The sequence below is a fragment of the Gigantopelta aegis genome, chromosome 8 (genome assembly GCF_016097555.1).
Source record: "Gigantopelta aegis isolate Gae_Host chromosome 8, Gae_host_genome, whole genome shotgun sequence".
NCBI lineage: Eukaryota > Metazoa > Mollusca > Gastropoda > Neomphalida > Peltospiridae > Gigantopelta > Gigantopelta aegis.
This window is the reverse complement of record NC_054706.1, coordinates 21,774,929-21,904,928: the sequence shown is the minus strand read 5'-3', so window position 1 is coordinate 21,904,928 and position 130,000 is coordinate 21,774,929. Positions and strand designations below refer to the sequence as shown.

At 38.0% G+C, this 130,000-nt stretch overlaps 2 protein-coding genes across 3 annotated transcripts in view; both read left to right on the top strand.

Annotated features, from left to right (window-relative positions):
* Positions 1–15,986, top strand: part of LOC121378810 (neuronal acetylcholine receptor subunit alpha-5-like) — a 111,439-nt gene extending 95,453 nt beyond the window's left edge. For both annotated transcript variants that reach the window (XM_041507136.1, XM_041507135.1), the window contains exons 5-8: positions 3,027–3,481; positions 5,413–5,499; positions 7,876–7,991; positions 11,565–15,986. In XM_041507136.1, coding sequence (XP_041363070.1) covers positions 3,027–3,481; positions 5,413–5,499; positions 7,876–7,991; positions 11,565–12,002 — 1,096 coding nt within the window. In that variant the 3' untranslated portion in view covers positions 12,003–15,986. The remainder of the gene's footprint in view (positions 1–3,026; positions 3,482–5,412; positions 5,500–7,875; positions 7,992–11,564) is intronic.
* A 45,073-nt stretch (positions 15,987–61,059) lies between these two features.
* LOC121379868 (neuronal acetylcholine receptor subunit alpha-2-like) lies at positions 61,060–121,467 on the top strand. The gene is made up of 7 exons (XM_041508528.1): positions 61,060–61,566; positions 91,263–91,474; positions 92,424–92,533; positions 111,380–111,834; positions 113,241–113,327; positions 119,400–119,518; positions 121,011–121,467. The coding sequence occupies exons 1-7, from the start codon at positions 61,488–61,490 to the stop codon at positions 121,455–121,457; spliced, it is 1,509 nt and encodes a 502-aa protein (XP_041364462.1). The 5' UTR covers positions 61,060–61,487; the 3' UTR covers positions 121,458–121,467.
* The last annotated feature ends 8,533 nt before the right edge of the window (positions 121,468–130,000 follow it).

Below are 130,000 nucleotides of genomic sequence, written 5' to 3'. Positions count from 1 at the left end.
CACTTAATTTTTGCGTGTACCATAGTTTGACAACCAATAGGCAATGCATTTTTCGTGCTGCCGTTTTGCATTCATTCATTCATTCATTGTGAGTTAATGTTATATGATATAACGTGGCATAGCGTAAACGTCAATAGCATAACATAACACTATATAATATGCAGAGTATTGTAATATATGATTATATAACACTATTATATATTGTCAGTCACAAAGAACCATGTCGAAATCAAAACATCCTGGCCAACAGGAATCGATTTTTTTCTATTCCACAAGGGACATTTGGTGTTTTATTAATGGCACAAGGGACATTTATTATTTTATTACTAACTCAATGAGTGTCAAAGACAACTATGGCCGCTTCACGCTTAATGGATTTGTCGATTACAGTGCTGGCTGTCATGGAGTTTGGTTTCTCCAGTGTCTTTTTTAAATATTTTTTTATCTGACATATATGTCTGTGGTTACATGTCGGCAAACGCGTATGCAGTAATTTTAGCAGGGTAGAGGGATGTAGCAGCCCAAAATATCCCAACTGCCCAAGTTTAAAGTCATGATTAACCGGAAAGATACGAGAACAAACGAGAATAAAATTTGCTTGAGTTGGGATGGGTTCTGATCCTCCAACATCCCCACCCCTCCTCTCCCTACAAACGAGCCTGGACCCCGTTCCGCAAATCGATCTTAGTCCTAAGATCACCTTAAGTGCATTGCTACCTTAGCACTAAGGTTGCTTCGTGGAACGGGGCCCTGATCGGATATATTTGTATGTATATATTTGTTTATTGTCTTAATATACAAAGGGATGTTTTCCGAGTTTAGGGTCATTATAAAACGTGTCGGTCTGTCTTACAGAGTCGTTTTAACGATAAAAAATACAAACTAAATGCACTTCCTCATTCAGAACATAAATACCTGCGTACCCAGACAGTTACATGTATATTAATAGTCGTCCTGATATTCGTCATAGCCTAACCTAGATTTTACATCCCAGTAATTTCGTACATATGAAAAAAAAACATATTAGCAAGTGAAATAAAATGTGGGAGCATCAAAAACAAATTGGATGTAGGGGCCTCCTAAAGAGTTATTTTAGTCGTTAAAGGGTCTGATAGTCTAAAACATGTTACATGAGAAAGCTTTCGCAGCTACACCTTTACTGTTACGGATAATTATAATGGATCGGATTTACAAATCCTGTTTTTTTGTCTTATGCGGGTATAACTATATACATTTACAATGCTTAAACACCTGTTTATGTCTTACACGCGTGTCACTACATACATTTACAATGCTTAAACACCTGTTTATGTCTTACACGCGTGTCACTACATACATTTACAATGCTTAAACACCTGTTTATGTCTTACACACGTGTTACTACATACATTTACAATGCTTAAACACCTGTTTATGTCTTACACGCGTGTCACTACATACATTTACAATGCTTAAACACCTGCGTTTAAGAAAAACAGGCTTCGTAAATTCAGCCTTATATGATTCGATAGCAATACTAATCGTCTAGCTTAGTTTCGCAGATCGGCACGGTTTACAGACTTAAAGATGGTGGCATTATCAGAGGTGTTATTTATTTATTTATTTATTTATCATTACTATTTTTTTAAATTATATATCAGCCACGATATTTAATACACACAGCGGGCCTTTTAAACGAATAGCGCCGGAAGCAAACAGCTGTGACGTCACTAACTACAAGCACAGTGAAGACCAATCACAATCCGAAACAATAACGGTGCAGTTGCGAAACCTCTTTATGGCAGCAAACGTGGGATTGTATCTTTAAGGCCGATGCACACCAGTCGCGATTTTTGCAGCGAATTTCGCAACTATTTTCACCGGGATATAGAAAAGAGACACTCACGTAGAGCCGTGCACACCAAACGCGATTGTCGCCATGATTTACGCAACAATCTTTTGGAAATAGGAACTGATCCTATTTTTGCGTAATCGCTGGCGAAATCGCGTGCTATATATAGAATTTGACTTTACTCCCATTCATTCCTGAGATGATTTCTCTCGACCAGGATGTCGTCCTGCAAGACGGTTAGCAAAGAAGATATTATTAATCATGTACAAAAACAAAGTATGGGAAAAACCATTCACAATCTAACGAAAGTTCACGAAATAAATTATATTCACCATAGCGTTGGCGTTTAGTTAGCATTGGGTGAACTCAAAACCGGTGTATGTAGCACTGTCATTAACAACAAGGTCACTTCTTCGCTGTCAGAAGACAAGTCGTGTTGAAGAACCGGCAAAATACCACTTCCCTCCATGCTGGACGAGAGTGAACTGGCGGGAACCTGTACATGCATTCCCCAAATAAACTTCGTCAGAGTTCGAGTATGTATTCGTGAAATCGCACCGAAAAACGCGACGAAAATCGCGTTCAGTGTGCAACGGCCTTTAATTCACATTCGTTAATGTTTTAGGGAAGGATGTAGCTCAGTGGTAAAGCGCTTGCTTGATGCGCGGTCGGTCGAGGATCCCCATTGGGCTGTTTCTCGTTCCAGCCAGTGTTTCATAACTGGTGTAACATAGGACATGGTATGTACTATACTGTCTGTGGGATGCTGCATATAAAAGATCCCTTGCTGCTAATCGATAAGAGAAGTCCATTGTGTGGCGACAACGGGTTTCCTCTCTCATTATCTGTGTGATCCGTGATTAGAAAAACATTGAGAAACTAGTGTCTGCGACTTTAATTTCTAAATGTACACTTGTGTATTTTGTTCTTTCAGTGCAGACATTCGTTTAGAAGAACACCGAGAAACTAGTGTCTGCGACTTTAGTTTCTAAATGTACACTTGTGTATTTTGTTCTTTCAGTGCAGACACTCGTTTAGAAGAACACCGAGAAACTAGTGTCTGCGACTTTAATTTCTAAATGTACACTTGTGTATTTTGTTCTTTCAGTGCAGACACTCGTTTAGAAGAACACCGAGAAACTAGTGTCTGCGACTTTAATTTCTAAATGTACACTTGTGTATTTTGTTCTTTCAGTGCAGACACTCGTTTGGAAGAACACCGAGACGCCAGTTGCGTCGTGTCATACACCGGCTCCATCCTGTGGATGCCGCAGGCCGTGTACCGCAGCTCGTGCGAGATCGACGTGTCGTCATTTCCGTTTGACGTTCAGACATGCAAATTGAAATTCGGCTCCTGGACATACGACGGGACGAAGGTGGACCTGGAGGTTTTCGGACAGCAGGTGCAGATCGACCTGACGGAGTACGTTCCCAGCAACGCCTGGCAGATTCTTCAGGCGCCGGCTAAGAAAAATGTCGAGAAGTACACGTGTTGTCCGGAACCGTATGTTGACTTAACGTTCACCCTGGTATTTCAGAGGGTTTCCACATTCTACAACTATATTTTGATACTCCCCTGCATTCTCTTGACGTCGTTAACGCTCGTACTCTTCTGGATTCCCCCAGAGTCGCCGGCGAAGCTCATGCTAGGTGAGTAAACAAACAGACAGGGGAACAACACGTGGGTCTGATTTGTGGAAGTTTTTGGAGAGAGAGAGAGAGAGAGAGAGAGGGGGGGGGGGGGGGGTAGGTTAGATATACTTCAATCGGCGCCTGTTTTCGTTGTTATTGTGGGGTTGTTGTTTGTTTTGGTTTTGTCCTTTTTTGTATTTTTTTTGTGTCTTTGTTTTGTTATTAACTGATTAATTTTGTTGTTGTATGTTTGTTTTTTGCGGGGGGGGGGGGGGGGGAGGAGGACGGTTTTTGTGTCTTTTGGTTGGGATTCTTTATTTTTATTAAATTTGTTTTCGATCCTTACCACAATGCTTTCTTTATTAATAATGCAATAAGTAATAAGGTAAAACTGCAATACATCATATTTGATAAATATTAATGTGTGCATTTGTTCAATTCCATGACGATGACAATTTAGTTTGGTTTTCATCTGTATTCGTCTATTATTTAACCCCGGCCATAGTCACAGATGTCTGAATTGTGTGACCAGAACAAAAACCAACAAGATACTGTTGAGAGGAAGACAGCATACACAATGATCTGCCCCAACCGATTGGCAGCCAGTAGCAATATACGAAATAACACCCAACTTTGAATGTCGCATTCAATGGCAATCAAGGGGCGGGGCATAGCCCAATCATAAAACGGTAACTGACGCGCGGTCGATCTGGGATCAATCACACTCGGCGAGTTCGTTGATCTATTTCTCGTTCCAGCCAATGCACCGCGACTTGTATATCAAAGGCCTTGGTGTCTGCTATCCTGTCTGTGGGATGGTGAAAAAATGCCTTGCTACTAATTGGAAATGCAGCGGGTTTCCTCTCTCAGACTATATGTCAAATACTAAATGTTTAACATCCAATAGCCAATGATTATTATTCGTAAATCTATGTGCTCTAGTCATATCGTTAAACAAAATAAACGTTTTATTTCTTTGTCAAAATTGTGGGTGAAAGACGTTCACCGAACTCATTTGAATGCTCTTTCACTCGGCTATATCTTGCCCCAATTACGAATCAATGAATGTTCGGCAATACTGCAGAACGAATGAACTCATCGGTTAAATTCTTCTTCTTCTTGGAACGCTCAGACAGGGACCCCAGTAGTTCGAACAAATGCTGCAGGTTCTCCTTGGGACCCAATGGTTTCTCATTTAGGGGTTCATCTGGTCCTGGTAGTGGCGACAGTGTTGCATGAAATGGTAGAGTCACAATCACATGGTCCAGTCTCTCAAATTCAGAACTGTGTGTACATGTGGTACTTGAGTCTATAGTGGCCTGTTCACAGCCGTGCCATCATCACATGTATTGCCCATAATTAGTCCTTATTTAGTCATTAGAATAGTATGGTGTTTGTTTGTCTTATTTGTGCATATGTTTTGCATCCATTTTCGCATGCGAAATGTCTATATGCAATAATGATTTTATCTTTTTATCGTTTATCACCTGATTGGTTATACATGTATAGTTCGATTATACATGTATAGTTCGATTAAAGCCACCAATGTTACACCCGGAAATAAATGAAGACAGACAGATAGATAGTTTATTAGAGTCTCACCTCATTACAACATAATACAATTTAGCATATACATAGAAGCATATACTGAGTTATGAGAAACGTCTCGAGGGTCATTAGGGCATACATTTCTAGACAACATATCACTATTCCACCCGCGGCTGTAACGATGTCCATTGACTGTATACACTACCCAGCCTCAGAAAACAAAGACATTCGAGAAACGTTGCAGCCGCGAAACTGAAGAATTGAATCTTTAGATGTGTTTTAATTGTATCTTAGGTAGTCTGAGAGCAATCCACGACAATACCATTCGTCAACCAGTATATGTTTAGATCTTTATTTATACATTGTTTAACTGAATTCTTTTCTTCTTCTTTTTGTTCCAGGTATTAATATATTTGTTGCATTCTTCCTATTGCTGTTGCTGATGGAATCCAATCTTCCGCCAGCTGCAGCTACAGTACCACTGTTGGGTAAGTATATATCTAAAACTCTTTGGTCGAGCTAATGTACCACAGTTGGATATGCATCTTAAAGAAACACAATGTTGTGGCTACTGGATCACTGTTGGGTAAGCATATAACTGAAACTCGTAGGTTAAGTTAATGAACCACAGTTGGATATGCTTCTCAAAGAAACACAATGTTGTGGCTACCGAACCACTGTTGGGTAAGTATATATCTGAAACTCTTTGGTTAAGCTAATGAACCACAGTTGGATATGCTTCTCAAAGAAACACAATCTTGCGGCTACCGAACCACTGTTGGGTAAGTATATATCTGAAACTCTTTGGTTAAGCTGATGTACAACAGTTGGATATGCATCTTAAAGAAACACAATGTTGTGGCTACCGAACCACTGTTGGGTAAGTATATATCTGAAACTCTTTGGTTAAGCTAATGAACCACAGTTGGATATGCATCTTAAAGAAACACAATGTTGTTGCTACCGAACCACTGTTGGGTAAGTATATATCTGAAACTCTTTGGTTAAGCTAATGAACCACAGTTGGATATGCATCTTAAAGAAACACAATGTTGTGGCTACCGAACCACTGTTGGATAAGTATATATCTGAAACTCTTTGGTTAAGCTAATGAACCACAGTTGGATATGCATCTTAAAGAAACACAATGTTGTGGCTACTGGATCACTGTTGGGTAAGTATATAACTGAAATGCGTAGGTTAAGCTAATGAACCACAGTTGGATATGCATCTTAAAGAAACACAATGTTGCGGATACCGAACACTGTTGGGTAAGTATATATCTAAAACTCTTTGGTTAAGCTAATGAACCACAGTTGGATATGCATCTTAAAGAAACACAATGTCGTGGCTACTGGATCACTGTTGGGTAAGTATATAACTGGAATTCGTAGGTTAAGCTAATGAACCACAGTTGGATATGCATCTTAAAGAAACACAATGTTGCGGATACTGAACCACTGTTGGGTAAGTATATATCTGAAACTATTTGGTTAAGCTAATGAACCACAGTTGGATATGCATCTTAAAGAAACACAATGTTGTGGCTACTGGATCACTGCTGGGTAAGTATATAACTGAAATTCTTAGGTTAAGCTAATGAACCACAGTTGGATATGCATCTTAAAGAAACACAATGTCGTGGCTACTGGATCACTGTTGGGTAAGTATATAACTGGAATTCGTAGGTTAAGCTAATGGAATTCGTAGGTTAAGCTAATGAACCTATTTGGTTAAGCTAATGAAGTTGGATATGCATCTTAAAGAAACACAATGTAGATGGGTAAGTATATAACTGGTAGGTAACCGAACCATCTGTTTGGGGATACCGAACCACTGTTGGGTAAGTATAGATCTAAAACTCTTGGGTTAAGCTAATGAACCACAGTTGGATATGCATCTTAAAGAAACACAATATTGCGGCTATTGGATCACTGTCGGGAAAGTAACTGTATATAACTGAAATTCGTAGGTTAAGCTAATGAACCACAGTTGGATATGCATCTTAAAAATCAACAACAATGCTGTGGCTACTAACCCACTCATGGATAAGTATGTAACTGACATCCAGTAGTTAAGGTAATGTATCACAGTTGCGTATTCACAAAGACCACTTTCTTCCAGCTACTAGTCCTCCGTTGAGTAGTGCTGTAACACTGATACGTCGGTATCCAGTATCTCATTAAAGTCCAGTATTTTATTCAGTGTAATACTTCTGAGTAAATGTATCGAGTGAATTGTTTCCGTTCCTGTACCACATTGGGTAGGTACCTCACTAAAGTCCTATATTTCACCTACGGTATCACTGCTGGGTAAAGAAGGAAGGAAGGAAATGTTTTATTTAATGACGCACTCAACACATTTTATTTACGGTTATATGGCGTTAGACATGGTTAAGGACCATACAGATAGAGAGGAGAAACCCGCTGTCGCCAATGCACAGGCTACTCTTTCCGATTAGCAACAAGGGATCTTTTATATGCGCCATCCCACGGACAGGATAGTACATACCACGGTTTTTGATACACCAGTTGTGGAGCACTGGCTGGAACTAGAAATAGCCCAGTGGGGTCACCGACGGGGATCGATCTTAAACCGACCGCGCATCATGGGAGCGCTTTACTACTGAGTTACGTAAGACCATGCACTAAATCATATATGACTGATTTGCACAGTAGATAATGTCAGGCTATTTCTGTAGACTAATCGTAATCGTAATCTTGTTCATTGTCATCATCGTCACCGTCGTCGTCGTCATCATCATCATTATTATTATTATCAACGTCATTACATGAATATTATCACCACCATCATCATCATTAGTAGTAGCAGTATTCTAGTAATTATTGTTATGATTTATGCAGGTACCTACTACTGTCTAAACATGATACTGATCACGCTTTCATCGTTTCTAAATGCCTTTGTGGTCAACATGTCATTCTACGGAGCAAGAAGACCAGTTCCCAATTGTTTGCGAAAGGTAAGACTAGCATTAAATCCTGGGGACTCATTCACAGGGCTCTCTTAAACAAAATCGCATTGTCCGTGCAAGTCTTGTGAGATTGCACTGTCAGATCGCAAAGTTGCAAGAGTTTGATGAATTAGGACCCTAGGTACGCATACTTAGAAACTTTAAATAAGGTTGTTAATGATAATTAGAAGGTCATTTATTGCGCTGACAAATTTATAACATAAACTATAGGATATATCCATTAATGAATACGGCATGCTATGTTTCGCAATAATTGCACTGTCGCCTAAACACCAGTGCATATTGATCATTATTATCTTTAATTGTTATGCTAAGAAATTCAGATAGCGAATTTTGCTAATGACTGGTTAATACTTTCTACAGTTGTTTACATAATTTATGCCGTGCTTATCCATTTAAATTCCAATGATGTTGTCGTGGACAAGTTACCCGACTGTCTGATATGCATGTCTATGACAAATGTCGATTGATTAGTACGAGGGAGAACGCCTCTTATTAAGCTAGGAAACGTTTTTTTTTCCTTTCTAAAATTAATTAAAAACAAATTCTCCAGGCACGTAGCATATACCAGTCGTGACCGTTGTAACAGTTCATTTCATTTTAACTTATTTTCGTGCTTATATCCAATTACGGTTCAAGCACGCTGTCCTGAGCACACACCTCTGCCATCTGGGCTGTCTGTCCAGGATAGTGGGTTAGTTGTTAGAGAGAGAGAGAGAGAGAGAGAGAGAGAGAGAGAGAGAGAGAGAGAGAGAGAGAGAGAGAGAGAGAGAGAGAGAGAGAGAGAGAGAGAGAGGGGGTGTATTGGTCTTGTATGCCTACCCATTGAGTCTTTATAACTTGCTTTGGGTCGGAAACGGTACCGGGCTGCGAACCCTGTACCTACCAGCCTTACGTCCGACGGCTTAACGACGACACCGCCGAGACCGGTTGTAACAGTTAAGAAGCATCGGTCGCTGTATTTGGTTTGCACCTTCCACCGGGTGTAGTAACCCACTCACTTGGGTGGAGCCGAAACTGGGATACGGACAATACCTACCAGCCTTAAATCCGTTCCGATGCCATTACCAATAATTATGAGGCTGTACCGGTGTAACAGCCCAAAATATACCCCCGCCAAACTATACCCGGGGTTAAAGTGGGCTAGCCTGTTTTATACCCCTAATCCTAACCCATATCCCTAACCTTAACCCTCATTTTTTATTGCTAACCTGTCTACAAAATAAATACATTAATACTAATAATAAACGCTTTAAAAGAAAAGCGACTACTGCTTTTATAAAAATAAAACTGTCACAGATTATTGATTTTAGAAGATATTTCGATATTCTCTAGCCCAAAATATATCAATTATGATGAAAAACAGACCTCTGGACATTGCTATACAGTCTAGAGAGGTATATTCTGGGCTAGCCTGTTTTATACCCCTGGGTATATTTTGGGCTAGTCCAGTTTATATCCCGGGTATAGTTTGGCGGGGGGTATATTTTGGGCTATTACACCGGGTGTTTTTTATTATTATTATTCCCCCCCCCCCCCCCCTTTTTTCTCTTCTTATATAACCATCGCATTTCTTGCCAATCTATCAGCTCTTCATATCTTTCACCTCTGTGGCCCCACGCATAAACCTGATAAAAGAAAGAAATGTTTTATTTAACGACGCACTCAACACATTTTATTTACGGTTATATGGCGTCAGACATATGGTTAAGGACCACACAGATTTTGAGAGGAAACCCGATGCCGCCACTACATGGGCTACTCTTCCGATTAGCAGCAAGGGATCTTTTATTTGCGCTTCCCACTGGCAGGATAGCACAAACCATGGCCTTTGGTTGAACCAGTTATGTATCACTGGTCGGTGCAAGTGGTTTACACCTACCCATTGAGCCTTGCGGAGCACTCACTCACGGTTTGGAGTCAGTATATGGATTAAAAATCCCATGCCTCGACTGGGATCCGAACCCAGTACCTACCAGCCTGTAAACCGATGGCCCACCACGACGCCACCGAGGCCGGTCAAACTTGATAACACACAGTGCTATGGAACTGATAAAACCGCAGCTCAGTTAGGTCAATGTAAACGTCCCAAATACAACCGCATTCTATATTATAAGATACATCATCATTACCAACTTGGTTAAAAATATATATATATTGGTACGTATCACAGTGTTACGTGCAACTAGAACATAAAGTGGGACGTAACACCTCGACGTCATTACCACCTTAACGGAACATTAATCAAACGAGTTTAGTGATATCAATTAAAATCGATGATGGGTAATACATAGGATATTAAACGAGCTTCCATTTCGTATCACGTTTATGTGTCTAGTGAGATAATTTTCGTGACAATTAAAAATGATTTCACTCCGGATATGATAGGAAATGGAAGCTCGTTTAATATTCTATAACTACTCATGATAGTCCTGATAACATAGCAAATAGATTCAGTGAGGCAATGTTCCTTCATGACATTTGAAAATGCCAGTTATCAGGTTCACCCGTACACCCCGATCCTTGTCTCTCCAAATACGCCAAGTGTTTGTTGTGTTTTATTGTTGCCAATAGCCGTAACTTGGGCAATAAAACGTACCGCATTCTGCATTCACTTCATTCATTTTAACTCAATTAAATTACGGTTCTAGCACGTTGTCACTATCTGAGTTTTCTTTCTAAGACATTGCTGGTGGTTAGTTGTTAATAGCATGAGACAGGTTTTTCTAATGGAAGAGGGGTGGGCGCTGGTACCGGGTGCGAACCCAGTACCTACTAGATCCTTAAGCTAGCTGGCGTAACCACCACACTACTGAGGCTGGTCAGTGTGCATCAATTGCTAAGATATCTGCTTTTCATTCATTTACCTTATTTTCGTGCTTAAATCCAATTAAGGTTCAAGCACGCTGCCCTGGGCACATACCTCAGCTATCTGGGCTGTCGGTCCAGGACAGTGGGTTAATTGTTAGTTGGTTGGTTGTTAGTGAGAAAGAAAAGGGTGTAGTGGCCTTACACCAACCCACTGAGCCCTAAAGAACTCGATCTGAGTTGGAGCCGAACCCTGTATCCACCAGCATGTAGGCTGATGGCTTAACCACTGCGCCACCGAGGCCGGTAGATATCTGCTTTAATTTTTGTTCATTTATTCCAGGTGCACCCGGCCTCAGTGGCGTCGTAGTTAGGCCATCGGACTACAGGCTAGTAGGTACTGGGTTCGGCTCTCAGTCGAGGCATGGGATTTTTAATCCAGATACCGACTCCAAACCCTGATTGAGTGCTCCGCAAGGCTCAATGGGTAGGTGTAAACCACTTGCACCGACCAGTGACCCATAACTGGTTCAACAAAGGCCATTGTCTGTGCTATCCTGCCAGTGGGAAGCGCAAATAAAAGATACTTTGCTGCCTGTCGTAAAAGAGTAGCCTATGTGGCGACAGCGGGTTTCCTCGTAAAAACAGTGTCAGAATGACCATATGTTTGACGTCCAATAGCCGATAATAATATTTAAAAAATCAGTGTGCTGTAGTGGCGTCGTTAAATAAAACAAACTTTTTTTATTCCAGGTGCTTTTCAGTTTCTTTGGCAAGATTTTATGCATGGACAATCTGATACAGCCGTTTCTCGGAAATCAGCAACAGAAGACGCATGGGGGAAAGTATGTTGGAGTGAATGGTGAAAACAAATGGCTGCACGACGTTTCGTCGGATCTGTTGATGCGCACGAAGAAGCAGGGGCCTCCAGACGAGCAGCACGGGCAACTGGCTCTGATTAACTATCACCTCCTTGACTTGATGGACTTCTTGAAAGTGTATAGAAACAGACTGGAGGAGAAGGATAAAAAGGACAAAGTAGCAAAGGAGTGGAAAGCGGCTGGACTGATATTCGACAGGATATTTTTTCTAGTATACCTCAGTACGATCGTTGTGTCCATGTGTGTGTTACTGCCTATCATTACGCTGACCACGCATGAGTCAAATGTCGACTTTGGTGAAATGGCTTGAAAGAAAGAGAGATAAAAAACAAAACAAATATAACGAATTAATTCGTCATCATGTTTCACGATGGTCGTCAAACTGTTTACATTGTTTTTTGCCCACAGAAATGTACATTTAAGTATATCATCATCACCATTATTATTATCATTATTATCATCATCACCGGCATCAGCGTCGTCTAGTAAGTGGTGTTTCAGTTACTAGTGTTCCATCACGTGGTTTTGTGCCCACATGTCTACACGCCGTGTCATCATCGTCACCGTCATTGACACAACCACTATCATCAGCATTATCACCAACATGATCGTCATAGTTATCACAATCATCATCATCATCATCATATTATTATTACTATTATTATTAGTAGTAGTATTATTTTGTATGTTCCGAAAGACCTTATACATCAGAACAAATGCACTGTTTGCACGTTTATCATCATTGTCATCATCATATGAACATCAACTTTATGACATCATATTTTGTCAATGCCGACATCTCTCTGATTATGATATCAAAGGCTCTTTTGAAGACATGGTATTGTTATTTAGATGTTAACAGTGCTCGATACTGCTATGCATAATAACTTGCAGATTCTTTATAACAATATTGATACACAAGCAACTACATGTATATATCAATCCATGCACACCAAGTATTTACCGGTATAAGTATATGTTACAATAAGTTCAATTTCACGAGTGTTATTTTATACAACAAGCCCCCCTATTCGCTGGCCATAACCAAATCTCGCATTTTCCATTTGCTTTATGAAATCTCTTTTAATATGTAACACTCACAATCGCCAATGGATTATAAATGCATTATTAGACCAAATATATGTTTTATTCAAAACATAAATCCTTCCCCAACATGAACACACACAGATTAATAAGACAGAGAGAAAAAGGACAAATATTGTCAGTTGTGTCAAATTTAGCTATTTACAAATTATACGAAATATGTGCTTACTTTTTGTATTATGAAAAAAAATAACATCAATCTGATCTGAACGACAAAGTCGTAATACGTGATCAGTGCCGTAGCTCTGTACAATACAGAATCGAATGGGCATTTGGCAAAATAGTGGTTGATTCCATGAATCTCTATCTTTTGCCTCGTCTATAGGAGGACATCCACTCCTGAGGACATTCTTTACTGAATATTTAATTATTGCATCGCCAGACAGAGGACTGCCACTCCCAGACTAGTTTACTAAATGAAAACCAGCATATGACAGAGCTTACTGGATAAGTACAGCTGTGTCGATATTCCTAGTTCACGGTAGAAAACTACCGATGGTTTTTTTTAATTATTATTATTCAAGAATTATGGGGGGGGGGGGGGGGGCGGTATTTGGAGCAGTAGCGTTTTTGTTTTCAAATTTCAAATGATTCAACGCAGAAGTAATTTTGACTCGAGATATACATGTGTATGGCATGGGGGGGGGGGGGCACTTTTATTATTGTACGGATAACGGAAGAAGCGCATTGACATCACACTTTATTGTACAACGTGCACACGAAATGTAATCTCAACGGTATGCTATTTCGTTCCTCGTTTTGTTAAAAGTTCTATTTGCGGTACATAACAACATACTAATTGAATTTTCTGACGTTACTTGTTTTCACTGAAATTACCGCCCGGCATTTCTCTTTTATCGTTAATTCAAAGAGAGTTTGTTTATTACGTAAACAGATGCGCCATTGCATCATGCGTCACAAACCATAATAAAAAAGTCAACAGAAATGATAAACGAAAATTACTTTGTCATGGCTTCGATTTTAGTAGCTTTTTTTAAATTTTATGTTAAGATGTTTTCATTTCCATTAAAAACTATTTCAATTCTATATCCTGCCTTAAAACTGTTTTTTGGTTAAAAGGAAAAAAAAAAAACTTGCGTAAACTTCCTTGAATAGTGACGTAATTCGTGCGATTGTTTTTACGTCTGCAAATGATATGAACATCTTGAAAATATTTTAGAATGACTTTATGTATGGATAACGATGATCCTTGGTTTTGAATAAAGTTTGAAAAGTTTAGCGTTGGTAAGACGTTTTGCGGTGATTTCGTGAAAGCAAAAGTAAGAATAACACTCTTTTTTTTTACTAGCTACTTGGAATACAAAGTATACAGTAAAATAGACTTGAAACTGTGTGGCTTATTGTTAACAATTTGATTGTAACGTTAACCTTAAGGTGAATAAGCGTCTATAAAATGTTTATGTGATGTAAATTATGCAGTGGGTAGTTAGTCCTGTTAAATAACAAAATTCAGGAACTATTTTATTAAAATACTAGTACCGTGAAATCCTTTATTTTCATGGGTTTAAATTTTAGTTGATTTTTGCGAAAATACACACTTCGTTGGGTACCTAATCTCATTAGTTGAAAAGGTAGCATCGCATATGTAGTATAAATATACAGGTATTATATTTTCGTTGTGTTCTTAAATTCGGTGACTGCACTAGTTCACGAATTACACGAAAATTAGATCACCATGAATAGAGGTGATTTCACAGTATACGTTTAGCGCAGTTGGACATTTTATATGGGCTTTTTTGTTGTTGTTTTTTATTTATTTATTTATTTGTCTTTTTAAGGATTGATAAATTCTTGACAAATCGCAGTGCCACCACATCCTCATATTATAATTGTTAAATTTTAAACTGAGCACCTCTTGTGATACTTGTATATACTAAACGCACTGGATGTAAATTGATATTGGCCTATGTCGTAGATATTTTATTTTTTATTCTTAAATGACGAAATCAAACATGCAATATATTAACACTGTTGTCTGATTGTAACATTGCTTTGTGATAAATTATACATGTATGTTTAATATTCCGCGAGTACCTGTGTACATTGAGAATATTTTGATACCTTTTCATATGTTTCTGCTTTTTTTTTAAACTCGAGTATACGTTGAACGTAGTTTGGTTTCATTTGATGGATTACAATTACAGCCCTTCATTATTCACTGAAATATTCCTCACCTCGTCAAACAAAAATGATATTAAAACTGTAACACACCGCTATTTGTAGGTATACGCTTGTTTGATGTAAGGTGATCAAGGGAATTATTCTTGAAAAATAAATTCCACGATGATAGTTGAGTGTAAAGAGGGAATTAATCTTAAAAATACATTTCACGTTGACAATATATATATATATATATATATATATATATATATATATATATATATATATATATATATATATATATAATCATAAAATACTCAATATCATACTCGCCACATGCAGAACTAAACATACTTTATACTTTTACCGAAATATTTATGAAATTTCAATTTAAAAAACCGCTAACATTCTTGTCTTTCTATATGAGTAGGAAGGTTAATACTAGTCACAATAATTTACCGAAAAACAAACGAATCTATCTATCTATCTCTATCTATCTATCTATCTATATATATATATATATATATATATATATATATATATATATATATCGTTACATGTATATATATTTTTATTTATTTCGAAAACAAACCGTCATAAAAGTATGTCGGTAATAATAACAAAACATTGGTAAGTTTAACAGAATCAAAACTAATGGGTTCCTACTGGATACTTTTTAAATACATAATAATAATAATAATAATAATAATAATAATAATATTCGCGTTTAAGAAATGTTTGATAGGGTTTGATGCAAGTACAATTATTATGCTCAATCAACTGAGTTTCTTGTTATTTTATTTAAAATGTGTTTTGTTATGTCTCTGTATTAAGACAGTAGTAATAGCTTGTCTTTTCTCCAATAACTCATACAGTTACTCCAATTGATTATTCCACTGAATGCTAAATAACACACACACAAACACACAGACACACACAGACATGTTTCTTATCTATAATTGATTCGCCTCTGCGCTGTGGCTCAAATATGATGTATGTGCCTAGACTCTATAACATGCAAACTAATGTCCAGATTAAATGTATGTCAATAAATGTCAGTTTTATACTTTTGTGTTGTTGAAGTTTTCTTTATTTATTTTGCTACAAAGTTAATGTTTATTTTGTTTAACGACACCACTAGAACACGTTTATTTATTAATTTATTAATCATAGCCTATTGGGTGTCAAACAAATTAGTAGTTATTTTGTTTAAGGACAACACAAGAGCGCCAATTGATTTATTAATCATCGGCTATAATTCGATGTCAAATATTTGGTAGTTTTGACATATAGTCCTTGAGAGGAAACCAATGACATGTTCCCATTAGTAGCAAGGGATATTTTATTTGCATCGTCCTACAGACAGAATAGCACACACCGCGGTTTTTGATATACCAGTCGTGGCTTGAACGAGAAATAGCCCAATGAGCCCACCAACAGGGATCGATCCTAGAAAGAGCGCGCATCAGGTGAGCGCTGTACCACTGGCCACGCCCTAACCCCCCACCCCCAACTCGTGGTGAGTTTTGTTTTGTTTGTCGACACCACTAGAGCACATTGATTAATTAATGATCGACTGTTGGATGTCAAACATTTGGTAATTATGACTCGTAGTCATCAGAGGAAACCAGCTACATTTTTCCTAATGCAGCAAAGGAATCTTTTATATGCACTTCCCCACAGACAGGAAAGCACATACCACGGCCTTTTTCCAGTTGTGGTGCACTGGTTGGAACCGGAAAAATCCAGTCAGCTGAATGGATCCACCGAGGTGGTTCGATCCTGCGACGCAAGCACCTCAAGCGAGCACTCAGTCGACAATAATAAATAGTATCTAACGCCCACTCATGTAGTATTGTATATGTCTTGATGTTCAAAGTCTGAAGACGCTTTTAACCAAATATTTTCAAGGTTAATGTTAATTCTTCGATGTAGAAGAATACACGTTTACGGAATACTGTTGGGTTTTTTGATCAGTTCTAGTCGACTAAATAATGCGTTTTTGAGTTGGGGTTTTTTTTCAGTTTTTTTTTTACTAATGTTCATATAAGTTCCAACAGTATGACCTTTTTTCTTTATTTCGTTGGGTTTTTTTCTGTACGTTTGGAAACAAGAATTGATCACATACACATTCCCTGTTCATCATTCTGTCACCACGGATGGGCGTCTAGCGACGTCTCACTAGTGAGCATAAGACGAAACTGCCACCCAAACACATTTAACCATCATTTGACGCTTAGTAGACTGAGGTTTTTTTTTACGCTACGCACTAAGTCGGATGACCACTTTGGGAACCAGTCAAATGTTTAGAGAAAAAACGACTGGCTGAACTTGGGCTTAACTATTCATTTGTCTCAGATGTATGTCTTTCTACAAAACTGAAAAGGATAAAATAAAATGTGACGAAGGACGAAAATGAATTGGTATAGTCCATACAAATAAGGAAGGAAATGTTTTATTTAACGAAGCATTCAGCACATTTTATTTACGGTTATATGGCGTCGGACATATGGTTAAAGACCACACATATTGAGGGAAAGAAAGAGATGTTTTATTTAACGACGCACTCAACACCTTTTATTTACGGTTATATGGCGTCAGACATATGGTTAAGGACCACACAGATATTAAGAGAGGAAACCCGCTGTCGCCACTTCATGGGCTACTCTTTTCGATTAGTAGCAAGGGATCTTTTATATGCATCATCCCACAGAGAGGACAGTACATACCACGGCCTTTGATATACCAGTCGTGGTGCACTGGCTGGAACGAGAGATAGCCCAATGGGCCCACCGACGGGGATCGATCCCAGACCGACCGCGCATCGAGCGAGCGCTTTACCACTGGGCTATGTCCCGCCCCACATATTGAGGGAGGAAACCCGCTGTCGCCACTTCATGGGCTACTCTTTTCGATAAGAGCAAGGGACATTTTATATGCACCATCCCATAGACAAGATAGCAGATTCCACGATCTTTGATGTACCAGTCGTGATGCACTGGCTGGAGCGAAAAATCCACACAACTAAAGGTAATCATTTGACTTGTGCGCACCCCTATTAGAGACTTCTGCCTCCAATAGAGACTGTGTCCCCTAATTCAGATATTGGCCCTATGGGCCTGCTTAATGTTTAATTTCATATATCGATATTACATGGGACACAAGTAATTTACATTGTTTAATTCTCAGGTCTATGTTTTGTATTACCGTATACGTAATAACTATGAAAGGGTATAATACTATAACCACCACCACTTCTACTACTACTACTACTGCTGCTGCTGCTGCTACTGCTACTACTACTACTACTGCTACTGCTGCTCCTGCTGCTGCTACGACTACTACTACTTCTACTTCTACTACTATTTCTACTACTACTACTACTACGACGACGACGACCAGCACCACTACAACCGTCGCTATGACTAGAACAACTACTGCTGCTACTTCAGATGTTGGTACCACAACTTCTACTTCTAATATTACTGAGGGACGTGACGTTGCCCAGTTGTAAAAACGTTCGCTCAATGTGCGGTCGGTCTAGGATCGATCCCCGTTGGTGGACCCATTGGGCTATTTCTCATTCCAGCCAGTGCTCAACAACTGGTGTAACAAAGGCCACCGTGTGTACTATCCTGTCTGTGGGATGGTTCATATAAAAGATCCCTTGCTGCTAATCGATAAAGAGTAGCTCATGAAGTGGCGACTGCGGGTTTTCTCTCTCAATATATGTGTGGTCCTTAACCATATGTCTGACGCCATGTAACGGTAAATACAATATGTTGAGTGCGTCTTTAAATAAAACATTTCCTTCCTGCTTTCTAGTACTACGGCTGCTGTTGATGCTACTACTACTACTACAACAACTACTGATGTTGCTACATATGCTACCTTATTGCACCATCACAGACAAGACTGCCATTCCCAGACAGTCTGACTCTTTTACGAAATCAAAACTAGTAAGGTCGTGCTATGTGTTGTTCTGTCTGTGGAAAGTACACATATAAAAGACCCCTTGCTAATAATGATTTTTTTTTAGGAAGTTCCCCTCTGAAATTACAAGTCAGAATTATCAAATGTCTGGCACCCAGTAGCCGATTGTTAATACATCAGTGTGCTCTAGTGATTGCGTTAAACAAAACACATTTGAACTTTCATGACAGTATGCATTTTCCCCACAGACAAAACGTGCACAGTATCTGCAATTCACCAGTCATAGAAGATGTCTGGAACTTGGGCTATTTTAGATCACGGCCTCAACGTAACTGTGTGGCTCACTGTTTGACAAGGGTTTGGGTGGATTACTATACACATCAAAAGAACAGGTGCAAGCCACAATTCTTTCATTAAGAAAACGAACATTCTAATGTTTCTGCACACTGGCATGTTTTGTCTTTCCTCAAGTTTTACCACCAAATGTTTTTTTTTAGATATATATGTATATATAGAACTTTGGTATTATAAGATTTATGCAAAAAGAGATCGTGTTGATTTCCAAGTAAGGTTCCAACACCCTGTACAGAATGCGTAACCTGAAATACTGGGCTGCCTGCCGAAGGAACAAAAAAAAAGAGAGTTTTTTTGAAAGAAGTTGAAAAAATATCAACGAATAAAAAGACACCATAAATGCATGCGGTGGAAACGTTTGTAGAATGAGATATTTACACAACAGCCGATGTTTTGTGCAATTATTGGTGATGCATGAACAACAATGCCGTATTTTTTCGTGCAAAGAAAAGGTTTTCACTTTGTCAACATATAGCAGAATGTAACAGATAAGAAAAACAAACAAAACAAAACTAAACAGAACAGAAGCAAAACAGAACATAAAAGGAAACGACAACGCGATACATAGGAGCAGAAATGCGCCGAGTTGTTGTTACACAAATTCCTTTCCTTTCCTCAATGACATTAAGTTTAAAGATAGTTTTTATTTAACAGCAAGAGATCTTTCATGTATGCATTTTCCCACAGATAAAACAATACATACTACGATCTTTAACATGCCAGTCGTGGCGCATTGGATGGATGGGAAAATGTCTAAGTGAATCCGTCGAGAAGGTTCGATCCCACAACTCAATCACCTGAAGCAAATGCTCTACCAACTGATCTAGATCCACCCTCACCCCCACCCAAATCCCCACCCTCACCCCCGGCACTGCCATTAAGACAAGACCCAAATGTGTCAAACATTTCGATCATTATTCATTCATTTATTTCAAATGATGTCCCTGCTTATAACCAATTAAGATTCAAGCACGATGTCCTGAAGGCACACCTCAGCTATTTGACCTGTCTGTCAAAGACAGTGGGTTAGTGGTTAGTTCGTTAGTGATAAGTGAGAGTGAGAGAGAGAGAGAGAGAGAGAGAGAGAGAGAGAGAGAGAGAGAGAGAGAGAGAGAGAGAGAGAGAGAGAGAGAGAGAGAGAGAGAGAGAGAGAGAGAGCACAGTTGGTGTAGTAGTCTTACGCCTACCCACAGAGTCATTAAAACTCGCTCTGGGTGGGAACCGGTACCTAGCTGCGAACCCAGTACGTACCAGACTTATGTCCGATGGCTTAACCATGACACCACCGAGGCCGGTTTTCGATCCTTTAGAATGAAGAATGTCTGGGGTGTCGTTAAATCCGCATACCTTTCAAAAATAAAGACAGTGTTATGTAATAATTTAGCTGGCAAGCATCCAGGCTATGTGTATATTGCGCCATGAACTGCACGTTTGTTTTCTCTTGCACGTGGTTTTATGTTGGTGCTAGACTATTCTGAGAGATTACAAAGGAGCTTAATGGCGAGTTAATTATCATGTTGGCACACACTGTGCATCCAGCGGCATTGTGAAGCTGTGGATGTGTTAAGTCAATTTCTGCTCTTGTAGTCGCAACTATCGTAAAGATCGGTAATATGTTCTAGGGTGAGGGAACTGGTGGGAGTTCGCAGTGGATTTAGTATCCTGAACACCCCCCTGCTGTGTTACATTTGAACCAAGGCTTCGTTCAGCGAGACCAAGCGCAAACACAAAACTAATAATGTTCGCTAAACTGGTTTGTGCGCTTCGTGTTAAATCAAACAACTAACTCGGGGACCAGTCAAATAGTTCGCGAGCGTTAGCGTCGTCATCAGTGTCGCTGAACGTAGATAAAGTAAATCACTATAAAAATTAGGAACAATGACATAGTGAATTCAAAAGACATAACAATTAGTATATTCAAGTTCGCATGACACTGTCGGTCTGTGATCGATCCCCGTCGGTGGGCACATTTGGACTACTTCTCGCTCCTGCCAGTGCACAATGACTGGTATATCAAAGGCCGTGGTATGTGCTGTCCTGTCTATGGAATGGTGCCTATAAAAGATCCCTTGCTACTAATATAAAAATGTATCGGGTTTGCTCTCTAAGACTATGTCACAATGACCAAATGTTTAACATCCAGTAGCCGATGATTAATAAATCATTGTGCTCAAGTGGTGTCGTTAAACAAAACAAACTTTTTCAAATTCGCATCAGTGGGCAGTAGAGAGTCCAAATGATGTTTTGACGTGGGCATGGGCCCTTGGAATTGCTATCAGATGATTCGTGTATAAGAGGACTGCCACACACCAGGAGACCTCGGTATTTCGTTGTAAAGGATCTCCTCGTACGTGGCTATCTTCCTATAGACGAGGGGCGGGACGTAGCCCAGTGGTAAAGCGCTCGCTCGATGCTCGGTCGGTCTGGGATCAATCCCCTTCGGTGGGCCCATTGGGCTATTTCTCGTTCCAGCCAGTGCACCACGACTGGTATACCAAAGGCCGTGGTATGTACTACCCTGTCTGTGGGATGGCGCATATAAAAGATCCCTTACTGATAATCGAAAAGAGTAGCCCATGAAATGGCTTCAGCGGGTTTCATCTCTCAATATATGTGTGGTCCCTAACCATATGTCTGACGCCATATATCCGTAAATAAAATGTATTGAGTGCGTCGTTAAATAAAACACTTCTTTCTTTTTTCTTTCCCTATAGACGAATCAACCACTATTTTGCCACATATCTCTCGACTGTGCATTGTACAGACATACGGTCTTGAACACCAGATTCGACGCCATATAACCGTAAATAAAATGTGTTGAGTGCGTCGTTAAATAAAACATTTCCTTCCTTGAACACCAGCATAAGTGTACCCGGGGAATTCTTTCCTACGACACAAGCATCTGAAGTTAACGCTCTACCAACTTTTATCGTGCAATCCATCCAGAACTTATATTACAATTGTTACGTGATACTGGCTTTTATTCTAAATTTTAAGTTCACTGTGACGGACCATGCTCTTATCTTTTCGCCTGTGGCGATGTCAATTGTTTTAGAGGGCCGTGTGCAGCTTGGTTACGTAATACCCCCGCGCGACGGTGGTAGAGCTGCGTCCCAATATGCACTTAGACCAGATGTGGAGGCCATGCAGCCAGTAGTTACGTAATACCTCCGGTAGTGCGTTTTACGACAGGGGTATTTCTAGCGAAATGGCGACAGAAAGTCTGGCCATCTAAGAAAATATACCGTCTCTGGGGAGTTGTGGAAATATTACATGATAGGTGAGGTACCGCGTAGTGACCCCCCCCCCCCCCCCCCCCCGGGCGATATTCGCTGTCTCTGAGATTTTTGAATAAATAGCTAGGATTTTAGATATATCAGGGAGAAACATTGGAAGTATCCAGGGGAACGGACGTGGTCCAGCTGAACGAAATATATTAGTTCAGACCGGACTTGGTAAATATATATTTCTGCTCTGTTGTATAACCTTGATATGATTGATGTGACTTTAAATATTTTAATACTGTATTATACCAATATTCTTTAGACAGTGTCTCCGGTAATCTGACGAAGTAAATTGTAGGCTTCACTGTTCTAATATTATTATACGAGTATTTGGTAAGATAAAGCTTAGCCGGTCATCCTAGAGGACCTAGGTAAACTGTAGGTTATTGTCTTTATTGTGATATGTACCAGTATTAATTCTCCACTACACTGAGCGTAGGCCTATCCAGCAAATTCTTATCCATGTTTAGATATGACGCACTTATTATTAATTAATTTTCTAGTGAACAACGTTGCTACTTCTAGTTATTTGTAAAATTAATTTATAAAGCCCCCATTTACAAACAATACTTTTTTAAATATGCATGTCCCGTTTCAGATCCGGGACGAGCGCCCCAATTTTCACTCCTGTCACGGGGATCCTATAATACCCGTAAGTGGATGAAACACGATTATCCAAATATCTCTCCTAACTGTATATCTATTAGATCTCTCTGTATCGAGCAGTATTTACCCGAGTGGCTCGTCTAGGTATGATCAGAGATAAGATCTTATATAAAGTATATATTATTATAGCACGTTTAGTTCACTAGAAAACACAACAAAAACACAATCCACTTTGGAATCTGTATTAACCTACGCTGACAAATGTACTGCCGCAGTAGTTAATTAACAACAACAAATAATAACAACCCAGAACTGATCACTTAATTAGTTAATCTCTAGGTGTCTAGTTTACACAATATGCTAATCACTTCACCGTGACACAACACCCACACGTGTGATAATTGAGAAACGCTTCCAGGGGAACTTAATTAATAAAGGAATTACAACTCTATTCGTAACTGGTTAATTTTTAATTAACCCTTAACTACTCATTCAGTAACCTTGTAGCACAGAATTAATACTAGTACCTATCACAATAAAGACAATAACCTACAGTTTACCTAGGTCCTCTAGGATGACTGGTTAAGCTTTTTATAATTATTTAGGACAGTGAGCCTACAGATTACTGCGTCAGATGACCGGCAGCACCGTCTAAATAATATTGGTATAATACAGTATTAAAATATTTAAAGTCACATCAATCACATCAAGGTTATACACAGAGCAGAAAATATATAATTACCAGTCCGGGCGGACTAACGTTCCCCCTGGACGCCTTCCAATATGTTTCTCCCTGATATCTCTAAAATCCTAGCTATTTATTCAAAACTCATAATATCGCCTGGGGGTACAAGGCGGTACCTCACGTATCATCTGATATTTCCACCTCTCCCAGAGTCGGTATATTTTCTTAGATGACCAGACATTCTGTCGCCAGTCGCCAAAATCACGGTTGTAAAAACCGCACTCGCGGAGGTATTACGTAACTACTGGCCACCTGAGCTAAGTGCATTTGGAACTGCACACGGCCCTCTAAAACAATTAATATCGCCACAGGCGAAAACAAATTAAGAGCATGTACCGTCACATACAGTTAGGAGAGAAATTTGGATAATCGCGTTTTATTCAGTTACGGGTATTATAGGATCCCCGTGACATTCACATATATGTGATATTTGTATGTTTACACAGTTCTTTACACTGTGTTTTTATTGAACTCTTGAATTTTTATATTGATATTTATCATCCCATTAGTTTTGCATTTACCATAGTTTGATACCCAATAGCCGATGTAGTTTTCGAGCTGGGGTGTCGTTAAAGTTTTGTTCAGTTCAGTTCAGTTCAGTTCAGTTCAGTTCAGTTCAGTTCAGTTCCGTTCAGTTCTATTCTATTCTATTCTATTCTATTCTATTCTATTCTATTCTATTCTATGTGTTGTCAAGATATGAGATACATGTCTATATTTTCGGTCACTGTCCAAAAATATAGCTTATGGATACGGAACTACGTTTACACTAGTTATGATCAGCAAAGGAATTTTGCATTGTTCAAAGTTACTTAGTATTTTAGTTCTTGTTTAATTTTTAAAAAACCGTTTCGAAGACAATTTTGGTTTTAAAAATAAAAATAATAAATTTGTATTTAGGAACTATTTTGTTTTGGTGTATAGTTAGTGAATGCAACAAGACATTTAACACGTGTGGATCTAGTAATATGGGAAATTGTAAAATTGTGAAATAGAAAGGTTCATTTAATTGTTGGTTACGTAGCATGTAGGATTGCAGTATACATAAAATACCGGTTTCTGTATTAAAGGCGCAGATTCTAGGTTTAGCCCGTGAAAATGTAAACCAAGTTTAATCAATCTACAAACATGCAGCATATATGGATAAAGTTCTAACGGAGAGAAGCTAAAGTCTATGATGTTTAAATTGGAAAATATCGTTTAAAAATAACCAGAGCTTTTCTCGATATCCATTATTTCTCAGACGGACGTGCGTTTTAAGAATTATGAAAAACGTATTTCGGAATATTACAAAACCACTTCAGGTGTTCGAAAATTAATATTCTAAATAATAAAACGTAAGTACTTCTAATTTAAATTATCAAAATCGGCTTTAACACTGAAAAAATACGTCGTAGTGTTTAAAAACCAGGGTCTGTCACTTTAAGATATAAGACATTATCCTGCTCAGGTCGAATAGCGAATGCCACTCGCCAGGACCTTGCGTCATTCGCCGTTTTAACTTTCACAGGACAAAGGTCGTTCTCGTTCGTCCAGGAACATTAGGTCAAAATTAGTGTTGAACCCGGAAATAAATAGTATATAGCAGAATGTTTCAGGATAGTTGCAGAATGACTATAGTAATAACATAATATTATTAAAAGTTCCTAAGTTTCCGAGGTGTGCTAACTTTACTACAGACGTCTTTATTTATCGTCCCGTAACATGATTACGTCAGTAACCTATTTTCGTCATCAACCTTTAAGAGCCCGTACTATACTATACGACCGCTGTCGCACACACATTTTAAACATTCGCGATCGTAATTTAAAACAAAAATAAGAATAAAGGTTTTCATTAGTATAAAGTTAAAAAAAAATTAAGAACAAAAATGCTATTGTAAGGATGTCCGGTTTTTGCTGTTTGTTATGTTGAATTACGACGATAGTTTAAATTACTTATACATTTATACATTTTATTTAAATATATAATGTGTATTTAATTATTAAGATGAATCATTTAACCATATTTTACGGACCTAAATGCGCAAACATTCTTTAGCGGTTTCGAATAAAGAAAAGTAGGCTACATTTGAATAACAATTCATAATTCTTCATAAATCAAAATTTTAGTTTTGTTGACTTAAAATTTGACAGTAGCATGGACTGTATTTCATATTACAGTGTACTATGGATATATTATCATATATGAAGCCACATAAGGTTTAATGGAAGTATATATTTTTAAGAATGGGAAGGAAGCTGACGCAGTAATTCATAAAAGTAGATGCTTTAGTTAGTACACAGGTTTTTCACATCATTCATTCATTTGTATCATATTTACAGGGCCGTATCTGGCATGAGTTAAGGGGGCTGTTGCAAACCATAAACATACGAAAATCGACTACCATGTTTTTTGTCTACCTCGGGCTTTCTGCCGGGAAATAATTTGAGGATAGGTAATACAAGCAAAACAGATCATATCTACCCCTACTATTATCCTGTTCAATTATTTAAACCCAAAGTTTTTTGCAAATGTTACGTTTATTTCCTATTCAATATTTGTTTTCTTTGCATTTACATGAAAACAAACCCAAACCCCGACAGGTTTTATATACAAATCATCATATAAAATGCACGAAGTTGACTTAATTCCACTTTTTAAAAATCTCTGTGTCTGTTGAATGCACGTTATTTCTCCTATAAATAACTACGGTTATTTGCATATCAAAAGCATCATTCTATAGTGCGTTTTAAACTAATGTTCAGTTCTATCGTCCTATCCGCACAAATCGTAGTATGACCTATATTTAAGAAAATATCTGTAAACATGAAGCAGGCGCGGATTCAGGTGGGGAGTTCAAGTGACAAAACCTCAGTTTGAAAAAAAAAATATGTATCAAATATTATAATTATATTGTGGAATACACAAGCGCGCGCGCTGAAGGGAGAGACAGACAGACAGACAGAGAGAGAGAGAGAGAGAGAGAGAGAGAGAGAGAGAGAGAGAGAGAGAGAGAGAGAGAGAGAGAGAGAGAGACGTCATTTATGTAACGACGCACTCAACATATTGTAATCTATGGTTATATGGTTATAGGGAGAGAGAGAGAGAAGAATATGGTATGCATGCGATTGGTGGAGGTGTGACCCTCTGCACAACCACAACCCCACTTAAGACTTCTTTTGTATATCTAGCGGGACGTAGCTCAGAGGTAAAGCGTTCGCTCATGGTAGGTCGACTGATCGATCCCACATGGTGGACCCATTGGGTTGTGTCTAGTTCCAGCCTGTGCACCACAACTGATGTATAAAGGCTGTGGTATGTGCTATCCTGTCTATGGGATGGTGCATATAAAACGTCCCTTATTGCTTATTAAAATTGCTTATCGGAAACAGTGGCCCATGTAGCGGTAGCGAGTTTCTTTCTCACTGTCATAATGCTCCTTAACCGTTTTGTCTGACGCCACATAAACGTATATCAAATGCGTTGAGCGTGTCGTTAAATAAACATTTCTCTCGTATGTATGTGTAGTCTATGTGCATTTCTAGTCGATTAGTTTATAGGTTGTTAGGTTGTTTGATAGTGAATGATATGGAAATAAATTGTTTTTGGTGTTAAAGAGTTCATGCATACATTAAAGTAATACTCCTGATGGGTATGGAGAAATAACTTAATCAGTCGACGAACTCATTTCTTCATCACTATCTTCGTTAAGGGGGACTATCACAGGGGGTATTTTATTTCTTATAAAACTATTTTGTTTTCTAAAATCTTCTTCGATCTTTATTACATGTTTAACTGCGTCAGAGAAGTGTGTAGGTGTGACAGAGTTCAATGCATGTGCAAGTTCTCTCCGCACCGTGGTAATTTTACCATCATTATGACGAGCTATGTGCCCTTTGACTTGACTCCAGATCAGTTCTATCGGATTGAGTTCAGAATGTCTTGGCGGCAGTCTTAGACACAAGTGCCCATGGCGTTCAGCAATATCATCAGTAACAAATTGCTTTGCACATTTGTTACTTTTCACAAGTTCATAAAGAACTGGCTTTGTCATGTTACTCTCAAAAGGTATATTTTTGTTTCGTAGCCACGACTGAATTTCTTCCGTTTTAGCGTTTAGTGCAGGACATCGTGTAATCTCAGTTAATTTGTTGGGGTAGCTTGCGTTATCCATGACGATAACAGAAGGTTCTGGTAGAGAAGGCATAAGTTGTTCATCAAACCATTTGATGAAATTTTCATGATTCATCTCACCATGATAGTCTCCGTCTGTTTTTTTTAGCCTCAAAGATCAATTCACAGCCATCTATCAATCCATATTTATCACAGCCAGCATGACAAGTAATTAGTCTTTTTCCCTTCCCAGTCACCGAACAGAGTTTAGGAACTCGATCAGCAGCGTCTGATTTCGGCAGGTGATTGGCGGTACTTGTGCCCGGGTGGATATCTGTCCAGTGGTGGAATGTTGTGTGGTTGACATTCACCCAGGTCTCATCTTGATACACTATTAAATACCCCTGTTCTCGTAAACTGGATATTTCATGGAGATAGGACAGTCTCCTGTCTGATATATTGGCGTCCTCAAAAATCACTTTTCCGGTTGTAGACATATGTTGGTATTTAAAATCGAGGTCATGGAGTGTTCTTCGTAAAGTTGATATGGATATGTTGATTCCACATTCCTCCCTTAACGCCACGTTAATCTTATGTAATGTAGGTAATTCGCCCTCTCTATAAAATCTGTATACTCGTCGTCTAATAACATCTTTATCAAATAAATCGATGAGTTTTCGGTCGCGTTTTTTAACAGTGATTTCTGTGCTTGGATTCGTAGAGCTTAGAATTTTTCACAGTTCTTTTTACTGTTGAAACCGAAACTTTAAGTGCAGCGGCAACTCGATCGACAATTCTATAAGAAGCATACCTAGGTCTACCGCGCTGATATTCATCTTCAAAATAATCGAAAACGTTCTTAATACACGATTTTACATCAACTGAAGTGTTTTTCGATTTACCCATATTTTTCCTCAAATAACAATAACAAGAATGTCGACTAATACATTTTCAATGAATTTATATACCCTACCTAACTTGTATTTTACGTGGTTTACACATTGCTACAATAGCACGTGCAGTCATAGATCGAAATAATGATGTTATTGACCAAGCAATGCTATCGTATTTTGAACATTCAGGGCTGTGTCTGCGGGATAAAAAAGTGGTTGAACCCATACGAGTCCGAACAATAGCCCTTTGGTTTTTCGCATTACAAGTGTAACACCCAACCCTCAAACCCCAGCTCCTAGCACCACCCTAAATACTATATATATATATATATATATATATATATATATATATATACGTATGAGTTCCCAATTTAGAGGCAAATTAAATAAAAAAATTATTATTATTTGATGTTGGTGGCCTTTGACATTTTATCCCCCCCCCCCCTGGTCTTCTGGGTCCGGCACTGCATTAAATTTATTTATAAATTTGGAAAGAACATTCCTGCGGTGTGTGAGGTGATTTGTGTTTATTACTGTGCTACACCTCAGTTGTGTTAGGTTAGGTATGGTATGCTAATATATAATTGATATAATAAAATAAAAATACATAATACATTAACTAAATTTATTAAATATAATGCACCTACAAGAAAGGGTTACATGTTCTGTTTGTTTACATCTATGTTTAACGGAAAGGTTAGACAATGCTGTTATACACTGCAAAACAATAATAACCTTGATTTAGTGAAACAAGCTATAATGGCCTTCACGTAGCCTCAGATCCCAATGTTTTGATATGCAAATGACCTTAGTTATTTATAGGAGAAATAACGTGCATTCAAACGACACAGAGATTTTTAAAAAGTGGAATTAAGTCAACTTCGGGCATTTTATATGATGATTTGTATATAAAACCTGTCGGGGTTTGGGTTTGTTTTCATGTAAATGCAAAGAAAACAAATATCGAATAGGAAATAAATGTAACATTTGCAAAAAAACTTTGGGTCTAAATAATTGAACAGGATAATAGGCAGTCATGGACTTATAATCTTCAGAAATTGGATATTGTATTCCATGTAGCATTACAAATTTTAAAAAGTAATTCTCTTACCGTAATCTCTCTAAAAATATTTTAAAAAGTATATCCATTAATTTCCTAGATTTCAGGATACGAAAGTTTACCCTTCGTTCCCTCTGGCAGAAACCCTGTCCCTGTAGCCTGATTCTTTTATTACTTACACCCCACTTTAGTGTAGATACGGACCTGTACCATATTCGCAACACAATAAAATAATAAGGAAAGTTGATGGTTAGAAGCATAAACAAATTAGTTTAGACCAGGTGAGAACAGAGGAAGGTGGTCAGAATTAAAATGTTCATACCTGTGGTACACAACTGTAAATATGGGTGATATAATCAGACGTACATAATTAAGGCTTGTAATCAGCAGTATTATGTTGAAATACTGGCAACCTGTACATATCCTTATTAAAATATATATTGGTTGTAGTTAGGAAGAGCCTAGCACCTAACGTTCATCTTAGTGGTCAGACTCAGTTTTGCCTTTTAGCAGATGGACAATTGTTCGTTAATATTGTACAAACTTGGTGTATGACAACTCATGTATTTGATATAATATTTGGTAAAATGAAAGGGGCGAGACCACTATATGGTCCTGATCCAGTATGGGAAGTCCATTTGTGTCCAGGCAGTACAGACTTGAACACTGTACACAGATATAAAATATATATGTAGAAATAAACAGTTGAAGATAGGTAAACACGATTTGCGGTGGAACTGTCTATGTGTTGTTACTGACATGGTAGGTATTTTAGATTTTAGTGTAGACATTAATGCAAAGAACACTCCGTTTCATGTTAACCTAATGAAATCATACTTTAGTAGATTCGATATTCTTTACAGGAATACAAGGGCTTGATACAAATGAAAGTTAACCTAAGCGACTAGGCAGAAACTGTTAATCAGGGTTGGGAAGTGTTCAGTACTGCTAGAAATAACACTCACAGCCGAACCAAATAAGTGTTATATATGATTTTACAATCTGAAATATTTAGATCATTTGGTATGTCTAACTAGATTACTACTTCCAGGCAGTCAACGGTATCAATAGGCAGTACGACCTTGAACGAAAAACATTTCAGACCTTATGAAACTGAAATAAAATATTAATATTTATAGTGAAAAGATACATAGGTTACCATCTATCCCAATGTCTAGTTAACAAAAACAGTACTTTTCATTTTTTACAAGAAAATTGCGATTAAACAAATTAACGTTTTTCATCTGTAAACACTCCTCGGGTAAACCAATATTGGGGGGTGTGGGTTGGGGTTGGGGGGGGGGGGGGTGTTAGGCGAGTCTGTGCCCCCATTTGAGGACGAGAATGTACGGTTTCTTTTGTCTTACTAAATGAAAACAAAGATAAAAATCAGGCTTGTTCCCCCCCGCTTGAGATTGTGCCCCACTTCATTAGAGATTGTGTGCCCCCCTCACTCCAGATATCGTTAACACGGGCCTGTAGTATATACACGACCTCGAAATAGTTGCAGTGGCGTCAAATCTGAATTAAAGCTACAATTAACATTTTAATATACGGCTATTTGATGTGAACTAAGTTCGCTTAATGGGCCAGCTTCCTAATGCCATATGGATACACATGACTGTACAGCATCAAGCAGGGATTGAAACACTGCCGGTCCGACCTGTTTTGCCATCACGTCAGATCGGCAATTAGTTTGCGTTTATACTTGATGATCATGTTTGGTCCCACAGGTTTTGGTCCGGTAGAACTTGTAGGTTACCGGACCAAATGTCAGGCAGGAATTTCAGCCAATTTCGACCCTTATAATGACTATAATACAATTACTCTCCGAATACTGAAGATTATCTTCTTTACAACAGTCATATTTATTACATTACCGAATATTAATTTACCGTCTTAATTAAAATTAATTTTAAATCTCCATAAATGTAACGGCACAATTCACAGAGATCTCCTAAGCTCGCTTAATCAACATCGCATAGGTCCTCTTCTGTCCTTTTTCCTCATTGGACTGCGAAACAAATCACAAAGTTGTCCGAGTTTTAGGGCATTAGGACCTTGGGTTTGTAAAATGATAATTTAAAACCCACCCGAATGCGGCATTGCTTTAATTTCTAATATTTGTTCTTGTAAACTGGTATGTTCATACTGTGTAAATACTATTCCGTAAATGGGTTCTATTTCCGAGAGGTGATAAAATGAATCACAGACGAGAGAAGCCATAACAAAAATCAATGATAAACAGACTTTTTTGAGCACCCAGCCAACACTGCTTTATTCAGAACCACTTGTTGTAACGGACATGCAATTATATCGGGATGGAATAAATAATCCGGACATCCGCGAACATGTTACCACATAACTGGGATGGAAAATACTCATGGCTATTATTATTATTATTATTATTTATTTATTTATTTATTTATTTATTTATTTCAACTTATTTTCGTGCTTATATCCAATTAACGTCCAAGCACGCTGTCCTAGGCACACACACATACCTCAGCTATTTGGGCTGTCTGTTCAGGACAGTGGGTTAGTTGTTAATTGCTGGTGGTTAAAAAGAGAGAATGGGTGTAGAAGCCTTACACCTACTCATCGAGTCATCGAAACTCGCTCTGGATGGGAGGCGGTACCGAGCTGCGAACCCTGTATCTGCCCATATGTTCGAGGCTGGTATGACTATAATAATATGATATAAAACGTTTCTTTTCAGCGAATAAAGTTGCGTTTAACCATTTAGCCATTCGGTGATCGTATCAGTATTAACTGAATACTCCTTACATTAGGGGTGGGGCGTATCCCAGTGGTAAAGCGCTCGCTCGATGCGCGGTCGGTCTGGGATCGATCCCTGTAGTACCCTGTGTAGGATGGTGCATATAAAAGATCCCTTGCTGCTAATCGAAAAGAGTAGCCCATGAAGTGGCAACAGCGAGTTTCCTCTCTCAATATCTGTATGGTCCTTAACCATATGTCTGACGCCATATAACCGTAAATAAAATGTGTTGAGTGCGTCGTTAAATAAACCATTTCCTCTTCTTCCTTGGTCTTTATGACGTTATGACTTTATCTTTTTCAATCAGTACTCTACAAAACATACTTTTTTTATGTTTTACAGAATAAAAGTTATTTGTTTTGTTTAACGACACCACTAGAGCACAGTGATATATTAATCACCGGCTATTGAATGTTAAACATTTGGTAATTCTGACATATAGTCTTAGAGAAGAAACCCGCTACATGTTGCTGATTAGTAGCAAAGCATATTTTATATGTATATGCATCATCCAACATAGCACATACAACGGCTTTTGGTATACCAGTCATGGTCCACTGGCTGGAACGAGAAATAGCCGGTGATTAATAAATCAATGTGCTCTAGTAGTGTTGTTAAACAAAACAAAACAAGAGTACCGGTGAGGTACAACGTCAGGAGTTTGATGGAAAACCATAATTGTATGTGACACACCACCATCCCAAGTTGTCCCTACATGTGAGGTTTGAGGGTCCTGTACGCATCTGTGCACAATATATGGTCCGGACAAGGATTTAATGTTATGTGCAGTATACCGTGAAAAGTAGATCACAGTTACCTAGTAATAGTACGCGACACACCACCATCCCAAGTTCCCGATGTGGTCATTTGGTGAGGTCAGAAATGATTTAATCATCCCCTGCGCCAGTGCGTTAATATCTATGTATGTATTAGTCAACCTCGACATACATACAATATATAGATATTCATACATCAATACATACTAGCCAGTGCCAGGTCTGCCCACTGTTTCATGTACGTAAGCGGGATCGACCGCGTAGATTGTAGGCCCCATGCATATGGTTGAGTTAAAGAACATCCTTTTTATGGACAACTCGATAGCTCAGAACGTATCTTGGTTAGTCTGCAATTTGCGGAGGATTCGGTATCACAGTTGCGAGTCCCATCAACGGCATAAGACTATTTGAGAGGCCAGAAAGGGTTTAATTATCCCCTGCGCCAGTGCGTTAATATATATGTATGTGATAGTCAACCTCGACATACATACAGTATATAGATATTCATGCATCAATACATACATACATATAAACCCACAATATATGATTCTGGCTACGCCAGTGGCGGCGGCGTGTTTTTGCTATCTCACATTTTAGACACCATATAAGCATAGAGATGTCGTCATACAATTACCTTTTCTTTTTAGACTACACAATTTCGCTTTTCAAGATTACAACAATCGAGCGATAGTTGGTTCATATATTTAGTACGTCATCACACAATTATTAACAATAACGCAATTTTGACAAACTGACACGACACAGTGTTTGTTCACCTGTAGACCGTGAACCACATCCAACCAACTAACACAAACATCCTGATATCTACGGTTACCCAGGATAAGCAGTGGTAAGGGGTTGTCGGTTTATTTTACCTGACGCCGTAATTAGCCTGACAGGTGAAATAATGACTTGTTATCCTGAACATGGTAATTAACCTATCACCTTTCAGTACGGGGAGTTCACTCAGGTACTCAGCATCTGCTAAACTGGGTTTCGGGGCGGGACGTAGAAATATTAAAATTAAAATAAACAAACATAATTTATGGTTTTTATTTTTATTTCTTGTAAATACAATACTTTTTAAACATTTCTGATAGTTTTTATTTTTTAGCAGTTCTAAAGGTTCTCATAACTGCAAGAGGGTAGGTTGTGTACTTTTATTGCTTGGTTACTGTAGTAAGGGACATTCCTGAGTTTGCTGTAATTTTTAAGATGTTATCGACTAACAAAGACTTTTTGACGACTATAATTGCGTATCAAATATATTTTTCTACATAAAATATTAGTGGCTGTATATTAAACGTGTTTCTGATCGTTCTAATATTTGTACTGGGTTAAATTTCATTTTATTTCCTAAAAAGGATTTGTTTCGTACGTACGAAATTATTTGAAGAAAAAATCCAGTTTGAGCGTCTTACAAATATTAAGACGACCAGAAACTCATTGCATATACAGACACTGATGTTCTAAACAAGAAAATATATTTAATATGTAAGTTTAATCGTAGAAATATTTTATTAGTCGGAAACATCTTACAATGCAGCAAACTCGGGAATGTCTCTTTATAATTGTTGAACTCTTGGTTTTTAATCTGTACTCAAGGTAAAGAATATTTCTGTCTACAAAAGAAAAACCCACTCGACCAATACTATTCGGTACTAACAGTGTTAACTAAAGTGAATGTTATCACTGTTCTGATTTATGTTCATAATTCACATACACGAGTATACCAAATATCGATAGCAAATGGGTTATTATGACTAACGATTAACTAGCGCGTTGGATAAAGTATTTTCGGCAAATTTAAATTTAAAAATATATACATTTGTATATGTTTAATAGTTAATTTTAATCATCAAAAAAGGATCTATTAGCAACACACTCATGGTACAACTTAGGAACATAAAATAGGCATGGCTTCCAAAACAATAACCCAGGATGAACCAAAGTGTGTCCGTTTGTTTTGTTTAACGACACCACTAGAGCACATTGATTTATTAATCATCAAACATGTGGTCATTGTGACATATAGTCAGAGGGGAAACCCGCTACATTTTTTTCCATTAGTAGCAAGCAGTCTTTTATATGCACCATCCCACAGGCAGGATAGCACATACCACGAACTTTGATATACCAGTCGTGGTGCACTGGCTGAAACGAGAAATAGCCCAATGGGCTCACTGACGGGCATCGATCCTAGACCGACCGCGCATCACCACTGCGTAACATCCCGCCCATGGTGAACGAAAGATGCACAGACAGCAAAACAACCTATACATCTTCTGTAGCACAGAGCAAAAAATAACTGCAATCAATTGCTATTCGCAGAGAATAAAATTAACTGCGTTTCTGATAAGAGTTATTCTGCCGGCAGGCGCATGGCCCAAATTCCTGTTGGCGGAGAAGAGAAAACAATTGTGTTCACCCATCTCCCAGGCTTACACGCTGCGAACAAGCTTAGAGGGTCATAACGAGACGTGTTAATAGATAACTTCGTATCGCTGGCTGACAAATCTATAGAGTTTTTTTATTTTCTTTATATAGGCCTGCTATTTCAAAATCAGTTCATTGTTTTCAAGGTCGGGAAGTAGCCCAGTGGTAAAGCGTTCGCTTGATTCGCGGTCGGTTTGTGATCGATCCCCGTCGGTGGAACCATTGGGCTATTTTTCGTTCCAGCCACTGGTATATCAAAAGCCGTGGTATGTGTTATTCTGTCTTTGTATATAAAAGACCCCTTGCTACTAATGAAAACAAAAATGTCGCGGGTTTCCTCTCTAAACCTATAGATCAAAATTACCAAATATTTGACATCCAATAGCCAATGATTAATAAATCAATGTGCTCTAGTGGTGTCATTAAACAAAACAAATTTTATTTTTCATTATTTTGATTATAAAGTTACAAGTTTGTTTCGTTTAACTACACCACTAGAGCACATTGATGGCATTGTTCTGATTTGTGTTAATAATTCAAATATATACCAAATATCGATAGCAAATGGGATATTATGACTGACGACTAACTAGCGCGTTGAATAATGTTTAATACTTAGTTTTTGTCATCATCAAAGGGATCTGTTAGCATCACACTCAAAGTACAACTTAGGAACATAAATTCTTCCAAAACAATAACCCATGCTGAACCAAACTCTGTTTGTTTAACGACACTAGCACATTGCTTTATTAATCATCGGCTATTGGATGTCAAACATTTGGTAATTCGACATATAGTCAGAGCGAAAACTCGCTACATTTTTCCATTAGTAGCTAGGAATATTTTATATGCACCATACCACAGACAGGCTAGCACATACAACGGGCTTTGATATACCAGTCGTGGTACATTGGCTGGAACGAAAAATAGCCCAATGGGCAACCGAATATTTTGATAACAATTTCTACCCAGTGTATTGACATCATCCAGCCGTGTGTAATTCTACAATAGTCTATATAGTGTCCACTGTTAACTTAAAATAGCCACGTGCGGATATTTTAAAATGAACATAGTAGCGGAATATAGCCCAGTGGTAAAGAGCTTGTCTGATGCCTGGTCGGTCTAGGATCGATCCCCGCCGGGGGCCTATTGGGCTATTTTTCGTCCCAGTCAATGCACCACGACTGGTATATCAAATGGCGTGGTATGTGCTATCCTGTCTGTGGGATGGTGCATATAAATGATGCCTTGCTACTAATGGAAAAAAATGTAACGGGTTTCTTATCTAAGACTATATGGCAACATTACTAAATGCTTGACATCCAATAGTCGATGATAAATAAATCAATATGCCTTAACTTTGGACATTGTATAGACCGTTACGCAAAGTCCGTTCCCCTGAGCGCTTTACAACTGGGTTACGTCCCGCCTCACGAATGAACAAGCAGATTGATATTTGGTAGTGTTATAGTAGTTAATACATCATTCAACATAACACCAAACTATTTGTGTTCGGCGGCATTTTCTAGTACAGGCATTGGCAGATCCAGAGGGGTCGCACCGGTCCCATTACCCCCCCACACACACACACACACGCACACACACACACAGAGAGACACACACACACACACACACACAGACACACACACACACGCACACGCACACGCACACACACACACACAGACACACACACAGACACACACACACACACACACACCTCGCCCGTTCCTGTGACCCCCACTCCACCACCACCACCACCACACACCGCCCGTTTAAACTGCTATTTATTATTTTTTAATATAATTCATTATCCATAAAATACAACACAAAATTGTCCTGAAAATACATTTATGAACATCTTTATTTCAAAACTACCCCACCCTTGACAAAATCCTGGTTCCGCCCCTGACAGGTATTCTTCTGAGAAGGAAAACTGTAATGGAACAATTGATGGATTACGACAAACTTTACGTCAATTTCCCCCCAAAATCTATGAATGTTTGGACTTCCAAGACAAAGCAACAGCATACTGCTTTGCTTGACATCATTGTGTGTGAGGGCGGGACGTAGCCCAGTGGTACAGCGCTTGCTCGATGCGCGGTCGGTGTGGGGTCGATTCCCGTCGGTGGGCTATTTCTTGTTCCACCCAATGCACCACGACTGGTATATCAAAGGCCGTGGTACGTGCTACCCTGTCTGCGGGATGGTGCATATAAAAGATCCCCTGCTGCTAATCGAAACGAGTAGCCCATGAAGTGGAGATATCACTGTGGTCCTTAACCATATGTCTGACGCCATATAACCGTAAATAAAATGTGTTGAGTGCGTCGTTAAATAAAACATTTCCTTTCTTCATTCCTTTATTGCTTTGTTCTCTTTTACTCGTCTGTTATAAACAAAGTCGCCAACACCCAAAGAGTATGTTTTATTCTAGTCCACTTTACGTATATAGGATATTGTTACTTGCTTCGTGCTGGAGTGTCGTTAAACATCTATTCTGTTCTGTTCTGTTCTGTTCTATTCTATTCGCTAAACAGAACCTGTTAGTAAAGAAAGACAACTCTATTCGCTTAATGAACCACCGAAGAGTGCCGGATTACCGACCCATATAATCGAGGCCTGGGGTTTGTAACTCGAAGCAACCGGCCTTGGTGGCGTCGTGGTTAGACCATCGGTCTACATACTGGTAGGTACTGGGTTCGGATCCCAGTCGAGACATGGGATTTTTAATCCAGATATCGACTCCAAACCCTAAGTGAGGCGTCTAGAGCACATTGATCTTTTATCTTATCACCGGCTATTGGACGTCAAACATATGGTCATTCGGACACTGTTTTTAAGAGGAAACCCGCTGTCAACACATAGGCTACTCTTTTTTACGACAGGCAGCAAGGGATCTTTTATTTGCGCTTCCCACAGTCAGGATAGCAGAAACCATGGCCTTTGTTGAACCAGTTATGGATCACCGGTCGGTGCAAGTGGTTTACACCTACCCACTGAGCCTTGCGGAGCACTCACTCATGGTTTGGAGTCGGTATCTGGATTAAAAATCCCATGCCTCGACTGGAATCCGAACCCAGTACCTACCAGCCTGTAGACCGATGGCCTAACCAGGACGCCACCGAGGCCCTTTTAACTATTTCACTATAATCCCATGGGACATTTACAAATTCAATAGCACCAAAACTACCAACCTCGCCCGCTTCCAACCCCGGTCGGGCTGCTTGTACTCCCTTCAACATGCCAGCGCGGGCAATCCCCTCTTCTACCCACCCCAACACCTTCCTGTCCTGGACGGAGGAGCAGGCGAGAGCCGACACCTGCGCCCATGACAGGCGTGTGCTACAACAGCTTTTTCTAAACGTTAAATCCTATTACTTATCCTGATTAGGGTTGGAATGCCCAGAATGTAAGGGTTGTACACATTTTACCCAGGTATGTTACCTAACTCCCAAGCTACAGAAGTATAAAACAAAGGGAAAGGGAGCATGCATGTGTTTAGGTGTGTAGTGCAAAGCTTGATAACTTGGCAGTTGCGGATCCGGGGGAGGGGGGGGGGGGGCCAGGGGTCCGGGGGGTCCGGATCCCCTTTTGAAAACCGACCATAACCTTTAAGAGGAAACGTGATTATATTAACTGTTCTGTGTAACAGGAGAGATCAGTCATCATATTTGGACACCTACCCACCCACCCCCCCCCCCCACCCCCCTCCTTTTAGAGATCATGCATCCAAACGAACTGCTGACACTGAGTGCTGAACTAAAACTACTAAAATGCATATACTAAATAAATAGCATACACATAATAAAATGATCTTGTTACATATATACAATATGTACAGTATAATGGTGGGGAGTGATTTTTACATGATATGGTAAATGTCAAAAACACAGACAAGGGATGATCTTTAGAGACATGGACAACAACACCGTCCACAGAGTGTTGAAGATCATCGCTGGCGCCCACTACGTCAAACTAGCTTAAACCCTGCTAGGTCACAGGTGGAGTAAGCTTGTACCACAGTTCCACGGCAGACAGTTCATCACGTCACCTTAGGCGCCAATAAATCGACCTTAAAGGGACATTCCTGAGTTTGCTGCATTTTTAAAAGATGTTATCGACTAACAGAGACTTTTTAACGATTGTAATTACGTATCAAATATATTTTCCTGCATAACATATTAGTGGCTGTATATTAAACGTGTTTCTGATCGTTCTAATATTTGTACTAGCGTAAATTTCATTTTATTTCCTAAAATATAGTTTTTTCGTACGTACGAAATTATTTGAAGACAAATCCAGTTTGGGCTTCTTACAAACATTAAGACGACCAGAAACACATTGAATATACAGACACTGATATTCTAAACAAGAAAATATATTTAATATGCAAGTTTAATCGTAGAAATATTGTATTAGTCAGAAATATTTTACAATGCAGAAAAGTCGGGAATGTCCCTTTAACGAGGCCAATCACGTGGACATATAGATAAGACTTTAAACTTTAAGACCTTTCGTTCAAAATTGTATGTCAAAAATGACCCGTATGCGTACGAGGGGGATATCTACTTGGCCATAACATTAACTAGTAGTGAGGAAGGATGCACAAGCTATATTTTTGTCTTGATTTATATAAAATAGGACCAAGAAAAAAAGAAACGGTAAATAAACCAACAAAAAAAACCCCCACTGTACATTACGATTCTTTTATGCATTATAATACGTTATAATGTTCGCGTCTGTTGAAGCCCAAAATGTCCCAGTTACCCAAGATGTCCCAATTGGGACATTTTAGGCCGAGCACCGGTCCAAGATGTCAACATTGGAACATCTTGGGCAATTGGGACATTTTGGACTTCAACAGCGTCTAAAAGCTCATATACAGACTGAATGCATCCAACTGTTGCGTCTGATAAGTCTGCGGTTGTATTTTGGGCATATAAATCATCAGGGCACTACTTTTTATAAACAAATGAAACACTATACTAATTAAACCCTGAGATGTCTATGCTATTTTCTGGAATAAAAAAGATAATAATTTTTTTTTTAGATTCTCAGGGGGACAACTGCCCTGCCACCCCCCCCCCACCCCTCCCCCAGAAGGGTACGGCCTTGACCATAATACAATTATTTCACTGAGGCTGGCCGCGTGCGTTTTGCAGATGCACACATTGCATGCACTCAGTCTAGACGCTGTCATTAAAACTATTTCGGTGTTGTTGTTTTGAGCCTATTAGTAGATTTCCCGCGACAGTCCTTGTGTCACAACCTAATATATGTATATAAAAATTAAAATGATGTCTAGACCTACTGAGATTTCTGTGGATAAGTGCATATAAAAGATTGCATGTGGTTTCCTCTCTCACTACCTTGACCAAATGATTCCAAAAACCACACTTTTATGTTAGACACCAAATAGTCGTACTTGAAAACGTGTTGATCTGTTGTTGAGCAATAATTCCTGGCTTTTCTTTTCACTATTCACTATTGTTTGGTATCTTTCTTTTTTTTTACCCATTTTTAATATATTCGCAATAAAAGTCGCGTTTTCCACATCGCTTGCCAAAAGGACTGTCGACGCCAAGAGCCAAGTCACGTGACCCTGTGACGCGCTAACCTGCATAACATGAAGCGTGATTCGCAGCCTTTCAAACAGTTTACTGTGAAGGTGGAACACGTGTATTTTTAAAACGCGGAAATTTTATTATATTGAATTGAATTGTATGGATGGAATATTCTTTTGGAGATTATTTTCAAATGTAAAATATGGTGTATCAAAGCAGCAGTTTTTCCTAACTTTAAACAAATCGACAATCACAGGGTTTGCATGGAAGTGGTTCTTAAACCGAACCCGTGCGTAATGGAAAGGACCACCACGATGGGATAAGATCTGCAGTGCCTGGGGATTACGACAATTATTTAAGGTGGTCGATAAATATGACACCTGTTTTTTTTTTTTTTAAACATATCTGTCCCAAGCCTGTATGCCCACCGGCGCATGTTCTACGATTGCTCATCATACAAGAAACCACGACGAGCACGAGCTAAACTAGAGCTCAAAATGGTGAGGGGGAGGAGGCGGGGAGGGTTCTAGAGCAGGGGCGGCAGTGTAAAATATAGTGGTACGACTCCTCTTTCAAATTCAATTGAGGACATTTTCACAGATACAACAAATATAACCCACAAAAGTGCCTCTTTGAAAAGTGTTAAGCCATGCGCCGTCCCTGTAGTGGCGTAGGGAGGGGGCCTACGGGAACCCACCCCCCCACTCCCATCATACTTTTTTTGTCAAAACTATTAAATTTTATAAAATCATATATACACATGTATATACATAGTGTGGGTTCCTCCCCCCATCCCAATATAAAATCCTATCTATGCCAGTGGAGGGTACCAAGCCTAGAACGATAAAAAAATATGGGGCTTGTATTTCATAATTAAATACATGTTCAAACATTTTGTGCGTGCGTGTATATATATATATACCCACACACACACACACAAAGTTCGTATATACACACACATGCACGCACACACACACACACGCACACACACACAGTGTGTGTGTGTGTGTGTGTGTGTGTGTGTGTGTGTGCTCTTATCTAAACCGGCATTATGTGTAAACATGCACAGTTTTAAAGTCCCGTTCAGCTACCGTTAATTTATTAGGAAACACAAAATCTGTCGACACCGGATGCCTTCTATACCGGACTTCGGATGCAAATTCAAGAACAATAGACCGGCCTCGGTGGCGTCGTGGCAGGCCATCGGTCTACAGGCTGGTAGGTACTGGGTTCGGATCCCAGTCGAGGCATGGGATTTTTAATCCAGATACCGACTCCAAACCCTGAGTGAGTGCTCCGCAAGGCTCAATGGGTAGGTGTAAACCACTTGCACCGACCAGTGATCCATAACTGGTTCAACAAAGGCCATGGTTTGTGCTATCCTGCCTGTGGGAAGCGCAAATAAAAGATCCCTTGCTGCCAATCGGAAGAGTAGCCCATGTAGTGGCGACAGCGGGTTTCCTCTCAAAATCTGTGTGGTCCCAGGTCACAGGTCTGATGTGGGTCAAATCGATTGAGCAGCGGGTTTTTTTTCCCCAATCGTTTTACAAACAGTCATTTTATTAATAACTGGGATGGTATTTTTGTTTTTTACTTTAAATACTGTAATGTTTATGTATTTGTTTTATATACGGTGTATTAATAATGTGCCATGATTGTGGACCGTTAATATGTCTCACTGCAAAAAGTCTACATGTTGTGAGTCGCTGCAAAACATTACCGAAAACGTGTGTATTATTTCCATAGGCTTTAAAGTCTGGTTTCAATAAAATGTGCAATGGATGCCATTCCCAGTCTGGAGCTCGACGCGGTAAGACGTGTTTGTTTCGCTTGTGAACACTGCACGTGCTTTCGCGGCTCGTCTTGGGGATCCTTCACTTCGTTGTTTTTGTCAGCGAAGTGAAGTTTTCTACTGGGATGTATGCGGCCACTGGAACTGATTGAACGCTGGAACGCTTCTCCTTTCGACAGTCTGCATCACCATGTTGGATTCTTTTTTTTAGCAAGATTCATTGCCTCCACGTCATTTCGCCGTCTGACTATGTTAACTTGTTACTTTCGCGACTCGTATGACGGCCATTCTGCAGAACGCCACGGTTGTTCGCGTTTAGTCTCTACATGTCCGAGCCTGTCCTAGCAGCACTGGAAGATTGACCACCCCATTCTAAGAAGAAATAGGAAGCGGGGTCGGCCCCTACTACTCTTTTCTAGACTTTACTTTGCTTTATAGTGATACCATCTCGTATCCTCCGGAGTCGGGCCCGTCCGCACCACTATACCAACCCATGACGACTGGACTATACCCTAGTCTGATTCTCTCTCTCTCTCGTTCAGACGGATCCGGCTTCTCAAGAACTGTATTTCAGCACAGCACTAAACCTTCAACGTCTATTGACTGTCAGTCTAGGGGTTTTCTTGAAGGGATGCAACCCATCTCGTCCCTACAAGTTGTGCACCCGAAGTTTATGTCGAAATTAATTTCTTTTTTTAATATTATTAAATAGTCCGATGCTCTCTTCTTTCTCTTATTTATTTTTGGACTGTCCTTCTAAAATGCTCCAAACTATATAAATATTCGACCGAGCAGTCAATTCTTTTTATTTTTGGCTTGTAACTTTAAAAAAAAAATCTGCTTTATTTAACGGTACCACTAGAACATATATTTTAATTGATCATCGACTATTGAGTGTCGTACATTTGATAATTCTGACATATAGTTTGCATTTACTCACACACCACAGTATATGGTCAGGGTAAAACGGGTATGACGCCATACCCAAATTTGATTTTTTTAAAGTTAACTTTTTCAGAAAATTAATTACTCTTATTATTACTGTATGATTTTCTAAATACTAACCCAAAACTTAACCCATTTTTTATTCTTGCGGAGTCCCCCCATACCCACTGTTGACTGTGGTTGCATTCAATTCCATAGCGCCATACCCAAACATTTCTTTGTGGCGGAAACACTGATGGTATACCAGTCGTGGCAACTAAGCTAAGCAACTGACTGGGAAAGGAAAAAGCCCAATGTTTCCGCCACGCGGATTAGATCCTATGACCCGAGGAACCCAGGCGACCGTCCTACCGGCTGTGCTTGATCCTGTTACATTTGGAATGATAGCACTGGATTTGCTCACGTGCACATCAAATTTACATATAATCCATTCCGTAATCGTTTCTTCTGCCTAAAATATCTCCTATACCCTTGCTACTAATGGAAAAATGTAGCGGGTTTTCTCTCTAAGACTATATGTCAAAATTGCCAAACGTTTGACACCCAATAGCCGATGATTAATAAATCAATGTGCTCTAGTGGTGTCGTTAAACAAAACAAACTTAAACTTTCTCTCACACCTATGCTCTATGTGTGTGTCTATCTGTCTCTGTCTTTCTCTCTCCCTCTTTCTCCCTCTCTCTCCCCCTCCCTCCTCCCTCTCCTCTCCCCCCTCCCTCCCTCCCCCTCCCTCCCCATCCCTTCCTCCCCTCCCCCTCTCTCTCTCTCTCTCTCTCTCTCTCTCTCTCTCTCTCTCTCTCTCTCTCTCTCTCCAGTGCTCAGTCTCTCTTTACACTAGTCTTCCGATATCGTATTTAGATAACTCTCTACTCGACCAACACTAGCCCAAAACCCGTTAACTTTCAACAATGCTCGACGTTACTTGAAGAGCAGATGGATGATATTAGTTATCACTCAAGGATAGATAACGGATGAAACACTCCCCGAGGTGTAAGATGGCTTAGGTTCGACCGCTCATAATGGACCCACTTGTCACCTATCTTATCAGCTATCAAGAACTGATAAATCAAAGTCTACTTTGTGTAACGATGCGTTAATGGGACTGTCCTCAGTTTTCGGCGATTGCTAAGATGACGTCGACCAGTTGATACGTTTTAACGACTGTAATTGCATAATAAATATATTTTTTTAAATAAAATATTGGTCGCTATATATTAAACGTGTTTTTGATCTTCTTAGTGTTTGCATTAGGACAAATTGCATTTTATTTCCTAATATATATTGTTTTCGTACGTACGAAAATACTGGGATACCAAATCCGGTTTGGGCTGCTTACAAATATTAGGACGACCAGAAACAACTTGAATATACAGACACTGATAATCGAAACAAGAACATACATTTAGGGTGTGAAACTAATCGTTACAAACTGTTATTAGTAAAAAAACATCGTACCCTGCAGCAAAGCCAGGTAAGTTCCTTTAATAAAACAGCCCATGCAGCTAGCAGGAAAATACAGACTGCATATATGCCTCTAGGAAGGACAACAACGTTATTTATAGCAAACGTTGATGATTAACAATTAACGAAGAAAAATCTGCCTCTCCCTCTCCCCCAATAACCCCCCTCCAAAAAACCCCAAACAAACAAGCAAACAAACAAACAAACAAAAACCAAAACAACAACAACAAACAAACAAACAACAAAACAAAACGAAAAAAAAAGAAGAAAAAAAAAAAAGAGAAGTAAGAAAGAAAGATAAAAACCACAACAAATAAACAAACAAAAAAAGAGCAAACAACAAACTGAAAGTATAATTTGAATGTCTTATAATATAGAGTGAATTCATTTTTAGCACGGCCCCCATGGGTAGTCAATTTGACCAATGTCAGCGCATGCCCAAAACCAGACTAAATAACAATTACCGATACATTTGTTGTAATAATTGGTATCACTTCGTATTTGTTAAGAGTGTACGGAGTCCAACAAATGTGCTTGTTATCAGTATTCTTGAGATGACAGTGAAACTAAATCATTGAATTACAGTTAATTTATTCTGCAATAGTTGTAAAGATTGGATTCGGGACAAATTCAGACGAAGGAAATCCGACGACAAAACCGTCACGCGTTCTTGGTAACAAGAGGACATGATGACAATTATGTATATACCAGTCGCAAACAGAAATAGAAAAAAAAGTGTTTGGAATGTTTTGGCTGCTTCTTGGGTGTTTTCCTCTGTGCGTTTTTTTGTTCTTTCCTTACAGTGTGTGTGGGTTTGTACCTTGTGTTTTTGTGTGTTTTTGTGTGTTTGTTTTGGGTTGTTTTTTTATGTACATAGCAAAACTAAAAGTGGGAACGTAGCTGAATGTGTTAGAAAAAACATTGTAATCATATCATTGCCAGCATGCAAAAACAAACGACCAGTCTACCAAATGAAAACTGTACCGACAACAGATCGTCTAATTAAATTTACAAAAGGTACAATTTCATTCCTGGGTGAGTGTACTAGAACCAGACAACTAAACAATGAATCATCTAAATCTGTCCTCACAAGGAACAGTTCCATTGAAAGACAATCCTATTAGCTCTGTGCTGAGTGTGGAATACAATTCCCAATTCGCCGTCCACGCCAATCGCATGTTACTGACTTAAAAGGCTTGGAGTTGGCAAATCCTTCTTGACTGTGTATAATTGTGGAAAGCTGTAATTATCAGTTTAACCATCGATCTGAGTGAAAATGTCAAGAGCATTCGCCTGGTTATATCAATATGTAATGCATCAGAGAGACTCTGAGATTAATTTGTCTTACAAGGCTGTCAACGACCGAACAATCATTTATACATTTTCCGTGTCGCGTGATTTGTGTAACATCCACATCTAGGGGTGGAATTTAGCTAGGTTGTAAAACGATTTCTTCAAGATGCGGTTTTTTTTTCTCCAGCTGTCTCGCGATGCGACTAGACGTGTCTACGTGCGCTCTCGACTTGCCCCCCCCCCCCCCCCCCACCTGGGGGGACTGATAGCCAGCTTTGGCTCTTTGTTGGAGTTTCGGGTCACGTATACCGGGTCACGGGCGACCGTGACTTTGGTGTACGGGGACCCGCCTCCACAGAAGAGGAAAGGAGGGACCGGAAGAGGAAGGAGGAGGAAGAAACCCGTGCTAGGGACAAAGCTGGCGGCTCAACCGCCAGTGGCGGCCCCTTCTGTGTTACCGCCCCCACCGAGTTCTCCGGAGAGGAAGCAACCGCTAGCGACATTCAGGTGTTTCAGCGGGCGAGTGTGCCACCACCGACCTCCACCTCCACCCCAAAGACGACGACTCCGGTGCAACGGTCAACTATAAAGACCGCTCCCGTCGAGTCGCCACATGGACTTGTTGTTCCGGCGGCGAAGAGGAAGGCGACATCACCGACCACCCAGCCAGCCAAGACAATGCCGCCGCCGGAAGCCGCCCCCCCCCCCCCCCCCCCCTGAGGACGACGAATGGAGTCTAGCCATCTGTGGACTTCGCCGTCAACTGCATCAGTATATGCAGGGGGACACGTGCGATCCACATCTACTTCGGGGAGGTTTCCTCAATGCCAATTGGAAACCACTGGATGACGGCAGCAGTTATGAGCTCCACTCCAAGATCTTCGGTGGAACTAAGGGAATAGTCGTCACGCACCGAAGGGACCGGACCTACAGGCAGTGCATCTTGTTCTGGAAGCTGGATAACAGATCGATCCACAAGATGCTCAAAGCGGTCTGCGCCCCGACTATTCCCTGGTAATTAAGAGCTTGCGCCAACTCAAGGAACAGCTGCCGTCACTCCGGGATACTCCAGGTTCCCCGAAGTAGAACAACCTTACCTAGGACAGGTATCCTCCTTTTTGGGCTTAGTTGGACTTTAAAAATTTTTCGATCGAGCTTCAAAATTCTTATGTTTATCTTTTTATAAATAGTCCAACGCATTTTACTTTGGCGCCCGTTCAATTGCTCAAATCACCTTAAAACCTTTTCGGCCGAGCAGTCAAACTTATTTTTGGGTTTAAATTCGTAGTCCGGACATGATGTTAGGCGCAGTTATTCTCCGTAGACATAGGTTTTTCTAGTTAGACCCGAAGGAATCGAAACTCAGCCAGTCAGAACACGGCCCATTTTCGGTGTCTACTAGTCGGTCCGCGCAGTCGCTGGACGCAACTAAATACTTATTCAAAATTCTGCCCACCTCAAACTCAATCCCCCCCCCCCCCCTTGTCCTGGACTTAGTCACTGGCAAAGGCCAGAGATTAAGCCCAGGACAGGCGTGTGTGAAACCTTCGTGGTATATACGCACGTTAAACCTTTTACCTGACCTGACCTCAAGATGCTACAGCAGGATAATGTTATTGGGCTGCAATGGATCGGAGGGTGTTACAGACCATTTTGTTGCCTCGACCATTTTGTCGCCGGCGACAAAATGATCAGACAATGCAACAGAGGGTCTGTTCAGCTGGCTATAAGAGTTTCAGGTTGTCTCCAAATCTAGACGCAAGATTTTTGTTCAATGGTACCCGGTGCTTACAAGTCACCAAATGAAATCCCATAGACGATAACAGTAAAACATGTCGCTAAAGCTACTGCTTGCGACCTTTCAATCAACAGGTATAAATGCTACTGCACCTTACCCTTGAAACAAATCACTGATTATTATTACTATTATCATTATCATTATTAGTATTATTATTATTATTAGTAGTAGTAGTAGTAGTAGTAGTAGTAGTAGTAGTAGTAGTAGTAGTAGTGGTAGTAGTGGTACCTTGACAACCACGTCCCGCATAAAAACTGTCATGGTTATTTTATGACAGTACCTGGTGCACTAACACTGGTCAACGTGAAATCACAAGAATTGTTTGATCAGATAAAACAGGACTTTATTATAAGCCTGGTCACACCAATAGCATTCCGGGCACTATGAAGTGCTGTATCAAAAGACTTTGGCCTGGACGAGATGCTATTTGGTATACTATATAGATATGTAACGATGTGGGATACACAGTGACCCGAGCCCTTGTAATACGATTGTTGGGTTATTTAATGTCTACAAGAACGCATAGATCTATAGTCTGCCCCATCCTCAAAAATGTTGGGGGGTTTTTGTTGGTGTTTTTGTGTTTTTTTGTGTGAATAATTTCTGCTTGGTTTGACGTAAGTCGAAAATTAAAAGTGATTTGAAAAAACAAACATACAAATTATTTTTGTGTGCATTTTAGAAAACAATCACATCAGAAATAAATAACTTGTTGTAAATTCCACAGTAAGAAAAAAGACGTTCCCTGTGGGGCGGACCATAGGTATAACAAAACCAGTTATATGTGTTATAATTTCTTCTCTTATCAAATCTGTTTGCTGCATTCTCAGTGAATTGCAGTATGTTGTTTTGTTGACGTACATTTTGTTAATCGAATTCTCTTGTGTGTATATACAGTGTGTGTGTGTGTGTGTGTGTCTCTCTCTCCCTCTCTCTCTCTCTCTCCCTCTCTCTCTCTCTCTCTCTCTCTCTCTCTCTCTCTCTCTCTCTCTCTCTTTCTCTCTCTCTCTCTCTCTCTCTCATATATATATACTGTAAACCGTGAAAAAAAATGCTTGCGTATAAATTTCGCGTCGTTCGCGTCCAACCTTATGTCGCGAAATTAATACGCACGCACTATTTTCCAGTTTGAAGTGTACTTAAAGTAATTTGTTTTGTTTTAAAATATTTTATTGAGAATAAATTCACAAAAAGATTCACTCAACAGGCACAGCCTATACACGAGCTCTCCTTGATGGCGACTAATCGTTAATTGTTTTATGTAACTTCAATCGATGGCGACTAATCGTTTATTGTTTTATCTACCAAAGGGTGTTAACAGTTAACAACTGAAGCTGTGAGTTGTGATTCTAATACAGGTGAGGTGGATAGGGCCTAATCCCCTCTATAGACTCTGTACCAGGCACAATTGCTTGATGTTGGATAACAGAATATTGATTTACAGACAGTAACTTTATAACAATTACAGTGAGCTGTCTTTATCCACTTTTTTTTTTTAGCTGTCAACGGTCGTTCGCGAAATTTACACGTCGCGAACATGCGCTAAGGTATACATTCGCGAAAAAAACACGTCGCAATATTAATACGGTTTACAGTATATATATATATATATATATATATATATACGTGTTCTGTGCTAATAAGCTTTTGGCATATTAAGATAATTTATGGGACCCTCACTAGATATTATGACTCCCTCTAGATATCGTTCCTACGGGCCTGGCAGACGATTTCGGTCCCATAGTCTGGACGTGACGTATCCCAGTGCTAAAACGTTCCCCTGATGTACGGTCGGTCTAGGGTCGATCCAAGTCGATGGGCCTATGGAGCTATTTCTCGTTTCATCCAGTGTTCCACAACTAATGTAACGAAAGGTGAGGTATCACACCGTATGTGTTATCTTGGATGTGGCTTGCTGCATATAAAGTATCCCTTGCTGCTAATCGGAAAAGAGTAACCCATTGCGTGGGGACATCGTCTTTTCCCTCTCATTATCTGTGAGGTCTTTAAACATATGTCCGACGCCATATACCCGTAATTAAAAATGTGTTGAATGCGTCGTTAAATACTAAAACAAAAATGCTTCGTTCCTTCCTCTCCAATAGTATAGTCTAACATACAGGCGTAACGGTTCTATATTTGTCACCTGATAATAGTTAATTTATTGATGCGCCGTGACGTTTAAAGCAAACATTCCTTTCCTTTCTCTACATGTATAGATTTCACAGTGCATTAACCTATTTGGCCCTCCGCTATTCCAATTATTCACGAACACGAGAACAATAATTATTAGACAATTAGACTATTCTGACGTCTAGACAAAAAGGTTAAATGTACTCCTGGATTCCTCAGTTTGCAAATGAATCAGGTATATATATATATATATATATATATTGAAAGTAATTACCCTTCATAATGACAAGAACATGTATGCTTTTTGTAAAACTGCATTTGTAAGTCCAGCAATCTGGATACCTGATAAGGCTTTTTTAACTTAAGGCAAATAAAGAACTTGAACCCCCCCCCCCCCCCCCAAAAAAAAAAAAAAAAAAAAAAAAAAAAGAAGAAGAAAAAGAAGACAATATTTAATCGTTTTAACTTCTGTGTTGATGCCTAGATAAATAGGTTAAACGTAAAACTCAATGTACTCGTAGATTACTCACTGTATGTAAAATAATCGTTTATATAACAAGAACTTATATAATGTCAACGATTATGGGTGCATTATGGGTGATATGTACGCAGGATATCATGAAGGATCTTAACATATGTTATAATAATGCATACCGATGGATTATCGGACAACGACGACTATACGGTGCCAGCAAGATGTTTGTCAATCATCGAGTGAAAAACCTTTGGCTCTTTACTTCGCTCAGCAGCATATTCGTTGAAAAGCAGAATCGAAGCAAGCTCAAACGACCTATATGTACTTGCCCACCTGCGGTGTACTCATGTGTACGTCAAATCCATATGTGTAAATCGCTGGCACAAGCTACTGTATATTATGTAATCAGTTTTGTATGTGATGTTTAATTATGTTCTATGGATCACTGATCTGAAATAAAAATATATTATTATTATTACTATTATTATTGTTACTATTATTATTATTATGATTATTATGATTATTATTATGATTATGATGATGATGATGATTATTATTATTATATATTTTTGCATTTCTAATTCCAGCAATCCGGATTCCATAAAGAAAAGAATTGATCGTGTTTAACTTCTGATGTAGAACGGCTTTCAGTCCACGAATGTGGCGGTTCAGCCTTTTATGCAAGCCACGTCTAATTGAAAAGTAATTTCCAAGGAAATCGTGTTTTGCAACTCGATAATCCTAAACCCTTACCACCAAAGTGTGATTACATTACGTGTTGAAAATATCAGTCGTAGTTTTTACGCGGTGATTCTCGGAAGTAGAACTCGGCTAAAGGAAGGCGACTTAACACAGAGGGCGTTCCGGGGTTCATTTGAGGCGATGGCAGGAACGTCTGGTGTCGTAAATGTAATACTATAGGATTTGTTTCAAGTTTCGTCTGCAAGAACTCATCACATTTCTGTAACAAGTACTAGTGGTGTGTGTGTTTTTTCTTCTAAGAAGATGCAGTCACTAACTGGCAACGAGGAACGAACATCCATGTTGCAATGGGTAAAAAAATATATTTTGCGAAACCACACCACTATAAAACATTAGTAGTGATGCCATTGGATGTCAATTATTTGGTCATTTTGAAAAGTAGTCTTCAGAGAACGCATCAACTAGTGCTCCACAACTACTATATCACAGACCAGGTTAAGTGTTACCCTCTCTGTAGGAAGATGCACATATGTGACAGATAGCTGACAGCTGATGGACGAGATACTTTCTTGTGACGGTAGAGGCATTGTAATAGTAACCGACTAACATCAGCTGCAAATAGCCAAGAACAGTCACTAACTAACGACGGGAAGCGAACATCCATGTTGCAATGGTTGACAAGCATATTTTGCTTAACCACACCAGTCAACTGCTATTGGGTGTCAATCATTCTGTGACTTAGTCTTCAGATGACGCCTGCTACATTTGTTTTTATTACTTGCAAGGGATCTTTTATATGCACTCTCCATCAGCTGGATAACAATACATACCAGTACCTTTGACTTGTGATTCTGTTTGACACGAGAAGAAAACAACAACATTGAATGGGTCCGCCAAGATTTTGGTAGGGCATGGGGCTGAAGCTAATATCAACTCGCTCTCCATACCAGTTTGAGTGTCTAGATGCAATGTCGAAATAACTACTAGGGAGTGGATCGTAGTCCACTGAGAAAACGGTCGCCTGATGCATGATCGGTCAATGATCGATCCCTGTCGGTAGCGATATTTCTTGTAGCAACCGATGCACCACACCAATGTCTTTTGGATGGTGTATATAAAATAATTATCGTTTGCAACTAACGGATACGGGTTTCATCGCTATGACTATGTATGTCACAATTACCAAACATTTGACATCCAATAGCCGATTATTAATAAATCACTGTGCTTTAGTGGTATCGTTAAACAAAATAAACTTTAACTTTAAATCACCAAGCTAGATATTAAGCAGTTGTACTTTAATTATATAGTATTTGGTGTCCTTAAATATGTTCTACATTCCCATTATATGTCTCTGACGCTGGTAGTCACAGTGCTTACTCAGCTAATGTATGACTATAATCTATGTACGGCTGTAAGCTCAATGGAGATCTGTACGCCAGACGCACCAAATAGTGCTCCACGACTTCTATATCACATACCAGGTTAAGTGTTACCCTGTCTGTAAGAAGATGCACATATGTAACAGATGGCTGGCAGCTGATGGACGAGATAAGCTCTTGTGACGGTAATGGCAATGGGCAACTAATTTTACGTGCCCCTATCCACTAAGGTTCAGGCACGCCCGCCCCGGATTCAGCCTCTGTGACGGTAGAGGCATTGTAATAGTAACACACTAATCTCAGCTGCAAATAGACAAGAACAGTCTGAGCCCCAATTGGATACAAGCAAGGCTATTAATTTTCTAATCAAATGGATGGTGAATTCATGAACGGTGACCGTAAAAAGATGTTTGATGGTCAGACTCCTGTGCTGGGAAGGGATGTTAAACACTTGACATTGTCCTTGTTTTGAGGTCATTTCGTTTAGAGTGAAATGCATAAACCAATCTAGTGAAGTAGTGAAGGTTTGTTTCTTGTTTCTTGGTTATTTTTATTATTATTTTATTTGTTATTTGTTATTTTGTTATTTTTTTATTTTTTATTTTTATTATTATTTTTTTTTTTTTTTTTTTTTTTTTTTTTTTTTTTTTGTTTTTTTTTTTTTTTTGAGGGGGGGGGGTGTTTGTTTGTTTGGGCTTTTTTGTTTGTTTGATGTTTGATGTTTGTTGTTTTGTTTTGGGTTTTTGGGGGGATACTGATGGAACATACACTTGAGGTGTTTTTACTAAGGCACAACAGTCTGACCTGCCTGGAGTTGTGTCTTTGTAGGGTGTTTTAAACCTTGGGACATGAATAATCATGCCCAGTATGCCTAAGATGAGTTATTTTCCCACACACAGGGAAGCACATACCTCAGTTCTGGTTGTGATACATGTAGGTAGAAAGTCATGTAAGGCTACGGTCATTCCTGAAAAACTGCATATAAAATATCCCTTTCTACTTATGGGGGACTGTCACAAGCTACACCTACGACTTTATATCACAATTATCAAATGTTTCACATCCAATAGCTGATGATTAATCAAACAATGTGATCTAGTTGAGTCGTTAAACAAAACGAACGTTTCAAAGTTTCTTTCCATTTAACCCTTTCTGCGTCCAGCATCATGGTATACAGTTCAAGGAACATCGAACACCCATATTGGAGAGAACGGTCCGTCCCAGGTGATCTCGCTGGCTATCCCAGAGATCGGACCTGAGGCGGACGTGCCTGAAACCATGGGTGGGTACATGGGCACGCAAACAGAGATTCGAGTCCGAGAGAGAACGCTGGATGATTTGTCTGGAGTTGAACTGAAGTGTAAAGCTTTGGAGACATATATTCTTCTCTTGTCCGGCTTACTCCTCATTAGGCAAATTAATTTCCTTGTCAGATGTCAATCACGAGTGTAGAAATCACCGCGGCTAATGCCCAATAACCATTTTAATTATTCCCTTATCACCAGTATCGCCTCCATCGCCTAATCATGTCTGCAGTGTATAACAAATACTGCTTAGTGAGCCATAATCGATTGTCTTTAATTGGAGTAGCATATCTCCGCATTCTTCCGTGTCTCCCTATCTATCACTCGGGGCAAATCACCGTCATTTTGACCAAATCTGGACAGCCTATTTACGCTGATTTACCCACTATTCTACATCTTAAAAGGTTCCAGTTAAGCCTGACAGCGTCTGTTATTAGAATATTGATCTCGCTTGGTTGCGATGCATGTGCTGCGTGTGCACGGCACCGGAGGCTGTTCCTCGGGCACTTGCAGGAAAGAGTTTAAACAGTCCGACCGGCGTGATTGATTAACGCAATCTCGTCCCAACAAGCCATGCTCCATTGTACATAATTCGCTGTGTTAATAACGGAAATATGTATAGCTAAGAGAGCGGCTGCCAATACGATACCTTCATTGCGTTTTGTCCATGTAAGCCGTATTAACGCTTGGGGCCAAGAACAAACAGCAGTTGCTGTAGAGGTCTTTGTCCACTTGAAGATTCTCGAAGACATGAACGAGCTGTTGATTCTGTAATCAATAACCAAGCTTAATGACTTCTTATCGGAACAGGATTGAGCTAATTAGGCATCAAAATTGTCTTAATATGCTGAAACATTTGGCGTGTCAATTCTAACGTCCCCCCTTCTCTCTCCCCCCCCCTCTCTCTCTCTCTCTCTCTCTCTCTCTCTCTCTCTCCATCCATCTTTCCTTATCTGTGTCTCTCTTTGTCTCTGTCTCTCTCTCTGTCCATCGTTTTTTGTTGTTTTTCCCCTCTCTGTACATCTTTGTGTGTCCGTAGAGCGCTCGCTTGAGGTGGTTGCGTTGTAGGATCAAACCACCTCAGTGGACCCATTTTATGACTGCTCCCCCGCCCCCCCCCCCCCCCCGTCCGAACCAGTACCTCACGACTGGTATATCAAAGCTCGTGGTAGGTGCTGTCTTGAAATAAATGATATATAAATGATCCGTTACTGCTGATGAAATAAATATAGCGGGTTTCCTCTGAAGAATACGAATCAAAATGACCAAAATGACCAAACTGCCATTGCCGATGATTAATACATCAAGTTGCTCTATTGGTGTCGTTAAAGAAAACAAACATATATACTTTATATGCTTGTGGATGTACGTTCTTATCCACATGCGACTACATGTCATAGAAATGAATGCTAGTTCACATCCTCGCTTGCTGCGTTTGTGTGTAAATGTTTTCCAACTGCACTTTCACTCAGGGACGTCAATATTGATTTTTGTTTTGTAATATAAACTTACAATTCGAAGGCACAAGTATCGAGATGTGTGTCTTCTGATTCGGCGTTTTGTATCTACATTTATTATTTTATATCTGATTAAATAGCTGTTGGTCGATACACAGCCTTCTATGGGAATGATTGATCTAGATGGCAGAAACGTTTCTGAGGAAAAAACAGACAGCTCTTTTCACGATGACAAGGTGATAAGATATATGAAGCTGAAATAGCCGTCATTAACCCACGTATTCTCAAATCTGAATTTGCGGTTTTGATGAAGAAAATGCAAACTGTGAAAAAAATATCCATTAAAAGATCGTTTTTTGACGTCTGCTAACAAGGGACTTCCAAAAATGACTGAATCGCACTTAATTATCAAAACGGAAGTGTTGAAAAATAGACCGAGCTGATACACGCGGGGTATGTCCGTAGTTTCGTATCTCGCCTTGCGTGACGAGTCGTTGCTTTGTGTCTTGGCATTTCGCCAACTAGTTGAGATATGTCGTGCGGTTTTCCCAGTGGAATGCAGGTGTTATCTCCACATATATAGAATGGCAGACGGCAAATTAAGATATATTGTCTGCATATGGCTTTTTTCATAATGTCTTCAGCATCCGACGGATTTATTTGTATTGTTTGCAGCTACTGCGTTGCATAACATTTAATTCTATCTGACGCTCACTGCTTTTTTTGCATATTATTTCTGTTATCTGAAATTATTTGTTTTTGCATGGCAGTTGTATCATAAACTAGCATTCTTCTTGTAGTTCATAAGTTGTAGAGTTCTTGCATACATTTTAAAAATTAAAACTACTGTTTTTGCATATCATTTGTATCATTTTAATTCTTCTTCTTCTTCTTCTTCTTACTATCATCATCATCATCATCATCATCATCATCATTATAATCAAACATCATCATCATCAATCATCAATCACCATCATCAATCATCAATCATCATCAGCATCATCGTTATTATTATTATTAAAAAACACACCCACAAAACAACAACAACACTTGTATTATTAAAAAACCTTTCTATACACAATATTTGTATTATCAGAAACTAAGGTTTCTTCATAAAATTTGTTCTTTGTAATTTTTAGTGTTTGATATGTGCTGTCCTGTTTAAAACGTACTGTAAACGATGGGTGGATGTAGACACTTTGTTATGAAGGGATGCGAAATATAAAACGGACCTCTACACTATTCAGCGAATGGGTGGGTCGTATGTCCTCCTGACATTGTCGTTTAACGATTGGCTGTTGTAAGAGTACATTTCTTTCCGATTGGCTGACACGACATTCCACAGATAATACTTTCTTCATTAATACATTTTTATTTCGAGTGTAATCTGATCACATGCCGTAATGACAAATACGTGTTTTTATTTAATAAAACATTAATTGATTATTTATAATAACTTGTATTATATTACGATGTAGTTGTGACACATCAAACACTTAATTATGAATATAACGTTCACAACTGTTAGAAATCTATACTAAGGTCGACGAGTCACTTTTCGCACCCTTGTTTTGACTTCGTACATAATAAATGTAGCATATCTTACCGTAATTTCACTTGAAAACCATATTTAGTAAAAGGTAAATGTTTTAATCACAAGATTTTCTTCAAACACATTCAGGTGCGTTAATAATGTTCAATTTTTTTTTTTAAATTCAATAACAATTTTGCACTGGAATTTGTCCAGCATTCTTGAAACGGAAACGTCATGTACCCAATTTATAGTTATTGTAAGGAGATGCAAAGTGACGTCATTTGAATACTGACGTCATTCAAATTCAAAACTAATTATTTCAATTACTATGTATTTGTTTACCTTTTAGTATACACATGCTTTACAATTTAAAGCTGTTGATACATGTGTACTCTTTACTTATGGGTGTATAAATATCACGTAACTTTAGAACAGGTTGTGATTTGGTTTTCAAGACATCAATGAACAAACATTACTCCGCCGTTAAGGAAACGTTATGTTGTAAACAATGACTGGAATGTTCATTTAGCAAGACAGTTCTACGGTAATAAACAGAATATTACATTCGTGTCCATGACAGACGATGTTTACGACACTCGTGCCTAAATTATCGCATTTCCCTCGCTCTCGCTCGGGAAATATGATAATTTAGGCACTCGTATCGTAAACATCGTCTGTCATGGACACTCGTATAATATCCTCTATATAAAAAGCAATTCCATTAATTGTATTCATCTGCTAAATAATGAATGTGTCGATGCACATCGAGAGTCGGTGGGCGGTGTGTGCGCACGCCCAACATCCATAAGCGTACAGGACACCACTAGAGCACCTTGAGTTATTAATCAGTAGAAACCCGCTACATATTTCCATTAGCAGCAAGGGATATTTTATATGCACCATCCCACAGACAGGATAGCACATAACACGGCCTTTGATATACCAGTCGTGGTGCACTGGCTGGAGCGAGAAATAGCCCAATGGGTCCACCGACGGGGATCGATCCAAAACCGATTGCACATAAAGCGAACGCTTTACCACAGGGCTGCATTCCGCCCCTGGTACTTCAAAAGTAAAGTTTGTTTTATTTAACGACGCCACTAGAGCACATTGATTTTTTTATCTTAACATCGACTATTGGACGTCAACCATATGATCATTCTGACACTGTGTTTTTTTAGAGGAAACCCGCTGTCGCCACATAGGCTACTCTTTTACGACAGGCAGCGAGGGATCTTTTATTTACGCTTCCCACAGGCAGGATAGCACCAACCACGGCCTTTGTTGAACCAGTTATGGATCACTGGTCGGTGCAAGTGGTTTACACCTACCCATTGAGCCTTGCTCACTCAGGATTTGGAGTCGGTATCTGGATTAAAAATCCCATGCCTCGACTGAGATCCGAAGCCAGTACCTACCAGCCTGTAGACCGATGGCCTCTGGTACTTCAAAGACCATAATATGCCTTTTTCCTTTCTCACTTCTTCGACCAAGTCCAACAATGACCGTTACACACCAACATAGCTGTAGTCAACAGAAGCGTGTCAAGGAGTTGCAAAACAAATAGTCCTCCCTCCCCTTCCCTCTGAATAATAAGATACTTTTATGCAATGATATGAATATATTTATGGAATACATCTTGATGGAGTTATGTTCAAGCCTGCCATTAAATCATGGCCTAATGCATTAGCTGTACTAAGCATATTCGATCGATTAAACATAAAGGTCATAAAACGAATTCGCCAATCAATATTTCGTTATTTGCTTTCACGGAACTTAACAAGTTTCAACTAATGAAAATCTTTAATCTGGGCTAAGGTACTAAAATTAACAGGGAAACCCTGGCAAATCGTCATCTCGGAAGCAAATTGACATTGGCAAAACATGTCATCTTGGATTTATGGTCATTTTATACTTTCGTAACTTTTGGTTCAAATGAATAGCTAGGCCCTGTGTGCGTCACAGAACTGGGAAAGGCCACACATCCTGGCGGTCAGTGTATGGCGCAGATGAGAAATATATAGATCAGAGAAATATTTCGTAAATACCAGTGGTCATGGGAATAATGGGTGATATTTAGTAGCTTTATCACAAACAACACCTGCGCCATATATCGTCAATTATATTATTAGTGTTGCTGAATGTTTAGTGTTATAGGTAGGTAGGTAGGTAGGTAACTAGTTTTACGTGCGCATATACTACTGTAATTTTGAACTCGCCCATCCCGAGTCCGACTTCCGATATGATCGTGGGCCTGACTCGGGACACTTAGTTTTTATAAATTGTCATTCTGATTTTTTGTTTGTTATTGTTTTATTTATTGACTTCTATCTTTTTAATGTTCGATTACTCTATCCTTGACATATACCTGGTATTTTAAACATAACCGCTTGGTGTCTAACATAATTGTGGTTATTACGACATTTGTTGAAACGAGGAGAAACAAATCTGCTGCCACATGGGTTACGCCTATTGAAAAACACCAAGCGCTCTTTTGTGTGCACTTTTCCATGGACAGGACAGTACATCCAAAGATTTAAACGCATTGTTCGTTTGACTCAGATTGTGACGATAATAAGGCCGAGTTCATGAGGAGTGATGAATCCTACTATCTAGAGCATCGTAAGCAAGCGCTCTACACTGAGCTACATCTCGCCCCACAACTTACATGCAAGACAGTACAATCATACAAAGCCAGACCATGAAAGAGAGACAGACTAAGACACAGAGAGAAACAGAGGGAGAGAGACGGAGAGATTCATAGACAGACAGAGTGAGAGAGACAGAGTGAGAGAGAGAGAGAGAGAGAGAGAGAGAGAGAGAGAGAGAGAGAGAGAGAGAGAGACAGACATAGACAGAGAGAGAGACGACATAGAGACAGAGACATAGGGAGAGAGACGGAGAGATACAGAGAGAGAGAGAGAGAGAGAGAGAGAGAGAGAGAGAGAGAGAGAGAGAGAGAGAGAGAGAGAGAGCCCAACCACCTGCTCTGATTATTAACTGTCCTAAAAATAGTACATTGAAGCACTACTATAATTAGTTTATCGAATCAACGTTTCTTCCATCTTGAGCATAACGAAAATAGCGCTGTGTGTTATTGCCATTTATAATTTATTCACTTGGACACTAAACGCAGATCGCTATTAAACCCAGTTAGAGACATTCTGTGATTAAATAACGTAATCGTAACCAAATTCCAAGACATCATTTGATGTTGTGTGTATCCGATTAGGACCGTACGCCGGCACTTGACTCATTAGCGCAATTTGTTGATGAACCTCTTGTGAATTTTACAAATTGCTTCGTTCCATTTCTTTGCAGGTTGTAACAGCGCGGTTTCTACTCAGCGCTGTGCTTTCTGTTGATGTACGATTGGTTCTGTCGAGTCTTTTACGTCCTCTCATCAAGTTCCATTACAATGCGATTTAGTAAATGACTTCTTGTGATCACGAATTCGCCACGAAACGTTGTAACACAGACGTAAGAGATTCACCCGTAACGGAACACACGCACACACGTATGAAACACTGGTTGCAAAAATCATACGTCTTGATGAGGAATTGATTGTTTCCCAGCTTTCGCTACGGAGTCGGCTGGTTGTTTACCGATACCTTCCGAAACGATCGCAGGATGTAACTTTGCATAGGATAACAAGACGAAAGCTCCTGAGTTGTCCGGTAGGAGTGACGCTATCACTCGCCTCTGAGAGTAAACTGGCACCGCTGGAATCGGCCCCACAAGTAATTGGGATGCTGATAGTACGGGAAGGATGTGGCACACGGGGAGTTGGCTTACTTGGGTATTACTCTATTGGTGCTACCCGGCAGTGATAACCGGAGAAGGAAAGGGTAAGTACATGCATATAATAATCATTAAATATTTATCGCTTATTACAAGTTATAATGGTTTACAGTCTGAAAAGTTTATTCTAAAAGTTGATCACTTGGGTATTTCTCTACTGGTGGTACCCAGCAGTGACAATCGGAGAAGGAAAGAGTGCATGTATATAACATTTATTATATAATATTTATCGCTTGGTGGTTACAACTTAGCGATAATTTGTTTTAGTCTTCAAAAATGTTCTTTGAAAGTTGTATCATTTGGGTATTTATTATTGGTGGTACCCAGCAGTAACAACCGGAGAACGAAACGGTAAGTATATATAATATCTATCGCTTGATGATTATAATTTAGTGATAATTGTTTTACAGTCTTCAAACATTTTCTTTGAAAGTTGTATCACTTGGATATTTCTATACTAGTGCTACTTGGCAGTGACAACAAGAGAAAAACGGAAGTAAGTATATATATATATATATATATATATATATATATATACAGTCAAACCTGTCTTCAACGGTCACACAAAGGAGTAGATAAAAGTGGCCGCTAAAGACAGGTGGCCGCTGAGTACAGGTTGCCACATATATAGTCTTTAAAACATGTGTTGTTGTTTCTTGTTTTACCGTCTGTACTGCTAATCAACGGATACGTGCTTCACAGTTGACTATAAATCAACTTTTGACATGCCGTCTCCTGCAGAAATAATGCAAATGGAATGTATTAAATTAACCGTTCCCAACAAGTTTGTTTTAATTTTCCATTTGATTATTTAATTCCTACTTCATCGGTGTATGATCATAGTAAGTGAACCTACAAATGTTAACCGTAGCCTGCCCAGTGGCAATTAGATGCATTCCAGAGTCATACTTTTTTAGTTGATACACAGTAGAGATGTCAGGACTGAATGGGTACTAGTATTCCTGAAGGTGTGAAGATCACCTATTTGCTGCACCTTATCGCTGTTGTTAAATATCCCTTTTTATATAATAGTAAAACTTTACTGTGGCCGCTTAATACAGGTATTTTATCGATTTGGGATCCGATTTAGGTGGCCGCTGGCCGCGTTAGACAGGTGGCCGCTTATTACAGGTGCATATACATTATAAATCGTTTGGGAGGGAAAAAGGTGGCCGCTTAAGGCAGGTGACCGCTGATTACAGGTGGCCGTTACAACAGATTTGACTGTATATATATATATATATATATATATATATATATATATACAGTCGAACCTGGTATAACGGTCACCTGTACATAACGGTCACCTGCCTATAACGGCCACTATAAATCCCCCCAATGCATTTCCTTCTTTATTTGACCTGTACATAACAGTCACTTGTCCTTAACGGCCAGCGGTCACTATTTTCCACCCAAAATCACAGGTTTAACGGTCACAAGATGATCGTCGTAAAGACGTTTTTTGCTTTATGTTTTGACGCTGGTTATATATACTTATGACTAGATGATTACAAGGAACCATTTTTGCAATCTTCAAGAAGTATTGTCTAAAAGTTGATTCACTTGGGTATTTCTTTACTGGTGTTGCCCGGCAGTGAGAACCAAAGACGAAATGGGTATTATATATATATATATATATATATATATATATATATATATATATATATATATATATATACATACATACATACATACATACATACATACATACATACATACATACATATATATATATATATATATATATACACACACACACACACACACACATATATATATATATCACACACATGGTATATATATTACTTATTTTCTAAATGCCTAATTAGTATTGTTTACATTTTTAAAATATTATAAAGTGAAAGTTGTTTTACTTGACTATTTCTCTAATGGTGCTGTTTTGGAATGACAAAGGGGTAAGCGTAGTTAAATTTATGGTTAAACGATTGCAAGTAACCATTCTACAGTCTTTTAAAAGTATTGTCTAAAAGTTCTTTCATTTGGATATAATTTTTCTACCGGTGCTACTGGCAACTGGCGAATACCAGGGCAAGTACATACCGTATTTGTGACTACACGATTTGCAAGATACCATTTATACAAATAATTTTTAAACAGTATTATCAAAAAAGTTGCTTCACTTCCATTCATTCCCAGTCTGGAGCTCCACGCGGTAAGACGTGTTTGTTTCGCTGGTGCACACTGCACGTGCTTTCGTGTGCTCGACTTGGGGATCCTTCATTTTGTTGTTTTTGTCAGCGAAATGAAGTTTTCTACTGGGATGTATGCGGCCATTGGAACTGATTGAACGCTGGAACGCTTCTCGTTTCGACAGTCTGCACCACCAGGTTGGATTCTTTTTTAGCGTGATTCCTCGCCTCCACGTCATTTCTTCGTCTGATTATGTTGACTTGTTTTTTCGTGACTCGTATGACGGCCATTCTGCAGAACGCCACGGTTGTTCGCGTTTAGTCTCTACATGTCCGAGCCTGTCCTAGCAGCACTGGAAGATTGACCGCCCCACTCTAAGAAGAAATAGGAAGCGGGGTCGGCCCCTACTACTCTTTTCTAGACTTTATTTGCTTTATAGTGATACCATCTCGTATCCTCCGGAGTCGGGCCCGTCCGCACCACTATACCAACCCATGACGACTGGACTATACCCTAGTCTGATACTCTCTCTCGTTCAGACGGATCCGGCTTCTCAAGATCTGTATTTCAGCACAGCACTAAACCTTCAACGTCTATCGACTGTCAATCTAGGGGTTTTCTTGACGGGATGCAACCCATCTCGTCCCTATAAGCTGTGCACCCAAACGGCCTTAACGAGGCCACTCACGTGGACATATCGATCGGACTTTAAACTTTTAGATCTGCTTTCAAAAGATTATGTCGAAATTACTCTCTTTTTTTTAATTATTATTAAATAGTCCGATCCTCTCTTCTTTCTCTTATTTAATTTTGGACCGTCCTTCTAAAATGCTCCAAATTATATAAATATTATTCGGCCGAGCAGTCAATTCTTTTTATTTTTGGCTTGTAAGTTTTTTTTGTTTTTGTTTTCTTTACTAATTGCTATTTTCAAAATTCTGCCCATTTTCAACTCTACCCCCCCCCCCCCCCCCCCTCCATCCCGAGTCAGGTCACCGATCTTATCGGAGGTCGGACTCGGGATGGGCGTGTTCGAAACCCTAGTGGTATATGGGCACGTTAAACAAGTTATCATCATCACTTCCATTTTTTCCCCACTGGTCCTAAATGCGAGTAACTAGACGATTATACTTATTATAAGTGCCTGAACCTTGAAAGGAGATGGGCACGTTAAATGTAGTAAATGCTAAGTCAATTATATTATTTAACAAATGTATCCGTAGACACTTTCATCTGGCAGTAATTTTAATTAATTGGTACTTGAATAATAACAGATCATTTGCGACCTAATTGTGACAACTGGCTCATCCCAGAGTTAATACACGTATATATAAAACTATATTCATAGACAGAAAGGAAATGTTTTATTTAACGATGCACTCGACACATTTTATTTATGGTTATATGGCGTCGGACATATGGTTAAGGACCACACGGATATTGAGAGAAGAAACCCGCTGTCGCCACTTCAAAGGCTACTCTTTTTGATTAGCAGCAAGGGATCTTTTTATATGCATCATCCCACAGACAGGATAGTATATACCACGGCATTTGTTACACCAGTTGTGGACCACTGGCTAGAATATTCATAGACAGATGATTCATTTACAGATGCTTAAAATTTATAAATATATAGAAATGCGTTTTATATATTATTATCTAAATGTGATATTGCTTTATAATTACACATTGTTATTGTTAAACATTAAACAGTAATTTCTGTTCCAAATAAGTCGCCAAGACAAAGATAGGTATATATTAGCAATTACGATTTAGAAGAGAAACAAAAAGAACAGAAAACTTTAAAACTATTGTTTTAAATGTTATGGTGATTGATTGTTCTTTATTATCATTCAACTCTTGATTTATAAGAAGTCTTTTCTCAAATGTTGTACTATGGCGTGACTTCTGGTAAAATAAGATAAGAAATTATTATATGAAAATCAGTGATTACAAATTTGCAACCATTACCGTTCACCAGTTCATATGTAACTATTATTATTATTATGGGTGATTGCGCTTGAACCGCAGTAATAACCAAGGTAATAATTTACGAGACCGTAGATAAGACTCCACAATCACGACATAACAATTATTAATCTTTTCAAGCTACTTTGCTAAAGTGTGACACAGAGTTTAGCGGTCGATTCCATTCATTGTCTTATGTTTTATATGCGTTTGAATGGACTATCTTTAGTTTACGGCGATTGATAGGATGACGTCGACAAACAGCGACTTTTTAATGACTGTATTTACAACTAAAAATATGTTTGTAAACAAAATATTAGTGGTTGAAAATTAAACATGTTCCTGATGGTCCTAGTGTTTGAAAATTAAACATGTTCCTGATGGTCCTAGTGTTTGAAAATTAAACATGTTCCTGATGGTCCTAGTGTGTGCACTTGGCCAGACTTCATTTTATTTCCTAATATGTGTATTTGTGTCATGCGTACTGAATTATTGGGATACCAAATCCAGTTTGAGCTGCTTAGAAATATGTGGATGATCAGGAATACATTGAATATACAGACACTGATATTCTAAACACGAAAATATATTTGATATGTAATACAAGTCGGTACAACATTTTATCAGTCAAAAACATCTTGCAATGCAAGAAACTCAAGATAATCACTTTAATACGATTTTAAAAATGCATAGCTTATTTGGCTCAATACTGGTTCATATTCCCTCAATACTAAATCTTCATCGGCGAACTATATTCTTGTCTATAATCTACAATATGATATACGATGCTGGCTACTAACGGCGTATATGAAATGGAATTAGACTGAATTTCAAGGCTTAGATAGACGGAAGTATTGATTATACGTATGATTCCATGTGTTTACAACTTTGCATCAACGGTCGTTTCTATGGTTTCCAATACACTCAAAAGTAAACATACCCAAGCATTTATGTTGTATTTTGAACATCTCGATAAACTCGCCAGAACACACACGCTCACAGCCATATCTGTATCTCTGTAATATCTCTATCATCAAATAGTACGACAGTATGGACATTTCAATAATAGCGTGACGCTGCTTGGATGTAGGAAATTAGTTCTGAGGTAATGTTAAAATAGATATCGCGTGTCCACTGTGCATTAGAAAAAACTATTTTCCGTCATGATGGTCTGCTGGGTTAACAGCCCTACTTAAACAGAGCCCTACTTAAACAGAGCTCTCTCTCTCTCTCTCTCTCTCTCTCTCTCTCTCTCTCTCTCTCTCTCTCTCTCTCTCTCTCTCTCACTCTCACACTCTCTCTCTCTCTCTCTCTCTCTCTCTCTCTCTCTCTCTCTCTCTCTCTCTCTCTCTCTCTCTCTCTCTCTCTCTCTCCAAACCATTTAAAACTTAATCCGTATAGGTATCCGTTAGCAAGGATTATGACAACACTGAATACATGTACATTTTGCAATTTTAGCCTAATCCTACAATATTGTCACCCGTATAGTTGAGAGTCTCGGTACAGTGGAGGCAGCTTTGCAGAATAGGATGAGGGAAACACCTGAATTAAATTAAGCTTAGCGAATGTTTTTTTTTCTTTTTTCTTGATACAAATTGTTTTATTTTAATACATGTGTGATGACGAAAATGTGGCATTGTGGCACACCCCAGAAATGACCATTACTTTATGGTTGGTTAAGTTTGAAAATAATTACATCTCACCCGACGTATAGTTATATCTGAAAGAGAAATGCATAAAACAAGTCAACATTTTAAATACAAATAACCTTAAACAACCAGTCTAAATAAATATGACTAACAATAAATGTTTAAGTACAATGCAAGTTATTTGTTTTGTAAATAAAATTAAAAGGTAAGTTCACTTCTGTGCCTAGACCCGTAAAAACGATATCGAAAGTGTGTGTGTGTGTGTGTGTGTGTGTGTGTGTGTGTGTGTGTGTGTGGTGATAGGGGAGGCAGGCACAATCCTTAGTGTGGGGCACAATCTCTAGTGGGGGAGGCACAAAGCATATGCTGATATTTATTTATAAGTGCAAAAAAACGTACACTGTGGAGGGGGGGGGGGGGGTGTTGTCTTCCTACGGGCCTAGTGACATGCTGCTTTTTACTATTAATATTATGTGCGTGTTATAATATAACTAACTCGAACAAACACGAATAAAACTGCCAAAAATATTATTTTGTCAGCCTAATGACTTTATGTGATTACAATGTAAGAACTCTTCAATTATAAACCAAATCAGTATAATTTCATATAACTGAATTTATTAACATTATGAATAGCCACTTTTACGTTTCATAAAACTGAATTTATTAACATTATGAATAGCCACTTTTACGTTTCATAAAACTGAATTTATTAACATTATGAATAGCCACTTTTACGTTTCATAACACTGAATTTATTAACATTATGAATAGCCACTTTTACGTTTCATAAAACTGAATTTATTAACATTATGAATAGCCACTTTTACGTTTGATAAATGGTATTATTTAATGATGCTCTCGACATATTTGTCAGGACCACACACAAAATAAAGAGAGGTAACGCGTTGCCTCCACTCTATGAACTAGGCGTTTCGATGTTTCTGTCAGGGTTTGGAGTCAGTATCTGGATTGAAAATCCCATGCCTCGACTGGGATCCGAACCCAGTACCTACCAGCCTGTAGACCGATGGCCTAACCACGACGCCACCGAGGACGGTTTGCACAGATCAATGCTCCTCTTACTGCACATTTAAGGTGGGGGGACCCAACAAAAACACAATTTTTAATAATATTTATGTTTTCGAATTAAATATTATTTTTAAAGAAAGAGTTAATAATTAATTTTACATCACAATTTATGCATAATATTATATATATAATGGCTTACACATTTAAATACATTCACACCGAATGAGTTTATGATAAGCAAGGCATTTAAATCAGTGGAATTCTTGTTTAAATGCAAATTCCAGTGACGCTTGAGTGACGTGGAAATCCCAATATCACTGATAATTAGTGTTATCAGGTAACTCCCGAGCAGATCCGTTTTGTCTGAAGGAAAATGTTTCATTTAACGACGCACTCAACTTGTGCGAGTGCGAATAATTTTTTACGTGCTCATATACCACTAGAGTTTCGAACATGTCCGTCCCGGGGCCTGTCTCTGAATAGCCAGTGACTTGCTCTGGGACAGAACAAATTAAAGGGACAATTTTGAAATTTACATCCAACAATTAAATAGTGGGCCTTTAAAAAATGTATGTGCATCTCTAATTAATATAATTAATAAAGAAAACTCTACTCATTAAATTTGGTCGCTAGATTAGATCGGGCGGTCAAAACGAAATTAGATAGATAGATAACTAGTTTAACGTGTTCGTGTACCACCAGGGCCACGGACACGCCCATCCCGAGTCCGACCTCAGATAAGATTAAACCTGTATTAAGGAAGAACTGTTTCTTTGCTTTCTTAAATTGAAACACGTGTGTAGACCGCTGGATGAAATGTGTTCAACATGTAAATAGATGAAGGAACCGTATAATTTACTCTGATAACTCTCGAACAAGACGCAACAGCTATAGGCCCATTGCGCTATTTCTCGTTCCAGCCAATACACCACGACTGATATATGAAAGACCGTGGTATGTATTATCCTGTCTGTGGGGAAAGTGCATAAAAAAAATCGCTTGCTGGATTTGGAAAAAATGTAGCGGGTTTCCTCTGTTGACTACGAGTGAGAATTACCAAATGTTTGACATCCAATAGCAGATAATTAATTAATCAATATGCTCTAATGGTGTCGTTAAACAAAACAATTTTTTTAACTCAGCTATAGTGTCAGTCTTCTGACTATTTAGTAAACTGCATAAAAGATACGTTATCTTCCGATAGCCACATAAAATATACGTTAAAAAGTTAATGGAGATTCTAAGCTAAACGTATTTGAAAGAAATTTGGTTCATTTTGATTTATTAAAGGCAGAAATCCCACAAAACCAAATTACATTTTTCTTGTGTATTTTTTTCCATGTTGGTCTGTACTACAAAGACACGGGTAACCTTTTAATTCTAACACAATTCTGTCGATATTTCCATCCTTTATGACACCACTGCTTGGATTCATTTCTCTGAACACCCCCCCCCCCCCCCCCCCCCCACACACACACACATACACACAAAAACCCTGAAAAATATTACTCACAAAACAATATTAAAAATCGCGTGGTTCTCTATTTACTTTTCGGTGTTAGTGTGTATTAAAACACTTGGAAGGTCATGCTTATTTTTGACACAGATATGTCGATATTTCCATTTTTCACGGCAAGAATGCTTCGAATGTTACACAGTCGGACAAGAATAAGTTTTCCAATCAATACCCGTGTAAGATTTGTGTACATCAAAAATGCATTTTGAGACTTTATTCGTTTTGTATTTGTGTATTTGTCAAGATCGCTGGCTCGATAATTCAAAGTGATTTCGAGACTTAGTTAAACACTCTGCTAAGCAAACTGAATTCAGTTTGGTGACTTCAGTTGAGAGAGGCGTATTTAAGTACGTCGAACGGAAAACGGACTAAAACAAAAGCTGTGTTTATTTTCCCATAGCCACCATCAACAGTATCTAACTTTCCTATTGTCCTCATAGAAATTGTACATGTACATGCACATGTAAGAAGTATTTAATGGCTTCTTACAAAGTATTAGCACGAGGAATAGTTTATTCTTGTCAATAAAGGTGCTTTGATCCACCGGTACTATTGGAAAATAATAACGGCTTTCATCTGAAGACATATTTCAGAATGACAAACTGTTTAACATCCAGTAGTCGATATTTAATTAATCAATACCCTCTAGTGGTGTCGTTAAACAAAATAAAATGTCTCGTTCGTTCAGATTTACATTTTGAGCCACTAATCGACAAGATTATGTAATGTGACTATAGTGGGTTTGTTCTCTAATACAGCAGATCATGCGCCAGAATGACTAGATAATATCCGTTGAAACCTAATATCTCTTCTAGAAATGCAGGGCTCTACACGGATAGTAAAACATTCACATTTGCAGTAACGGTTGTTCACAGATGACAGTTTATTAAAAAGTAGTAGCCAACTGGTGAGTACAAAATATAGGGGCCTAGTAAGTGAAACAAAAATTGAAAGTGTCTATGAAGGAAGGAAGGAAATGTTTTATTTATCGACACACTCAAGATATTTTATTTACTGTTATATGGCATCGGACATATGGTTACGGACCACACAGATATTGACGGAGGAAACCCGCTGACGCCACTTCATGGGCTACTCTTTTCGATTAGCAGCAAGGGATCTTTTACGTGCACCATCCCATAGACAGGATAGCACATACCACGGCCTTTGATGTATCAGTTTTGGTGCAATAGCTGGAGCGAGAAATAGCCTAATGAGTCCACTGACGGGGATCGATCCCAAACCGAACGCCCATCGACTACGTCCTGCTCCTAACATGGCTATGAAATCATCAGTTATTAATAGCTTAGTAATTAGTGTTACAGAATTTCGAAACAAATCTAAAGTTTAATTGATCGTGAGTCGGACAGCTAATGTCCGTTTATATCGTTGATGCATTAAACGATTTCTGTATAAAAGCTAGTATTCCTTAGAGTTCATATTGTGTATGCATTTACCATAGTTTGACAAACAATAGCCGATGTATTTTTCGTTCTGGAGTGTCGTTAAACATTCATTCATTCATTCATTCATTCATTCAATTCATAGTGTGTATAACAACACATATTGGAGTAATAGCATCAGTATTCAACCAGTGTATTGTTATGCTTCTTTTAAGTAAGCAGTACATAGATTTTCTCAAAGTATTTTGAACAATCACAGTACTAGGGTAAACAATCTTTCTTCCAAAAGCGCTGTATAGCAGATGATAAAGTTAAGTTAATGTTCATAACTTCAGAATTGAGTTTTATCTTGGTTAATTAGGAACTGGTTGAATACTGGGTCGTCTGGTCAGTTATTGCATACTGTTCATTGCGCCACTCAAATCATGCTCTAACCAGGGTATAATGCATAGACAAAACTTGGATCTATTTCTTCTTTCAAGTTGTCGAATACTGAGGCCTACGCCATACATGTATTTTATAAAATATTATATTAGGTTATACTCTGGAGAGTGGACGCAGATATTTGGCTAGTGAATATATGGCATTTACTAGCCAGCAGCAAGTGGAATAAAATGTCTGCATTGAACCCTGAAATGGCAGTCTTCTTTGTTTGTGTGTAACAGGGATGAAATACCCTGTAAAGGATCTCCACGGGAGTGGCTGTCCTCCTTTAGGGTAGGCACTAGATATATATTCATGGAATCAACCACTGTTTAGCCAAATGCCCATTGGATTCTGCATTGTGCAAATATACGGTCTTGATCATGAATTACAGTTTGTCGTTCAAATTGCACGACCATACACTATACTTGTACTCAAATCAAAACCGCTCATATTGTCGGCGATGAACAAATTAAACAGTATATTATTGATGATGTTTTTAAAGGAACTGATTTGATGAGAAATTAAGCTCTCAAATAATGTAACCATTGTGGTCAGATTTATCCATTAAGTCTGTACTAGTAGCATATTTCGTTGTTGTAATCACATAATGTAAATCTTTCTCATATTTACCATCGTAACAACGTCGTCTTGCCGGCTGTACATGCAGACATTTCCATTACGATACGATCTGAGATGCAATCGTAGAATGAAATATGTCATTCAGAATGAACATTGGAATAGCGATTCAGATAACAGAATAAATGATTTATCTTTGTCCAAAAAGGGTGCATAAATCTAAATATTTTTCAACAAAGAATTTATCTCAGAGTAGTTAAAACTACGAGACAAGTGGTGGTAAGGGAATGCGGACACATACAAATATATGCATGGCATTAAAACCTGTCGTAGCAACATACAGATTTTGACCGTTGAATTACACTTTTCTCATAGCATTTTAATTAATTAATTAATTTTGACTAGTTTAAGGTGGGCTTTTCTTTTCTGTTATTTGTAGTAGTTCTGAATGCATTTTATGTAAAACCTAAAAAGAAATTTATTTTTGTAAAATTAAATCTTACCTGGGAAACCAGGTCAGTTCCTTTAAAGTTTGTTTTGTTTAACGACACCACTATACCACATTATTTAATTAATCATCGGCTATTGGATGTCAAACATTTGCTAATACTGACTCGTAGTCATTAGAGGAAACCCGCTACATTTCCCCACTAGCAGCAAGGGATCTTTTATATACATTTCCCCACAGACAGAAAGGCACATACAACGGTCTTTGGTGCTTTGGTTGTAACGAGAAAAAACCCAGATTCCATTGAATGGATCCACTCCGGTGGTTCGATCCTGCGACACAGGCACCTCGGGCGAACACTCAATCACCTAAGCTAAATCCCGCCGTCAGGTCAGTGATTTTAACCAAGAAGAACCGACTATTGTTGTATTAGCATCACAGTCGTGCAATCAGGTGTTCTATTTTTCTCGTTCCAATCAGTGCATCAAAACTGGTCAAAGGTCATGGTATGTGCTTACTTGTCTTTGGGAAAGTGCATATAAAAGATCCCTTGCTGCACGATGGTAAAATGTGGCGGGTTTTCTCTGATGACTACCGGTAAATGTCAACATTATCAAATGTTTCATATCCAATAACTGATGATTAATTAACCAATGTCTAGTCGTGTCATTAAACAAAACAAAATTCATTTTTTTTCTTGTGTTTTATTTCGCTTTAGCCTCGTATGGCAAATATTATCTTCAATTACTGCATAAGAAATAAACAGTTACGATTCCGATAATTTGTAAATACGTCACTTGAACATTTTATTTGACCTATAAAGCAAATCAATAATCGCGGTACTCCAAAATAGATTAGTTACTAGCAAATCATTAATTATTAAAACACTGCTAAATTAAATAACAGATTTTTAAAAACCTTTGAAGTCTTTGTTCGCCTTGTAGATGGATACTAATGTAAACGTAATGCAAAATATTGGTTTAAGCTTAGCGCCAATTTGTGATAGTGTCTGTTCCTGAGAACCACGTAATGGAAATTCACAGTATAGTTGTTACCATTGTATTTCGTTAATTTTTGCGTTCAAAAACTATTTTTCAACATCAAAATGTAATTGCCTGATGAAAAAATAAATTATCATATTAGCATTTAAAAACAAATCCTGTTTATGTAACACGTATATTTCTTGTTACTATTGTTGCAATCAACATCGGTACCCCTACTATAACTGCTACTACCACCACCACTAATACTACTACTACTACTACTACTACTACTACTACTACTACTACTACTACTACTACTACAGCTACTACTACTACTATTACTACTACTACTTCAGCTACTACTACCACTGCTGATGCTACTACTACTTTTACGACTACTACCACCACTACTACTACTATTACTACTACTAGTACTACTATCACTACTACTACTACTACTACTATAACACTACTACTACTATAACACTACTACTACTACTGCTACTACTACTACTACTACTACTACTACTACTACTACTACTACACTACTACTACTACACTACTACCACTACTGATACTAATACTACTACAGTAACTGCTATTACTGCTACTACTATAGTACAACTGTTATTACTACTACACTACTACTACTACTACTACAATAACTGCTATTACTACTACTACTATTACTACTACTACTACTACTACAGTATCTGCTATTACTGCTGTTGCTACTACTACTACTACTACTACTACTAGTACTATTACTACTACTACTACTACTACTACTACTACTACTACAGCTACTACTACTACTACTACTACTACTACTACTACTACTACCACTACTACTACCACTACAGTAACTGTTATTACTGCTACTACTACTACTACTATAATACTACTCTTGCTATTACTACTACTATACTACTATGACTACAACAACAACAACAACAACTACTACTACTACTACTACTACTACTACTACTACTACTACTACTACTACTACTACTACTACTACTACTACTACTACTACCATTACCACTACTACCACTGCTACTATTACCACTACTACTACTACTACTACTACTACTACTATTACCACTACTACTACTACTACTACTACTACTACTACTACTACTACTACTACTACTACTATTACTACTACTACTACTACTACTACCATTACCACTAATACCATTACCACTAATACCACTGCTACTATTACCACTACTACCACTACTATTACTACTACTACTACTACTACTACTACTACTACTACTACTACTACTACTACTACTACCATTACCACTACTACTACTACCACCACTAGCACTACCACTGCTGCTACATGCAGTTATAACCTATTCAACCCTTTCGTTCAGACAATCTCAAAAAAAAGAAGAAGAAAGAAAGCAAAGTAGAAGAAGAAAAAGAGAGTAAGTTGTGGGTGATGGGGCTAAGAGAGACTCGACCGTTGGTTACGGGAAAACACTCTGGTGGTTACACAACTGTCTGCGCTGTGACAACTGATTTACTTATTTTTTATTCGTTTCGCTCTGGGATCCTTGGGGTGTCTGAGTGGTACACATACTTCCTGAGTTAATACATTAAAAAACTGATTACGGTCATCAATGTCTACGAAACCCGAGTACTCTTCCGTTGGAGAACTAGACGGACATTTGGACAGATATAATCGCCTTGAAACAGCAGAAGACGAGCGGTCCCATGAAATATATTAAGGTCGGACCGCGAGTAAACTGAGACGTATATAACTCCATGAGAAGGGCACATCAATGAATATTGTAAACAAGCTTGTAATAATTGTTCGAAATTGGGAACTTTATCTGTAGGTGGGCAGGCAGGTCATCTTGGTCAGTTCTCTTGGATACGCTCACGCTAAGTACTCGGGCTACATTCTTTGTAAACGTTCTTTGTTTTAGCTTTGTTTTAACTTTGTTTTAACTTTCGTATGAGTTGCATTTCCACGAGTGCGGGGTGTTTTTGTTTTGTTGTTGTTGTTGTTGTTTTGAGGATGTTTTGTTGTTGTTGTTGTTGTTTGGCATGGCGCGGGCACGGAAGGATAAAACTGACTGATCAACCACGACGTGAAATGTCTCGAATCCGACCCCCCCCCCCCGCCAACCCCCCCCAAAAAAAAACCCCCACAACAACACCCACGCACACACATACACACATACACTCCCCCCCCCCCCCCCCCCCCACACACACATTGTTTTAGGTTTTTTTGTTAATTCAGCCGATGGGATTCCTGTATTCAGGATCAGATCATCGTGACTGATTAGTAGTACTGAACACCATGTATATTGATCGTTGAGGGTGAACATTTATCCCCAGTCTTATTTTTATTATAGCTAAATGGCATAGAAACATAATTAATTATTACTGAGTGTGAAGGAATTACCCCCATCAATGAAAACACACAAGTCCCGGTCGTCAGGGGCATCCACCTAGCTACCAATGCCGCTGATTTAAAACACCATTTAAATGGTTTCGATCAGTACTGTAATACATGGGAACTAACGGTAAATGTCTAAAAAAAAATAAGTTTTAATTTTAACGAAAATGACAAAAATAAATTATACAAACTTACTTTCAAACTCGGAAAATATGTTCTTGAAAATGTTAAGGAATTCAAATATCTTGGAGTCCCTTTTAGCAAATTAAACAATTTTAAAACTACCAAGGCCCAATTAAAACGGCAATCAACTAAAGTCATGTATAGAGTAAGCGAAATCTAAAGACAATAATCAATCGGTTAAGTGTAAACTTAAAATATTTGAATCAATGGATCTCTCAACCTTGTTAGCACCTACAAATTAAAGAACTAATAAGTAGTAAGAGAATAAGTGTATTAAAAAGTTGGCAAAATTTATAAACATAATTTACCAGGTTTTTAAAAGCCCCGGTAACTGAATAACCCGTGTCATAATCAAAAATGGTTTCTAGTTATACTACTACTACTACTACTACTACTACTACTACTACTACTACTACTACTACTACTACTACTACCACTACTACCACTACCACTACCACTACCACTACCACTACTACTACCACCACTACCACTACCACTACCACTACCACCACTACCACTACCACTACCACTACCACTACCACTACCACTACCACCACTACCACTACCACTACCACTACCACTACCACTACCACTACCACTACCACTACCACTACCACTACCACTACTACCACTACCACTACTACTACTACTACTACTACTACTACTACTACTACTACTACCACTACCACTACCACTACCACTACCACTACCACTACTACTACTATAGGGCAGAACGTAGCCCAGTGGTAAAGCGCTTTCTTGATGCGCGGTCAGCCTGGGATCGATCCCTGTCTGTTGGCCCATTGGGCTATTTTTCGCTCCAGCCAGTGCACCATAGCTGATACATGTGCTATCCTGCCTGTGGGATGGTGCATATACAAAACTCCCTTGCTACTTGGCCTAATGGTAAAATGTAGCCGGTTTTCTCTCTAAGACTATACGTAAAAATTACCAAATATATGACATACAATAGTCGATTATTAACAAATTAATGTGCTCTAGTGGTGTCATTAAACAAACAAAATTTAACAACAACAACAACTACTACTACTACTACTACTACTACTACTACTACTACTACTAACACTACCAAAACTACCATTATCAATACTAATACTACTACCAGTACTACTACTACTACTACTACTACTACTACTACTACTACTTATTATTATTATTATTATTATTATGATTATGATTATTATTACGATTATCATCGCTGCATTACTACTGTTACAGTTACTGTTACTTACTATATAGACAAGTAGATACATACATGTATTATGTATTATTATATATTACTATACATACAAGTAGATACATACATGTATTATGTATTATTATATATTACTATGTGAATAGTTCATCCTCATGTAAACCATCTTGTCATATGCATTCAGTGTATTATGCATGCACCTCTAATGCCGTAGAGGCGGGACGTAGCCAAGTGGTAAAAGCGCTTGCTTGATGCGCGGTCGGTTTGGGATCGATCCCCTTCAGTGGGCCCATTGGGCTATTTCTCGTTCTAGCCAGTGCACCACGACCGATATATCACAGGCCGTGGTATGTGTTATCTTGTCTATGGGATGGTGCATATAAAAGATCCCTTGCTACTAATAGAAAAATTAAGCGGGTTTTCTCTTTAAGACTATATGTCGAAAGTATCCAATGTTTGACATCCAATAGCCAATGATAAATACATCAATGTGCTCTAGAGATGTCGTTGAATAAAACAAACATTAACTTTTAACGTTCTAACCGCGTTGTGGAACGGCCTGGGTGCAATACAGTTATATTCTGTTCTGTTCTGTTCTGTTCTGTTTTGTAAGCACCAAATAGTCATAGTGTAAATCTGCGGAGGTGGCGTATGGTTCAGTCGGATCGTAGGTACACAGTCTCTTGACATTTGAATAATGTATGAAATTACAGTCCTTTTAATGGACTAGTACGACTTTACCGTCACGATACGCCATATAGAACTACTTTATAATGTAATTAACTCCACAGCTGGATGTGTTAAATTTGATATGTCCGTGCCGGATCATGCAGGATGCTACAATGCAAACAGACGTCCGAAATGCGAACTTTTCTTTAATTTGATTATATTAACGCAATGCAAATATTCGATATAAAATGTATGCACCCGTTTTCATCATTGAGTTAGTACGTTTCCTTAGGGGATACGAATTAAAGCGGTGTACATCAATTACTGTGGTATATATGCAAGTTATACAAATTCATGTCTAGACTTAGAGCTATAATGCATTTTTACCTTTACAAATAGAATGTAGATAAAACTCTGAAGACAGGTTAATGTATCAAGTCTACAGTTTAAAAATACCGGTACCACTGACAAACCCACTTCTGAATCACATCGATCCGCATTAATACTGATAGGATATGATCGTGATACAACAAATACAGGTACCAAACCGCATTAATGCCCCTTGGTCCCAATTCGCATATGTGTGTGAATTGAGCAGGGCGCTTATGGGCTAATTTGGTTTTGGATTGTGTTGTGCAAAACAGTAAACATGCTCACTAAGTTTGAAAGAAACCCAACCTTATAATTGTTGTTGTTAAAAATATAGGACTGTAATATGTTTAAACACAACGGTGGGTTCTAACGAACGCTCGCCAAAAATTCAATATCATTTACACCGAATTGATCGTCAGCACTCACTCTCTTAAAAGCCATGAGGTTCTTTAGAACCCACATAAACGGCGCAGTCTTAAAGATGCATTATGACCAAAAATATTTTTTCTTTAATTATCTTGTGAAAAGTAAATAATGCACCTTTAATCACATACTTGCAAAAAGATAAATACATGTTATTTCATTCAATGCTTTTTATTTTGTTTGCTTTTTATCAAAATGCATCATTCATTCATTTTAACTTATTTTCGTGCTTATATCCAATTAAGGTTCAAGCAAGCTGTCCTGGGCACACACCCCAGCAACCAGGGCTGTCTGTCCAGGACAGTGGGTTAGTTGTTAGTTGGATATTGGATAGTGGTTAGCGAGAGAGAAGAGGTGTAGTGGCTTTACACCTACCTATTGAGCCCTTAAGAACTCGCTCTGGGTTGTAGCCGGTACCGGGCTGCGAAACCTGTACCTACCAGCCTGTAGTCCGATGGCGTAACCACGATGCCACCGAGGCCGGTTTGAATTGCATCACCATGATGACAAATAACTGACTGTTGTTTTAGTGGACAAGAATTGAAACATGCTATGTACTTTTAACTAAATTCCAGCAATGATTATCCAGAAAAACGCTGTTTACGCCGAGTAGCAGCACATTACACTTTTGATATTCTTGAGTTAGTTATGCAAACATGTTATATGTGGGATCGACTAATGTATAGTTATTTATTAGATATAGAAACAGAACTAGCGAAATATGGCGCTGTAATTGAGGATGCAACTTCAAGCGACGATAGGCTCTACTACATCACACGGATAGTCCTTTGGGATCGTCGAGTGTCATTGACTTTAGCGGTGCTGTCGATTAGTATACATAAATCTGCAGTAGGTGATTTGTTGTCTATGGGGAAATGCATATAAAAGATCCCTAGCTGCTAATATGTAAGAGTAGATAATGTTTCAGCATCAGGTTTACTTTCACGTATTACAATCCAATAGCCGATGTACTCTAGTGGTGTCGTTAAACAAAACAAACTGCTTCATGTATTACAATAACATCTTCCACGGATGTCAACCTAGAGAATTTGGACCAATTTCACAAAACATCGTAATCATAGTTCTGCACGTAAACTTAACTTTACGACTGAACTGCAATTCATATTGCTACAAACAGTAAAACTAATATTGTTTGAAATATTCATGAATAGCTTTCTTTCGTCCTTTAACTGATTAACCATTTGTAATGACAAGTAGTATTGCTTGTCACAAATAGGCCACGGCAAACGGCAATGCCGTGGAGATTGCCGTCAAGGTTTTAATTATCCACAACACCTTCTTTTTTTTTTTGCTGTGGACTATACATTTCTTTTATTTAAAAAACAAACAACCCACAAACATTTAACACAGAGACAAAGATATTTTTGTTTATTGGACATTACAGACATGGATGATGATGAGATGAATGGTCAAGCCGCGGTATTTCCATTTTAGTATAGGACCACTTGACAGGTCCGTGCTCCACGCTTACTGTCAGTTGAGCTACCTCGGTATCACTCGAGTCTGGGGTACACGGAACCTGCAGTGAATGCTGGGTAATCATCCCCCATGTGGGGTCATACACTCGGGAGACACACCCACAATCGCACCCGTGAAGTGGGTGAAACTCGGTGTATGTGGCCTTACACCTATCCATTGAGTCTAGCGGTGTACTCGCTCTGGGTTGGAGCTGGTACTGGCATGAAAAATCCCTATTGCCTCAGGTCGAATAACCACTACACCACCGAGGCTATGGAATATGCTTTATATTTAAAAATAATTTTCTTTTTGCTGTAGACATTTTCTTATTTACAAGAGTTAACATGCAACCTTACGATGTTTTCTGCAATTGGTCCTTGATATCGGTACATATAACACCGGTTTTGAAACAAATAAATAATACATAAATGAGTTCATCATGATCTAGTCTCTCGTCCCTATTAATTACACACTCTGGGATTGCTTCCAAATACACTGTCTGCTTGGCGTGTTGAACCTAAACGATTTCACAGTTCGTTACACGTGGACAGAGATTTTCAATCAGCCTGGCTCATTTACTAGTAGGGAATAATTAATTGTACGTGGAGAATTCACTTGTTTCACAGGACGGGTAACGGGGCAGGGGGAAAACTTTCTGAATACGACTGACCCTTTTCCTTATTGCGCGTTGACCAATAATAAATGGCTCGTTAATCAAGAAAACCAGTCTACCCCAGTAACAAAGGCTGAGATTAAATCGAGTTCCCTGTTTAATTAAATTAATTTACAATAATACAAGAACCTAACAGTGGTTTCCATTGGCGTGGGTTGTGACACGCTATGAGCGCTGGCCGCATGAAATCACTGTTACCGAAAGCCTTGAAACATTTTTTGATGCGACCGTTTTCCGCGATTCGCGCCTGTTCTGCGCCAAAATCCACGAAGATGGAAAACAGTCCTTACAATATCCGGACATCAAAGTGAAACACACGAAGGAGATTAAGTAACAGACTTCCGGTGTTTCTAGGAGCGCGAACGCAACTGCGCCCCCTGTTTAATTTTTTAACTTAATTCTAAGGTATGAAATATTGCGTTCATAGTCTGGACAAATCGCACTTCCCTTTCTTTTATTACTCATCACTTATCACTTCTATTATTTCATCTTTTTCCCCCCATTTTTTGTAACAACTATTTTCATGATTTTCTGCATCCAATCCATAACGATAAAACAGTTACCTGATCTAGTTTACTAAACGGATTCTGCAATTTTAAACTCGGCTGGATATAGCTGTAACAAACAGAGAAGTATGACATATCCCTGAACTTTCTACATGTACTTGTGTAAGAATCAAGGGCAGAAACCCTTCATTTGTGTGTGTTGAGAGAGAGAGAGAGAGAGAGAGAGAGAGAGAGAGAGAGAGAGAGAGAGAGAGAGAGAGAGAGAGAGAGAGAGAGAGAGAGAGAGAGAGTAAAGTAAAGTAAAGTTTGTTTTATTTAATGACACCACTAGATCACATTGATTTTTTTATCTTATCATCGGCTATTGGACGTCAAACATATGGTCATTCTGACACTGTTTTTTTTAGAAGAAACCCCTGTCGCCACATAGGCTACTTTTGTTACGACAGGCAGCAAGGGAGACAGACAGACAGACAGAATTTGTCTTATTACACCAGTCGATCCATTTCCCCAACCAGTGCCACACGACTTGTAAACCTAAGGCTGTGGTATGTGCTACCCTGTCTATTATGGACCCATGAATATAAAATACCCCTATTACCTAATGGAAAAATGACCCTATATTTGACATCATTAGCCAACGATTAATATGATCTAGTGGATTCATTAAACAAAATAAACTTTATAATTTTTATTTAATTGCATATCATCGTCCTCCAACAATCCTACATCCAGAAACTCGCAAATACCGATTATATATTCATCATGTACTTCCAGCAGCAGATGCCTCAATTCTGGTGTTAATTTGATCGACTTGATCCAGTCTCATCGAGAATGATGCTCAATCTAAATTATGATGAGTAATGCACTCTTTTTTATCTGCTGCCAATATTCCGCCAACTGCGGGCCGAAGGCAATACGGAATTTGAGCGAGTGTATTAATGAAACAGTCTGTATTGCAATGGTTGGTTAAATCTGATACAAATTACTCAAAGCCCTAGATACATAATCAGGGAGGGGTGTGCTAGCCTTTCCAACTCTCTTTGGCTCCGAGTCTGAAATGGTACATTTACGAACAATAGCTGACCGTAGTTTATAATGTATATTCCGTCATCATCATCATCATCATCATCATCACCATCATCATCACCATCATCATCACCACCACCACCATCACCACCATCATCGTCATCATCTTCATCATCGTGCTCATCATCATTTGTTTCTTCTTCTACTTCTACAACTACTACTACTACTACTACTACTACTACTACTATCACTACTACAACTACTACTACTACTACTATTAGTAGTATTACTACTACTACTACTACTACTACTACTACTACTACTACTACTACTACTACTACTACCACCCCCACTACTACTACAGCAGCTGCTGCTTTTTTCTTTTTGGTTTTTGTTTTGTTTATTTGTTTGTTTGTTTTGTTTTGTTTTTCTGCTTCTTCTTCTTCATCTTCTTCTTCCTCTTCTCAATAACCCTAGTGTGGTATCATATATTTGCACTGTTGTAAGGACATTATTTCACATCGGATACCCCTTCTTTATTCATATCTTGCTGATCATCTTTCAAACATTTACCAAGTAATAACTCATCCCGTACTTTGTTTTCCAGCGCACGCATTACGCGCGCAATATGTTCTTAAGTCAATATGATACCGATAGCTAATGATTTTCGTTTGTTTTCCAACAATCTCGGAGAACATCAAATGGATATCCCCCAGACAGGATGCTACATCATAAAAGCACAATCGCCCCTAACGATGGAAATATTGGATGAAGTCTTGTTAAGCTTTATGGGTTTATTGGGTTTGGTACTAAACAATTTCATCACCATTCAGACCATGCGTTGAATTGGAATGCGGTATTGCTTGGAACGACTCGGCCGTCTCGGGTATGATGTTCCTCGCTTTAATTGTCTCCCCCATTTGTCTTGTGGGAAGAAATATTGGCGAATAAACATCAGAGACAAGTCAGCCAACTAATGACGGGATATGATATTACCGGTTTATTTGACAGAGACATAATATACTGGCGGTGCCAGCAGTTTGCGGGTAATGATTTATGAACACCATCGCTCCGGGCCGTGTCGTAAAGAATGGCGTCCTTTGCTAGTAACACTGATCCGAATATCCTCCATCGATATTCGGGGTGATATCGTCGCTGATCTTTTATTTATTTCCACGTTTGATTGATATAATGTTTATTAGCAAGTGGACAAAGGCCAGAGTTTCGGCATTGTCGACTTGGATTTCTTGAGACTTCTCAAGTGTTGGAACATTTTACTTACTTGATTATATGAAATCAATCACTGCCTGTAGTGTAGATTTTAATATTTTTTTTAATGAGTATAAAAGGCTATGGACAGAACTGTGAAAGTGATTGAATAGCAGGTTAACACAGAGTTGTACAGGGCCATGCTAAACTGAAGGGTGGGTCAAGGTTGTTGCTGTTCACAAAATTACAAAACGTGTCTATTTATAGTCCGTCCCATTATTCTACGTAGGTGTTTTGGTAAATAATTTCAGTTTTTGTTTGACGTAAGAAGAAAAATAAAAAGTGTTTTGGAAATAACAAAAAAAAAACCCAACCCAAACAAACAAACACCAAAAACAATTGTTTGCAATTTACAAATCAATCGGCTCAGAAATAAATAACTTGTAGTAAATTACATAGCATAAGAAGAAGGCATTCTCATTTTGTCTGCCTGTAGAAAGTCATGTATTATTCTGTCCTGGCTCATTTGACCATACGGAAAGAAAGAAAGACATGTTTTATTTAACGACGCACTCGACACATTTTATTTACGGTTATATGGTTAATGACCACACATATACTGAGAAGAAACCCGCTGTCGCCACTTCATGGGCTACTCCGATTAGCAGCAAGGGATCTTTTATATGCACCATCCCACAGACAGGGTGGTACATACAACGGCCTTTGGTATACCAGTCGTGGTGCACTGGCTGGAACGAGAAATAGCCCAATGGGCCCACCGACGGGGATCGATCCCACATCGACCGCGCATCGAGCGAACGCTGTACCACTGGGCTACGTCCCGCCCCATGACCATACTGATGCAAATAGTATGTTCGTTAAACGTTCCCGTACAGACTCCTTTTTTCTTCTGGATTTTCCCAAACTGTTTTTGTACAGAAATTCTAATATTTGCTAAAACATTGAGGGTGTCAATCACCATGACCCCCCCCCCCCCCCCCCCCTCCTCCCCTTCCCCAGTCTCGCACGCTTATGGGTCCCGTCTCTATGAACACAGCAGTATTATCACTTGGAATTCGTAGTGAAAATACACAGCTTAAACATGGTTTCAACATAAATCCATAGATATACAATGTAGATTTTAGACATGTTGTCCCAATTACGATGGCCAAAGTCATGTTCTTACAGTACATGAAGCAATTAGTTGATTTTGTTAAACGGGAATTGGTGATTGCAAATGACAACATGAGATCCGCTGTGTTTGCAAAAAGTTTATTTACTTCAATAAAGTCATCACGAAGTTAGGATCGTCACGTTTTTTATTCTTTCTCAGCTAGAATGCCAAAGACCATGGTATGTGCGCCCCTGTCTATGAGAAAACACACATAAATCACCCCTCCTTTATTCGGTAGACGTAGCCAATGTTTAACACCCCACACCCCCCCCCCCCCCCCCCCCCCCCACGCATAGATACACTATCTATACTATGTAAAAATAATATGTACAAATTTGTGTTAACATTTTCCAAGGTAATGAACTCTTTCACTCGTCTGATTTTTATGCCCTACTTGAACTGACAAATATTTATCGAATAAATCCTCAAACTGGTGATGGTCACGAAACAAATGTAGTTCAATTTACCTCAATTTAGACCTGACAGATCCCTTGGTACTCACGATGTCACCGTTATTTTACGTCTTTGTGCGTCGTCTTTTGCTCGGATCGTAGGAATCTAATTTAGCGTCGTTAAGACGGGACGAAAACCCTGCCCGTGGGAGGTGTAATTATTACAAGAGGTTAACGATTTTCAATTTTCCTTGCTTCAACAATTGGATCATGCACCTTCTTTTGAAAACTAGCGTGTACTTATATTCCAAATGTTGCAGAAACTAACCTTTTTTGTTTTATTTTGTTTTTGTTTTTGGCGCTTGTGTTTCGGATTAGTTTAGTTTTTCTTGAAAACTGCTCTTTTAGCTTTTCAGCGAGAATCTCTTTAAAAAAGATCACAAAAAGACATTTTTGTTTAAAGACTACTCATCCTATTTTAAAGTACAACTAGTATGGAATAAATGAATGACACCCAAGCACGAAAAATACATCGGCTGTTGAATGTCAAACTATGGTCATTGCAAAGACTAGTATGGTGTCTAATATGGTTAAGGCAGTATGGCTTGTATTTTCTTAAAGGAACATACCCTAGTTTCAACCTGTGAAAATTAACACTAAGTTTTGCTAATCTACAAACCTGTAACACATTTGGATAACGTTACAACTGAGTAAAACATGAGTCTGTGACTTTGAAATGGTGAAATACCCTCTAAACATAGATTACAACTCGACTGTTACTTCTCAGACGCACGTGCGTTTTTGCTTTTTGTTTTTAATATGAGAAATGCATTTTGTGATATTAAAAACACCAGGATGACCCAAAAACACTTCGAATGTACGGAAATTGATAATTTCAACCATAAAATCTAAGTAAAGTATGATTTCAGTTATCAAAAACTGCTATAATAGTCAAAAATATGTCTTAGTGTTTAAAAAAACTAGGGTATGTCCCTTTAAAGAAGAAACCCGTTGCCAAAAAGCAAATTATCTCCTGAATATAAGCAAGAAAAGTTTATTATGAAGCCCCTCACTATAGCCAATGCACCACGACTGGTATATCAAAGACCGCGGTATGTGCTATTCTATCTGTGGGATGGTGCATATAAAATATCCCTTGTTACTAAATTGACAAAATGGAGACTATGTATCCAACTTATCAAATGTTTGATATTCAATATCCTATGATTAATAAATCGATGTGGTCTAAACAAAACAAACTGTTTGTTAGTGTTGTTAGCTCCGTACACAGTGGTGTGATATGTTGTGTAACGGAACAGCTGAACACTTGACTGAGTCCCAGAAATTAAAAACAATAATAATAAAAATTAAAATTAACCCGGAGAAGAGCCTTAATTAATATATCACGATCTGGCAGCTAACAGCAACACACAAACAAATATAAATATTAACACACTTTATTATTTACACTCCATGCAACATTTCTACACCTATCCACATATCTTACATGTACACAGTGTTAGTCCTTTCATACACTTCCAAACACACTGAACAAATATACTAAAAGGCAAAAGTTATTGTCACATGTATTGTTTGGAGTAATAAATTTGTGAATGGATTTATGGATGTAAACCAGAGAAAATGTGCATGAAACAGCTCGAAGAAATGCAACCAAGCGGTTGTTGTGCAAGAAATATGGAATATTCGGGAGAAATCCTGTCCATTGTTCACCATAAAAAGGCATTCAGTCGCAAATCATTGCCACTCTGTGCAGCCTTCAGAAGTCCAGAAGTCAGAAAAACACCATTAGTGAACTATTTGTTGCAATTTCGTCATGTCACGTCTCAGTGAAAATGACAGATTGCGAGTCATAGGGATGCTTGAATCTGGGACCTCGCAGCGTGACGTCGCACGCCAATTCAACGTCCACAGAAACACCATACGGCACTTATGGCAACGATATCAACAAAACAACCAGGCCAGGGACCGTCCCCGTAGCGGCCGACCACCCGTGACAACCCCTCACCAAGACACATGTATCCTAACCACGCATCTGTAAAACAGGCATTCCCAGGAACTTTCTCCAGCGTTTTGTGGCCTCAGTGAGACGACGGTGCCTGGCCTGTATCATTGCTCAAGGTGGACACACTCACTACTGACCGTGTGAACTTCGCTCTGGACCCCCTCTAGTGATGTGACTCGTTTGCATATGAAGATGCGCCCTTTTCATGGATTATCGCTCGTTTCCATACCTTCGTACATTTTTCTTTCTATATTATAACGTTTCATACACGGCAGTAAAAACTTATCATCAATTATATTTGTCTTTTGTGTGTCACAATAACTTTTGCCTTTTAGTATATACACATGTATATATATATATATAACAGTTCAGAACCCCGTTCCACGAAGTGATCTTAGCGCTAAGATCACCTTAAGTTCATCAGATAGTTATGCACTTAAAGCGATTTTAGCGCTAAGATCGCTTCGTGGAACTAGTCTCAGGTCATCTAACATCTAATAGTCCACAACTGCTAACCCAATACAAAAACACAAATGGCAAGGCATTTTAATTTTAAAAATGAACAAAAACATTTATTTCAATTAATAATATAATACATTATTAAAAACCCCCACCCCAAAACAGCCTATCATTAAACAATTTCAACGTTCACTTGACGGTGTCATCCGAAACAGTGGTGTGGCTGAGGTCGTCATCTATCATGGTGATGAAGTTGTCCACTACGTCGTACAGATCATGGTTGTCATCCAATGCGACGACAACAGGGTTACGATTATCATCCAATACGCCGATGATAGGGTTTCCATCTGCTACGACGACGATGTGTTAAAGTTGTCATATAGCACAACGACGATGAAGTGTCGTCCCAACACGACGACAATAACCTGTTCTTCAGTCGTCTGCCACGACGAGCGACGTCAATTCACTCCAATGACGTTCACAACGGCAAATGAACCATGGTATCTTAGGCCTCCAACTGTCTGGTCACATTAAACTTAAATATTCTGACCCTCTGTCGTGTCTTCTACATCATACACGGTCAGTGCCTTTTACACCCCTGTATATCTTGCATCCGGTTTTATACCTTAGTGAGATACAACCTTGGATGTTGTTCTAATTTCAACTAACTAACTAACTAACTAACTAACTAACTGACTGACTGACTGATTAACTAACCAACTAACCAACTAACTAAATAGATAAATAAATTAATAAATAAATATGTAAATAAATATGTAAATAAATAAATAAAAGTATATAAACCACCAAATATAAGTGTGTATACCGATGACTTAAATATGTTATCTTGCCTGATATGTCATCATTGACTGAACCTTGTAGCGTATTAAGCCAACACATCACTTCAAAAGTTCCCTGTAATTTGTATTGCAATCCCAGGAGTGCAACACGTACAGTAATACAATTTCACTTGTCTGCTTTTCGGATTCATGGCCACACCAACATGACGTTATGTGTACACGTACCAAGGTCAGTGGGGAGGTTGTCTCTTTAATGGAACATCCGCTGGCCAACGTCATTGGGGAGGTTGTCTGTTTAACAGAACATCCGCTTGGATTAAAGGAAGGAAGGAAATGTTTTATTTAACGACACACTCAACACATTTTACATATGGTTATATATGGCATCGGACATATGGTTAAGGACCACACATATATTGATAGAGGAAACCCGCTGTCGCCAGTCATGGGCTACTCTTTTCGATTAAAAGCAAGGGATCTTTTATATCCACCATCTCACAGACAGGATAGCACATACCACGGCCTTTGATGTACCAGTCGTGGTGCACTGGCTGGAACGAGAAATAGCCCATTGGGCCCGCTTGGATGGAAGTATTCACGTTTGTCCATAACATCAAAAAGTAAAGCGTTTCTCATTGATTTATTAATCATCGACTATTGGATGTCAAATATTTGGTAATTTTCTACTCGTAGTTTTTCTTTAGGAAACCCACTAGCATTCCATTAGCAGCAAGATATGTTTTGTATTCACATTCCAACAGATATGACAGTTGTGATATGCCAGTCGTGGTGCACAAGTTGGGACGGGAGAAATCCCAATCAGAGAATGGGTCCACTTAGGTGGTTCGATATTGTTCACAACCCGTCAATTATAAAAATGGCGAAATGTTTGCACATACTTGCCCGTGTGTTTCGGATAATGCCACGCTAATTTGTAATAAGACTTAAAGAATTATCCTGCCAATTTATCAAAATCCACGTGGATTGTCGTTTATAGATTTATTCTGTTACCGATTTTCTCCGCCGAAAACATTGCTTAATATAATTTTGAATACCATCGTATACCTTCGTATAGGTGCATTATACGCAAATAAGAGACCCCTTGCTGTTAATCGGAAAGAGTAGCCCATGTAGTGGCGACAGCAGGTTTCCTCTCAAAATCTGTGTGGTCCTTAATCATATGTCTGACGACATATAACCGTAAATAAAATGTGTTGAGTGAGTCGTTAAATAAAACATTTCTTTCTTTCGTGTATCATCGTATGATTAGCTAGATCTTCGCATAACTTCATATAAATTTCTCGTATAAATTCATACGACCTGTACTTTGTACAGCGTCGTTTATTTTCGTATAACTTCGTAACGTGTTATTATAGGGACGTTGCAAAAGAAATATATGTTGCGAGCGCTGGGTAAAGCTTGATGGCGGTCTATGCAAAACTGTCGACAGCCAAGAGCTGTTTCGGGTGTGTGGCATGTTATTATTTATCCTGAATAACAAAAGAAACGCAAATATAAATTTAGTTTCTTTCAACGTCTTTAAATCTGTTCAGTTAGAATCTCATTAGAGTTTGTGTCTATTAAACTTAGCAGGTTGTACTATACCAAATAAAATCCCATAGGCGACCATGTCAACGTCTGTGATTAAAACACTATATGCAATATATCAACCAAACTATGACCCATATATATCAGTACTATAACCCCTACCTCAAAGTATTAACTGAAGAAAATGGTACTTCCATGGCTCATTTTCAGTATAACCAGATGTTTTTACAACACCCTTTGTTTTGCACAGAATTTGAGTACTTTTGTTTACAGGTATCCCATACATGTTTCAAGCACAGTGATACTAGATGAAATAAAAGTGCATACAGTTTTTGCCCAGATGAAACTATTTTTTCTACGACCAACACAGTCACATTTACCACCAACCACAGGACTCGTGGTGATTTTAAATTTCTCTATCAAAAGTTCGTGCACTTCGAACTTTGACCCAGCCGGAAGTTATTTGGTTTAATACAACCATCAATGCTTTGTGAGAATCCTGTCTGTGGGATTATTTGTATAAAGTAAAGTTTGTTTTGTTTAACGACACCATTAGAGCACATTGATTTATTAATCATCGGTTATTGGATGTCAAACATTTGGTAATTTTGATCTATAGGTTTAGAGAGGAAACCCGCTGTATTTGTTTCCATTAGTAGCAAGTGATCTTTTATATGCACCATCCCACAGGCAGGATAGCACATACACGGCCTTTGATATACCCGTTGTAGTGCACTGGTTGGAACGAGAAATAGCCAAATCCAAGGCCGACCGCGCATCAAGCGAGCGCTTTACCACTGGGCTACGTTCCGCACCTTGTTCCTATAAAAGATCCCTGCCTACAAACAGAAACATGCAACAGGTTTCCTCTCTAAACCTATATGTAAAAAAATACATAATGTTTGACATCCATTAGCCGATCATAAATAAATCAATGTGCTCTAGTGGTGTCGTTAAACAAAACACACTTTTTTCTTTTATTATACACTATATATACACGTAACTGATATTTTCCAGGTGACAACGACGGTTTCTATGATACAGCCACGCCCACGGAAAAACAGCTGATTAAACATCTACTGATGCGATATGAGCGACACGGTCTCAGTGGTCGTCCCGTCGTGCACTACGCCGACAACATCACCGTGTACTTCAGACTGTCCCTCATCCAGGTGCTCGACGTCGACGAGAAAAACCAGGTCCTTAAGACCAACATTTGGTACCACTACGTGAGTAGTTCATATGGTATCTTAAATCAGGTCCTCAGTACCAACATTTGGTACCACTACGTGAGTAGTTCATATGTCATCTTAAATCAGGTCCTCAGTACCAACATTTGGTACCACTACGTGAGTAGTTCATATGTCATCTTAAATCAGGTCCTCAGTACCAACATTTGGTACCACTACGTGAGTAGTTCATATGTCATCTTAAATCAGGTCCTCAATACCAACATTTGGTACCACTACGTGAGTAGTTCATATGGTATCTTAAATCAGGTCCTCAATACCAACATTTGGTACCACTACGTGAGTAGTTCATATGTTATCTTAAATCAGGTCCTCAGTACCAACATTTGGTACCACTACGTGAGTAGTTCATATGGTATCTTAAATCAGGTCCTCAGTACCAACATTTGGTACCACTACGTGAGTAGTTCATATGGTATCTTAAATCAGGTCCTCAATACCAACATTTGGTACCACTACGTGAGTAGTTCATATGTTATCTTAAATCAGGTCCTCAATACCAACATTTGGTACCACTACATGAGTAGTTCATATGCCATCTTAAACCAGGTCCAGGGGACATGTGTTGCTTTAGCAGTACTCTCAGAATGCTTGTTGTATTTGATATCACTGATTGGGTAAGTTATATATTATAATACGTCCAATATCTGGGTATAATTAATAATTGGTACTACTAGATTTATAATTTGTTATTCCCATATACTGTTTGCAAATACCAATACCTGGCAATATGTTGTACTACTACATTACATATTCCATATAATCTATATTAACTATAGACAGTTAAAACATCTCTCTCTCTCTCTCTCTCTCTCTCTCTCTCTCTCTCTCTCTCTCTCTCTCTCTCTCTCTCTCTCTCTCTCTCTCTCTCTCTCTCTCTCTTTCTCTTCATATATGTTTATAGTTGTTGTATTTGTCTTGTTTACAGGTATGGACAGACAGTCTACTTCGATGGACTCCTGCAAAATATGGCAACATCACCAATGTACGGATCCCTTCAAAACAGATCTGGATACCCGATATAATGCTTTATAACTTGTAAGTTAGGAAAACATCGGTGGTTTTCAATTCCTTTTTATATTTTTAATTATTATCATCATCTGTTAGTTGATAGATTGATTGATTAATTGATTGCTGAATTGATTGATTGACTGACTGATTATTTCTTTATAGAACCAATCAATGTCTTATTTATTTATTTATTTATTTATGATTTATGGAAAAAATTAATGTCTTGTTTATTTTATTTTATTATTATTTTTTATATATTTATGGAAACAATTAATGTCTCTCTGGTCGACCACCCATGCAAACAAACTAACAAAAAGCAGCCTGAAACTGGAACACATTTATTTTTGTTTTATAAATTTACGTTCATGCAAAACGGTATGGTATGTATCTCTCACGATTCGGTATTGATACCATAAGAATTGAATATCTCAACAACATTAGTTTTGAAAAGCATCCGAAATATTCAAAGATGTTTTGATATTAATATATGTAACACACAGACTGATATACGCTGAACTCCATAGAATACGCACCAGTCAGATCTGTAGAGAAGAAAAGAAATAGTTAATAATACATTTAACTGACTTTGTATATCTTGATGCATTTTTGTAGGCAAAAGCACCCAACAAAAAACACAAAAACAAAACAACAGCAAAAAAAAAAAAAAAAAGCAAGGGCGAAAAAAATGGCTCTTTTGTATGATTCAAGATTGAAAATTCAAACTGGTTGAAATAGCACGAGACATGCCATTTCATACACAATAAAAAGAAACCCACAGCAACATCGGGAGATATACGAATCCAAGAAAATATAGCAAGGATTTAACACTGAATGAACTCCGAAACCTTAATATTTCATTTCTACTAAAAATGTCCTGTTCGTTTTCAAAACAAAAGCTATGTTTATGCCTTGAAAACTAAAATAACCAAATAAACAGCCATGGATGAACATAAAACACATTTGAACCATGTCAAAATTGTCATTTTTAAAAATCCAAATATTTCCTTTTTGTTTTAAATTTGAGTGCGAGTGCGAACATATTTAACATGCTCATATACCACTAGAGTTTCGAGCATGTCCGTCCCGGGGCCTGTCTTTGGATAGCCAGTGACTTGCTCTGGGACAGAAAAAAACAAAACAATTAAGGGGACAATTTTGAAATTTACATCCAAAAAATTAAATAGTGGGCCTTTAAAATTTTGATAATATAATTAATAAAGAAATTTGGTCGCTAGATTACATCGAGCGGTCAAAAAGAAATTAGATAGATAGACAACTAATTCAAGACGCCCATCCCGAGTCCGACCTCCGAAACGATCGGTGGCCTGACTTGGGATGGGGGTGGGGGTGGGGGGTGGGGGGTTGGGGTTGAAAATGGACAGAATTTTTAAAATAGCAATTAGTAAAAGAAATTAGTAGGATTTAAAAAAAAGAAAAAAAGTTACAAGCCAAAAATAAAATGAATTGACTGCTCGGCCGAATATTTATATAATTTGGAGCATTTTAGAAGGTCAGTCCAAAAATAAATAAAAGAGAGGATCGGACTATTTAATATATATATATTTTTTTATTTTTTTTTTAAAGAGGTAATTTCGACATAAAATTTGGAACGAAGGTCTAAATATTTAAAGTCCAATCTATATGTCCACGTGAGTGGCCTCGTTAAGGTCGTTAGGGTGCGGAGGTTGAGCCTACGGTGAGCTGAGCGGTGTCACACTCAGGGACGGGAGCAGATGACGACTTCGTAGCCGGCGCCGCAGATCGTCTTGACGATTCTATGAATGGTTTGGCTATCCATGTCTGTCATTAGAATCGCTTGGCGGTACGTCTTCTGGCGCCGGTGGGTCACGATGAGTCCCGTCTTGTTCTCTTGCAGCCCGAGTGTGCGGAGCTCATAGTGGCATCCGTCTGGTAGTGGTTTCCAGTCCTGATTGGAGAACCTGCCCCTCAGCTTCGTCGTATCTGTAGTGTCTCCCTGCACGAAGTCGTGGTACTGTGTCTTCAGTTTTTCCAGGGCTAAGTGCCAGTCGTCCTTGCGTGCAGGGGGGTTCGGCTGTCGGACTGGCTGGACTGTAGGAGATGACGCTTTCCTCTTTCCAGCCGCCCTCGCATCAACAACAGCAACATGCGACTCAACGGTAGCGGTCTGTATAGTCGACCGCTGCACCGGAGCAGGCATGGGAGTAGACTTCACGGGAGGCGGCGGCGACTGGGCCACGGCGGTGTTCAGCAAGTCGCTCGTTACGTCCGATATCGTTTCGGCCGGTGGCGTCTTCGTCCTCTTCGGCGGAGTCGTTGGGGGCGGCGTCGCAGAAGGGACCGTCGCTGGCGGTTGAGCCGCCCGCTTTGGTCCCCCTTGAGCCGCCCCTGGCACACGTTCCTTCTTCCTTCCTCCTCTTCTGCTCCTCTTCTTGGTATCCGCGTCCCCGTACACCAAAATCACGGTCTCCCGTGACCCGGTGTACGCAACGCGGAACTCCAATAACATTCCAAAGCTTGCCATAAGTCACCCGGGTGTGTGTGGTTAGGCAATGTTAACCATCTTTCTTTAGTTTGCTTAATAATACAGATCATTTGGAACAAATGTTCAAACGTATGGCTCAATATTTCAACAAACAGCACCACAATTAATCACGGAACATGTCAAACAGTGGTATATTGTTACACTGCTGACAAGTTAAAATTATAATAATAATAATAATTATTATTATTATTACCATTTAATTGTTTTGTGGTTAAATTATGATACGATATGCCTTTATTCAGACAGTATTGTGTAAATAGAACCTTGCAAGACGTTTAGTCTTAATATATATATCAGAGATGGGGCGATTACTTGACAAAAGTAATCAATTACGATTACGATTACTTTAAAATGTCACGATTACGATTACAAGATAATTGAAAGTAATCGATTACGATTGCGAACACATTGTCTAGCAATCATGATTACAATCATGATTACATTTCCACAAATCTACACAAATAATGAAATGATGTTACCACCATGAAGTTATGCGCTTTATTTTACAACCATACCGATTTTATTCATTGAAAGACATAATGGATAACTTTGGATTATTTATTAAATTAGTTCAAACATTTATAAACGTATGTATACTGCAAGGAGGGAATCAGTTTCCAAAACCAGATTTATTATTCTTAAATTTGGATTATCGACGAAAAGGTACCCATAACCATAGGTATAATTATTGTATCAATGCATAACATATATATTTTGTTATATTATTGAAATAAGCCATAATTAGTAATTGCAAAATGTCTGATCACTATTACTTTTTTTTTTTTTTTATTGTTTGTAGAACGTATACCATTTAGTACCATCCACAAATTAAAATAAATTATTATTTAAAAAAAATCTATATATGACGAAATAAAGAACGAAAGAAAAGAACAAACAAGTAAACAAATTATTAAATTGATATCTGCATACATATACATGTGCACAAGTTGCTCATTGCATTTAATTGTTGGCATTCTAAAAATGACTATTATTAATGAATCGATTTGCAGTCATGCTTGCTTTGTGCCATATTATAAGGATCCAATTGTATCGGTGAACATTACAAGTATCTTGATCTAGGTGTGTTTATTTTGGTATCATTAGAAGCGCCGCGTTTCGTAGAACATCTATTAAAATCAGCTTTCGGGAATATTTATCAGACGTATTAATATTTTAAAGCTACTTTAAAGGAAAATAAACCAAGGTTTATCGTGATAGACTACTTTCAACGGGTGTTTGCTTAATTAGTTACGTTATTTGTGGTTGTGTCTGCGACAGGGTGAGCATGACTGCCCATAGAATCAAGCTTGATACGACTGGCTGGCTACCCGTCTGCAGTCGTTTCCACTAACAAAAGCAAAGAAAGTTTGCCACGGTACCATTGGTGGACTTTCACACCTGTGACAACACGAGATATTGTCAAGCGTTTCTTAGTTGAATTCAGACTCGCGATAACGCTGTATATGCATTCAGAGGAACGCAAGTGTTTTATTATTAAACAAAACATATATATTATTCATTGTTTTACGGCAATGAATTAGGACACAAAACTGGGGCATGATGCAGCGCCCTTTTATATATTGCTAGCTAGATCACTGTATTCATTCAAGTGGTTTTATAGTAAACGTAAACACGATAGATACCATTATGTGAATGTATGTCTTCATCCCCTGGGTAACATTCGTTTGATAATCCAGACGTTATGATCCCCTGTTTCTCAAGGTAAATAATAGTGCTACTATGAGCGTAGTAGACAATGGGAGATCAGTTCTACTGACTGACCAGTACTGCCTTTAACTACAGGCACTGTTACTGGAGTTGATGCTAAACACATCTAAGTTTAGTAAATAATTATGAGTAATAATGAAAGTAATCGCTGATTACGATTACATTACCAATGTAATCGATTACGATTTCGATTACATGACATTCTCAAACAATGTAATCGATTACGATTACTGATTACGATTACCCCATCTCTGATATATTAGGTAAAGTTTCATAATATTTGCATACTCATAAATGAAAACATCACTCGTATTAAAAACAAACCTCTGAACAGTTATACTCAATTACATCCTATACAGATCTCCCAATCACACAGCAAACAAAAATATCATTAAATTTCGTCTAACAGGCATCTTATAACATGGACCAACATTACGTATAAAAACAAAACTACATATATGTGGTTTTCTGATTTCTGTATTCCACGAGTGTACTTCATGCAGGAAACCCCGATGCCGCAGAAAACCACATATATGTAGTTTTGTATTTATTACATACCCTAAATTGGATTTGTTTTCAAAATAATAATTTAGAAATTGTAACACTGCTAGCTAATGACGGGAATTTCTGTAATTTACACAACTAGGTCAGCTGTGTTACTACGCGGACCGAAGAGCCACCAATTATTACACATACTTAGTGACATATAGTTATATTTAAACAATAAACAGAAATAAGAAAGAACGAGTGAAAAGTTACCTACAATTTTAATGATATTGTTTGAAATGCCTTTTAAAGACAATGTAATAGCTAAAATTCACGAACAATATAATATTTAATTTGCTCGTAATACGTCAGAAAACCTTCAGCGTGCCAGTTTTATCAACGAAGAAAAATGTCAAGAATTGTTCACTCGTTGTCTGAGTCATCATCGGTGTGTTTTCTTGTATTGATGTTCATGGAATTATTCGTTGCTGAAAAGTTTAAGTTTATATTAAATGTGCCTCCATAAATCATCGCTCCACTGAATAATCCGGTTGACAGTTCATTCAAGTTTTCTACGTAAGGAGACAGCATTGTTGCTAAAGTCGACGACAGTCACTTTTCGCACCCTTGTTTTGGCTTCGTACACAATAAATATAGCATATCTTACCGTAATTTCACTAGAAATCCATATTTCGTAATAGGTGCAATTTTTTAATCACAAGATTTTGTTCAAAGACATCCAGGTGCATTAGTAATGTTAAGACATTTTTTAATTCAATAGCAATTTTACATTGGAATTTTTTCAAAAAGGAAACGTCATGTACCCAGTTTATGGTTATTTTAAGGAAATGCTAAGTGACGTCATTGGAATACTGACGTCATTTAAATTCAAAATTAGCTGTATTATTACAATGCTGTGCCACATTAAAATAAAAACTAGTCTACTAACCTTGACCCCTGTCAAATTCCTATAACAAGCAGACAACGCTGTTTACAGGTCGGTACTTTTTTTTATTTTTCATAATTCTGGACAAAATATTAATTTGAAGTTTTGAAAGATGAAAGAAATAAAACGTACCTTTTGTCAAATATATCATATCACAAAATTACGGTTGGAGATGTTTTATTTATTGAAAAAGAATAAGAATTGTGTACGATGTAACGAAGCCAAAACAAGGGTCCAAAAAGTGACTGTCGTCGACCTTAACTATCGTGGATTAAACGCTCGTTGGTTAGTTGTGTTCCCGTTTCAAGTTTTGGTATCGCGCTCATTAAATTGTAAATATTTGTCACCGTTTTCGTCTGTTTTTAGTCCAAATTTTCCACAAAATAACATTTCAAACAAACCAAGCACCAACTTTGTTTACATATCGCGAAGGGCATTCCCGATAACCATGTGCTATAAATAGTAGCGTTGCATACGGTATAGTTCCGGCAGTTGAGTTGAATACGGAAAGTTGAATTCAATTATTGTATTCAGAGCTGTATTTATATAGTAAGATTTAATGGGGATGCAATAAAAACGATCTTCTTGATGAAGATGGAAATTTCTTTACATTTGAGAAATTAAAAAAAATATATATAACATAAACTCACACTTTTTAGAATATTCATCGCTTATAAACAGCATTAAGACATTTATAAATAAAGCAGACAATGTTAGAAATGGCCACTTTACATTGCTATGTAGATGCATTTGAAAAGCTTGTGGTTAAAATTTTATACCCAAAATGTCCACTCCGTTATTGTGTACAAAAGCACGTTATCGTTATGAAATCGCAAAACTCCCTAAAATAGTGTTTGCCTTTAAACTACAAAATGTAAGTAAACCACTCACAAATACATAAATTTCTTAAATTTCAATTTAAAATATTCAAATAAAACTACACTGCATACAACTTTAAGTTGCATTTTTTATTTTTCATTTTATTGTCTTTACCATTATATTATCTACAAAAAGGACCAAACATTCTAGGGGGGGGGGGGGGGGGGGGCTGGTCGCCCTAAATTTTGTGAGTTATAATTTTATTATTATTATTATTATTATTTTTTTTTTTTAACGATCCCTCTCCAAACCTCCCTCAAAGTTCCCTTGGCATTCCGCCTCATGTCACTGTCCCCCCACCCCACCCCACCCCCACCCCCCACCCAATGGATTTTCTGGATCCGCCACTGCAGATGGCAGTGTCACATCTAGGTCAAGCTTAGATCAACATGTTAAGTTCATAAATACTAGCTGGGTATCTTTATAGGCAAGTTATTTTTAATTCTTTAAAAAAACTTCTTTCAATGTTACACTTATTGTCTGTCTTTACCATTAGTTTAATAAAGTATCCTGGGAACATGAGAAACCCATCATTTATATTTTTTCATTCAGTAAATCTGTTTTTAAAAGACATTTGGATGATTGCATCACTGAAAATACCATGTCATGTGTCTTTACCATTATAATTTTATCTTTACGGTTATCCATGTTGAATAACGGAAAAAACAGATTTGAGATTTTGACACTTTTTCACAATCATCCAGTCTAGCATTATATCTTACATATGCCTGTAATAGTAACGATTATAGATACCGGTATTTCTATACATTTATATTATAAAAGTATTTACCATTATTAATTTGCTTTGTTATTAATAAATTAATGGTAAAGACAGTTGTTTACTAGCTATTATGCCTTACAATTAAGAATGAAACCAGAAGCACAAAAATATTTTTACATTTAATTTATTTTTGAAATTATACACCACTGCAAATATCTGCTTTAGATTTTACTATTAAAGACACAAAAAACAACATTAATTTTTATATATTTTTTAATTCTTTACCGTCATTTGCCCCTTTTTGTGAAAATAGCTCATGTCTTAATTCTGTGAAAGTCGTCCATATTTATTGTGTTTGAACCCTTGATTTGTAACCGTGTTTCGGCAATGTACAATGTATCAAAATGAGAATTATAATAAATTGTTTGTTAAAGTTAATCCAGGTTACAAACGAACACAATTATCATGATGTCGGCCGTTCTTATCGTATTGTGAGACATTTCCTGAGAACTTCTGATATTCACCCATTTGAAACAACTCTGCTATTTGATTTGTAGTCGTACTCACCCTTTGGCCGAGATATTCCGAGTGAATTTCTTTCAAACTACATTTTTTTCTGATTATTTCCCCAACTTTTTTGTTTTACTTGCTGACAAATAGTTTATTGTATATCATACATGGAAATTAAAAAAAAAAAAACCTTTAGGGAAAGAATCTCGGGCTAGTGAGAATATGTGGCGACAGCGGGTTTCCTCTAAAAAAAACAGTGTCAGAATGACCATGTGGTTGACGTCTAAGCCGATGATAAGATAAAAAATCAATGTGTTCTAGTGGCGTCATTAAATATAACAAACTTTATCGTACCGTCATACAATTTCGATCGACATAATATTATGTTTTCGATACTTTGTTTGTAACTGCATGTATCGCGAGATTATGCGAGATATTACGTCACTATCAGCCTGAACATAAACAACGAAGTGTCTTTTTCCTCACAATATTAAAAATGCTTCAAGTCAAGCTACCAACTTTATGTTTTAATTATAATACCATAAATACAATTTATGGAATGCTGGTTGGGTTACCTCTTATGTCATTCACAGCAAAGTTCTTTTCGGTAATTCTAGTGGGGGGCATGTTTACATGTGCATTTGCATTTACTACAAATAAAGGTGGTTTGGTGCAATTAGATTTTTTAAAATATATAGTTCTGTACCTCTGTCAAAGTACTTAAGGTGACAATCTGAATTTTGGTGTCGTTGATACGTATAAGAAGAGTATTAGACATTAGCCCATGACGAAAACATAATGTAAGTATGTTTTCAGTGAACACTGTCTATTGGTCTGAAGATTATTCAATATTGTTTTACAAGTTGCAAACAGTTTATGATTTTATTTTCAAATGAAGATTTTGATGTAAATTATTTCACGGAGTATAGACCCTTCACTGCCATAACAAGGACAAAAATAGACAGCCAATGAAACTATCGAAAACATATGACGTTTGTGAAAATATAGCGGAGACACCTGTGGGCAATTCCGTGGTCAAGTAAACCAATGGGTCATTTTCAGAAACTCATTCAAGTGAGACATGTTTGAAAGGTTATTATCTCTAGTATCAAATATTACATTAATCCTTTTTCAGTAGATGTGTTTTAGTCACTTATAATGCAACTAATGCATCAACCATGAATGCAGCAATATTTTACGAAAAATTCTATTAACACATTTATGAGCATATTTTTTTATACATAAGTGAGTAGAAATAAAAATCTTTATACAGAATTAATTCCAGACATGTCCTTTGTTAATTGACTTAATACATGTATATAAAAGACAAATTTATATTTCAAGTAGACTTTTATCCATAATATTTACATATGTTACTCGTGTGTACGTCCGACACCAAAATATATAAAAATGTAATCTCCACTTCTGCCAACTGGTTGTAAAATGTTACTAACTGAGATGCAATGTTAATTTTATATGGTTGATCAAAAATATAAAAACAATTACTGAATATGTAACAACTGCCATGCTACTGTGGTGCTGTCGGAGTGTACGTCCGACACCATAAAGCATGTTTATTTTTTCCAATTTTGAAGTAAAGTGTTGATATTTATGCAATGCCAGTATGATTTTAGGAGACATTTGTTATAACTAGAGCCAATTATGAATACCAGTATTAATATTTTATTCATATAAGTGGATTAAGAGAAATTTATCAAAGTGTGCAAAAGGCAGCTTCCCGCCAAAAGTGTTGATTATGGTTTTAAAAAGTAAAGATTATACTTTCAGCTAACTGTTCATCTCCATAACAAAATAACAAACCCAGTAGTTGCATTTACTGCCAGAATTATACAAACTGGAACATTTGTAGAGGATCACAACTAACATGGTAAATGTGACATCACATTTGAGGAAACCACTTTTACATTCGTTGGCAGCACTTTACTATTTTGAATTTTTCTAGTTAATTTTACAGAGATTATGTGTGGAATCAGTAAATATAAAGTTGCAAAAATATTAAAATACATCACTTGCACCTTGTTCAGATCCGTAGTCACTGGGGGCTGCCACAGCTACAGTTACCCCCATCTTATATGCCTTTAATTTTAGAATAATAATTTTTGTTTGTGGTGCTGTCATCTCATAGTCATACATGTAGCTAGTGGCAATTTTGCTTGTGTCACTTGTCATTTGTAGGTGTACACTAGTCACAAGGTGGCCACTTTGCCCCCAACCCCACCCCACCCCATGTAGTCATAGGTGTTACCTTGAATTTTTGAATAGTGTTCATCTTAATTTGCACTGAACTAGTTGAGTTTATGGCTAATTATATTTAAGAATTCTTTCAAAACAAAGAAAAAACATCATGGCCAAGAGGGGGTTCATCCACACGCCCTGAACCCCCCTCCTGTGATGCACCTGGTAACTGTTTTTCATTTTCTTCAAACAAAAATAATAAATCCTAGCTCAGACTGTGTTTTTGTTTTTAATATCATCTTATTTGTTAACTATAATGACTGTTTTACATAACTTGTAAAGTTGTATTTCACACAAATACATCCGACTGTTTGAATCTACTACTAACTTATCCAATAGAGACCTTGTAATAAATGGAGATTATTATTTGAATATAAAAAGAAAGAAATTAAAAAACATGTTTTGGAAAGATGTTTTATACAGTTGGGAGTTAATTGAACAAAAACAAATTTTGGAAAAAATAGAAGACATTTTAAGCTCAAATATTTGGTACAACAGCAATATAACAATAAATACAAAACCATTCTGTTATAAAAATTATTTAGAAAAGGGAATAATATTTATAAACGATCTTCTTGATGAAGATGGAAATTTCTTTACATTTGAGAAATTAAAAAAAATATATAACGTAAATTCACACTTTTAAGCATAGTCATCGCTTATAAACAGCATTAAGGCATTTATAAATAAAGCAGACAATGTTAGAAATGGCCACTTTACATTGCTAACTAATCCTGTATTTCTGGTAAAATTTAATATTATTCTTAAAAGTCAAACAGGTATTAAAGACATGTATAAACTATTAAATCGCGAAATTATTACACCAACATCACAAATAAGATGTAGAAACCAAGGTTTTGCTTTTGACTCAAAAGAATGGGGAAACTATTATAGAGTGCCTTTTTGTAAGTCTCAAAGATACAACTTTGATATGGTTTCAATACAGAAATATACACCAGATACTAACACCTAATATTTTTTTTTACATCAAATTAAATACACAGATACTAATGAATGTACGTTCTGTAGCAGTTCACCAGAAACATTAACACATTTATTTTACTATTGTAATAAAGTGACTGATCTGTGGCATGCTGTTGTAAATTGGATTTTAACCCCCACCCCCACCCCCACCCAAAAAAAAATAAAAAATAAAAATAAAAATAAAAAAAGGAATTCGAATAAAATTAAATAAAACAATTATTTTATTTGGACAAGTAGGTGATATAAAAGACATATTTATAAACTGGCTGTTAATAAATATTAAATATTATATATACAAGAAAACAAATGGAAAGAAATGAAATAAATATAATAGCTGCAAAATAAATACGAAATAGAAAAATATATTCTTTTTTATAAACTGTAAATATGAAACGTATAATACAATCTGGGCACCATGGAAACGACTCTTCAGTCAAGAAAGTAATTTGATGGAAGAAAATAGAAACAATTATCAAGCGAGCCCTTGACGTGAATTTGACATTATTACTTATCACTATAATTACTACTATAACTTCTCTTTTTAACAATCCTTCTTTCTAAACTTATATATTTATTTTATGTCCCCATTACATCAACCAGCCTATTTAAATATATTTCTATTAACTAGTCATTTATAATGTGTTATTAATATTACTATCTACATGTACATATGCATTAATACTAAATATATCATTATCTACATTATTTGTTTAAGTATTACTATTACTATAATCAGCGTACTACCACAATATGTATGTACTCCTAGTATTTAGCGTGTATAATTTAATTCATCTTCTGTGAGGCGATGAAACAGGGCACTCCAACCCTAGCATCGTCAAAATGAGCTGGGGACAATACAATATTTAAAAAAAACAAAAACATTACGTATGTGGTGTTACACTCCTGACATTCCAGGAACGAACTCATATCTAAACCACAGCACACGAAACTTTATATAATATCATTCACTATGAATGTTATAATGGCATTCATTATGGAAATTGTATTAATTAAATGTTTAAAACTATTAACAAACCTGTAGCTTTACTGAACAAAAAATGAAGTAAATTCTCAATGAACACATTTGTATTGCTCGTAAACGAGCAATGAAACCAGAACTGATATCTCTTAAGAACTGTTGTCTATACAAAATGCACTTTGTCAGTAAGATGAAAATATTCAAGAACCCATTTGTTACCTACTTGTACGAGTAACGTATGTTATGTATAGTTCATGTCAGGAGTGACGCATTCAGCTACAGATATTATTGTAGGACTTTGCACTTCAGTAATATTAAATAAGACTATATGTATTTTGTTGTGATTAGTAATAACATTCTGATATGCAATTTCGTTAATAGTTCATATTTTTATGTATAGCAAAAGTGGGGATTGCAACTGGTGACGAAAGCTGTTTGACAAAAGAACTTCAATTAAACAACAATTTTAATTATTATATCTAATATATTCAGCTAGTATTAATTAACTTTTAAAACTTATCTAATAATTATACAAATGTGTACTATAATGATGCTGAAAATGTTACACACCTGATATGAAAATAAGTGGGATCTATGAAATCACGAGGTAGGAATATGTTTTTGTTTTTGATGATGATCCTCCATCTAGGGCTACCGCACTCTAGTGAAATAGAGAAACACTTGAGATCAGACAACACAAGAGGCGGGAATACCCAAACAAAGAATGAATGTTACACTCCTGACATTTGAGGGTACCTGACATTATTGTTGCAATGAAAATACAAAAATGTACGCACAAACATTACAAGCACATGAATTTGCAGGAGAGATATATGGTATTTAAAAAAAACAATTGCCGTTGAAAAAACACCACTTAACTTTCCTTTGTAAAGATGACACAAACCTTTGATGAGAATAGGGGGAAGCGTTTTCAGGACCTGTCTGTCGATCTTCAACATTCAATATATCCATTTATTTTGTAACAGGTATGAACAGAAACACCAGTACACTCCACAAACCATTGTACTGTGTCTTATTTTCAAACAGCAATCATCAGAAATGATACTTCCAGTTGCCATGTCACGCGAAAGTGTAACAGTCCAAATAATGTCCAAATAATCGTCGTATTTTGTTACACACTCTACATCTACAGATGAAACATGACAAAAGACATTTTAAAAACTGGATTAATAAATAGTACTGCTTTTAAAGCCACATATGTGAAATGCGACATTTAAATTTCATTCTCACCTTTCAGGGTTATTGTCTTTCATAGCAATGACAAATGAAAAGCAGTAGGTATGATAAGGGTCATTTTTGTCCCCCAAATAAATGTCAGAATGTCATATATGATATATGACTCCTAGTCAATGATATGCCATTTTCTAGATGTCAGCTGCTATGGGAAGGGAAATAAATGAGGCCTTAAACGGGAGATCCGTATTCTTGAAACAAAACACAAAACAAGCCACAAATGTTAACAAAATGTATTATTTTTATAAATTAAGAAAGATAAATTGGTTTAAATATTTTGTTGTGTTTAAATAATGAAGACTGAACACGACTGCGCTGATACATTTCTGACACTTTGAAATTGGCAAAAATGGCTAAAAACATGAATTGAGCCTAAAATCGAACACTTTTGACACCAGATTTATAATACTTTCAACACATAACACAGAAAAATATGTGTAACACTAAAACAGTAAAACCTTTATTTATGTCCAACACCTACTTTTAAATCCAAATTGTTAATTTTGTTTCCTCGATTTATTGGGGGCCGCAAACACATTGCTATCGTACCTACTCCTTTTGTTGTGCGGTTCCAGTGGAGATCAGCATACTTTTTGTCATACAATCGCACTACAGGCCATAACTTAATGTGCAACATTAACTTGAAAATGTGAACACTGGGATGAAAATGGAGAAATAGCTATTCAAAACCCCAGTCACTCCGACGTTGCAATTTCCAGCTATCAATGCATAAACGGATCTATTCATCTTATAAGTCCAGCGTTAACCAAATCTAATACAAATCAGTTTACTAAATATATCTGGCGATTTCCAAAGACGGGATGGATAAGGCTGTACAACTATATGAAGTGAATGGATTGCAGATGACGTAGGCTATCGACTTTGTCCTATACCGACAACTATGGTGAACTCCACGACTTCAGAATGAAGCCGATATCCTACGTCACTGATCAGCGATAAGTTTAAGGCCGCGTTGCATACGAAACTGATAATTGGTATATAAAAAGCTAACGTTTTAAGCTAAGAAAGTAAAATAGTGGCGTCTAAATTAAAGGAACATTCCTGAGTTTGCTGCATTGTTTAAGATGTTATCGACAAACGTTTAAACGATTATAATTACACACCAAGTATATTTTTCTGCATAACATATTAGTGGCTGTATATTGAATATGTTTCTGATCGTTCTAATATTTGTACTAGGTTAAATTTCATTTTATTTCCTAAAATATTATTTTTTTCGTACGTACGGAATTATTTGAAGACAAAATCCAGTTTGGGCTTCTTAGAAATATTAAGACGACCAGAAACACATTGAATATACAGACACTGATGTTCTAAACAAGAAAACATGTTTAATATGTAAGTTTAATCGTAGGAATATTTTACTAGTCGGAAACATCTTACAATGGAGCAAACTCAGGAATGCCCCTTTAAATATAATGTCTGTAATTTAAAAATATAGTTACTAAATTAATTGTCTGAATATTATCAAACTGTTTGTATTACTGATAATATGTGAATGCACAGCCTCCACACTAAACGTCCATGGATTTACAATGTGCTGAATAGTAAGTCCCCTACCAGGACAAATGACTTTCAAAATATATATTACAGTACCTTCGATCATCATGTGATGTTGTGCGTTTAGACATTTCAGTCGTGAATTGTCTCCCCAGTTCTTTTTGAGCCGTTTAGTCTCTGTAGGTCTAAGCCATTTTACCATATCGTTTGAAGGTTCTTCACTAGTTGCATGTAGTTAAGACATGTTTATCAACGCTTTCACGTGAATATGACGTCCATATTGAACACAGAGATATGGTACATGCTTTTAAAACTGATTTTAAAAACCGAAGTACATTATATAATGGTATTTGATCTAACTAATGTGCATTGAGTAATTGTATGGTCTGTTGCAAAAATGAAATTTGTTTATGGAAAAACATGATTAAGCAGGCGCGTGTGTGTAGGAAATTATGCAATGGGGTGGGGGGGGGGGGGGTCTAGACTGTGTCGAGCGAAGATTTGTGCGAGGGTCGGGTCAACCTCCCAAGGAAATGACCTTGAAAAAACCAACTAGCTTTGGGCATTATGGCCTGTTTGACTAGCCCTCTTGTATGCCATTACCCATCTAACTTTCCAGGAATATAGGAAAACCCAGACGAAATGATGAGAAAATTATGCACCATTTCTTGGTGCAATATTTTACAGTGTTATTGCGTTCGAAATAATTATTCAGGGCAATGCCTAGCCTGTAATAAGTGGATTGGCTAGGCAGTACAAACAAATAATCTTGGCAGTACAAACATAAGATCAAAAATAAGAATGATTTTTGTGTTATTCTATGGGCGCAATTGCTCACATTTGCGTCCAAACTAGGTTAGGTATTTACTGTTATTGCCGAATGCTAATTAATGAGTATTACCGCGAAGCACGTGGCCCATAATAGTAGACGTTTCGGGTCATCACCCCCACCTGCCCACCATCGGGAAACAATTTCTTACGTTTAACAAGCATGGTTCGAACTGTAAATATCCACAAAATCATCCCAAGTTCGTGAACGCATTTTGTTTTAATCAACTAAACTGTACACAATTAATCGTACTCCTGTATGCATGGCATACTTCATCTCATTGACTCTTTCGGATTTGCGGAAACCACTTTGTTTTGTTCGACTGATGCCTAAATCAAAATTTATACGACAGCTCTGAGATGTATTCTTTAATTGAATAATGCCCTGGTGTCAACCTGAAAACTTTTAATTATATTTATTGGCGTCTGGATCCTCGCAAAACCTGTACACCGCTGTCAGCGTCTGTCATCCCGAGCTTGCCAAGACTTGTTGGTCTGAGATTTATTATTTTCGCCTTCGCTGAGGACAACTTTAAATCGGATCTACGGAGTCTCCAAGGGCCTATTGGATTCGAGTTGGGAAATCGCCACCACTCACTCATCTAATCCAGTGTAGCGCTGGGTTTCTCATCCGGGTCAGAAACGGCCTGGATTTAACAACTCGACAAACATATGACACCTCCCCCAGGAGAGTGAGAGCCGAGTTGGTTTCGTGAAAGACAATGACTGACCCATTTGGTCTTGGCATGCCAATTTCAAACCATGACGAACGAAGAAAACAGAAAACACGCGACCCAGTCGCCAGTGTATTTTATCGCGAATGATTTATTCGTGATCGGCGGAACATTAGGAATTATATCAGTTTTGGGTCTGGGGTTATCTCCCCGGAGACTTTGTTCGCGACATGGATTCGCTCACTTGATAACCTCATAGGAGGGCGCTATTTATTGGGTTTATATACGATGTCGTTAACAGATGGAATGAATAATTATTTTGTTGAGACTAAAATTGCGTTGCGTCTCTCAAAGACAAAACCAACGCAATTGTTCAATTTGATGAATTTATTCAGGCCCAGTAGCAATTAGAAGACAGAGAGATACACGGCAACACAGAGCACAACCCACTAAAACACACGCAGTGTACAGTATTAACAAAACTAAAGTAGATACATTCATGACTTAAATATAAGGATACACAAAACATCACATTATGATGAACGTATTGTATATACAGGTTGGAAGTAGAAATTGTTCAAAATATAATAGTTATGTTATTTCGTCGTTTGAATAATTATGATAATCTAAATCAATAAAGTTACTCTTATACAAGTACATGTATATGCCAACAAAAATCGACAACAAAAAACAAAACAACAAAACAACAACAACAAAAAAACACAAAACAAATACACATAAAGCAAAATCAATGAACAGCAGCGGCTCTTGAATGCATTTTGTTAACAACTGGATTTTGATAAGTGACTAAACATGTAAAATAAATTAAATTGTATTATTTTGCAATATTTTGCACACACACACACACACACACACACACACACACACACACACACACACACACACACAAAAATCACTTTCTATTTTACGTGAATTTGATGCATTAGGTTTTTAGTATACGTTTACGTTTAATAAAAATATTGCTTATGATGCTACTGCAAATTGTTCAAGACTTTTATAAGCTTATATACGAGATATCTGTATACAACGAGAAAAACTGGTAACAGTTGTCGATATTAAAGCAATAAAATACAAAACAAAATAAAACAAAATAAAACAAAACTGGTAACAGTAAGCAATAAAATACAAAACAAAATAAAACAAAATAAAACAAAACTGGAGCAACAGAGCTATTGCAGATGAAAAGCATTTTAAAAGTTTCTGTTGCTATAATTATTTTGTAAAGCAGTTAAGTTTCGAAACATCACTGGACGGATTAGGTTTTTCGTTAACGCTACGTTTTTTTTTAAATAAAAAAGAAAGGGAAAAAAGAATAAAGAAAGGAGGTAATTTAGAGAAACAAAATTGACAACAGGCGTTTATTGAATTACCAAGGATAACTAGGTTGCATTAGTCCAGCTGTTCTGACACCATATAGCCGGGTATGAAAATATGCTGACTGCCTCGTTAAATAAAACATTAAATTTTCTTGTATCTATTTGTAGACATTAATGACGAGTTTACTGTCGCACATATCTGTTTTGCCATCTCAGTTTCTCGTCGGCGATAAAGAACAGTAAAGCCTCCTTTAATGTCCAAATATGTGTTTAAACACTTGTTTGTGTTTAGGATCCCGGACCCCTAAATTTTGCGACAGTTACAATTGTATTATATATTAATTTTCTTCTTTTTTATGATCCCTTGGCATTAAGCCTAATGGCATCGACCCCCCCCCCCACCCCCCCCCCAAACAAAAAATTTAAAAATAAATAAATAATAAAATAATAATAATAATAATAATAATAATAATAAATAAATAAATAATGGATGTTATGAATCCGCCACTGGAAGAGATATCTAATTTACTATTGCGGTAGTTAGTGAAAGTGATGACAGTGTTGTGGCCTTACACCTACTGGGCCAATAACATTCATATTTGGGTGAAAGTCACCGCATGTCTAACCACATACTACCTTTGTATTTTATTCCATATTACTTTCGTTTGGTCCTATGTGACATCTTTGTATTTAACACAGACAGTACGACGCATTTTTATTTCAGTGTATATAAAGCCCACATAATGGTATTTGTTTGTTTGATGTTTTTGTTTATTTATTGTGTGTGTGTGTGTGTGTGTGTGTGTGTGTGTGTGTGTGTGTGTGTGTGTGTGTGTTTGTTTATTCGGTTGGTTGGTTGTTTTATGGGGGTTTTGTTGTTTTTGCCACCGGTTGGGCAGGATATGTGCATCTTTCGCGAACACCTTATATCATCACTGTTTTTGCAGTGATCTATGAGTGCGTGTCATCACAACTGTATACATTCCATTAAGCTCTATCCTTTGCAAGTTTGTATTTTCAAAGTTAGTCTTGTGAAAGGCAGTCCTCCTATGGGCGGTGCAAGAGCAGTTCAACACCCTGTTACGGATCTCCTAAGGAAGTGATGGCCCTAAGGACGAGTACCTGATAGTGGATCATGGAAGCAAAAACGACTTTGCTTAAAGTCCTTTTGGCTTTCTTATGCAGAGATACGATTTTCATATCGTTATACGGTTCTGTCGTTGAGATTAGTTTTGTTCTCTTTCAGTGCTGACGACCGCCTGGATGAGCACCGCGACGCCCTGGTGGTCGTGGACTACACGGGAGATCTCCTGTGGATGCCGCAAGCCATCATCAACAGCTCGTGCGCCCTCGACACGCTCTACTTTCCCTTCGACGAGCAGGTCTGCTCCCTCAAGTTCGGCTCCTGGACCTACCATGGCGGCAAGCTCAACATCGACTTCATCGACGGCATGAACAAGATGGACGTTAGCGAGTACATCAAGAGCAACGAGTGGGACGTCATCGAGAACACCGGCGTGCGCAACGTCAAGTACTACACGTGCTGCCCGGAGCCCTACCCGGATCTGACGTTTAGTCTGAGGCTGCGCAGAAAGGTGGCGTTTTATGCGTTCATCCTGATACTGCCGTGTGGGTTGCTATCTCTTCTGACCATGGTCATATTCTGGGTCCCGCCAGAGTCTCCGGCAAAACTACAAATTGGTATGTATATGTATGATGTTATCGGGTTGTTGTTTTTTTCTTTCACGGGTATAAAATTATTTATTATACAACATTTAGTGAAATGTCTTAAAATATCAGAGAAATAAAAGTGTTATCAGTCACTCAGTGATGATAACACATTTTAGAGTGAATATTTCACTATTTCACTCTAAAATGTGTTATCGTCACTATACAAAGTGTTATCTTCACTGTAAGAAATCCGGAGCTATTTTGCTACTGGCATTTTAAAAATAAAGGTAAATTGCCAAAAGTTATATAATAAATAGAAAAGTTCATGTTTTTTGTCAAATATGATTTATATCTCATCTCGTGAAATTTGCAATCATGTCAAACTCGTCGAGCAAACGCGACCCGTGAGATATGATTGCAAACTTCAGATGAGATATAAATCATATTTGACAAAAACATGGAATATCCTCTTATATATCACAGATCTATGTCTTTACTGGTTTATACTCTTAGTGTTGTCCTTAATCGTGCCTGCTGTAAAGTGGTCGCCTGATGCGCGGGTGTTCTTTGATCGATCCCGGTCGGTGGGCCCATTGGGCTATTCTTGTTCAAGTCAGTGCACCACGACTGGTATATTAAAGGTAGTGGTATGTGTTACCCTGTGGCTCCCCGACTGGTCCAGCCTCTGGCCATGCCAGAGACAGAACCGGGGGGGGGGGGGCATGCCTGAACCTTAGTGGACATAGGCATGTTAAAAATGATCTAAACCTAATGTTACCCTGTCTGTGGGATGGTGCACGTAAAAGATCCCTTGGTACTAATAGAACAAAAATGTTGCGAGTTTCATCTCTAAGACTATATGCCAAATGACCAAATGTTTGACATCCAATAGCCGATGATTAATAAATGTGCTCTAGTGGTGTCTTTAAACAAAACCAAACCTTAATGTACATCTACTTGCATTTATATATTGCTCTTAACTATTACATTAAAATCCAATACTAATAAAAATGCAAACATATGTTTATTCACTGTCGTTGTTGTTGTTTTGAATAATAATAAAAAAATATATTTCAACAATATGCGAATAAACCAATAACGTGTTAATACGGTACTCCCGTGATCATTTGTGGAGGGATGATGAATGAATTACATTCAGTGTATTATTTTTAAGAACAGCTTCTGTGCACCTCGACAAAATGCCCATTTATATGTTCAATGTATTTAAAAAGAAAAGAAAAACAACAAACTTATAATTATTTATGCACCTTGGCGCTACCGTATGAAGTGAGATGTCAAATTTTAGTTATTTGCTTTTTTTCTAAATATGTTATCTTCGTTTGTATTTTGCTACACAGCTATTGTGGTGAAATTTATTTTGAAGGTACCGTGATTACTAATATTAGAAGGATATATCGCCATTTTGTTGATTTCAGGAATGAACATATTTCTAGCATTCTTCGTGTTATTGCTCCTGTTAACGGACTACACCCCTAGAGCTTCAGCCTCCATTCCCTTAATAGGTGAGTATGATTTACACCTAGCGGGGTCATATGTCTGCATACGTCAGAATATCACCAATGAAGCAATATTTATCACAGATGTTACAATTCGTTTAAAGGGACATTCCTGAGTTTGCTGCAATTTTTAAGATGTTATCGACTAACAGAGCCTTTTTAAAGACATACTGTCACGGATTTAAGGACCTTATTTGTCTAAAATTAGATAATAAATACAAATTACATTAATTGTTGGAAACCAAATCTAGCTATCGCATCACCGTAACTGAACCATGATGGAGTGAAATCCATGTCAACCCTCTCGGCAATTTTAGTTTTTTAATTATGGACCATTGCTATAATTCAATTATTATTACAAAATATCATTATAAATGGAGTATGATGGTTATGAAGATGGTTGAATAAAGTTCATTTATGGACAAATCAAATTATTTTTGTTCAGGTAATACTTTGTTAGACCATTAAATAGGTCAGTGGTCTGTGGCAATATGCCGTTAATGATTGTAATTACATAAAATAAAATATTAGTTGCTCTATATTAAACATGTTTCTGATCGTTGTAATATTTGTACTAGGTTAAATTTAATTGTATTTCCTAAAATATATTTTTTTCGTACGTACGAAATTATTTGAAGACAAAATCCAGTTTGGGCTTCTTACAAATATTAAGACGACCAGAAAAATATTGAATACACAGACACTGATATTCTAAACAAGAAAATAATATATTTAATATGTAAGTTTAATCATGGAAATATTTTATTAGTCGGAAACATTTTACAATGCAGCAAACTCAGGAATGTCCCTTTAAGACATAGATTTAGTCAAGCAATGTGATACTCTCTCAGTTTCTTCAAACAGTTAATGCATAAGCACTGAACTAATAATCACAGTACTATTACAAAAACGAAAACCTTCTTTCGTATTTAGAAGTTACATTTTTTAATTTAAATGTTCTGTTCATCAAATGAATAGTAAAATTGGTCGTTATAGAAATATTGAACGTGAAGTTAGGACCTGCAGTCTCTGTGACACTAATAGTGTTGAAGACAAATTTCATTTTATTTTGCAATGTCCATTCTATTCTGATCTGCGTGTTTCGCATATTAAGCAGTATTACTGGGATAAAACCGTCTGGATTTAAACTAATTACACTTTTACGTTTTTAAAATTTAACTGAATTACGCAATCTTGGAATGCATTTGATCCAATCTAACGGCCTCAGTGGCGTCGTGGTTAGGCCATCGGTCTACAGGCTGGTAGGTACTGGGTTCGGATCCCAGTCGAGCCATGGGATTTTTAATCCAGATACTGACTCCAAACACTGAATAAGTGCTCCTCAAGGCTCAATGGGTAGGTGTAAACCACTTGCACCGACCAGTGATCCATAACTGGTTCAACAAAGGCCATGGTTTGTGATGTCTTGCCTGTGGGAAGCGCAAATAAAAGATCCCCTGCTGCCTGTCGTAAAAGTGTAGCCTATGTGGCGACAGCGGGTTTCCTCTAAACAAAAAACAGTGTCAGAATGACCATATGTTTAACGTCCAATAGCCGATGATAAGATTAAAAAAAGTGCTCTAGTGGCGTCGTTAAATAAAACAAACTTTACTTTTTTATCCAATCTAACAAACACAGAGAACTTGCGTATTAATTCTAAGTTGTGTCCATCCTAAACTTGTTATTTCCCTCGTCTAATTCTTCCTAACCTATAACCAGCGCCGTAGCTAGCGGGTTGTGTGCGTGTGTGTGTGTGTGTGTGTGTGTGTGTGTGTGTGTGTGTGTGTGTGTGTGTGTGCAAGGGGGCAGTTTCGGATTTTTTTCTGGGCAAATTCGGACAAAATTATAGAAACTTAAAAAGAATACTCTTCTTAACCGGAGTTTTAGACTTTTAGCTACTCAGTTAACACCCTCCCCCCCCCCCCCCCCCCCCCCCCCCCCCCACCCCCGCACACAAACAAAAAATCCTAGCTACGGCCCTGATAACCCCCCCCCCCCCTCGTAAAAAAAAAAATAAACCCCACCCACACACACACAAAACTGAAAAAATGTATCTTATAAAAATGTTAACACAAAAAAAAAAAAATTCGGACAAAATTATAGAAACTTAAAAAGAATACTCTTCTTAACCGTATAAAGAGTTTTAGACTTTTAGCTACTCAGCCATACTCTACATGCATGGCTGTTTATTATGCATTTCAGCACGACAAACTATATATATACATCTTGAAAATCGAATGCTTTCGTCCAGGAGGGGACGGGGAGGGGGGTACTGGAGTGGCCGAAGGTCCGCGTTTCTCTTCTTGACAGATTGTCCAAGACCTGACGGGGGTGAGGGGTGGGGACGTATTTAGCGAATATTGAGTAGCATCACACTTTAGCTAGTTCTCGTCACAGCCAGTGCACCACGACTGGTATATCAAAGCCCGTGGTATGTGGTATCCTGTTTGTGGGATGGCGCATATAAAATATCCCTTCCTACTAATGCAATACATGAACCAGGTTTCTTCTCTATGGGTGTCAAAAATGACCATATGTTTGACATCCAGTAGCCGATGATTACTAAATCAATGCGTTCAAGTGGTGTCGTTAAATAAAAAACCTTCGTCGCACTTTAGAAGTGGTAAAGTGCTCACCGGATTTGTTGTCGTTGTAGAGCTCTTTGAGCCATTTCTCGTTCCAGTCAGTGCTCCACAACTTGTTCTAGCAAAGGCTGTGTTATGTACTGTCATTGCTGTGACATATGAAAGATCCCTGGCTGCTAATCGGAAAGAGTAACCCATTACGTGCCGGCAGCAGATTTTCTCTCTCTCATTTTCTGTGAGGTCCTTAACCATATGTTCTATGCCATATAACCGTAATTAAAACACGAGGAGTGTTTCGTTAAATGAGACATCCCTTCTTTCCTCCCTTCACACTTTAGAAGTGATTCAAGGGTAAAAGTAATGAATCAATAGCTGAAACCAAACTATGTGAAATGATGTCTTAAATGCCAGGTGCAGTCAGTGTATTGAAGAATAAACACTGGAAAAGTTTTGTTTAATGATACTAGAACACATTTGTATATTGTTGTATTAGTCATCGGCTACTGGGTATCAGACATCTAATGATGATGACATATAGTCATAGAAACAACCTGATACATTTTCCCATTAGTAGCATAGGATCTTTTATATGTACCTTCACAAAGACAGGACAGGACATACCGCGGAACTTTTTATATACCAAACACTGGATGGGACGGGGAAAAATCCAACCAGAGAATTGGTCCGTCCATGCGTTCGATCCGACAACCAAACCACCTCAGATGGGCGATCTAGTGATTGAGCAACACCATGTCCCCTGTAGGCCCCCTACACATTCGAATGATGTCCTGTACAAATATACATTCAACCATCCAAATTTAGGTTAGTTTGCTTACAGCATTATATTATAACCAAGGGCCAGGAGAGCATACCAGAGGCGCACTACCAATCATGAAACCCGTTACCAATATGGCATGGATTGATACTATGTACAGAGTATGAATTAGCCACTTGATCCAGGTCGCCAAACAAGCAGTTCTATGGCGCCGCGTAGACTGTGTTGTAGAAGGGCAACAGACGGCTAGAAGCTGAAGTCAAACGACAGGGCAGAACCTGACTGGGTGTGTAATAGGCCAGACGACGGTGATGCCATTAACTCTACGGTATTAGCTCGTTTTTGCATATCAAACATGCGATCCAATCAGCCACCGCATTTTCACTTTACCTTTTCCATTAACGGCCTTACAAGAATTCCGCGGATACTTTTGGAATTCCCAAGATCTTTTCTCCTTTCGTTGTGTGCTTTTGGGAAACAAGATTTCACACTCTGTTACTACAAGGAGGCATACTAAGGAGAAGTATTTACCCCGGACGCTTACACGAAAAATCCATATCTATGTAATTAATACGGCCCGAGCACGGTTAGCTTCCCGATCTGCGCACAAATAAGCCAAGATTTCTTATCTACGCCAATAATTCGGCGTTATTGGTGTATTCGTCGAGAAAATTAAATGTTATGGTATTTCTATTGATTCGCGTTTCAATGCATAATTCAATTGATAGACCGGTTATTCATCTCAAGGGTAAACAAGCTTATAACGTAGACTGTGCCCTCCCTACCAATCGAAGGACGTGGTAAACGGACGTCATCGGACGAACATGCCGCCTTTATCCAGTTACAAGCATCAGACTGACCTTCGTTTCCTCAGTGAGCTTCACTTGACATCATTCGAATAAAAGGTTCTGTCAATCATTTGTTCTGAGCAAGTAGAGCATTGATCAAATACAGTTTTCACTCTTGTTGCCCTTTTCGACTGCGTCTCGAGAGTGCGTCTTCCGATGATGCACTTTTGATTACACTTTTCATATCATGCGAGGAATTTGGTGATGCTGATGAAAGACGAAATTTGACGAAAAAAAACACATAAAAAGTAAACTTATTTGGGATTTTTTGGATTTTTCTTCCTGTTTTTTTTTTCTTGAGTTCACATCCCAATCGAACATTTGAAAAATATCATTTACGTCTTTGATAACAGCGCCATGTAGTAAACTATAAAATTGCAGGAATAAGACACATTTAAATAAATATGCATCTAAACGATGTTTGTGTATATTAAACATGTTCTTTAAGTTTAACAAATCGCATAATATCAATATATTCTATTTATGTGTTTACATGCTTTGTGGTGTAGCGTGTTCGTGGGTTTCCGTTCTTTGCAGATTCCCCGATAAAATATTGGACATTAAAATGCTTAAATCAAATAAATATTCAAGCACTGCAGTGTGGCGTGATATAACATCGTCTTGTTGTCTCAATGTCATGAACATATGTGATTAAATAATAACTTTAAAAAACCCAAAACTAACACAAAATAAAATAAACAAACAGACAACACAACCTTTTTTATGGAACTCTTAAAGGTTTTTTTTTAAAGCGGATATCAGATATTGTGGACAAACAATGGCACGACTAACACTAGAACCATGATAAACACATCTGAACACATTGAAGGGACAGTCCTGAGTTTACAACCATTGTAACAGCTTTCCTACCAATAGAGCCTTTTCGATGACGTAACATACAAATTAAATACATTTTCTTATTTAAAATATCAGTGTCTGTATTTACAAGGTGTTTGTTGTTGTCCTAATGCTTGTAGTAGCCCAAACCGGATTTTACCTTCCAATAATGTCGTATGTACGAAGAAATATATCACGAATTAAAGTAAAATCTGAGTACTACAAACATTAGTATAAGACCGCAAACACATTCGATATACAGACACTGGTATTCTAAACAAGAAAATGTATTTAGTAAGAAATAGTAGTGGCCAACAAGGCTCTGTCATCGCAAACATCTTACAATGGCTGCAAACTCAGGGATCGATCGTAGGCGGACGGGGATCGATCCTAGACCGACTGCGCATCAAACGAACGCTTTACCACTGGGTTACGTCCCGCCCCTATGTATAATAGAGTATGCTATAACCAAGCCTACCATCACACGGAGTTTTCGTATCACTTGCTTGTGAGACGTTCATATACTTCCTATCTGTCACCGGCCTCGGTGGTGTCGTGGTTAGGCCATCGATATACAGGCTGGTAGGTACTGGGTTCGGATCCCAGTCGAGGCATGGGATTTTTAATCCAGATACCAACTCCAAACCCCGAGTGAGTGCTTCGCAAGGCTCAGTGGGTAGGTGTAAACCACTTGCACCGACCAGTGATCCATAACTGGTTCAGCAAAGGCCATGGTTTGTGCTGTCCTGCCTATGGGAAGCGCAAATAAAAGATCCCTTGCTGCCTGTCATAAAAGAGTAGCCTATGTGGCGACAGCGGGTTTTCTCTAAAAACGGTGTCAGAATGACCATATGTTTGGCGTCCAATAGCCGATGATAAGATAACAAATCAATGTACTCTAGTGGCGTCGTTAAATAAAGCAAACTTTACTCTTTTTTTTCCTATCTGTCTGTCGGTCTCTTCGTCTATCTGCTTTATTCCGCCACACGCATCTCATTGCTATTCAGCTAACACACTGGTTTATGTTATTCAGGTTCTTACTTCTGCCTTAGTATGATTCTGATCACCATGTCTACAGTTCTGGCGTGTATCGTGGCCAACATGTACTTCAGAGGAGTTCGGATCAACAGAGCTCCCAGGTGGCTCAGATCGGTATGACTCACTATTTACCATCATTAGGTTTTCTTTTTGTTTTTCTTCTTTTAAAAATTTGATGTTCTTTTGCAGACATTTGAACGATAAAATCATAACCATATTCGAGTCCATGGGATGTTTGGAAAAAGTAGTAACTGCATCTATTATAGTCACACGTGTTACGAGTTGTTTTTTTTATATATTTTTTTTTTCATTTTTTATTATTATTATTATTTTTTTTTTTTACTCAAATATGTTCTATCCCCTTCTCTTACAACGTTTAGTCTCAAAATACCTCAGTATACAATTTTATTATTTATGTACAACACTAAGCTAAATTCAAAATCGAACATTCAGTTCCAGTTGATTAAACAGAATGCTAGAGATAAATTATGAGTTGCAATTCCATTCTTGAGACTCTAAATTCCGGTCAAAGTAATTTCATGATATCTCACAGCATTCACTGAAGTTATCTCTGATATAATAGCTTATTTTTCATGATATCCACGTTTCTCTGTCATTTTGGTAAAAAAAACCATTTGACAACTAAAATCTGTGCTCGTGGCATATGCCACCAGAATGGCTGGATACCTCGTTTGGTTTTATCTCTACTCGCGTCAACCCAGTATTGTGTAGAGATACGACGCTATTTTCATTCCTCGTGGAAACGTACTGAGAACCAATCTCACATTTTCAAATGAATGATGTTCTAATCTCGATCATCTCAGCAATGCCAGTAATGCCGTCTGAAACGATTACACTTCATTAAGTCTCTGCCGACGGTTCAAAGGATGTCTAATCTATGTCTCATCAAATGATGGAGCTTAGGTGTTCAGAACAGCGCGCATGCCTTCAATCCCATACTTCCGCGTTTGATTAGTCGCATGGGGAAGAGCATTCCTTCCTTTTTAATGCTTCTTTTTTTGTGTGTGTGTGGTCTTTTTCTCTTCCTTTTTTTTTTTTTTAATTTTTTTTTTTTTTTTTGAAAATGGAAAACAAATTCTGAGCTTATTGGGATTGATGGTATACAAGGAGGTTCGGGGGGGGGGGGGGGGGACATAATAGTTGGTCCGAGGACTTTCACAGAGATATTCTATGGTTATAGGGTGTATTTGTTTTTTAAAACAATTTCAACAAACAAACAAACATACAAAAAACACATAAAAAACATACAAAAAAAACACAACAACCCAAACGAACCCACAACAACAATAACAAAACATTTAACTGAAAGCAAAACCCCAAAGAATGCTTTCTATAAGTTGTTGTGGTTAAGCGCTAATAAATCCGGCTTACTATGCTGATGCTAAAACCGCGTTTTTTCGTGCTACCTGTAGCTTTTCTACTCTTTTTTTTATATTTTCCGTTTTTTTTCTCCTTTATGATTGTCATCTTATTCTTGTTTTATTGTTGACTACATGCGTTGAACGTTTTTAGCTTTTACTAACAGTACTGTTCTTAAAGAAATCGTATTATTATTTCTTTAACATTTGTATCGTGTTGTTTATAGTGCATCATTGACGGAATTGCCCGCTTTCTGGGCATGAGAGAAAACGTCATCGAGACTACCACCAACTGTGCGACACCCAAGAAGACGTGGTCCTCGTACGTGACCAGCGAGTTCGACAAGTCTGACTCTGAGATGGTTTACGCCCGGGTCCATCTTCTTGACATGGGCGTCGACTCTAAGTCCGAGTTTGGAACCGACGACTCCTCGTGCGGGCCCTCGCCAGCGAAATTCCCCACCGCTCCAGATCCTCTTCTAGAGGACATCTCCTCCATTAGGGAGTACATGGACCGCATCAGGGACGATGAGATCCTTCAGGAGGAGAGGAAGAGGAACGTCCGGGAATGGAGGATCATAGCATCAGTGGTCGACAGGATCTTCTTCGTAGGTTACGTCTTCATTAACGTTCTAGGAGTGACTCTTATATTCACTAAAGGGCAGACTTTGTGATGTACGCTTGTATGGGTTTTGTTGCATGTAATGCATTTTTGTAATATATATATATATATATATATATATATATATATATATATATATATATATATATATATATATACTGAACAAAATAAGACACTTCCGCTAACGTTGCTTGAACATAACTTGATGAAAACAAACCGGGGGAATAATTGTTATATATGCGTTTAAAGAGTGTTCCATGATGCAAAAATCATGGCCATAGGTTAACAGAAACTGGGAGAAATTTTGACCAAGTGTGGTAGGGGTTAAAAAAAAACCCACCCACTTAATAACGGGTATGACCACTTCTTGAATTCACCACTGCAGTGCATCGCAGGCGCATAGAATTGACTAAAGTGTTGATTTCTGCCTGTGGAATATTGTTCCATTCCTGAATGAGCGCTTGACGGAGTTCGTTGACGTTAGCGGGTGGGTTGGGACGACGCCTCAATCGTCTGTCCAGACTATCCCAGACATGCTCGATGGGGTTGAGATCAGGACTTTTAGCGGGCCAGTCATCAATGAAATCACTGTTATTTGTCTCTAGCTGTATGAGAGGTGGCATCATGCTGAAAAATCGAGATGTTGGCGTTGTTATGGAACAGGGGAATGACGTGATGAGCGAGAATGTCATCGCGGTAACGTTGAGCATTTAAATTACAATCAGTGACGACTAGTGGTGAACTATAACCATGGGCAATGGCTGCCCAGACCAGGACACAACCCCCACCCCCGAAACGATCTCGTTCAAGAACACAACAGTCAGCATAGCGTTCATTTCTCCTACGGTAGACGCGCACCCTGCCATCACCACGTTGTAAAGAAAATCTGGATTCATTCGAAAAAAGAACGGTATTCCAGCGTCGCCGTATCCAACGAGTGTGTACACGTGCCCAATTAAGACGAGTTAGACGATGACGTTGCGTTAAAACGCATCCGACGATTACGAACAGTTTGCCCACTGATTTGGTTATTATGAAGCCCAGGTGTGTTAGCAGCAGTAGCAGTGGCAGTTTGGAATCGATTGCGCAAATGCGTGTTCATGATATAGCGGTCTTGACCACGCGTTGTAACACGCGGACGTCCACGTCGTGGCAAGTCGTTGGTGCTTCCTGTCGTTCGAAATCTTACGCGAAGATTTCGTGTCGCTCGACTAGAACTCCCAACATGGCTTGAAACGTCTTCTGTCGACATGCCAGCATCAAGCATGCCAATCGCCCGTTCGCGTAAATTATTGGGTATTCTTGGCATACTAAAAATGCTTCAATGTAAAAAACGTTAATTTTTTTACAAATTTTGAAGCGTTTTCGTTCACTTGACAACAATGTCAGTAAGACAAGTAAAACAAATTGACCGAATACTACACGGGACATGTCGAACCATGCATGCACGTACAAACTGAATTTCACGTTGTCGACGATTAACAGTGCAAAAATAATCGATAAAATTCATGAATCCTGATAATACAGCTCAAGGCTAATACTACCTATATAATTGCCTTACACAATACATTCTTTAACACAACAAATACTATATGTACAAATCGGAAGTTTCTTTTTTTGTTCAGTATATATATATATATATATATATATATATATATATATATATATATATATATATATATATATATGGGGGAAGGTAGCAGACCCATCAAATGGGTATTTGATTTGAGTCGACTGAAGAATATTAAAATATTTATTCTATGACGATCAGTAATAAATATGTACATATATTGCTTGTGATATTTGATGTGTCATACAGTTTAAAAAGAAACATATTACCATGCAAAGAAATAAAATAAAATAAAATAAAATAAAATAAAAATAGAAAAGGAACACAGGAGATTCTTTTCCAGACTTTTCGAGACTCTGTGACAACTATATTTATTTTACTAGCAAACATTACAGACGACCCTGTTATTTAAATATGTTTGTGTATATACTTGTAATTAGTACATGTTAGTTTCTTGGAATTGTTAATAATATTTTATATGTATCAAAAACCCTTGTTGTTGTTTTCTTTATATTTTATACTTTGTTCGTATTATATAATCACGAATTACCATTGATTCTCTTTTTTAAAAACGGATGAACGTTTTTTCCACACTAATTAATTTGATAAATATTAGTATATGTTTTAATTATAGGTGGGGTTATAATGTGAATTTATAATGACATCCTTAGCATCGACTGGTATATTCATAAATTAGATCTAGGGACAGTTGTTTTATCAAATGAAACTTTGATAGGACACAATCATAAAACTAGTTTCTCGCATTTCTGTGGTCTTTCTGGTGTTTTACCAAGTATTGTTTAACTGACAATATGTCTGAACAAACCCTATTTAGAGTACAGGCCATCACATCAGATGTCAAATGCATCCGATCAATTATTCTAGTTTGCATGTATCTGGCATTATAAATCAAAATCTCTCTACCTATTTAGGACCAGCATAACAGCAAAAGACCTTTAATACGCAAGTTCCAAAGGGACGCAGTAACACACATCATGGCTTTTGATATACTAGTCCAGAACAGGATTTACTCGGGAATTACTGTTCTCCTATAATTGGGGCACTAGACAGAAGAAGACGTCTGTTTCATTTAACGATACCACTCGAACACATTAATTTATTAATCACCGGCTGTTGGAATTTGGATGTCAAACATTTTGGTAATTCTGACATATAGTCTTAGAGAGGATATCCGCTACATTTTTCCATTAGTAGCAAGGGATCTTTTATATACACCATCTCACAGATAGGACAGCACATACCACGACCTCGGATATACCAGTCGTGATGCACTGGCTGAAACGAGAAATAGCACAATGGGGCACTAGACCTATTTTCCCAAATGTTCATTCGACTCTGTATTGTTCTGAAATACGGGTTTGATCATGAATAAAAGGTTTGTCGTTGATATTTAGATCCGATAACGGATTTGCCTTAAATAGGTTTTCAGAAATTGTGCACAGGGCATATATTCTTGAACTTCTAACACCTACTACCATTAAGTGAGATAGTCTTCTCAAGCAAGTACAGAAATACGAACTCAGTACCTTCGAGATTTAATCAGTCTGATATGACCAATGCCCCATCGAGACCGACAGTGTCGTAGAAGAAATAGCACGCCCAATCCATCTGATTGGAAACTTAACAAACAGAGCATCCAAGTTTATTTCATTTGTACTATTGAGTTGACCCATTAAATACTATTTCTAAAGCGCTGTGCTAGTAACTTAATTTACGGCTTCATAAATCAAATATTGTTTCAACTGATTAACCGGTTAGTGGCCAAACACGATTGGAATATCTGAGTGCGCCATGTTGACACAATATCACATGTTGCCGACTAGCCGGGACTCCGTGTGTAAATTCATAGACTCGAAATAGTGGAGTTTTCGCGGACTTGCCGATAGGTGTGATTGATGAGAGCTTGTTTACTCCTGCAGTCTAGAGAAGAAACTCTAGGCGATATATGAGTGCGCATGCGGGATTTCAAGGAATTTCTCAATAATATTTAGTTATGACATTTTTTAAATTATTTTCTTTTTCAAGTTTTGATATTCTACAATAATTCCAAACTAACCAGAGGCGACCTGATGTGTCTTGCTTCCTAAGCAAGGTAGTATTCTGGGTATTTTGTTTTACATTTCGAGGACACCGGTCTTGTTGTATATCACATATCCATTTGCTTTTATGACTTTTGTTTATAGTTACCACCGGTTCATAAAATATTATGAGTCATCGATCAAATACTTGACTATTATTACTCTGTCCTGGATTTCCCGACTGTCTAGTAAGTCAATATATATATATACTCTGTCAAAAAAGAAACGCATAGGCAAACTATTCATGGAATTATCTCTTTAATACAAAGTGGCATAAGTTCGTTATTTATGATCGTATTACAGTCACATTTGACATGAATATGTGACAATGTTCTTGCTATGGACTGACGGCAGTGGAGGCGTGTTCGTCGCCAAACAGCGTAGCACGAGGGCGCTGAAATCAGTACCTTGTGTGGCCACCAGCAGCAGCAATCACTGCTCGACATCTCCTTAGCATAGACTGAATGAGTCTCTCAATTCGGGCACGTGGAATCCTAGCCCATTCTTCTTGCAGTGCATGTGACAGTTGTGGAAGCGTCTGAGGCTCCGGGTTACGCTGGCGTACACGTCTGTCCAGTTCGTCCCATAGATGTTCAATGGGGTTGAGATCTGGCGATCTTGATGGCCATAGCAGCACATTAATGTTCTCATTCTGTAAGAAATCCATTGTTACGCGTGTCGTATGCTGCCTGGCATTGTCCTGCTGAAAGAGTTCTCTCTGTCGATCCAAAATGGGAAGCAACCTTTACTTTGAAGTCTATCTTCTACTACAGTTTTGGTAGATTTTTTCTAAAACGTGGTACAATGATCATGTGATGAACCCGCCATAAACTAATAGAGATATATTTTGGAAATATAGAATTTTTACATTTTCGTTGTATGGTTTTAAAATATAATTAGAAAATGTAAAAAAGCTTATTGTCGAGTTTTAATCGGATAGTTCTGACACTTCGTATTATGATTCGCTGGGGCAGTCTTCAGATATTAGGGAAATTTTCAATTTGTATTAAATTGTTTGGACTGTTCTGAAAATTAGTATACGTATCATCAGGTAGTCTCCACAAACCGATGGAGAACTATTTTGATTTTTGTTTTAATTTTTGAATCTTTATTAAATTTGAAAGTTTAAATACAAATTTAACATTGAAATTTTTTAAAGTCTATTTGCTCCTATATTTTAAAATTTAAATAGACATTTTACCCCCGCTATGACCGTCAGTGGAGCTTTTCTAATACTGATTTGTCTAGTATATATCCGGGGAACCAAACATGGTAGAATGATCACCTGGGGAATTGTCCATAAAGTAATAGAGATATATTTTGAAATTTAGAATTTTTATTATTTTATTATTAGAGTTTTGATGGCACAGTTCTTAAACTTCGTGTTATGATTGTCCGTGGCAGTCTTCAGAAACTAATAGAGAAACGTTTGTTTTGTTTAACGACACCCTAGAGCACATTGATGTTTTACTCATCGGCTATCGGATGTCAAACATATGGTCATTTTAACACAATCATAGAGACGAAACCCGCTACATTTTTTTCCATTAGTAGCAAAGGATCTTTTATATGCACCATCCCAAAGACAGGATAGCACATGCCACGACCTTTGATATATCAGTCCTGGTGCACTGGCTTGAGCGAGAAATAGCCCAATAGGTCCACTGTCAGAAACTAATAGATTTAAATTTTAAAACTTTAAATGAAAATGAAACATGACAAAATTGAAAATTAAATACTGGAGCTCTTTTTTTCTACTTCATATATTTCTACTTCTGACAATAAATGTCAAATGTGTCCTACATTTAGTACAGGCACGTGGTGGCATAAATAAGTCTAAGAGAAGTCTAAATACAATAAGAAATAGTTACATTTGAGCAACAAAACCGTTACCATAATAAACAATTGTATCCATGCACAAAACAGAGTCAAATGGAAGTTTGGACAAGGTCATGAGAGCTATCATGACGCCAAGACATGTGTTTGATTTATAGCTGGATTGCTACTACCCAGGACGATACATCCTTCCTATATGTCTGCAGGAGGACTGCGTTCAGCACATAGGTTATACAAGTTCCCAATGATATTCTTCTTTAAGCTCTTCGAGTCCATCAAATATTGTTTGTTTTATTTGTTCTGTCTACGCAATGCGATATTAAGAGGCAGAAAGGAATCTCTTCTGTTTTTTCTTCTGCTTCTTCCATAAACATATTTGCTAATAGCTTTTAAAAACGTGACGTTTAATTTCGGCTGCTTTTAATCCTGTTCGGACAATGTGTACTTTTTGGAAACACTCGAGATTGGAATTGGTTTATGCTGTCTTATTTAAACTAGCTATTTGCGCTGCATTGGCGTGCATCGCTTGCACATAAAACGGGTTCCATCCGGAAGATATTGACTCTGCTTGATTTGTTAACCGTGCTCGTTTATTGCCTTTGATTGCGTCCGCCGTCCCGCCTGACGTTAGAATACCAAGAACACTATTAGGAAACCGGATGACGAACTCTTACTTCTTGAAAGGTTATCACCCGTCAGTGCTTTATTAAGTAAACAGGATTTGAAAATCGATCATTTGGAGCTTTTCAATGGAGTACCCCCACGATGTCCTGACAGGTCTCGATGGTTATTGCCTCACATTTAATTCAACAGCCATCATGGCGATTGCACGAGCGTTGCAGGAAGCAGACAAGATGCTTCGAATGACTACCGGCTAGACGAGGTTTTTTTAAAGTGCCTTTTAGCGATATATCTTTCAAACCATCTCTTCCCCCCCCCCCCTCTCTCTCTCTCTCTCTCTCTCTCTCTCTCTCTCTCTCTCTCTCTCTCTCTCTCTCTCTCTCTCTCTCTCTCTCTCTCCATCTATTTCTGCTACATAAATTACATTTCGTGTAGCAATAGCCTTACCATACAAAATATATCTATAAAAACACTGGACAGATAGCATACCGTTCTGTATGCAAATGACATAGTGACACTGCGTGTTTTCTTCAGATCATCGCAAATCCATGGCGTCGACCCCGGTTCTCGCGTGGAGCCAAGCATCGCTAAAGTGGGACCATATCTTTAAAACGCATGGCGTCGAAGACGGAATACTAAACAAAGGGAAAACGTGCGGGTGAATCAATTGGGTGACTCTCCTAACAGACCAGGTCTATATACTTGGCATTGCTGTTCCGGAGAATTCAGAAATATCAGAGAAAGGGACATCACATTGCAAGGAACATTTTATTACAGGATCTTTTGTGTGAAGACTGGCATCCAACCTATTAACATTATAATAAAACAAGTCTATGCATTGCAAACGTCACGTGGGTTGTAAACAAAGTAGGAAGTCCTCCTATACACCAAACGCATAACAGTGTTAAAGCGCTCACCTAATGCATAGTCGGTCTGGGATCGATCTCCGTCAGGGGTTCCATTGGGCTATGTCTCGTTCCAACCACAACTGGAATACCAAAGGCCGCGGTACGTGCTATCACTTGCTACTAATTGGAAAAAAAAATGTTTCCTATTTAAGACTATATGTTAAAATTATCAAATGTTTAAAATCCAATAGCTGCTTATTAATATTTCAGTGTGCTCTAGTGGTGTCGCTAAACAAAACAAATCAACTATAAATTTGTCTATAATTTATGAGGACAATCGCGACATTACCAAACCATCAATTTGACTCTTTTGTGTAGAACTACGATTTTGAATACGGTAGCTCTCTTGTTATTCAGACTGCATAGCAGTAAAACGGAATGCGTTGCATATTCACACTTGTTTGGTAAACATATTACAAGGTATTTTTATTTTTATTTTTTTAATCTAAATTTTCTTTGGTCGTCTATATGATTTTGAACTTTGCAATTTTATTTAGACGAAACACTTCAGAGAAGATAACAATCGCATCAAAGTATTCACGAGGTAACTGTTTTCTAAATTATTGACCGATGACTTACATAATTAATCCAGTATCTGAAATATAACGGTAAATAATTCCACACATTTTTATCAGGGTGATAATTCAGAGAAAAAAAAAAACCACATGTACAATTTATGACTGTTTAACTCCATCTGCTGAAAACCACAAACTCCATGGGTTTAGTTTCTTTTAGTTGATTAAAAACCATATGGTGTGTGAATCGACATACACGTTTTATAGGGACGGAACAAATCAAACGAGAATAGTATGATAATTCTACTGGGCGAAAACAAATGGCCGACGCGAAACCACGGCAAGACAATTGGAAAAGGGGAAAGTCGCGAGGCCGGCTTTTTTCCCCTGAGTCAACCTCGCGTCATTAAGGTAGAAGTTTTTATTAATTCCCGCGTCCCCAGGGCTATTCACCTATCGTGCTTACATTTTACCTCATCGGCGGGAAGTAAAACATCAGTGTTTTTTTGCGTAATTAATTATTCATTTCCCTCAACACTACTATGTCAATCTCCGGGGTCGTCCAGTCTGCGATTTGGGGTTATTACCCACTGGTCCCCGCGTAACACCCAGTGAGAATCCGTACGGGAGTCAAATGTCCCCCACGTACACTGGAGTGGCATCAAATGTTTCAAGGGAATGTCGCTCGTTAGTGTTAGGTTTGGGCGATATGTCAGCAGGAAAACGCCCTTTTTATATTGTTGTTCCTTTTTTTTTTCCATATTTTTTTTTTTTTGGTCTTCTTTTTGTTTTGTTTTGTTCTTGGTGTTGTTGTTGTTGTTGGTGTGGGTTTTTTTTTTTTTTTTTTTTTTTTTTTTTTTTTTTGGTCCGACCATTTTTCCAGCCCAAAAACACATGTCAGGAAGTAAGCCTTTCTAGACTTGTTTTTTGTTTTTTTGGTTTTTTTGTTTGTTGGATTGTTGGTTTTCTTTCTTATTATTTTTAATGAGTTTGGTGTTTAAAAAAAAAGGTAAAGGTTTATGCCACTCTCACATTTTAAACCCCCG

Coding starts and splice junctions, on each gene's coding strand:
- LOC121379868 (XM_041508528.1), top strand. CDS start 61,488: ATGTGGCACACGGGGAGTTGGCTTACTTGGGTATTACTCTATTGGTGC. Junction 61,567..91,262: donor GATAACCGGAGAAGGAAAGG/GTAAGTACATGC, acceptor GATATTTTCCAG/GTGACAACGACGGTTTCTAT. Junction 91,475..92,423: donor CCAACATTTGGTACCACTAC/GTGAGTAGTTCA, acceptor TCTTGTTTACAG/GTATGGACAGACAGTCTACT.